This window comes from Eumetopias jubatus, unplaced genomic scaffold (genome assembly GCF_037043125.1).
Source record: "Eumetopias jubatus isolate StellerSeaLion01/CBP00866 unplaced genomic scaffold, mEumJub1_p1.0 scaffold_5, whole genome shotgun sequence".
NCBI lineage: Eukaryota > Metazoa > Chordata > Mammalia > Carnivora > Otariidae > Eumetopias > Eumetopias jubatus.
Window position 1 is genome coordinate 151,412,319 of NW_028274811.1, and position 144,179 is coordinate 151,556,497.

A 144,179-nucleotide genomic window follows, 5' to 3' on the forward strand; every position below is an offset into this window, starting at 1 on the left:
AATATCTAGTAGAAATAAATTTAACCTGCTTTATTTTCCAAATTTTATAAGAAGTACATTTTGAAAATACTTTAACCTTTTTTTCCCCTCTTTTCTTTTTTTTTTTAAGATTTTATTTATTTTTCAACAGAGAGAGAGACAGCGAGAGAGGGAACACAAGCAGGGGGAGTGGGAGAGGGAGAAGCAGGCTTCCCGCTGAGCAGGGAGCCCGATGCGGGACTCGATCCCAGGACCCTGGGATCATGACCTGAGCCGAAGGCAGATGCTTAATGACTGAGCCACCCAGGCGCCCCTCCTCTTTTCTTTATAAATAACAAACTTTTTTAAAGGAGGGCCTGTATTTATATCTTTCCCAAAGCTTTATTTCTAATCCACGTGACAGAGAGACCATGTAATAATTACTTATTAAATGTAGGTTCGGATGAATGAATTTGTTAAAAATATTGAAAAGAAGCATGGACAAAGTGGGCTGATAATTACTGCTTAATATTTTTCATAGAGATTGACTCTTGATATCTGAGACTCAAGATCTTATAATATATACATTTTTAAATAGATATTTTCTGCCCAATGATAATATAAGAATATTTTATAATGACATTCCCAAATCTCAAATATTTTTTAACAAAACAGTGTGTTAGAAAACTATTGAGCTACTTTCACAAGACAATTAGTCATCCAGTAAAATTACGTGTAGTCTATTTGAAAAATGTGCTGTGATTATAGAAAAAGATGTGCATTCTTAGATGCGCCTGTGTAAAAGGGCATCCTTGAATCTCGGGCTGAGACACTTTCTCTTGGTCCTTCTATACTGACTGCTTTCCCACTGTGCAATTTGTAGTTATATCTTATTTTTGCCTAGTTCTTGTTTGAAAAAAATGGTGAGACAATTATTGAGAAAAGAGTGAGCTAACTCAGAAAATTGATTATAATAAGGAAAAAGATGTATCACTGCAAGCAAGTAACTGTTAACCATATTAATTGGACCCCAGGAAATAGTGTTTTAAGCATTTTATATCCCAATATGATAGTTTATTTGTGTTTCTGTTGTGTTTTATAATATTAGTTGTAGGTTTGGGACTGACGTGTTATATGCTATAATTTTTCTCATGTGCACTATTTGGAAAGAGAATCCTTGTTAGCATTTAGAATAATATCTGTTGTTAGAAATGAATTATAATATTAAGTGAGGGAGGCAGGAGGGCCTCATATATCATTTCCTTAAATTATATGCTGGAAAGTTAGAGTGTATTCAGGGTCATGACTAGCCCATAAGGCTGCTCTCTGGATTTGGAAGGATGAAGCCTTGACCAGTAGAATGAATTGCATCCCTCCCTCCCTCAGACAATGGCTCCCACAACCTGCACAAAGCGTGCACCGGTCCTGGGTAAGAGCAGAGACCATAGATGCTTTTCAGATGGGATTGCATAGTTTTGATGCCATGAACCAATGAGGTAGGCACCATTACCAAAATGTTATAGACCTGGAGAATAAAGTTGAGCAGGTCTGGCAACCTGCTCAAATATTCATGTCTAGTTAGTGGCAGAACAGGGACCAAAACCCAGGTATGTCTGACCTGGAACAACTCTCCTGAGAGAGAATGAGGGAAGGAGAGAAAATGAGAAAAAGAGAGAGAGAGAGACTGCAAACTCCAGAGATTAAAGTCAATATTCTATGTGCTTCCTGTGAACAGGACATACAAAATAAAGGATTCAGTGATTCTCAAGGAAAAATAACTAAGGGATGACAGGAAGAGTCTGCCTATAGAAAAGTTAACCCTTATGGTAGTCCATTAATATAAAGCAAATTGGTAAGGAGAGCGAGTATCTTCTGGTTGAGGGAAAAGAGAAGAAAGAAATGATCTAACTATGTGAATCTCCTAGAGATAAGATGCTTGTAGAAGTACAGAGACCACATTGATTTTCTCTCCTCAGCTTGCCAGTGGCCAGAGAGCAATCTCTAGTCATAAAACACTATTCCATTTCTCCATATAAATGCTTCTGTGGGAAAGAGAAGAAGGCTAAGGTGCGTGGCAAGTGGCATGGTCTTCAGGAGAGAATGGATCCAAGGAAACATGCAGGCAACAATAGCACTTTGGGAAAAAAACAGAAGGAAGGTAATCTCATCACTATCTCCCAAGAGCAGAGTCATATCCTTGGAGCAAATTCAGTTTAACCAACCTCACTCAAGAGAAAAATGTGTAACACCCAAGTAGATTCCTGAAGTCTTTGCCAGGATTGTCATTGTTAATGGGATCCAATCAGCTCTGCTCTAGACAACCCATTCTATCTCCGTGGGAAATGATATGAGCAGGCAAATTATAATCAAAATGCAAGAAAGCAATCAGGGAAGGGGAACAGATGTATGACATGAAGATTCTATGCACCAGATGTACATGGATGGTGTTGTCCTTCTTCCTCATAGGATGCCTTCCTTCCCTGGGACATCTCTTCTAAGATGCTCTCCCCCAGAAGTACTGGGATGGACTCTGCACCTACTAAACTTTATGGCTTGAGTTTTTTGTTTTGTTTTGTTTTTGACATTTTACAGGACAGCCAGTCCCCCTACTCCCTGGAATAACACCCCAGTCTAGTCCGGCACCACCTGGGAAAAACGCCTTATAAATCCACCCCTAACTGGCTCAGGTGGCTTGGGCATGGAGCTGAGTGGTTCACATGCCTGTGGAAGTGGGTCCCACGTTCTCCCTGACTCATCCTACACCTCAGTAGTACTCAGGACCCCCCCCAACTCAGAGGTAGCGCTCATCTTGAGGGAGGTATTGTTATATGGGCAAAGAGCGCCTGACTCTCCCCTCCTTCTGGGAGAGCTTCCCAGGCTGGCATGAAGAGCTGAGCTCAACACAAAGTGGCACACAACAGAAGGAAGAAGGGAAGCTCTTACAGAGACTCACAGATTGAGGATGGGGGGCTTGAGCGTCACAGAAATGACCTGCTGATTTTGGTTACCCTCAGATAACTTGGGTCAACAACCCAAGGTGACTTTGAAAATAGTAAGTCTCCAGTCTTACTACAAGAAGAACAATTTCTTGATCTAGCAACATCACAGGGCATGAAGATTCTAGTTGCTCAGGTCCCATTAACAGGGGACCCAACGTCCTGGCTGGTGCACGGCAGGCAGGGGTCTGTGGGACGTAAGGGTGCTGTGAGACATCTGGCCTCTGCGATTTCCTGCAGGACCTTGGTTGGGCCAGCTGTGCACTGGGCAGTGTTTGCTCTTTTCTGGATGGAAGAGAACATGGATTTTACTTTGAATCAACCCAGAAGCCAAAGGAGGGAAAGGGTAGGTTTCGGGCATCCTTCAAACCAGCAAGCGAAAACCCTGAAAACAGAGAGTCATGGTCTGGTGCTCTCCATCTGTAGGCAGACGCTGGCAGAGACCTCTCTCTAGTTGGCACTTAGCTCTCAGAGCTGTAAGTGGTTCAGACCAGGTCGCCTGCGCTGCCCGCATGGGTCAAAGGCCGTGAGTCCTGGGTGCCCCAGCTGCATGGATGCTGCTGACCCTGAGGAATCCGTGTCCTGGAAGCACAAGAGCAGAGGGGATGAGACGGGTCAGTTGTCAGAAAGGCTGGTTTCCTGCTCTGCATGCGGGCATCCACGGCGGTGCTGGGCAGCCATCAGCAGGCTGTGCCTTCACTGAACATGGCTTTCCGGGCAGCTGAGGGGATCGTCGCCGCCCCAGGGAGAGCAAGCTATGGTGAGGGGGTCCAAGGTGGGCCAGGCTGGGGGACAGCGTCACGGGGAGAAGAGGAGCTGCAGTCGGGAGGCTGGGCAGCTGCCTGGAAGAGGGCACGGTATATTATTTGTTTTCTCTGCATGCTCCTAAGCTGGAAATAGGGTAAAAAAAATCAGGCAAGTGAAGCAAGGCACAGTCGCGGGTGGAACCCTGAACTTCCAGGCCCATGGGCTCTGGTCAGTTCTGCAGAGCTCGTGGGGCAACGTTCTGTTGTCACAGGGTCTGGCCTTTGTCCCCCTTGTGCCTCCAGTGACCCATGCCAAGAAGGCCAGAGGGAGGGAGGAAGCAGGAAGGGGCCGTGCAGGGAGGCTGCTTCTGCGGTCGCAGGTGACGGGCGGGGGAAGGAGCCCTCCCTGCTACTGTCCGGCCAGGCTGAGACTCTGTCGTCAGCAGGGAACACGGGTCGTTCACTTTATAATGAAGGTGACATTTCTGTTCCCCCCAATTCAGGGACCAGGGGACCCCTCCCCCTGAAGCTGGCATCCTCTGGGACGGGCTTGTGACTTCTGCGCACTCGCTGTGTAGAAAAGCCCCTTGACAAGGTGATCAAGTTAAGTTTATACAAGCTCTCTGTTAACTGTCCTGTTGTTGTTAAGTCGGAGGGCACTGGGGCTTCAGAGACCCTGTGAAGTTTCTAGATGATATTTAATCTCCAAAGAAAAGAACACCACAGCCACTTGCAGAGAAATCACACTCCCAACACCGTCTGTCCTTCCATGTTAATAAAATCCCAAACCCCGGCCTGGAGGGTCCCCACCCTCTGCATCTCAGAAGCGGGAACCAATTATAATAGAGCTGGGTTAATAAAGGGCCTCTCATCCTTGTGTACGGTCTGGGTGCTATGTTTTTCTGACTCAGTGGTACAAGTTGCTGCCTGCACCGTGGTCCCCTAAGGGGGTCATCTTTTTAAAATTTTCTTAACAGTTTTCTTGAGCTAAATGTGACCTGCAAAGCCCTGCACACATTTCATACTTACTTTTTGATGAATTTGGATGTACACACACTCACTCCTGATACCAACCCCACAGTCAAGGGGTTGTGCCCTTGTCGAGACATGCCCAACACCTCCCAGACTTTCCCATGTCTCTCTGTTTTGTTTTGTTTGTTTGTTTTTTCACTTTTTTTTTTTTTAATGTGTGGTAAGAATACTTGACATACATATCCTTTTAGCAAAGTTTGGCGTGAACTTCAAAAATGAAAATGACTAGCAGCTCTGGTAAGGTGAGAGACTCCCAGGGATCAGGCCAGCCTCCGTCCACACCTGAGGGAAGAGGCACAGACACCCCAGGGGAGAAAGTTCCAGAAGGCTCAGAACTCACCAAAACCGGCTAATGCAAACCTACATCCAAGACACACCCAACATGCCGAGTTCTGAAGCACACAGCCAGATCACACTCTTTTTGGCACTTGGCGCATTTTCATTTTACCTAAACATCTAGACAACATTAAACGATGTAATCCCCAGAACAAAATCACAAGTACTCAGGAACTTATCTATTTTCTGGAATATCATGATTGTATGATGATGGTTATTATTACTGGAATTAACAGAAATTCTATAATGCTTTCCAAATAAAATACCTATTTTGTTGACTCTATGGGACCTAGTTTAATTTAAAATTCAAATTACCTGAATGATGAGTGTAATTTATTAATTATAGTAAGTGTAGCAAATGAAGTATTAATAGTATTATCAATAAAAATTACACATGCCATACAATAAAATATTTATATATCCCTATTTATAATAATTAAAGACAGAGCAAGTGAAGAATCCAAATCACTCCAAGCTTAGGTTGTAAAGATTGACAAGAGATGCGCATTTCCCTTGTGGTAACTATTGGAGAGGCCTGTGGCTCTTTCCCGGAACACTGTTCCTTCCACTGGGGGAGCCCTATTTGTGTCTTAGATCATAATGCTCCAAAAACCATTTTTCTGACCTTCACATTTGACTTTGATTCCGCACCAACCATTTAAATAGGAAAATAGTGCAGTGGCGTGAGTCAGATAAAGTCTGTTCCTGGGCAGATTTATAAAATGGGAAGAAGATGCTTGCGTTTGCCACGGGCATATGGAAGAGATAAAAGTCAGATAAAAGCCTTTTTAAAGACAGAAAATAATGAATATAAGAGGAAAAGGAGATGCGTGTTGTGTTTTTTTTTTTTTTTTCCTTAAGTGCAAAGAAAAAGTTTTTTAAAGGAAAAAATGTATTTTCTCCTTCCCCGAGAAGCTGTCTGTTCTGGTCCTTTCAGATTAATCAAGCATTTAAGCGGAGGGCTCCCTGACATTTTGAAGAGAGGAGAGGGAAGTGGTTCAGCGTTGACACCAGGCCTGCAGTAGCGAGTTCTTAACATTTAATGGGATGCAGGGTCATTTCCCAGGAGCTATTTGGGGGACCTTTGTAGCTTCAAAATGCGATTCCTCCCTCAGAAGTGCCTAAAGCTGATTATTAAGCATGATTCATAAATTCTTCAGAAGGTGATCAAGTTAAGTTTATACATGCAGACGGCGACAGAAAGCAGCTGGCTCGCCGCCTGTAAGGACCCCAAACGACGCTGACGGGGGGAGGGGGGCGGATTTTTCATTTCTTTTCTCATTTGCTTCCTCTTGTTTGTACAGCATCCTTTCTAGGAAAAAAAAAAATTTAAAAATAAATAAAAGAGGGAATCCATTCACACACGCTTAAGGATGGGAGGGAGGAGGACATGGGCGAGCGGGGGGAGGCGCCGGTCAGCTTGGCCCAGGCCCAGGCCACGTCCTTCCAGGAGCCACTCCAGGGGAGGCCACACCAATGAGCAGACAATAACCGGAGGGTGGCTTCTAGCAGGGCTTCAGCCCTGAACTCGGCTCAGCTTCCTCGGTGAATTCATGAACTCCATTTCCGGCGCGTGTGGGGGCGGCCGGATGCCTCCCCCGTGTTCTGCCCCCCGTTCCTTGCCACCAACGGCGCCCACAAGCTCCCCCAGCCTCGGGCAAGGAGCTGCTGCTTCTCCGCACAGGAGCGCATCCACATTAGAATGGTTACGTTATTTGTGTTTGGCAGGAGGGAACAATTATGAAAAACGCATCTGGAGTCATGTTTATTCTTCCACAGATGTCGAGGGGGTGAACAAAATGGCGGCCCTGGCAGGTGGCGAACTGCGGTCCAGGCCGGGCGCTGGCCGGGGGCCCCTCCTCTCCTCTGGCCCTGCCGCCACACACTGTTTTATTTTATCACAAAACTCCCAGATCTTAATCGTGACCTGCCACATGTGGCCTGATTTTTGACCAAGAGTCCAGAACAGCCAAGGCCTCGCATTTAAATTTAATCAGCTGTCCTTTTGAAGCAGAGATTTTCTTCAGCTTCTATCCCTCCCCTGCACAGACAGAGAAAAGGACAGAGCGACATTTCATTTTAAGAAATCCTGAAATGAAAGTCTCGATCCCCTCAGGGTGAAGTTGTCATTTTAGCAAAGAGGGCCACCCAGGAGCCCTCACGATGCTCGTCTCGATGGGTCCACTCTCAGTGTGACCTGTAGGAGAGAGGCCTGAAGTTGTGAATTTGGGTGTCCCAGCTTTCAGGGACACATTTGCTACCAAACCCACAAGAGACTGTCAAGTACAAACTGAAAAGCCAGACACCAAGTTAACACCTGTAGAATTCATCGGTTTTGGAACTCTTTACCTTCCAGTGTTCACTTCGATCCAAGCTCCATTTGAGATGTTTCTTTAGCTGAACAACTGAAACACTGAAGGGAGTTTCAGAATTTTGTTATTCAAAAGGTAGCTTAAAATAAATAAGTAAATAAAAGATAGCTTCATTATTAAGAAGAGCTGGTGGCCGTTCTCTCCCAGCTGTAGTGGCATTCTTTGCGAAAGAAGACCAGCACAAGACATTTCTCTGCACATTCTGTTGTCATCCTCAGACTTGCACTGTTAGATAGCTTATAAGCAGGGGACACCCAGTTGAAATGGCAATGTGTTTTTTTTCCACAATACTGACAAGTCGCTTTTAATAGAAATAAAACTCTATCAGTGTTGGGATTATGCAGGAACACAATTCAGTTGTGGTCCTTCAGAGACCTGTTTTTAGGCTTCGAGGAGGATGGTCTGGGCTGAATGATGTCCCCCAAAATCTATATGCGGGAATCCTAACCCCAGTGCCCCGGAATGTGACTGTGTTTGGAGATAGGTCTTTGAAGAGGTGATTAAAGTAAAATGAAGCCTTTAAGGCGGCCTGTAAGCCAATCTGATGGGTGTCTTCGTACAGGGCACAGACCCACAGAGGACAACTATGAGAGAACCCAGGAAGAAGAGGTCTACACACCAACGGGACAAACCAACCCTGCCGCCACCTTGATCTTGGGCTTCCAGCCTCCAGAGCTCAGGGAGGGCACATGTCTGTGGTTTAAGCCCCTGGTCTGTGGGACTTTGTTAAGGCTGCTCAGCAGAATAATACAGAAGGTGAGTAATTTTAAATTTTTACAGTCTCCAGTAGATAATTTCAGCTACTTGTATTGATTGTTCAAGATATGTCCACAGAAAGCTTGCATCCACAATCCCCTGGAACAGATGCTTGTCCTTCCCAGGATCACAGGCCTGGAGGCAGATATTGGAAGATGAGCAGCAAAGCTGAGACTGTCCATTCCACCCCAGGTAGGTGGGAACCCGATGCTTCTACATCGGGCGGGCACCTGCAGCAAGGAGAGAGTGGATTGTGTCAGGCCAGGCAGCGTGTCCCATGGCCCGCTGGGCTGAGCTGTAAGAATTATTTTATGTGGCAGTCCCAGGACTGAATCTGAACATTAAATGCAGGGGGTGAAAAGCAAATATTATAAAATTAATCTACTTAAAACAGAACCATGAATCTTATTACATTTCCAGCCACTATACGTTCATGCTTAAGCAACAGATGTTAATCTTTGGCAATTAAATTGCTCCCACCAGATGTGTAACGACACCCTCCCCCAAGTCCCCACCCCTCCCCAGCTCTCCCACAGCAGAACATCAGCTTCCAGGCTGCCTTCGGGTCTCCACAAACAAGCTTTTGTGTGGTGTGGTTTTGTGTTCTCCTGGGTCAGCATTTTGAAGAGCCACACTGACCCAAACTGGGAACACCAGTAAGGAGCTGTGGACTTAATTTACTCCATACTTACACTGTGGGTCCCGTGGCATGCAGATGCACACGAAGGTGGTCATACACTGACGTATGATCTGCTAAAGCCCGTAGGTCCCCAGCCTAGGTTCTCTAAAACTTAGAGCGCCCACCTGAATGGGAATCTACCCGGGTGCCCGCTTCCTCGGCTGCATGCTCTGCCCACCAGCTCGTTGGTCTCAGACACGAGAAGCAACTGACCCCAGTCTGGGACAGGCTGCAGTGATTGGAGCTCTGTACTCTCTCTTTCCCTGTAGCAAATGTTCAACATGGTGATATTGCCTTGTTATTTTAAATTAAAAGCTCAGAGACCACCTGAGGCCCAAAGGTAAGCAATTTTATACAAAATATCCTGAAAATATCCTGAATTTGGCAAGAGTTCTTCAAAGCTTAATGAGAAATATTCAGGGCAGAGAATTATAGCAACATGCTGACATCACACTCCTTCAAGCCCTGGTCAGAGAAGCCTGTAGGAAAGAGCAAGAAGCCCGTCGGCTCTGGGGGCTGATTCACACTCCCACACAAACTTCAGAAGGTCCCGCCATCCCCACTGAGCAGACCCTCCTCAGAGGAAAGAGGTGATGAGGAGCATCGATTCACTTGATACCTAGGCACCGTCCTTGTTGCACTCTGCTCCCCAGAACTGGGCCCCCCTTGACCTTCCATGGTGTATCCTCAGTAGGTCAGAGGCCTCACGCCTACTGAAATGCAAGACTGTGTGGTAGGAGAGGCTCAGCGTGCAGCGGGGAGCAGGTAGCAAAACGGTGCGCACGGACACCAGACCGCAATGCCAGTGTCCCCTGACCAGTGCTTGATGCTGGAGGCTGTGTGGTGTTTGCCTCATGTACACGGCTGCATCCAGAAGGACGCGTGACCACTCATCACAGGGTCCGGACGCACACTCGGGCTCTGAGCCAGCATGCCCTCCCAGTGACACTCAGAGTTCCAGGTCCCTACCTGACTCCTGCTCTCCACGGGGCATTTCTGCGCCTGTACTGGGACAGTCCCTTTCTCTTTACCTCCTCTCTTCAGTGCTCCATTCCTTCTGGACCCACAATCTGTACTCTGACCCTTCTGTGGGCATCTTCCACGCACTTGGAACAGTCTCTAGGGTGCTCCACTGTTCCCTGCCCCATTCCCCCTCGGCTCCTCCCTCGCCACGACTCCTCTCTCATTTTCTGCTGGCATTGTAGCTGGGGTCATGCCGGCCACGGGGGGCCACGACCATGTCGGGGGAGCATCTAGACACGTGAGTGGGCTGCTCAGCTTCCGCAAGCCAGAATGGATAAAGCTTGAAGAGGTAGGGGGCAGGGGAGGTGCCATCAGCTTGATGGAGACCCTGGTAATCCAGCCCTGATGACCACCCAGGGTTGGGAGTGCCCTGCACCTGCCAGGCTCTGCTGCACGGGAACAAACCGGACTATTGCACAGCCTCTGCCCTGAGTCTAGCACCCCGGGGCAGAGGGCAGACCACACGTGGCTTGTGCAGAACGTGGACACTTCTCTGATCCACATGTGTCACGGATAGAGGAGGTGACCACTCTGCTGACTCCTGAGGCTCAGGTTAAGTTGGGGGTGGAGGCGGTGCCTCGTCTTGACCTCCTGTGCCGGGGTGGGGTTGCAGAGGTCTTCTACAGTTTGAACAACCTAGAAAGATGGGTGGACAGGGCCAGGGGGCTGAAGGATCGATGACATCAAGCACAGCGCTGTAAGGACCTCTCCTGGGAAGGCAAACACTCCCTGGAATAAAATTGTACCCAGTCTAAGAAAAGTGGGCTAGAACTCGCTGTAATGCCCAGGTGTCCGCTTCACTCTGGTTAAGGGTGGGATTCCGACGCCAGCATGGTCCGCCAGGGCTGGGTGCCCTGTTTCTTTTTCTTTTCAACTCCCCCCTCCCTCCCTCCCTTCCCCCCTCCCTCCCCCCTCCCCACTCCCTCCCCCCTCCCTCCCCCCACCCCCCCTTCCTTCCTCCCCCCTCCCTCCCCCCTCCCTGCCCCCTCCCACCCTCCCTCCCTGCCCCCTCCCACCCTCCCTCCCTCCCTGCCCCCTCCCACCCTCCCTCCCTCCCCCCTCCCCCTCCCTCCCTCCCCCCTCCCCCTCCCTCCCTCCCCCCTCCCCCCTCCCCCCTCCTGCCCTCCCCCCTCCCCCCTCCCTCCGTTCCCCTGTGTCCTTTCTGTCCCATTTTCTCCTCTTTTCCCCTCTGCTCCCGCTGATCGTTGGCCTGTCTTCACCTCATGTCCACAACTTTATGTTCGTGGATGCAAGCCACGTAAATATGAGCACCCAGGCTTCCCTCACGTTCTGGTCGGAGGACCCTTCAATGCTCACAGAGAGTCTGTAAGCTCGGACTGGGACTTAACTGGAAGGCAGGAGGCAGACCCGCCGACAGAGGCACAGCTGGGGCTGCAGGGATGGGGCTCCGGTCCCTCAGGCTCTCCCTCACCTCCCCTGCCTGCCTGCCGTTTCTCTTTGTGCTTCTGTTCCACTCTCTTCCCTGGAGACTGGCTGCCTCTGCTCAGTTGTTCTTTTTTTTTTTTTCTTTTTTTTTTTTCTTTTTTTTTTTTCTTTTTTTTTTTCTTTTTTTTTTTAAAGAAAATTAGACGTTTCGGGGCACCTGGGTGGCTCAGTCGGTTAAGCATCTGCCTTCGGCTCAGGTCGTGATTCCAGGGTCCTGGGATCGAGTCCTGCATCCGGCTCCCTGCTCAACCGGAAGCCTGCTTCTCCTTCTGTCTGCCGCTCCCCTGCTTGTGGTCTCTCTCTCTCTGTCAAATCAATAAATAAAATCTTTTAAATAAAGAAAATTAGACATTTCTAAAGCTTTTGTTCTTCATTTTATTTCACATTAGACATTCTTTCCTTTTAATCAAATATCAGGTGTCGTCCTTTCTTAATAAAGCTTTAAGATTCACATTATGGTTATACATTGAAATAAGAAAAATTTGGTGTATATTTAGTTGTATATTAATCAATAAAAATCACTATTGAACATATATGTCATTCATTGCGTTGTAATAATATCTAGGTATAAAGCAAAAGGACAAGTGCATTCTTACCGGAAACAAACATCTATTGTATTCAATGTTATAAAACTTTAATAACATAATTTAAGGATTAGTCACCAATAAGGTATGGCATGTTCCTTATTTCATTTGATTTTCTTCATGAAATCTGTGTTTTGGTTAGATTAATAAAATATAAATGTCATGCATTAACTAGCCCAGTGGTCCTCTTAATTTGGGAGCTTAGTAACTTTTCATATTCTTAAAAATTATTGAAAATCCCAAAGAGCTTTTGTTTCCATGGGTTTAACCTATTATGTTCATTATATTAGAAATTAAAACTTAGAAAACTATTAAATATCCCTATATTAATTTAAAAACAAAACCATGGCATGTTAACATATATCACATATCTTTATGAAAATACTTTATTTTCCAAAACAAACAATAAAATAATTGATGACAAGGGTGGTATAGTTTTTCATTTTTGCAAATCGTTTTTCTTGTCTGGCTTAATAGAAGACAACCAGATTTCCACTCTGCTCCCGTATTTAACCCCTGAGAATACCCCACACCCTGTGGCCTCCAGGAAAGCCCACTGTCCACTTGTGGGAAAAATATGAATCTAAAAAGGCAATCACTGTCTTTGTATTATTGTGAACAGTAATATGAAAATGGACAAGAGCTTGAGGTCCAAAGAGGTGAGGCTGAGACAGGTGTGTTGTTCCCATCATATGTACACAGGTGAATGTCAGAAGTGGGTGAGTCATCAGGAAAACAAACTTTGAAAGACATTGCTAGAAATCTATTAATACAATCCTCTCAGTTTTCAAATGAGGAAGCTGAGATGTGAGCAAGCTTGCACAATATTCAGGTTAACACGGTCAGCCCAAGAGGCGGGCTTGGAAGCCAGGTCTGGAAGGACCAGTCGGGACCACGCTGTGACAACACTCTGCTCGTCAGCTCCTGTCTTAGCGCACAGCCCGTGGTTCAGGAATTCGTCCACGTCGTGCATTTCAGAGCGACCCACACAGTCCATTACAGTGTGGGCTCTGGGGCATTGCACAGCCTGGCCTCGGGCTGGACCCTGTTTTCCGTTGGGTGGCATTCTGAATTCCGCACTGCCTTGCAGGTGGTGCTGCGGCCAGCGCTGTGGCGAGCCGCTCGCTGCTCTGGCGTGGGAATCCTGCAATGTGGCTTAATGGCCGTATGGTTACACCGGGCCTATGACAACTATTCCTTGATGTGCAGGGTCAAGAGCTGAGGTTCCCTAACTCAGCTCCTCAGCCGGTGACTCTGGGCATTAACAGCTGCATCCAGAAATGGAGGGAAATAAAGCCGTTCAGGGGTTCTCAACAGTTAGCATAAACTGTTGCTTACAAGACTCCATTCCTTACAAAATGGGATTTAATGGAATCTCTTCCTCAAGCCATACCACAAATTCCAGAGATGGAATGTCTGCCACCAGTGAATTGTGAATATATATACAGAGAGAGAGAGAGAGAGTAAGATTTTTTTTTTTTTTTAACGTTGTGTGTTATGCACCGGGTAATAAGCCTAACACAATTGTCTCCTCTTGATTGACGTTACAGGCGAGACTGCGATCATTTTGCAGCCTCCTGTCCACAATACAACAACACACCATTACAGAGTCATTGTCCTTCGATGACTCAGTTATTTTACTTTGTGTTTGGGGGCCGTTCTTTGTGCTGAGTGTGGCATCCGTCTCTTCAAACTCCCGCATCAGCGTGTGCTCTCCTGGGTCGCAGTCCAGTCCAGCTACACGTGGGCACACGCACAGCCTTCTCGGCCCAAGGCAGGCAGCGGGAGTCGGGCCAGCGATGGCGAGGCCTCCCACCTGGGAACGGAGATGTCACCGCGCGTGGGGGCCTCCACTCGCGGCCCAGGGACGCAGAAACTTGTTAGGGTAAGTGAGCATGTCTTCATAGAGTAGGGTTCTAAACCGATGTTTTACCCACGCCGGACAGCAACATTTCCTATGTATCCTCACCATCCACGTGATCATCAGTCTGGAGCCGGGCCCCCTTCCGCGGGGCCCCAGGGCCATCTTGTTTGTGTGCAAACTTTGGCCACCAGCTCCTTGGAGAGGTTTGACCCAAATCGCTCCTGCCCACCGTGCTACCAGTATCTCACCACGGACTGGAGAACGTCATCTCTCATCCTACGACGCCTGGAGAATAAGATGAGAATCTTTTAAACATATTAAAATAAGCTCCGAGGCTTAGGATGTTCCATCCACATCTGCTGATAATCAGAAAAAAAGAGAACAGCCTCAGACAGAAATGTAGAATTGTATGTAAAGGGAAAATACTAGGTTGGCATAGTCAGATCAGAAATAGTTTCTTTTTTTGTTTAAGTATTATGATAAAATGTGTCCTTGGGTACTGTTTAAAAAAGAGAAATATTCGCTTCTGAGACCCCGAAAGGCCACTCTGTGTCACCTGGCAGGCTTGTCATTTTTTTTTTTTTTTAAGGATGAGTGGCAGGTGTTTCTACACGTGGACACCGTGTTTTCCCTCCTTTGCTGGTTTCGATTGTCTTGCTGGCGCCCTCTACTTAAGGCTTTAAGTCTGTAATTTAATAAGTGCAGATGGCGTGAGGCATCTCTGTGTTCATCCTGATATTAATAAACTCTGATCCAAAGCTAAAATTCTAAAAGGACGGCATGTTAGCTCCCCCTTCTCCCCTTTTTAATACTGAATGTAAATCGACCGGCTGTACATTGCGAGATCAAGCTCAGAGCTCAATTTAGATTTGCGCACATTCAAAGTTCTTAAAGACCCAAGTTCTATTCAAATGTGAGGTTTTCAGTGCACACACAGCCTTAATCAAAAGTAGAGCTGTATAGAATGGTTTAAATTTAATCCAAATCTCAGCAAATTTCATGAATCTGCCTACTCAAGCTTCACACGAGTGGGCTCATAAATGCCATTTCTGCGTTTATGCATGATGGAATACGGCTGCCACCACACCCCGGCTCCCAACAAATGCCGCAAACAGAGTTTTCTCCTGCCTTCATGCGATTTTTATAGCATGAGTAAAATAAAACTCATCTTATTGATTGATAATGGGAAATAAAGTATGACTTTTCTTGAACAGGCTTCACTTGTAACTAGCTTGGGCCATAGATGGTAAAATTAAGAATCTGATGAGCCAAAAAAAAGATCATATATGTGCAGTAATGAAGAATTCAGTGGGTGTGTGAATGAATCTAGTTGGTTGAGGGGTGTGGGGTCAGAGAGGGCTTCAAGAGGGAGGACATAAAATCTCCATTCAATTAAAAGCTTAGGGCACTCCACACACCATGCAGAACGGTTTATCTCATACAAGCAGAAAGTATTAAAATTTATCTAGGTTTTCGAATTTTAAAAATATAATAGGCAATATGTAACAGTTTTGAAATTTCACTAATAAATTAAACATACCTCTACCAACTCTTCCAGTACCGTTTTTAAAAACAGTCCAGCTAAGGTGAAGGGCTACTTGTCAGAGTCATCAAGGAGCTTTGCACTGAAAATCACTTAACCCCTGCATGAGGATAGTCCTCAGCACTCCAAGTGAAAGCAGAGGAAACTGATTTTCAAGAATAAATCAGTGCTTTCAGGAAGGCACCCACAAAGCCTGCCTAAGGGACTGGAGGGGTAAGGAATCGCGTTTGACTTGAACAAAATGAAAGGTTTCCATGTTGCACACACCTGTAGGCTGGCCCTGCACGGTGCTCTGATGGGGAAAATTACATTATTTGCCAAGTCCAGTAGCCGATCCAGTGCACACAGAGCCGACCAGAGCCCCCAGCAAGGTGTCTGGTTTTAGCGGTCAAAGGGTCTGGCCGTTCAGTCCTTAGAGACACCGACTTCTGTCCCTCTTCCCAGTGCAGAGTGGGGCCCCCGTAACCCCATGAGGATACCAATACTCTGTACCCTCTTGCCAACTGGAGCACCTTACTGGGTCCTGACCTTCCTTTAAAACCACCTAGGCTGTTTTCAGATCAAGAACGCCTGGCTCAGGCCTTCATGCCTTGTCCCCTCAGCTCTGTTATTCTGTCTTATGGGAGAGATATGGTAAAATCAAACCTAATTACAAAAAAAAATCTTTTAATTCTCTACTTCTCATAGGATTTATTGAAATATCATTTACACACAGTAAAAATCACCCCTTGAAGCATAGAGCCCCTAAGTGTTGACGAAATTTATAGTTGTGTAATCCTTACAACCACACCACAGAACAGCCCCCCACCGAACCCTAAATATCCCCTCATGCCCTGGGCAGGCATTTCTCCTCCCACCCCTAACTCATGGCAACCATTGATCTGATTTCCGTCTCTACAGGTTTGCCTTTTCCAGAATGTCATATAAATGGAATTATACTCCTGGTCTCCTCGTGTGTCTGTTTCTCTCACTTAGCGTCTAGCTTTCGAGATTTACCGCATGGTGTGTGTCTCTGTGCATCATTAACAGAGCTGTTCGTTCCTTTTCATAGCTGAGTAATATCGCATTGTCTGAATGTGCCATGCTTTGTTGAGCTGTTCACCTGTTGATGGATGATCGGGTTGTTTCCACTTCTGGACTACCATGCATAATGCTGCCGTGGATATTTGTGTCCGGGTGTGTGTGTGTGTGTGTGTGGATGTGTGTTTTCACTTCTCTTGGTCGATACCTAGGAGAGGAGTGGCTGCATCTTATGGTAAGTGCGTGTCTAATTCCTGAGGAAGTGCCCAACTGGTTTCCAAACTGATTATACCACGTCAAGTTCCCTCCAGGAGCGCACTGACGGTTACAGTTGACTCCATATTTGCTAGCACTTGGCACTGTCCATTTTTCTCCTGCTTTTTTCAGACTTTTTATTAGGTGTATAGTGGTGTTTCATTGTGGTTTCATTTATGTCTCATAATGACTAATACTGTTCATCATCTTTTCATGTGCTCATTGACCACTCTTGTATATTTTTGGTGAAATGTCTGCTCCCACCTTCTGCTGATTTTTTAGAGGTGTTGCAGGCTCATAACAAAATTGAGTGGGAAGTGCAGATTTCTCCCACACACAGCCTCCCCCACTATCAGCCTCCCACCAGAGCTGTGTATCTGTTCTAATCGATGAACCTGTATGACACCATGTCCCTCATTGCCCAGAGTCCATAGGTTACATGAGGTTCCCTCTGGTGTGGTTCATGGCTTGGGACAAAAGGCCACGTGTCCACCATTATAACCTCACACAGAGTAGTTTCACTGCCCTAAACATCCCTTCTGCTCTGTCTCTTCAACCCTTTCCCCCAACAACCGCAACGACTGCCGATCTTTCTACTGTCTTCATGGTTTTGCCTTTTCCAGGATGTGACAGACTTGGAATCGTACCGTACGTAACTTTTTCAGATTGGCTCCTTTCACTTAATAATATCCATTTAAGATTCTTCCATGTATTTTCGTGGCTTGATGGGCCATTCCTTTTTACCGCGGAATAATATTCCATTGTCTGGATGGACCACTGTTTGTTTATTTATCCATTCACCTAATGAAGGACATCTTGGTTGTTTCCCAGTTTCGGCAATTATGAATAAAATTGCTATAAGCATCCCTGGCAGGTTTTTGTTTGGACATGAAATTTTAACTCATTTGCGTAAATCCCAAGAAGTGTAATTGCTGGATCATATGGTAAAAACTATGTTTCGTTTGTAAGAAACCAGCAGAGTGTCCTCCAAAGTGGCTGCACCATGTTGCATTCGCACCAGCAGTGAGTGAGCAGGCCTTTTGCTTCACACCTTCACCAGCATTTGGTGTTGTCAGTGTTCCAGATTTGGGCCATGCTAATAGGTGTGTCAGTATGGATTTTCAATGTGAACAGATTCTGTGCTCTCTAAAGTATTTGGGTTGGACAGACTCCAGAAGTCACCACACTACAAGATCTGAGCACCTGAGGCGTCCTGAACAGAGCTTCCAGGGGGCCGTAATTAGACCGGATGTGTTGTCTCAACCCATATCCTAGGCTGTGCTTCTTGCTGAAGGTGCTCCTTCTTTCCCAAGGGCTCCCAGTTTACTTCATTTTACCCATCACGGAGAATACTTACAACTGTCTTTATGCCCCCAAAGAGGAGACAAAATAATCTGGAAAATGTCAATATTTTTTAGATTTTTTTAAAACTTATTTTATTTGAGAGAAAGAGAGAGTGAGTGAGAGAGAGAAAGCACAAGCAGGGGGAGCGGCAGGCAGAGGGAGAGGGAGAAGCAGGCCTCCCCGCTGAGCAGGGAGCCTGATGTGGGGCTCGATCCCAGGACCCCGGGATCATGACCTGAGCTGAAGGCAGATGCTTAACCGACTGAGCCACCCAGGCGCCCCAGGAAAATGTCAAATTTTGAACTGAGCGCTAGACTAACCATAATTTGCTCCCATGTATAAAGTTTTCTATTTCTATTTTCTATTTCACATCAATTCAGCTCAAAGTTAAACTGATCTGAAAATTTCAGACTGAATGTATACCATAAGCTTAAATGGATTATTGTAATCTTGAAACTAAACTTTTCCTGAGAATATCAATTATATGGTGACCAACAAGCTAACTTCATTGGGTCTTAAACTGTTTTTCATGTGCGGACACAGGTAAAATAAGAAGAAAGGGTGGGTCCCTCTCTTCCCCGGCTCCTGAGTCTGGGCCCCTTCCTGCTGGAACAGTTAACAAGATAATTAACAGTGCTTACCTCTTCCTGAAAAGGAATCACCCTGAGTGAAAGACAGAGGCATCCTTTCTGCTCACCCTCCCAGATGCTCTCCCTTGGAGGGTGACTGGATTTAGAGTTTGGACCAGGCCCCCATCCACGGGCTTCCTTCCCCACCCTTTGCTTTGCTTTGCACTTTCCCCCTGTACCCTCTCCTCTGGTGCCTGGCCGCCATGGGGTCTTGAGCACTTGGCACTGGCTGTTTCGCCCTGCCAGTCCCCTCATCCTCAACCCCTAGGGTCCCCGAGCCATTTGTCTTTCTGTTGAGGCGAAGGTCGCGACTCTTTCTTTGGTTCTTCTTTTGCTTTCCATTGACACCGCACCAAAGAAGAGCTTGAGAAGAGAACTGCAATTGAACTTTTATGGATGTGTTTGTTTTCATTAAAATTTTCCTGAGGGAAATCATTGCACTTGCATGGCTTGTGTGTCTGTCCAGTCTGCACACGATGCACTCCAGCAATGCTTTGTCTGTGCATGTCAGCTCTGATTCCATCCCGATTCAAGGCAGTGGAGGAAAGCGGGTTGGGGTCAAACCGTGGTGCCTGGTTGGCCATCCTGCTCCAAGTGTCACGTGGCCACTTTGTTCTGTGTGGTTCAGGAGAGCCTGTAGTTATGGAGGTCACATTGTTAGACGGGCATCGAAGGGGCGGTCCTTGTCAACCATGTTCACAGTGTCAGGGTCCTGTAATTCTAGACTAAAGGGGAGAAGGAGAGGATGTTCAGTCCTGGATTCCGTGCGGGCACTCTCACCAGCCAGCTGACTGTGTGAGGGAAGGAGTTAACCAAATGCTGGAAAGTGAAAGGACAGATAAATAGTGTCCTCAGGATCTTGAGTAGCTCAGTGCCTCCAGCAGAAAGAGAAGACAGGCAAGGAGGCCCCTGGGAGAGCCGGCCCATTACTCGGTTATAGTCCGGAGATGGTGCTGGCGCCCTCCCTGGGGATGAATTAGCAGTCACTGCTGCCAAAATCTCTATACATCGCATCACTGGTATTTACTCACACCATTTAAGCTGCCATTTCAAAAGACAACTAAATAATTCACAGTTTTATTTTCCTACACTGGATTTCAGGACATCTGTAAACCTGAAAGATGTTTCTCATCACTTCATATTACATTATGCTCTTTCTAATATAGATTTTTTTCTCTAAACTTTGGCAGCAATAGTTTTTACATCCATAATAATTTTAATTGTACTAAAGTATACACATAATGTACAATTTACCATTTTAACCCTTTTGAAGTGTACGGTTCCATGCCGTTAAGTACATTTACACTGTTGTGCAGCCACCATATACCCACTACATACTAACCTCCCATTCCCCGTCCCCAGCGTCTGGCACCCACATTTTACTTTCTATTTCTACGAATTTGAAATTTCTAGAGACCTCATTTAAGTGGCATCACATAGTGTTTGCCCTTTTGTGACTGGCTTATTCCATTCAGCATACATCCCTCAGGTCCATGGGTGCAGTAGCATGTACCAGGATCGCCTTCCTTTCTAAGGCTGAATAATATTCCACCATATGCTACACTGTGTTTATCCATTCATCTGTTGATGGACACCAGGGTTGCCTTTACCTGTTGGCTATTGTGAAAAATGCTGCTATGAACATGGGGGTACAAACGTCTGTTCATGTCCTTAATTTGGGGGGTTATATATCCAGAAATGAAATTACTGCATCGTGCAGTAATTCTATGTTTAATTTTTTGAGGAGCTGCCATAACTTTTACCAAAGTAGCTACAATACTTTGCATTTCCATGAGCGATGCACAAGGGTTCCAATTTCTCCACATTCTCACCAACTTGTTCTTCTCTCCTTTTCATAACAACCACCCTAATAAGTACCAAGTGGCACCTCATTGTGGTTTCAATTTGCATTTCCCTAATGATTAGTGACACTGAGCCTCTTTTCATGGACTTTTTGGCCATTGGTATATCTTCTTTGGAGAAATGTCAACTCAAATCCTTTGCTTAATTTTTAACTGCGTTCTTTGTTGTTGAGTTGTCAGGAATAACATTTTCCCTCCAGGTTTTCAAATTTACAAGTTTCCCTGTACAGTTCATGAAGGAGATGCTCTGGGTAGAGGACAACATCCTCAGTAGGAGTTAAAATCTCTTTGGAACATGGATTCCCAGCCCCTACCAGTGGTGTCACTCCAGGGACGCTTTGGTGCAAAACTGGGGCTGATGATAATTTCCTCATTAATTATGCAATGTATGGAGAAGTTCCTGATGCCGTGTCTGGTCATGGTAAGTACTTGATTAATTTTAGTGGAATCTGAATATGAATTACCTTTGTTGGATATTCTATGAATGTACTATATTTCTGAGAGGAAGAAAAAAAAAGAAACAAAATGCAATTATCTGGCATAAGATATGTTAGTAGTGCTTTTTACTCTGTTATGCAATAATAAAGTGAAAGGGCAAGATAAGTGAATTTAATAAAATACTGTACAACATTGAGTGTTTGTATATATTAATGGTGTACTTAATGCGTAAAATATTGTATATGTAGCAAATAGGGATAATTAATTTTATTTCTTGCGAGCACCCGCTTTGTTTCTCTTGGCCATGGACAGTTTGCTAAGGTAACTGCAAACCACCCTCATTGTGGGATAAGAAAATGCATTGTTTGTTTTGCCAAATAAATGGGGCCAATCTACCAGCAAGCACCTGATTTTTTTTTTTTCCAGAATGTTGGAAGAGAAAACTCTTCTTGTTTTTTTTTCATTATAATTCACCATTATATTTTTTAAGTTTTTATTTTAATTCCAGTATAGTTAACATACAGTGTTATACTAGTTTCAGGTGTACGATATAGTGATTCAACAATTCTGTACATTACCCAGTGCTTATCATGACAGGTGCCTTCCTAATCTCCATCACCTGTTTCCCCCATCCCCCACCCACTTCCCATATGGTGACCATCAGTATGCTCTCTGTAGTTAAGAGTCTGCTTCTTGGTTTGCTTCTCTCTCTCTTTTTTTTCCTTTTGCTCATTTGTTTTGTTTCTTAAATTCCACATATGAGTAAAATCATATGGTATTTGTCTTTCTCTGAGGGACTTATTTTGTTTAGCATTATACTCTCTTGTTCCAACAGCATCATTTCAAATGGCAAGATTTCAGTCTCTTTTATGACTAAGTCAGAACCCATTAGGGGTGTGTGTGTGTGTGTGTGTGTGTGTGTGTGTGTACACATATATGCCACATCTTCTTCATCCATTCATTTATAAATGGACACTTGGGCTGCTTCTATATTTTGGCTATTATAAAAAATGCTGCTATAAATATTGGGTGCATGCACATCTTTGTATTAGAAGAGAAAACTTTTCAACAAAATGATATAATGCCCTCCGAAGAGTATCACATGTTCTGAGAAAATAATGGTGAAAAACAGGTGTGGCTACGTATATTTTGTGGACCTCTGAGATATTTCCCCAACTAACACTCTCTGAGAGCCATGGTAAAGATGAATATGTTGGCTGAGAAAAAGTAGGAAGTTTGTTCTGCTTCTTCTCAGATCCTCACCAAGATGGACAAAAAACTGGGGGTAGTTATATTTGTATCAAAACCATTTAGAAATGTTCTCTTTTCCCTCGTGGATGGTTAATGTAACACATTTTATACTTTGTTCTACAAAACACCACCCTGCCCTCCATCTTTTGTGGCCCCTTTCCTCCCCCAGGACTCCCACACTCCAAACACTTGACACTGGACACATGGGTGTTCCCGCACTGAGCACTCCCGCCGCCCCAGTCGGGGGTCCTACCATTTAAGTCATTTCCGACACCATCTACCTGGAGCTGGGGTCAGATCCCACAGATTTGGGGCTCAGTCCCAGGAGACGCCCCCACTTCTGATGCCAATCACGAGTAGCGGGTCCCCTGGTTACCTGAGACTTGGTCACGAATCGGAGGTTCCCAGGACCCCGTCTCAGGTTCGATTAATCTGCTGGAGTGGCTCACAGAGCACAGAGGGGCAGTCACCTACACTTACCAGTTTAGTCAAGGATGTGATAAAGGACACAGGAGAGCAGCCAGATGAAGAGACACACAGGACGAGCTCCGGGAGGGTCCCGAGCACAGGAGCTTCTGTCTCGTGGAGTTGAGGTGCGTGACTGTCTCAGTGTGGATGCGTTCACCCCCAGAAGCTGCCTGAACCCTGGGCTATTGGGACTTTATGGAGACTTCCTCACGGAGGCATGATCATGACCACTCCATTTCCATTCCCGTCTTCTCTCTGGAGGATGGGGGTGGTGCCGAACAGTCCAAGCTGCGAATCATGGATTGGTCTTTCTGGGCAGCAGCCCCTGTCCAGGGGCCATGCAGGAGCCCACCCTGAGTCCCCTCATTAGAACACAAGGTGCTCCGAGTGCTCTCATCACTTGGGGAATTTCAGCGGTTTCAGGAACCCCGTACCAGAAACTGAACACAGAGACCAAAATATTTATTTTCTATTATCTCACAATTATATAAAGGAGCACACAGGTGTCCAGTTGATGTAGGAAGTGATTAGCTTTGGAGGAAAGCATCCCAGTTTGCTCCCAGATCCCCCAAAACTTTCACTGCCTTTGTACCATGCAGCATCCCCGGGTGACTCACTGGCCACAGCTCTCTTTCTGAGGCCTCTCCTCACTTCCCAGGTCACCACATTCTGCTTCCCCCCATGCCAGTGAAGGCAGCCTGGTTGCATGGCTCAGGAATATAAAGTGCCTATTATCTGAAGTCTTCAGCGTACTGTGAGTGGCAGGAAGGCAAGTCACCAATGATGGAGCTCCTCTTGAAGGCTGGGAAGGGCAGAACACTTAAATTAAATCCTTCCGTTTGAAATGTATCTGTCTCACCTTCCCCCACCTCCAGTGTGTGCCTACACGCATGCACACACGTGCCTCTAAGTACAATAAAACAGGCATGGCAGAGCTTCCAAGATACAGGAGAGGGGAAATCTAGATTTAGAAAAAGTCTAAATACGAGAAAAAATAATTAAGTTGACTTTAACCAATTAACAATTGACAAATGGTAAATTCTGCTTATCTCTGGCTGTTCTGGCCACTTGGATCATTAAATGCTTTTTCAAATCTATAGCCAAACTCGGTTGTCTCCAAGTTAAAATAATTTATAGGTGAATTCTTCTTTCCTTACTCCATATTCAGATAGGTTATTGGATTTGCACTATTGCAGTGTCTGCCTGTATACCTGCTGACTGGGAAGGAGGAGACTCGAGCTTGTGGTGGTCCCAGCACATAGTAGGTGCTCAGGAAGTATCTGTCGAATGACCTGATGGTTGTGGGGATTAGCCAGAAGCAAGGGGAGGCTGCCCCATTGCTGGAATGCTTCTCACCAGAGAATTCTTTCTAGAAGCCCTCCCACGGGTCCTGCCTCTGAAGCCCAGGCTTTCTGTGAGTTTCAGTCACTTGTTTTAGAACAGGTTGATCTTGGTGAACCTGATTATGGTTTTCCACTTTCCAGTCTTTGTCACACTGGGAAGATGGCATTGCATGTATTCCACCAACTTCCTGCTGAAAGGCATTGATGGATGAGCCATGCCCCGCATCCCCACTTGGACGGTCCAAGACCACTGTGCTCAGGATGCCTCCCCGATGGAGCAGGCTGCCACGGGTGAGGGAAATGTGCAACGAAGGGGGAATCTGGGTGGCTTCCCATCTTAGGGGGTTGTGGTCCTGAGGGAGGAGATGCTGCTCCCATGCTTGGTCCAGGACTAGATGGTGAACCCTATTCTCAGCTGTTTGCTTTTTGTGACAGGGGATGCCAGGAGAGATCGAGGTGGGTCTCAGACAGACCCTGCGAATCAGGACAGGGCTGCCGTTGGCTCTCAGGAAGCTGCCCCTCCCCAGCCCATCCAGCAAACCAGAGAGCCCACAGTGCTGAGAGTAAGAAGCCGTTCTGCCGTCAGTCCTGTTACTTTATTTTACTCACAGAGATGAGAGATTTGGCGTGTCAGGGATCAGAATATGATCTGGCTTGACTCTGATCCTTTACACATTTAAAACACGATGACATTAATTACTTAACCCAGAATATTGCTATAGCATGGGTGTCTCTTTCTCAAGGGGGGGAAATAAATACTCTTCCATACAGGGCAAACCCTAGTGTGTTGATTAACGACATACATTGCTTCATTCTAACCACTGAGGTTATGGGATCACAAATCAATGTTTGAAAAGTATTTTCCATGGGCTGCATCTCCTTCATAACGTGGAAAGCGTGTTTCATGCATAGAACACCATTAGTGACGATGAATATTTTTTTAAAGATTTTATTTATTTATTTTTAGAGAGAGAGAGAAAGAGAGAATGAGAGAGAGCACATGAGGGGGTGAGGGTCAGAGCGAGAAGCAGACTCCCTGCCGAGCAGGAAGCCCGACACGGGACTCGATCCTTGAGTATCAGGTACCTCTTAGAAGGACTTGGGAGTGCTTGGAGATCTGTTCTTCCTATTGCAACAACGAGTTTAAAAACCGTGCCTTGGGCGCCTGGGTGGCTCAGTCGGTTAAGTGTCTGCCTTCGGCTCAGGTCATGATCCCAGGGTCCTGGGATCGAGCCCCGCATCGGGCTCCCTGCTCAGCAAAGAGCCTGCTTCTCCCTCTCCCTCTGCCTGCCTCTCTGCCTACCTGTGCTCTCTATCTCTCTGTCAAATAAATAAATAAAATCTTTAAAAAAAAAAAACCGTGCCTTAAGCACGATGGCCCTGTTTCAAATCAAGAGGGCTCTTCAAATGATCTAGTCTACCATCACAGCTTCTTCTTGCTTTCCTCCTGGCTTTTTTTTTTTTTAACCTACCTGTTTTCATTCTGAAATATTTTTTTTAAATATTTTATTTATTCATTTGAGAGAGAGAGAATGAGAGAGAGCACATGAGCAGGGGGAGGGTCTGAGGGAGAAGCAGACTCCCGCGGGACTCGATCCTGGGACTCCAGGATCATGACCTGAGCCGAAGGCAGTCGCTCGACCAACTGAGCCACCCAGGCGCCCCCAGTGACAATGAATATTTTAAAGAGAAAAAAACATTCTTTATGTTTATCCTTCAAAGATTGTCATTTTGTCTGTATATTGAAACCACAAGGAGCTAGAAATGTATTTCAAATGCTGCCTGGGAATACAATGCTGTATTTTATTCCAGAAGTCAGTTTATTCCTTAATTAGAATCCAAAAGCCCATCCTGCAGCTTGACCGTTTCCTTGTGAAGTGGGTCCGTCCAAGTCACTTGCTCTCCCTGTCACTTGGTCATCCCACTGGTAAAATGGCAATAGGGACCCTCCCTCATGGTGGTGTTGGGACTAACCTGGAAAACACACGTGAAAGCCTTTGTAAACAGTAAAGTGATTTTAAAGTATGACATGGTATCTTGATTAGTAAATTCTTAAATCTAAGAAATTCCATGACCGATGCCATCCCAAGATGTGTGGGTTCAATGTGGCGGTGACACGTTTAGTTGAAAGAGTGGCGTACGATATAAAGAAAACAGTCAAATAAGCAGTGTAAGTAAAATCTGTTTCAGTGACCAGTAACAGCTAACAGATCGTTCAAGGAAAACCAAAACCTCAGTGAGCGAAGGTTGTCAGGTCAGGGAGGCTTGGGTGGCAGTCACAGTAGATTCCAAAACAGTGTGATCTTCAGTGTGTTTGCTCAGTTGGCTGGTGGTCTGAGGGCGGTGATAAATCTCTTATAATGCACGACCTGCAAGTTGAGAGTTCTTGAATTATAATGACCCACATGGAAGCTCCCAGAAATCCCATGGCCTTCTCCCGTTAAGCTCAAAACCTTTGGATCCCGTTCTGTAATGATGTATAGAGTATGCTCTCCCTACGGTTTTTCCAGAAGCAACACCTTATGTGGACACAGTCCAGCCTTCAGGCTCGAACTAACACACCCTCTGACAATTATATGTGTGCCGTGTAGACTCACAGGTATCCCCCACGAAAGTCCTGGGTTTAAGCCCTAAGCCCAGTGTGACTGCTTTTGCATGAAGTACGTAATTAAGTTTCAATGAGCTCATGGAGGTGGGATCTGGGTGTGATGAAGTTCGTGTCCTTACAAGAACAGGCAGCAGAGAGCTCTTGCTGTCTCCTCTCCCTGCCGTGTGAGGACGCGGGGAGAAGGCAGTGTCTCCAAGGCAGGAAGAGGGCTCTCACCGGAAATCGGCCGGGTTCTTGGATTTTCAGTCTCCAAAGCTGTGGGGAAAACAAATTTCTGTTGATTGAGCGCCGCCCCCCCCCCCCCCCCCGGTCTACAGTATTTTGTCATGGCAGACCCAGCAGACTAAGACAGATTTCACTAAATTCTTAGAAAGTCTCTCCGCTCACAGAATGTAATTCAAGAGGAAGGACCGGTTGATTTGCTATGACACTCTAATTATGTTATTGAAAATTCTCTCTGGTATCCGCAGGCTGCTCCCTTTTGCATCTACAATGTGTTGATATGTATCCAAAGATAATAAAACTCTCAAAACGTTAAAGGAAGAAATCATTATACATAAAATATTTGAAGGTAGAGCCAATTTTGTATCAGAGGTTTGCGTCCCAGACACACTTACATTGAGGGGTGATTTTTCTTTCTTTAAAAATAAACCTGCATTTTAATTTGAGGCAAAGTTTGGTTGACATTGTTTTCTTTTCTTTATTTATCCTGACTGAACGTGCTCCATTCTGCTGCAGAACAGTTTTTGTATTATTGCATTTTATTCAGTAGACTTTCTTTTTTTTCCAGAGAGCAAGGCTTGATTTAATATTTCCCATTTCTGCAGCAGACACCGGAATAAGCAGAACATTCGGCCTGTGATTGCTTTGGGGACAAAACGTCTCTAGTAGGTAATTAGACAAAAGCCCTTAAACACACACACACACACACACACGTGCATGCACACACGCACACACGCACACTCACACCAACCTTCCACCAAGATTTGTTTTCATTAACGTAAATATGTAAAAACCCAGTGGCCTCAGAGCAATGCTATCGTGTTAAATCCTTCCTGGGTGAATGGAAACAGCACAGCCAGTTGGAGAAAGATTTCCCAAAACAGGACTGTGCAGGGTCCTCAGGATCACCTTGTGTCCTCGTCTTCGGGGAGGCCCCAAACAGCAGGCGATCACGCACCAGTGCCCGTTCTGGAATCCCTGCCCCATCACTCCTCACTGTGTGACCTTGGGTAACTCACTTAACAACTCTGAGCCTCCCCTTCGTTCCCTCCATTTTTATTATCTGGAAAATGCAAAAGCAACTCATCCCTCCCTCATAAGTTTACCATGATCAAATGAGTTAAAGTGTGTCAGGTGCTTCTAGCAACATCTGTGGAGTGGTGACTACTTGTAGGGTGTTCAGGCTTTGATGCATGAGGCAAGAAGGCTGCTCAAACCCATGGGTTATCTGAAGGAAGGAGAGCAGCTCTGACTATTACAGGGTGAATTGTGTCCCCCCCCAAATCCGTCTGTTGCAGTCCTAAGTTCCAGGGCCTCAGAGTGATATTGGGTTGACGTAGGGGTAATTTGCTAAGAGGAGGTCAGGCTAGAGTAGAGTGGGTCCCTAATCCATCATGACTGGTGTCCTTAGGAGAAGAGATAAGTCATGAGCGTGGACAATGCCTTTTGAACTGGAGGCAGAGAGGGGATGATGCGGGCAGGAGCCAGGGACGTCCAGGCTGGTCAATAGCCACCAGAATCTAAGGGAGAGAGCCTAGAACAGAGGAACAGGGAACCAGCCCTGCCCGCATCCTGGTTTCAGGCTTCGCACCTCCAGAACTGGGAGAGAATACAGTTCTGTTTCATCGGCCTGCTTCGTGGTACTTTGTTATGGAAGTACCACTGGGGATCTGGGTCTAAAGACACAGGTCCCACCCTCCCCCACAGGGAAACTCAGGGTCTGGCTGAGGACTACTTGTGCTGTAATGAACCTTTCTGTGGCCCCAGGGCACAAAGAGGTCTCTCCAGATTCAGGTGTGGACCAGGTAGCAGAGGTGAGGCAAGACCCCCAGCCTCTCACTACGTGCATGCAGCATCCCGGGTTCTCCAACAGATTCTTGGGTCTGCCTACTCCCCATCCCTCTATGATGGTTTCCAAGGTTGGGACACGTTGGTTCTCCAAGCTCAGCACAACCCACCCACTGCTGTCCAGAGACAGCCCAAGCCTGTTCTCTGCTTTCCCAAGCCCTGTCCCTCCCCAGCACCAGGCGGGCCCCTCGGTCTGGGAAGTCTGCCACGCTTCTGGGTCTGGGGCTCCCTCAGAGCTGCATTTCCTGCAGCTCCCCTCCATTGGGAAATGCGGTCTTGGGGCCCCTGGGCTGTGGGTGCTGTGATGCCTCCATGTCCTAGTCGGGGAAGGCGCCAGATCACTGGCGCCACGCGCAGTGCTGGTGCAGGCGACGTGCTCTGCCGAAGTCCAGAAAGAGCGCTGCATAGCCTTGACGTGTGGCTTCACGGCTCCTGCATGGCCAAAACTCAGAGAGAAAACAGGCCTGGTGCTCAGGAGATGATAACAGAAACGCTGTTGTTCAACCCAAAGTGGGATGGCCTGGAACAGAGATTTGCAGCCCTTGGGGGAGTCAGCAAGGGGGCAGAGGCGAGGGGGCTGTGCAGGAACTGTCAGCCGCTTCCCCAACGTTCCAGCCTGAGCAGCCAGGCTTTGAGCAGCTCCTGCATCAGTTTTCTTGGTGACGCTGCCTTTGAGGAAACGGGAACCCAGTCACAATCTCTGAGCATGGCTGACGTAGGATAAATTGTAAACAGGAGCGCTCTGCTTTCCTATATAAAAGGTATGTAAATAAACATATGAATGGAATTCAGTTTCCTACACCTGCATATCCAACAGACAATGAATCTAAAATGCCAATTACCGTCTTGTGAGGATCATTTATAACACTGACATAGGTGGGAGCACAAAACTGAAAGCGGACCTGAGTCCGTCTTCCTCCCTGGCGCACCTTGCCGGGGTCCTGGCAAAAGCTTATTGGGCTGGTTGGCACAAAGACGCGGGGACCCCCGGCCTCTTTAACTGTCTACATCTGCCTTGGCATCTGCTTCAGGGACCCGAGTCACACTCCGATGGTTCTTACTTAAGGAACAAAGGGCCACGGGATGCGTCTTTGCACCGTGTGCCCTCCCTTCCCTGCAATGACAGGTGCACACACACATACACACTGAAGGAAGCAGGAAGCAGAGAGGAACGGCTCACCTGCCTGCTGGGTCCCACCCTGCTCATCACCTCCTTAGGCTCTTGCTACCACTTCTTCCACAGAAAAGCAAGGAAACAAGCAAAATCCCTTCCCTGTGCCTGCTACCTACCTGCTACCTGCAGGGCTTTGGGTCTTTGCTTTCCTTGACAGCAGGACCCTCAGGACGCACTGCCTCTCCAGGGCCATGCAGCCTGCTCCAGGTTGGCCTCCGGCCACCCACCTGCCCTCCAAAGTGTCTTGACACCCCCATGCTACCAGGCCCATCAGTCAATTCTGCACTTTCCTCTTCCCTGGCCAGTGAGAGCCTCTGCCACAGGGCACTCTCCCCTTCGCACACTCATGGTCCACTCCCCAGCACGAGTCCCTCCAGTTCCACGTCCTTCCAGTCCGGGCTTGTCTGCCCCCTGGGGCTCCCAGGGTTGAACCGCCTCTTCTCCATCTCCCCAAGTTCCTTAGTGAGTTATCACTCACTTGACTTGGGGAAACTTAATCAAGGCCTTGGAATCTGGAACTCTGAGAACCACCGGGGATGTTGCTTTTCCCCCAGCAAGAAACTGCCTGAATTAGTGCGCTTTGGGGAGACTCAGCCCCTGACTTCCAGAAGGGTCTTCTCTTCAGGGTCTCAGCTCTTTCCCTTGGTGTCATGGTGGCTCATATGGGGAAGAAAGTGGACTCACTATCCCTGCTCATCAATGACTTATTCTGGAGACTGGCCGGCCCGACACGGGGCTCCCAGTCCTTTGGCATCCTGCTGCTTCCCAGCGGGGCCAAGGTGAAGGCGGGAGCCCCTCCGCCCTCCACCGTCCTGACTGTGTCCCGCCCACACTGGCCACACTAAACGGGGTGGACACCTGATGCCTTGAATCTCTGCAGCAACCTCATAGTTAGCTTTACTGGAAACAGCAGATATTTTAACCTTCCTGGTTCTTGCACTTCTCAACTAGCATAGAATCATCCACAAGAAGGAAGTGCTGGTGCTTTTCCCCCAGGTTTCTCAACATCATACATGGAAATCAGTTAGTGAGCCTTTGATGCCAACTCTTCAACTACCTTGTTTTATCTCCTCTAAAACCCCAATCCAAGGGTGATTGTGATTGTCCCTCAATAAATGTTGCTGAGCAAAAAAAAAAAAAAAAAAAATAGATACTGGACATGATTTTATTTATAACAGAAACATTCTCTGCTGTACCCACTAGGAACACCTTATATAACTTTATTTTTGCATTAATTGGCTGAGTCAAACATCTATAATGCAGCGCATTTTCAAGGCACCCAAGCAAAAGATGTTGGAAAAATTATGCATTTGTCAGCTGGGGGTTTTCTAGTGTACCGTTTCTCTCCTGGGGACAGGGTAGTACCAGAGCCTTACAATGAATGGGCTAAGTCTCACTACATTAGTGATTTTCAACGGTCAAGATGTTTTGTTATGCAATGTAAAGAGGTTATGTCACCTAAGGTAATATAAAGTAAAAAAAAAAAAAAAAATCTGCACTTCATCAAAACCCACCCCGGGATTAATTCCAATATGTTCACCTCAACAGAAATGACACATCTTGGGTGGAATCACCAGTGATTGTCCCGGACGTCACATCAGCGTGCTGAGGCCTCTGTATTTTCCAGCTCAAGGTCACTGTTCATAGTGGTCAACATCAACAACACAGGTGTCGTCCTGACGAGGGGATCCTGGGCAGGGGTGGGATTCTCCCACGTGTCCGGGGCTCTCGAGTGGAGAGACGCCCTATGCACGGGGAGACGGGTTCGGAAGGGGATGCCCAACTGCACACCTGCCACAACGCGTTGGCCGGTGATTTGCGTGCTCTGCACAGTGGCACCCACACTGCTGTCCCTTTAGCGGCAGTTGTCCCTGCCCTTTAGAAAGGCAGGAGCTCAGCACCCACCAGGGGAAGAAGAACACTCAGAGTGGGGGGTGCACGGCCAGGCCCCGTGGCCCGGGATCCAGCCCCCCAGCCCCCACCTCACCTCCAGCAGGCTCTGCGGCACTGAACCCCCCATGGGCTGTGCGCCCATGACCGGGGGGCGGCAGGGTTAAACACTCTGTGATGAAAATCGGAAGCCAGCCACTTGAGCCGCAGAGGGTGACCCCCGCTCTGCTGGGATGGCATTTCAGCTAGAAATGAGCGGCCAGCTTCAAAAGGGCGGCCTGATTTCTTCCTCTCCTGGCCTCAAGTGAAACAAAGGAGAAGCCACCCTGTATATGGTTTTCTGGCAGCGGGCCTGCCACTGTTTATCAAGCCCGGGCAAATCCAATTAGCTTGCGGCCTACCTCCCAACCTTATTAACCTGCTCAGCTGTGAGAAACTGCACAGCCCCTGCCAAGATCTCATTTCTCCAGCGGCTGATAAGATCAGCCCCAGATATTCAATGGGTTCTTTCACCTCGGCTGCGGCTCCTCATCGCAGCCACACCGGCCCTGTCTCATTTTCCCGCACGAAATGGGATGGCGACCGCAGGGCCTGGAGAGCCGGCTGAACAAACGCGGCCGGGCCCGGGCGCGGCGTGCAGGGGCAGCCGGATCCCCCTTATCGCGGCAGGCCCACAAAGGCCGGCCGGCCCGGGTGATTAGCATTCCCCGGTGAGCCCCGTCAGCCCTATTTCTGTCACACAGACAGATTGAGGCTTTCACTCGGGCTCGCGAGTGAGTGACACATGGCCCGACCGGGAGGACAACATTGTTATTTGAGTTAAGAAATCAATTTGTATCAAATGTACACTGTAATTTATTTGTTGGCTTTGAAGGGAACCGAGCCGAGATAAATGGGAACGGCGGCTTTCTCCCCCCTCTGCCGAGCTGATAAAGTTCTTCTGAACCCAGATAGCTACAGTCAGCGCCGGAGTGACAAACATGTTTAAAGTTGCACAGTGATCTTTAAATCTCAAAAAGAACACCTTGTCGGACATGATAGAACATTTTTTACCTTTTCCCTCTATCCGTCAGAAAGCTGCTGTGACGGGCTGCTTTAGCATTTTTGCTGACATTTTCTTTATCAAGCACATCTGTTTGTGGTCGAAAGATGCTTATTCCTATTTTCCTCAATCTACAGCAGGCTGAGAAACTGGCAAAAGGAAGGGAGAAAACGAGACGCTGGGTCCCAGCCTCCCACTTAAATTCCCGAGGGTGGCTGCATTCTGTCCGTCTGTTTCAGCGTTGACCCTGTCTTGACGTGGTCTGGGGCTCGACTTCTCCTTCCTCCTCACCCTCCTGCTTCTCTTCCTTCTCCCTTGTTTTCAAAAAGCTGACACACACGGAACACGCCATGCTGGCTGATTGCATAAAACATTGATCATTTTTGCACCTGCTGTTCACATAGTTTGGGAATCTGCTTCCTCCCACGGCCAGAAGGAAAACTGCATGATCTTGAGCTTTTCTGTCTCTGACCTTCTATTTGTCTGGCCTCGTCTGCCCTCACTGAATGTTAGGCCGAAGCTCTCCGGGAATTCCTTCTATTTTAAGCTGAGGCCAGAGTCGTCCTGCGATACAAGGTTACATAACTGATTGCAGCGCCTCCGCGTGCACGGACCGCTGACCGCCAGTGAGCAGGACGTTCACCTTTCCCTGTGATTGGGTTCCTGAGCTGGGGGATTGCTTTCCTTTGTTGTGGAATTAAATCCCTCCTTCAGCGGGGCACACTGGGACCAGCGGCATGTAACCAGGTGTTTGTGCGTTATTAAAACTCCAGTTTGAACATTTTCTGAGCCTGCAGATGACTTTAGACTCCTCATCCAGTCTCCAAACGCGCCTGCCTGCCTTGTGCGCCTTTCACCTGTGGACGTCAGAAGGGCGGGGGAGGGAGCGGGCCGGCGGAGGGCAGTCTGCCCCCCCCCCCGGGGCGGGCGCAACCCCAGGCTGCGACAGCGGGGATCACGATGCGCTGTTGGGGGCGCAGGACCCCAACAAGGGGCAGAGCCGGTGGGGGCGTCCCCGCTCCCCCAGCTGTCCCCTCCCCTCTCTCCCCTTGCTGGGGCTTCCCTCCACTCCGCACTCCTGGGCCCCCACCGGCCTCAGCTCCGGCGCCCACAAAGCTTCCCGTCTTGCCTCACCCGATAATCACCCTGAACGTGTAACTTTAACACACCTTCTGGTGTTGATACGAAGATTTTCCATTTGCCGGGCTAAAATAGGTGTCCCCAAACGCTGGAGGCTGTTTTGCGTAAAAATAATCCACCTTCAAAAAGTGGGAGAACTTACTCTCCAGAAGATATACAGGAGCCAAAGATAGTTGGAAGCTAAGTGGGGAAGCCCGCAGGCCCCTCGGGGCAGCAACACTCCCGGGCTCTGGCCCGTGCTCTGGGCTAACCGCTTTATTGAGATATAATTCACATTCCACACAATTTACTCCTTTAAGGTAGACAAGGCAGGGGCTCTTGGTGTGCTTGTAAGAGTTAGGCAAATATCACCACAACCCACTTTGGAACATTTCTGTCACCTCAGAAAGCAGCCCTGCGGCCACCATGCCTCGGCCCCAGGCAAGGCCGACCTGCTTCTGTCTCCGTGGGGTAGCCCACGCTCGGCATTTCCTGTAAGTGCCGTCATGGCAGATGTGGTCTTTGTGTCTGGTCTCTTTCGCTGAACATGGTGTTTTCAAGGCTCATCCATGGCGTGGCAGGTGTCAGAACAGCATCCCTGTTTACAAGTGAGTTCTATTCCTGTGTCAGGGCTGACCACGTCATTCCGTTTGTCCAGCCAGCCGCGGATGGACGTTTGGGTTGTTCCCACATTTTGGCTGTTGTGAGCAATGCTGCTATGACCATCCATGGACACGATTCTCTGTGGATGCACGTTGTCATTTCTCTTGGGTACGGACCTGGGTGACATTGCTGGGTCAGATGGTAGCTCTGTGGTTAACTCGGGACGAACCGCCAGGCTGTTTTCCCAAGCAGCTGCACCACGTACTGTTTTTGTACACAATCCAGACAAACTCAAGTAACTCTTTTCCAGTGAACAGAAGATCAGAGCCAGCAAAGGAAAAGGAATACCAGAAATACTGTTTTAGGAAGGAACGACGAAGCCGCAGAAATCACTTCGCTGGGAGTTACGAGTGACCAAGAGGACAGGGAAAATAAGATGGTAGTGTAGGAATAAAAAAAAAATATAGAATCAGTGTGAGTTGAGCAGCTTCTCTCTGTATATGGAATCCAGACAGGGTCACTTGTAATTGATTTCTGAATAGTTTTCTGGCATCACAAGGAAATAGAAAACCGTACTCAGTATATTTAGCTTAAGAAGTCATAGAAGTGCATGACATTCTGTGAAATAGCGTACAAAGGTACAAAGAAAGTGATGTAAGATATAAGCGCTACATACATGAGAAATTCGTTTGGATAGAGTATTTTCTTACCAGGTGTCAATAAAGGGTCCCTGTGACCCCTAAAGTCCATTTTGTATCCGCGGCTGTCCGCAAGGGGCTTTGCAAGCACCATCTGGCCATTCTGGGGCGTGGTGGGGACCCCGCGATGGGTGTCGATGACAGACAAAGAGTAGCTTCCTCACCGAAAAAAGAGGCCTCTGCAAAGGGGAAGAGACTCCCTGAACACAGGATAGCTTTTTCAAAATGGTGCTTTGATTATCTGAGTGCTAAAGAACACGTGGACAGATGTTTTAATTTTAGAATACACATTACTGGCTATTCAATTAGCTGTTTTTTTTTTTTTTTTAATTTATGTCATGTGAGGTTGTAAATTGAATTTTCTGTGTTTTTCTAAATTATTTGTAAGCATTCAAGAGATCCTGTTTATTTTCCCTTGTATGGTTGAAGGCCGTTGTTTTAAGTACCCGTGTGTCTGTAAACAGTATTAATAGCCGAAAGAGGCAATCCCAGCTCTTTAGATGTTAACATGATAGGGTTTACCAAATTATGTTTAGACTGAGCATCAAATTTAGGCATAAATGGTCTATGACCAAATCAGCATTAACATCATGGACTTGACACAAAGGTGTCGTGATCCACACACCATCCCCTTCACGCTTGGGGCTGGAGTGTTTTCCATTTGATGTGATGAAGTAAGATCGTATGATAATTCCATGGTATGATCCAAGTGAAATACACACGTACACATAGCTGGCCCAGTTCATCATAAAATGTGAAAAACAAGAGGGCTGCTTCCCCCAACCCCATCAGGACTCAGTTCAAAGGGCAGCTTCGTACACGTGACAGTGACCATTCTTTCGAGAAGCGGAAAATCAAGGCTGCCCCTGTGCCTGGCCCTGGCTGATCGCTGCCACAGCCCAGCCTGACCTCACCCCAGGTTCCCGTGGCTGGACCTGTGCCCGTCCGCCTCCCCCTAAAATCCCCACTCCTCCTCCGGGAAGCACAGAAGCCAGGACTTTAAGGCTCTAAGGCTGCTAAGCCTGCCTGTCCTCCCACGGAGGCCACCATCACTGGCACCTGCTGGGACCCACCCCAAGTTCTCTCGTCTCCCCTGCGGAACCCACCTCGTGTGCCAACCATATTCTGCTCAGAGTGAATGGACAAATGAGCAATGGAAACAAAGTTCTTCGTGCTCCCTGGGGGAAGCATGGCTGTGCCTCTTCAAACGTAAGTGGGTCTGTGAGGTACTGTCATTATTTTTCATTAAAGAAAAGGGATGTTGTTATTTTTAACCTAGAAAATCTATGCAGTTGTTTACTGGACTGGTGTTTGGGTCCTTTGAAACCAGCCCGGGAGAGCTCACATACATCTCCAAGCACAGGTACGGCACTTCCTAATCGTGAAGGATGGTGTGATAATCCTGAACTATGAAATGTGTATTTAAATGCAGTTTTATTACTTTCACGTACATTACGCACTGCTAAGCAAGATACGAATCTGTACTACTCGTAGGAGGTGAGTTAATGAAAAAAGATACAGCATCACATGTAATATATTATAATTATAAGAACCGAGTAGTGAGTGAGAGAGTTAACTGCTAGACCCAGAGCTGATATCATGCAAAGGCATTCTAAGTTTACTGATTCCTTGTTTTGAAACTGAATTGCTTTAACTTGAATTTGCTGCATTCCTGACTAGTACTCTGACCATTCGCAGACATTTTTTCTTGAAATATATAAATTTAAGTCAAAATCACATATAGTAGGGATAGGACAAGAAAATCTCAATGAGTAGAATCCAAGTTATTGTTCAAGTTCAAACAATACTTTAAAAATAGAATATGCCACCAAGTCAGTTATGCTAACTGTATTGATCATATAATTGTATTGATAATTGATTGATAATATAAAATATAGTCAGCAGAGGTGGAATTAAGAGAGGAAGGAACACAGAAACTGTGCCTTTATTAAGACCCAGAACAATTTATAGTATGTGTTACTTAAAAAAAAAAAAGTTAATTAAAGGGTTTATACTTTATCATGCACGGTAAAGACCTGACAGGCATTATTATGATGTGAAATGCTTCATTCTCCAGCAGAGTTTAATTTAGAGCTGCAACAAAAAGGAGCAGGGAAAATGAAGCATCTGAGATGCTGCAGCCATGCGGTTCAGGCTCAAGGTCCTACTGGAGGAGTGATGGGGGGGGACATACAAGGTCAGCGGCTGCCCAGAGTCCCCTTTCCCAAAATGGTCTCGGACAGCAGTGCTTACGGATGGCCATCCCTCTGTAGGTTCTCTGCGTGCTCTGTCCCCCTGTGGGGGTGCCAGCCCATCCAGGATGGCCAGTGTTACCAGAGCACAGCATGGACCCAGGGTGTCCCCCTCCACCACCCGCTGACCGGGTGGATGCTGCCGCAGCTCTGACAGTCTGCAGCCAAAGCCAGACACGTGCGTCCTGCATGTTTGTGGTCTTTATTTCGTTTTGTCCATCTGCCTGCACGTTCAGGAGAATCTCAGAAAAGCAATGGCTTTTCTCAGAACAAAGTTAACAGGGTCACAACAAACCAGTTTTCAACCACTCCTTACCCTCCACCCTGCTCTGCCACAGATTAATAGGATTCTACTGTGTTATTGAGTTGTATGCATTGACAGTCTGTCAATTCATCTTATGTCTACTGTAGTTCACATGACATTATCTTTCTCTTCAATCAGAGCATGCTCCTTGAAGGCAGGAGAACAGGCTTTCCTCATAATCTTATACTCACCATGTGTTATATTTTCCTTGCAAGAGTAAGTATCAACACACGGGAAGAAAGAAGGGAGGGAGGGAGGAAGGGAGGGAGGGAGGAAGGGAGGAGAGAAGGCAGGAAGAAGGGAAGGGCAGAAGGAAGGAGAGAGGGAAAGAAGGAAGAAAGGAAGGAAGACAGGGAGGAAGGAAAGAGGAAAGGAAGGAGTGAATTTACATTTGGGAAGGACCTCTGGGGGGAGCAGGGCCCTGGCAGGACCCACCACTGGGGAGGAGTTGAGGGAGGTTGTTCACCATCAAGAGAGGGCCAGTGCTGGGGGCTTTGGGGTCCAGGGGTCAGCATCATTGATGTGACTTTCATCAAAGCCAATAGCGGTGGGCACTCTGGGCTACCCAGGAGCCTGCAGTTTGCCTGATAACCTGGAATAAAGGCTGTTTTCTGGTCCAGGTCACTGGAGTGGGCTTTCAGTTTATAACTGACTATAGTTTGCAAGGTGAAACCAGAACCAGCTGAGAGGTAGGACTCAACACATCTCAGTCTCCAGGCGTGCCCATATATCCTCACTGCAATGTTCAGAGTCTCCTTGCTTCTTGTCAAAACCCCAACTTTCACATAAGATCACTGGAGAAGCTATGAATTCAACTATCTTCCTCACCGGTTCCAACTTTGGACTTGGTTGTGGAGCCCTCAGCCCCGAAGCAGCCTGACAATGAGGGGTCTATGAGCACGGACAAAGGCCCTGGTTCTCAGAGCCCTTCCAGCCTCTGACTTGCCATTCTGAGCTCATGACTGTCCTTCGAGCTCCCAGTACATCTGTCAGCAGCCAACCCACCCCCAAGCCACCTTGCCCGCCATGTTGCTCTGTGACGTGGCCTCTTGTCCTCAGTATCACCTCACTGCAGGACCCCAGCCAGCATGTACGTGAACTTCTCGTTACTAGAGCCCACAGGCTGCTGGGTCCCATCCTTAATAGTATCGGGTCATAAATGCCTTCAAGAACCCTGGATGACCAACCCAGCACCACATTCCCTTCTTCAGAACCAGGGACCGGCAAAACCAGCCAAGTGTGCCCGTGTTCAAGCCCCGTAGCCCATTAGAGCAGAAAAGGAATTCCCTAGACACGGTTAGGGTGCCCAGGGGAACAACTCTGACACAGAATAGCCTCATGCTGAATGTGCCAGCCTCGGATTAAGGGCCTGGAGATCCCGTTCACACAGAAATACTTAATCCAAGGGCTGGCCCGGGAGCCCCAGGCTAGTCTTCTATGCTGAATTAGCCAGCCCATTCAGGAGGACAGGAGAGGAGGTCACACTCCAAGTGCCTCTCCCTGCAGGCAGGTCCTAGGCCAGGGCGCTTCTCTCTACGGAGGTGGTCCTGGGAAGCCCTGAGACCAGCAATCTTGAAAGTCCAGAAGAGAAAGGGCTTTCAGTTCCTGAGTGGAAAGGGGGCACCAGAAGGCCAGGGGAATTGCTAAACTGAGAAAGAAGGAGCTTCCCCCACCTGATTTGACCCAGGTGGCCCTAACTCTTTCAAGCCACGATGCCAAATTAAAATCTCCCCAATGTCCCCAAAGATAAACGTTGCCAGTTTGAGAGGAAAAACTTAGAAGGTTGGAGTTAGGCCTGCAGTCTGTAATCATGCTGCATGTGACGGATCCTGAGCTTCCCGCCGGTTCTCCTTCCTGGAGGATAAAGCAAAGCTACTGTTTTCCATCAAAATCCCCTGTCAGTTCCTGTCCATTGAGGGATCCTGTGTTTCTCTCCTCCGCAAGTCTGTTTCACTCTTCTGAGCTGTCTTTTAAAAAGAAACATACTGTCCTCATTAGAATCTCCACAAATAGAGTTTGGCTTTCTTTTTAATTTATTTATTTTTCATACTTCGGGTCTCGTGGGATGGACCTTGCATGCATGCCTGCCCTTTCTAGCGTGGCTTTGAGGCTTTTGCTGGCCAAGAGTCAACACGAAAAAGAGCGTCTTAAAAATTTGTTCACATCCATTTATGAAAGGAAAGGATGAAAGCATTGAGTGAAGTGTTGCCCGTCATTGGAAGGCATGCGATTTCACCTGTTTTAAATCTGCAGTATTTGTCACGACTCGAAGGCTGAGAGATCTAATGGTTCTTCCAGTGTTTTGTTCATAAACACACACAGACGCATCTCAGGGCTCCAGGTTTCTTCTTTCACATAGACTTTCCTCTTCACACTTAAAACAGAAATGCATTTTCTCTGAGAAAGCGCTGACAGCAAGCCTTGCTTTCTCAAGGCAGGAAAGTTGCTTGCCCCCAGGCTGTGAGCAGCACAGCACACAGGGACACATGGCTGAGCCTGTAGGCTGGCTTTCATGGCTTCCCAGGTTCCCTGCATTTGAAACAGGCCTGCCAGCCCCTGGGAAGGGGAGTGGGCAGCGCGCTCCATGGGCTGAAACTTCAAAACCGTGCTATTAACCCAGAACCAAAGTTCTGGGCACTCCGCGGGAGACCTCACAGGTGTTTGTTAATGAAATAAATCTTCATGACCATTAGACTGCTGGCATCCATATTTTCCTACCTGGGGTGGGGGTAGGGGGGAAACATGCAAAGAAAATCAAAAGAATATTATGCTGTTTTGTCATATTTAATTATCTTATGAATAGGCATCACTGAAGATAAAATTGCATTCTTTCATAATACATTGCATTAAAGCATGACTAACACCTTTGTGAGGTGACCCCTTCACGCGCGTCGAAGAAACAACCTGCTTAAACTTTGTTTTCTTCATTGTGAGGCCTTGGTTATAAGCCAGCGATGACACTGCTCTTCATTTTGATGCATCTTGTTTAATGCCAGGGCTCCAGCTCAACCTGGAACAGAGACTGTTTTTCTCCTCTGATCGAGACACGATGCAAGATTTAAACAAAAGGGAGTTTAATTGTTGTCGTTTAAGCCAAAGTGTGTGAGGTACAGATTTGCCCGTGAAGAAATATTTATGGACCTGCTGCCCTTCTGACTGGTTTGTCTTCCTCCATCCACTGTGCATGGGGATGGAGTAAACTCATGCACAGGCATTCGTAGGTGGGTGACTATAAAGAGCTTGGAAAAGACATTGCTCAGAAACCAGCCACTTGGATGTTCTAGAGCATGAATTAGCCAAAAAGTGATGCTAAGGATGACATTGTGTGTTTGCAAGAGGAAAGAAGAGCCATGCATAGAACACTCCTGGCGGGCATGGCCCCCTCCACCCCCACCACCCTGCACGGGGCTAGGAGAGGTAAGGGCAGCCTCTGGGGTTTGGGGCTCTTTGTCACAGCAGCAAACATACTCCGATAGAGACTTGCCTTTCTGGGCAGAGAACCTCAGCAAGCTGACTGTGGGGTGGGAATGGGGGTCACAGTCCCCCAGCTGTGGGTCCTCGGAAAGCTAGGTCCATTCTGCACCAGCCAAAGGAGAACCAGACTTCTCCCTAGGGCATCCCAACAGCAGCCTTCTTCAGAAGGACGCATGATGACCTGAGCTGTCCCAGGTAGTGTTGGGCTGTGAGGCCAGATCCCAGCACTGCAGCAGGAAGGTACAGGAGAGGAATAGAAATGATGCAGATACTTATATTTCATTCTCTTTTACTGAAGCCTGATATCTTAATTATATATTTTTCATAAATGCAATAGCTAATATATATAAGAAAACTTACAGAAAATAAGAGGCGATATGTAGCCAATAATTGGGGCTGACGATTCCAGGTTTTGCACAGCGTATCCAATGGATCTCCCAGTTTCTGTTGCCTACCTCCCCACCTGTTCCTGCCCTCAAACATCTCCACCTTGAGGAGAGGTGCCAACATTCACTCCAACCTGAACTTTCAGGTCATCCTGATGTTCTTTTCCTCTGTGCCCCACCTCTACCCCATTGGAGAGTCTTCTGTTGCCTGCCTCCTAGCCTGGCCCAATCTTTAGGGTGAAAAATTACAACACCGTGTCAGGATACAGATCCTGGACTGCTTACTGGGTGACCAGAGGCCCCTAAAGTTGGACTTAGGAGGTCTTATGAGATGTGTGGTCAATGTAGAGAACAAGGTGCAGATGATCACATTGTGTCCTAAGAGGCTTCTTGCAAAAATTAGGTAAATAAAAGTTAAAATCTCTTGGAGTAGGTTTTTTTTATTGTTATGTTAATCACCATATATTACATCATTAGTTTTTGGTGCAGTGTTCCATGATTCATTGTTTGTTCATAACACCCAGTGCTCCATGCAGAACGTGCCCTCCTCAATACCCATCACCAGGCTAACCCATCCCCCTACCCCCTCCCCTCTAGAACCCTCAGTTTGTTTTTCAGAGTCCATCATCTCTCATGATTCATCTCCCCCTCTGACATACTCCCCTTTTCTTCCTCTCCTGTTATCTTCTTCTTTTTCTTTTTTCTTAAAATATGTTGCGTTATTTGTTTCAGAAGTACAGATCTGTGATTCAACAGTCTTACACAATTCACAGCGCTCACCGTAGCACATACCCTCCCCAATGTCTATCACCCAGCCACCCCATCCCTCCCACCCCCAACCACTCCAGTAACACTCAGTTTGTTTCCTGAGATTAAGAATTCCTCATATCAGTGAGGTCATGTGATACATGTCTTTCTCTGATTGACTTATTTCACTCAGCATAACACCCTCCAGTTCCATCCACGTCGTTGCAAATGGCAAGATCTCATTCCTTTTGATGGCGGCATAATATTCCATTGTGTATATATACCACTTCTTCTTTATCCATTCATCTGTCGATGGACATCGTGGCTCTTTCCACAGTTTGGCTATTGTGGACATTGCTGCTATAAACATTGGGGTGCACGTACCCCTTCGGGTCCCTACATTTGTATCTTTGTGGTAAATACCCAGTAGTGCAATTGCTGGATCGAACGGTAGCTCTAATTTCAACTGTTTGAGGAATCTCCATACTGTTTTCCAGAGTGGTTGCACCAGCTTGCATTCCCACCAACAGTGTAGGAGGGTTCCCCTTTCTCTCTTGGAGTAGTTTTGACAAATATTTTGAAATTCATAATGTGGATCCAAACAAAACTTTTTCCAAATCACCCGACATTCTATGGCAGATATTGATTGTCTTCTGTATTTCCTAAGTAGGACTCTTGCTCTGATGTGCCAAGGGATTTACAGAGGCATCTCCCACATGTCCCTCTACTGGGGGCCAACAAAGTCGATGAAAATCCATGTGTGGTGGAATTCTGTGACCTGAGGACTCTGTTAAGTCCATGTGTACCAAACATCTCCAAAAACATGAATAAAGTCAAGTCACCACATTTCTCAAGTCCTGTATGTAGTGAGGTATCTTCTCGGCTTTAGTTTGCTTTGAGATTGTATAACCTGAGACTCTACCATGCTTCATGGATATTTTCCATGTATTATACCAGACTCTATAATAAATCAGTAAAGCAGTCACCAAAACAAAAGAAATTGTGTTTATTTCTTTGATCAAGCATGGCATTAAATCTGGCCTCAGGTAGAGTATGTTCTGTTGTTTTGTTGTTTATTTTTATAACTTCCCCTGGATTCGCTCATACTTTCCAAAACATCTTATCTGGCTCAGGCTCTAAAAAGATGCAGCAGAGCCATTTTGGTTCCCAAACTGTCAAGACTTGGCACCAAAGGTTTGTCAAGGAAAAGCATAAGCATGTCTGGGGTGGGGCTGCTGTGTTAAAAGGAACAGGAGTGGCGATGGAGACAGAACATTCCTGTGGCGCTTGGGCAGCCTGTGGAGTGTGAGGGGGCCTGTGGCCTGTTCCTACACGCACTGCGAGCTTTGTGGAGAGAACCCCCACCCTACTGCCCCCCAAGCTGGCCTCGCTTAGGCAACTGGTAGCAGGCCTGCCCCACTGGTACAGAGCTGGGCCCAGACTTGCTTCCAGTCAGGATGGGCCACCACGACCGGCAAGCTCACAGTGGTGCTCAGCGGTGCGCCTACTTCCATATCCAAGAGCCTCTGCTAGTTGACCTGAGAATAGAGCCAGTTCCGAGCATCACACATTCAGAAATAAGGTGGTTCAACATCCCCTATCAGTGTGGTAAAATTGAGAAATACTGCTTTTTAATTGGAAATAGTGATTACAAAGACTCAACACGATCTACAGATAGTCTAGAAACATTCAACTAGAACATAAAACGATATGGAGTGAAGTGAGTGTGTAAGGGGAAAGACCCACTCACCTTGCTGTCAGGGACGAGGGAAGGAGGGAAGCCAAAGATAACCTCCAGGTATAGTTAGCAAATCACCCAGGAGGAAAGTGATGGACAGACCAGGACACGCTTCGCAAAGTTCCTACTGAATGTCATCTTTCAGTCTCCACAACGAGCGTGGCCCTGAGCCCCCGCTCCCCGCGAACACAGACCGCCAGCCCCCGCCCCACCTTGGCTGCTTGTATCAGAAACACACATCCATGAAAGTTTACTACATTTCAGGTATGCTGCCTGCCCCATCCCTGCCCACCAGTTTCGCTCAACCCGAGATTTGTGGGAGGAAAAGTTGTTTTGCCACATGAGTGAGTTTTGCCATGGCCGCTGAGAGGGGTTTCCTCTCCTCTTACTAAGCATAAGCAAAAGTTCTGTTAAGTTGGTGGTGCCTGTTTAATAATTCATCCCACTTAAAATTCAGAGTGCTTTGCTGAGACATTCGTGGGGCCATGGAACTCTTCCAGGGTCCTCATGAATATGGAAGCTCTGCTGGTTCCGTGATGGGTCTACTCGCTCATACGGGCAGCCCGCCGGTCTGGTCTCCCGGCCAGTTCCTGGCGTCCTCACACGAGCCAGAATACCATCGCAGACCATGAAGATGCCTTTTTGAAGAATGCACCCCAAATGAGTGACAAATATCCCAAGGCATAAGGGTGCACAGTGGCCAGTGGTGGGGAAGAGAAATTGCCACATGTACTTACACTGTTTCCAGAAGCTTGGGCTGCCGCCTACTACTTTATAATAGAATCATTTCAATCAAGTTTACTATGTTAAAGATCTAGCACGAGGTGGTCTTTCTGAAAGAACAACAACATTCTACCTGTGTTTATACGAGCATTTTTTTTCCCCCCACAGGTAATTTGTGTTCAAATAGAATTTCATGCAGCTTTTAGTTTTTTATTCTTTATTAGTCCTCCACAGCTTGGTCCCTTCAGCTATTCCATATTACTTATGTTTCTAGTTCAGTAGTTTCTCTGAGATCCCAGATATGCCCTACAGAAGGAATAATAAAACTAAGTAAAATTTTATTACCAGGGAAAATGCCCATGGCTGTAAATGTCTTTTTATAGTGGTAATGTTTGGTTTTAATATTTAATAAGCATAAACCACCATAAAGAAACATAACATTATGTTCAATCCCTTGAAGGATGGTGAGATTTGAAATTGTACAGGTGAAGTCTTATCTGATGTAACTAAAAAGGCTTTGGATGTACTTCAAACTTAGATCCAGAATCCAGATGTCGCCGAGCTCCAGGGAAACCCAGCGCTTAATAACAAGTTCATCAACCACACGTTCCACAGAAATGAAAAGTCAAGGATTTGCACGTATGTGGCAGTGACTCAATTTTAAAACATCTGAGGATGAAGTCAGAAAGTGATTTGTTGATAAAATAAAGCTAAACCACAGGTAAATGGATTACATGCCTCTAAATTGAATCAGAATATATGATTATATTTTTTAAAAATTGAGTAACTGCTCCTGAAGTTCTTTGAAGAATACTTAGTAAGTGATGATCGGTGTGATGCTGTTGTTCATAAGCAATAAATGTCATTCCCACGATTAGGCTGTGGGGCCTAATTTCATTCTCTAGGTTTCCGAAAATGGTGAAAAATTCAGTCTTCAACTAGTCCGAAAAGAGAGGTCAAAGGTTACTTATTTCTACTTTGAAAGCATTTCCTTTTCTTGACTTTTACAGCTGTCAAATGACATAGATTTATAGCAATCAATTTCAGCACCCCCAGGGTTCAAGTGTTTGTTGATTTTTTTTTTTTTCTTTTGGTCATGATTTGTGTGGGTCTCCAGCTCCAGGAGAAAACAATAACTAGACTTACAAATACCAGGGCGGAGGGGTGGCAAGTGGAAACAGTTGGAAATTAAGAAAAAACAAATCCATGTGTCAACTGAAATGAAGTTAATTTGGGGATAGTTGAAAAGAATAGGAAAGGTAGCTTTGTCGCTAGAACACCAAACAAGAAGAAAACTTTGTTCACCAGTTAAAATTGGATCACTCAGTGAAGAATGGGTGGGATCCTTAATGCTTGTTTGGAATTATGTGAGCAAATACAAGTAAATGTATTATTTTATTAAATTTCAATCCATCGCATAAAAGAAAACAATTGCATAACCATTGGAATCCGGGTATATTTTTCACTATCATTCTTCAGACTGACACATACATACGTGCTGATCAATACATTGGAATCCTTCAGGAGAGTTACGGGGAGGTGTGTCCAAGGTGTGTCCAAGCTGGGAGAAGTGTGTACAATGCCTTTTCCAGGACCTAACGCTACTGAGGTTTTAGGGTCAGAAGTGGTTCGACTGATGCAATGGCCAATGTCCTCATAAACTGATTACCAGGAGCTACTATATACAGATCTAATAAGACAACCATAGAAGTTAGTCATTTCTAAATAGTAATCTTGAGGGACGCCTGAGCAGCTCATTCAGTGAAGCGTCTGCCTTCGGCTCAGGTCATGATCCCAGGGTTCTGGGATCAAACCCCACGTTGGGCTCCCTGCTCAACAGGGAATCTGCTTCTCCCTCCCCCTCTACCCCTCCCCCAGCTCATGCACGCTCCCTCTCACTCTCTCTCTCTCAGATAAAGAAATTAAATCTTAAAAAAAATAGTAACCTTGAACAAATAACCTGTTTGGTATTAGTCCCAGAACTAATAACTATTTCCTTAGAAAATAGACAAAATGTTCTAACCATCCTCAATTCAGGTGACCCCATGTGAGGTCAGCTGAATAGGACCAGATGAGACTCTCAGAAAGAAGGAAAGCCAGGACAAGCTGGTGGAGCCAGCCATGGTTGGAGAGGTGAACTCTGTGTGCCGGTGTGCTAACTGAAATGCGGGTTAGTCCAGCAAAACAGGAGTGTGGTGAAGCCCCCTGCAACCTGCATTATGTCCTCATCACACCTATAATGCTGATAACACACCAAATTCTGTCCTTTGGATCCTGGCCTTAAGGGTGCTTAATGTTTTGGAAGTTTTATGAAATTATTTTATTCCAGACATATTTGATTGCCATAATTTCAACTCACCTCTACGGATGTTGAATTGACTTGAAAATTTGTGTACTATTTGATGTTTAGTAGCATAAGCAACATTAAGCTAATTTAATTGTTTTAACTGGGTAATGAAATAGTCCATAAAAAGGATTATGGTTCCATATAAAGGCATTTCTTGGCATTTCAAGCTGTATTTTACTTGCAATTTCCTAAGGTTTATTTAAGGCAGTGACCATCAAACGTTAGGGAGATAAGAAGGACACAAGATATCAGTTAAAACGTCAGTTCCTTTTCCTGAGCATCTGATTCAAAAAATGAGGCCCTAAACTTTGGAATTGTAACATGATTCTCAAACAATTTTGATGCAGGTCCTCCACAGATAACACTTAGAGAAATACTGTTGTAATCTATACATTTCATCATTTAAAATTTTTCATGAGGAAAAAGCACTCACATCCATTTGTGTTGACACAAGCAAAGATTATTTCAAAATCATTTGAGAATTACCATTGGCATTATTTGGCCTTTCTGCAGTAACAGGGAAGAGGGAATAATGGTCCGGACACAGTACGCAGAGCCATCCACTTGTGACTGGGTCCTAGTAACAGCTTGTACGAGCTAAACAGCCTCCAACCATTTTTGATACAACAATTTAAGGTGTCTGCCCATGCACAATGGACGTAACAAGAGAAGACATGCCATCAGATAATGAACATTGAACAAGCTGTCTGTGCATATAAGATATTTAGCATCTAGCACAGAGAACAAGGTTAAGAAACATTAGTTACTATTACTATTATTCACTGCTAATTACTACATCTAGCACATTTCAGTAGCTGGTAAAGTGTCTTATTTGATGAGGCAAATTATCCAGAAAAAGGCATTATAGCCACAATCTAATCTGATGCAATTTCATGAAATTAAGAACTAATGACCTTATGTTTGGTCTCAAATTTGCTCACATGGCTTAGTGAAAAGAGCACCGTGTTCTACCTTGAAATTCACATTTATGGTTACTTTTGCAAGTCTTTTCCATAGTGCCACCCTTAGCAAAATATTTTCATCAATAAAGCAAGGAAAAGAACATAATTGCCCCCAGAATTATTGGGAGCTTCACTAATGCAATGTTTCTGAATGCAACTGGAAAAGTCAAGGACATGCTAATATTACAGGATGTCGTATCTCAACATGAATCTCACCACATTGAAGATGCCATGGCTGAGCTTTCTTTTTATTCCCAATGATTTAACTCGGCTGCTGTTGTCACAGGAATTTGATTCGTTTACTGGACAGAAGAAAACCACAATTTGCCAGTTTTAGGTAGGAGTATAAATATACTTACTCTTTGAGCTTTTGTATGCTCCATGGAACATCAAACAGTAATCTGAATCTAAAAATTACAAGACAAACTGGGCAAGAATCATCATTGAAAGATTGACCCTTTGGGAGCTAGCTGGTCAAAAGGGTTAGGATTAAGGTTCAAATTGTGCTTAACCTCTTGTGTGATAGGTCAGCAAGCCAATTTAGTCATAAACACGCTTGTGTGATTCTCAGTTAATGTTCCAGATGGATGACAGCAAAGAACATATGTGCATCTATATATTTGTCTATATCTAGATAGCTAGATGGATGGATGGGTGGATGGGTGGATGGATGGAAGGAAGGAAAGATGAAGTAGATAGATGAATAGATAGATAGATAGATAGATAGATAGATAGATAGATAGATAGATAGATAGATGATAGATAGATAGTCTGAAGTGTTGGTTGAACAGTGACCTTCTGGGAAGTCTCACTTTTTTTTTTTGTGAACTTAATAAATGTTGATGTTGGGTGCCTGGGTGGCTCAGATGGTTAAGCGTCTGCCTTCGGCTCAGGTCATGATCCCAGGGTCCTGGGATCGAGTCCCACATCGGGCTCCCTGCTCCTTGGGGGTCGGCTTCTCCCTCTGCTTATCGCTCTCTCTCTGTCCCTCTGTCTCTCATGAATAAATAAATAAAATCTTAAAAAAAATAAATGCTGATGTTAACTATTGTCAAGCCAATCTATATTTATCTTGAAACTGTTATTCCTATTCTGCATGTAAAGAAGCTAATTATTATGATGTCATAACATGGAATCATAATGCCAGATTTGGAGGTATTTATTCATTGTATTTAGAATTGGGCCATTTATACACATACACACACACACACGCACACACACACACACACACACACACACACACAATTCCCTGTCCACTACTCCCATTGCCTATGATATTTCCAGGAAGGGCCAGGGCCTTTGGGAGGGAGGTGCCATCATATTGCACTGACAAGTCTGCCATGAAGTAGCCTCCTCATACACGTGCTGTGTGTTTCATGACACGAGTCCATGATGTTTCCTTATTGAGGTCTGCAAGGGCTCAGTGCTGCCTACAACCCCGGCACCTTCATGCCCACGCTGCCTTCTCTGCTTTCCTCACCCCGCCATCTCGACTGTGCCGACTTAAATCTCAGTCAAGGCATGCGGCATTTTTATAGGATTTTGAGTTAACACGCTGGCATATGGCAAATTTTGTAAACATGCTCAAAGATGGAGTGTACATGCTGTACACACATATACATCAACTATGGGAAGCTCCTTAATAATTGTGTTCAGATCTTTCATATCTTCCCAATCTTTACGTCCCTTCCATACCTCCATTTCCTATGTCTTCTGAAACTTTCCTATTTTTTACCTTTTCATAAGAAAAGCATGTCAACCTCCCCCCCAACCATGATTATGGAGTTCTCTACTTTTATTTAATTTACTCCTGTCAATTTTCACTCTATGTAATTACAGCTACATTATTCACTGCTACACTAGCTCCGTGCTGAGCCTTTTATCACCATTATGTTCTCCTCTTCACTTTTGTCAAAGCCTTTTGCTTTATAACTTCAAGATCATGAGAAAACAGTGAAGGGAATACCCATCATCTAGACCTGTAAGTTACATTTTGACATGACAATTGGAAAGACACTTAGTCAAGGAGCAAAGAGCCCCAAGGATAATCCATGCAGGCAAGGAAGAAATGTCTGACCTGGGTGGGACTACCACCATTCAAAAAAAAAAAGATTCTCCACAGAAAGGAGAAATGAACATAGCTTGTAAAATATATTGTAATTATTTTGTAAAATATAGACTAGAAAAAAATGAATATTTATTCAAATCATTTGTATTTTCCAAAAAATAAATAAAATTTGGATTCTATAAAAAACAAATAAGGTAATTCAACCTTGAGTCACAGATCTGTACCTCTGAAACAAATAATGCAATATATGTAAAGAAAAAAAAAAGAAGAAGATAGCAGGAGGGGAAGAATGAAGGGGGGGAAATCAGAGGGGGAGACAAACCATGAGAGACGATGGACTCTGAAAAACAAACTGAGGGTTCTAGAGGGGAGGGGCGGTGGGAGGATGGGTTAGCCTGGTGATGGGTATTCAAGAGGGCACGTTCTGCGTGGAGCACTGGGTGTTATGCACAAACAATGAATCTTGGAACACTACATCAAGAACTAATGATGTAATGTATGATGATTAACATAACAATAAATAAATAAATAAATAAATAAATAAATAAATAAGGTAATAGGCTGAAATTTTTATAAAAGAAGCTAAATGAACTAAGAAAAAAATGAAGTAAAATGGAAATTGAAAAGTATAAAATAATGTTAGTATTATTATAGTCCTGAATCAACACTATGGGAAAGAGAATCAGTGCTGTGGATGGCAAGCTTAGAAAATAGAATAAAATTGTAAAGTGATTAAAATTCTCAAGGAGGAATTAGACATGTAAAGAGCAGAAAGACAGATAAAATATTCATAAAATGTATTCCAAAAAAGGCTAGAAGAATAAAGCATAAAAAAGTTTTTAAAAATGAAAATCTAGAAGAAAACTTTTCTGAGCTGAAAGAAGACAAGAATTTGCATTTTATTTCCCAAGGAGAACAACCAAATACATAGTCAAGTGAAGGTATGGACTTTCACAGAGGCAAATTCAGACAAGATTGTTTTCTTATTTCAAAGACAATGTGAGAAAAAGAATCACAATGATTATGATAACCAATTTGCTTTTTGAGTTTATTTAGACACAATTCAAATCACACCTGAAACGTACAAGTAAAGAAGTAAAGAGGGCATGTGATATGAGCACTGGGTGTTATATTCAAGTAATGAATCATTGAACTAATGATATACTATACCTTTGCTATTTGAATTTAAATTAAAATATAATATAATAAAATATAATAAAAATTAAAAAGAAGTAATTACAATAACAGACTAAAGTTCCCTTGCATATCATAATTAGAAATAATTAGAAATAACATGAGAATTATTAAAAGTAAACCAACTGATTATACAAAGGACAAAATGCAGCAACTTCATATAGCAAGTTTCATATAACTTCGATACCATAATTTATACTTAAAGTTTGTCTATATTTCCTCTGTCTGGTTTATTTCATTCTGCATAATGTCCTCCAAGTTAATCTATGTTGCTGCAAATGCCAGGATGTTTCCATTTTAAAAAACTGAATTTTATATAATTATGATGTTATATTAATATAAAATTCATATATAAAATATAAAATTATATAAAATGTATGAGTTTATTAACTGTGTCAAATTATATATTATATGAATTATATAAAAAATATATATGTATATAAAATACTTCATTTATCTGTCATTGTACATTTAGGTTGTTTTCACATCTTGGTTACTATAAATAATATTTGCAATGAATACAGGGTGAAAATACCTCTTCAAGATACTGACTATGTTTCCTTCAGATATGTCCCCAAAGGTAGGATCACTGGATAATATGGTGGTTTTATTTTTGTCATATTGTCATATTGTGAGGACCCTCCATACTGTTTTCCACAGTGGCTATACCAATTCACACACCTACCAACGGTGCACAAGTGTTCCCTTTTTCCCACATTCTCATCAACAGTTGCCATCTTTTGTTTTTGTTTTGTTTTGCTTTGTTTTGTTTCTGTTTTATAATAACCATTCTATCTAATAATTTGCATTTCCCAGATGTTGAGCTAACATATTTTCATATGTTAGTTGGCAATTTGTAGGTCTTATTGGAAGAAATATCAAATACTTTAAGAGTCCACTTATATGTGGGATCTAAAATAGTCAACTTTATAGAGGCAAAGAGTGGAATAGTGGTTGCCAGAGCCTGGGGAGAAGGGGAAATGGGGGGTAATAAGAAAGGGGTACAAAGTTTTATTTATGCAACATGAATTCACCCTAGAGATCCAACGTACAACATAGTGTCCATAGTAAACAGTGCTGCACTGTACCCTTAAATTCTTGCTAAGAGGGCAGGTCATATGTCTAAAGCTCTTAGCACACACAAAAAATTTCAAATAAATAAGAGGACAGGAAGAAACCTTTGCAGGCAATGGATAGGTTTATGGTCTAGATTGTAGCCATGGTTTCATGAGGGTATACTTACCTCTAAACCCATTATGTTGCATACATTAAATATGTACACCATTTTGTATGTCAATCATATCTCCATAAAGTGGTTTAGAAAACAATTTTAAATAGCATTCACAAAAAGAAATTTAACATTTTTCGATATGTAAACATAAATACTGTAAATATATACACTTGTATATAGATGACCTTGTGCTGATATGCTTTTATTTGTATATTTCTTTTACCTTGCAAAAGTTGTAGACTCCTCCATGATCCAGTGGAATTGCATATCCTCTGATGAAAAAATATAATAAAACAAAATTAAAAATTAAAATAATTCATTTATATCTTAATATCATTTGATATCAAATTGAACAAGATGTCGCTTTAAACCAAATTATTGACAGATAATGCATAAATATTTAATTTAAAACAAATTAAGGAACATGTGTACTTGTGAAATGGGAAACATGAAAATGTATTTTAAATTTTAACCATTATTGCAGACAATATGAGAAGGAAAATTACAATATTTTACAGTTTTAAACGATATTTTGAACGAAATTTTTTAAATAAAATCATTTTTTATTGTGTAACAGATGAAATAGTTTCATAAAAGAGAAAATTCCCAAGGGGATTCATTAGCTATATTATTGCAAAAGGAGTCCATGGATACGGAATGTTTGAGAAGCCCTAGGCTAGGAATGTTTCAGAAATTCAAGCTTTTCTCATAGTCACTTAGTGGGCAAATCTCCATTCCTCTCACTGCGATTCCATTTAGGCAACAGGGCTCTTGCTAGAAAAGATATGAGTGGTCACTAATATGGAGCCAATACCAGGTCGAGGGGGTTTGGGCAAGATCCCTGAGGAGGGTCGGTGATCCCCCGCATCCTCGTACGACTTGGTCCCCTGGTGTGCCTTCCCTGCTGTCTCCAGGGGATGTACCGCTGCTGAACAGATCCATCTCCCATGTAAAGACATCACTTCTACATTGGAAATTTAAGATTTCATGAAAAAATCCTCTCTTTCCAAAATGAATCCAGCCCTTGACCTTTTGCTGTTGTCTGAAATTTCCCAGCTTTACTTCTGAGAATACAATCAGAGTAAAAATCCTGACACAGTAAATATAGACACATGATCATGATCATTAGGCAAGGCAGACACCTCCGTCAGATGCTGCGTTAGCATCCCCTAGGTCGGGACCACATCACCAGAGCTGGTGTGCACAAGTCTGGTCATGGGACTGAGCATTATTCTCAGGAGACCAGCAGGCGAGGTGGCAGGAGGCTTGGAAATGGAGGTCAGGCAACAGAAGGGCAGGTGAACCTCACAACATGGGCTAAGGCCACCCTGTCTAAAATGTGTCATAAAATGACTGCTTCCAGTATCATAATACTTTCTATAGCATAAGTCAAACAAAAGTTAGTATGAACCTTAACTGGATTCTCCAGGGATGAAAGTTTAGAGCTACACTTCAGATGATGTTTTGTGATTTGAATATTGATAATAACATCACACTCTTCAATGCTCTTAGGCATTTTAACTCAATTTCAGTTGTACAGTTGGGATGGTTTGGGGAGGCTCTTTTCTCCAGTTTGGTGTTAGCCAAAGACTAATGCTCTGTGAGGGTGTGATTTTCATGAAATGATTTTTTTTCTCTAGGATGCAGTCTTTCTTATGAGAGCTTCACCACTTTGGGACCCATTGACTTCCATTTTTAGAATTGGGCCATGTCCTGGACAAGGAGACTTCTTCTGGGTAAGTAAGGTCCCTTGGTCCATGAGTGTGCTGTGGCCACATGAGCAGACTTGAAATGCTCTTGGCAAGCTTGCCTCACTCCTATGTGGCTGCGTACTAAAGCCAACTTCCAAATTGCTTCACATTTAAAACCTCATGAATAGAAAAGCTTAACATTCGTTCATGACTGATAATTGTAAAATTTGTACAGACTTCTCTTAAAATGGCCCCACGCTGCTCATCCTCTGATGACCAATACAAATTGGTCTCCCATAGGTGTGCCTATTAATCTACTTTGGAAGCAAAAGTCACTCAGACTTTGACATGTAGGTGCAGGGTTTGAGCTCATCTTAATGTTGCAGGTCCCAATCCAAGATCCCCACCATGCTTGGGGGGATATGCTCTCACTTTTCCCAGAAAACGGAGCAGGGATAGGGGTGGATCATTTACCAGCTCATCAGTCTCAGGCCCATGTCCACACTTGATTGCCTGTTGGGTGACAACAGAGTGGGATCCTATAAATTTCTCATTTTCCATTGAGCACAATGGTAAGCTTTATCAGTAAAGGGTGCTGGAAAGACATTGAAGGAGGAAGGGGCTCTTGTCCCCCTTCTGGGGTGTTCTTTCTGGGCATTCCCCTGCAACAGACATGATGTCGGCCGACCAGACTTGCTGGAGCTCTGAGGCTCAGCACCTCTCTGCCAATGACGCTCCGTGACACCAGAATATAACTCCCACTGAGGCCCCCTAAGCATCCCACACAGCAAACACCCCCTCCATCCTTCCAGCCACAGACACACCCTCTGCCACAAGGTCTGGCTCCTGCTCTAGGATGGGGCTCTTGAAGACTTGTCCCTTTGTCAGTGCTCCATGATCAACCCTCCACTCCTATATTCTTTAAGGTTCTCTCTAACCCTTTCTAGTGAGTCCCCCATGACACCTGTATTCTAGCATAGCCAATAAACCTTTATCCTAAACTTTTCCTGTTCACATAACTGTGTGGTTTCTACCTCCCCACTGGGCCCTGACTGATGTGGGCTTCCAGAGCCATGTGGAACATCAGAGCCCCGATATCTATACATAGTTCCCCCCAGCATTGGATTAAATCTCAATGGCCACCAAAAGCATCATCTGGCTGTAAGATATAAACTGAATTCAGATATCAGTGGGCTTCTTGGGGCTTACATTTAATGGACTAACCTCTAAAATGGGTGACAGAAATAGGAACATATTGTTGCTTTCTCCCTGTTTTGATCAAACAGGAAAAATCTTAACTATTGAATAAAAAACCAGTAAAAGTTATGGCTGTGCCTTATTTTCTCAAAAGGAATATGAGTTGCCTTATGTGTCCCAAACAAGTTTAGATAAAGGTCCAGATTGAACATAAAACACCATTACACCTCTCCACTAGAATGTCAGAAAACAAAACAAAACAAAAACCCTAATGCTGTGAGAAAAAAAAAAATGTTCAACATGTAAGATTTCCCTTTGGGACAAAATTTCATAACTTCATCCAAAAAAATCAGCACTGTTGAAGTTTTAAAAGGTCACAGAAGCAGAGAGAGGCCATGCTAAACAGATAGTAAAGAAAACATGCTGTTACTTTTAAGCTTTTACTTAATACTGTATTGGAAAAGAAAAAAAAATAAATAAGAACAAACACCTTTCAGAACAACAACAACAAAAAATCCCTTAGGGAATGAATGTCTTAAAAAGAAAAGAGAATTTCTGATGTTATTGGAAAGAGATCTTTCAGTGTGAAAAATCAGCCAATATGGGAAAATCGCAAAGATGGAGTTGGTGACTTCATCCTAGCAGGATACTTGTTGGCCAAGGATTCTGGCCAAATTGCATCTCCTCTGCCTTTCGTGCCCACAACAAGCTGTGAGCTGGTCTGCTCCCTGGGGTCTGTCCTCTGGGTGGCTCGGCCCCCATGGAGCTCAGTGTGTCCCTTTCTGGTTCCCCTGGCTCCTTACCTGGAAGTGCCAGGTTCCCTGGCTTTTCGTTTTTACTCCAGATTTGATGGCATTTGGTCCTGGGACCCAGGCGGGGGGAGGAGGACCAGCTTCCATTGAACTTGAATGGAATCCAACTAAACTTTTTTTTTTTTTTAAGATTTTTATTTATTTATTTGAGAGAGAGAGAATGAGAGAGAAAGAGAGAGAGAGAGAGCATGAGAGGGGGGAGGGTCAGAGGGAGAAGCAGACTCCCCGCTGAGCAGGGAGCCCGATGCGGGACTCGATCCCGGGACTCCAGGATCATGACCTGAGCCGAAGGCAGTCGCTTAACCAACTGAGCCACCCAGGCGCCCCTGGAATCCAACTAACCTTTACCCTAGTTAAAAACTCAGCTAGAATATGAACTTCAGAAAAGATTTTAAACAATTAATCCATTTAATGAGTCTTGCTTAGGAACATTCTTAGTTCAGAGCCGTTCGTTACAATTCTGCCCTTGTGTTACGTGACAGCATAGGCTTTATCCCAACTCTGACATCAAATGCTGTTGTGTTCATATCACGTGTGGGTCAATGCGCTCAGTGTTTTGTCCCAATGGCGATGGGAAGAAAAAGAGAGCAGCCCTCCTCGAGTCCTGTTTTGAAGTTTTACTCTCATCTGTGTATCAGGAGAAGAGCCCCACAGAAAAACACACTGGCTAAATGTTCCCGATTCTGTTTGGAATTCCCTAAACAAATCGTCTAGCCTACAAAGGGGCGGTGATGTGTTCTTGTCCGTGCAACTGTTTTCTGTGGGGCCAGACTCTCACAGAGCTCATGGTCAGGACTCCAGCAGAGTGATCTATGCACATTCTGTGCTTCCCTCAAACTCACTGGGATCTCCAGCCACCAGCCATTTATTATCCTGAAGCCGTCTTTTTGGAGGCGTTATGTTGTGAGCTAACTAGGAAGAGCCCCTCCATTTCTGTGAGGGAGCCCCAGACCAGTTCCCATTGTCAGAAGCCACAGGGGACGAAAATACTTGGCATGGCCTCACACTTTGCTTGGGAAAGTGCTCGCCATCCCAGTGCAGGAAACAATGTTGGAGCAGCGAGTCATCTTCTCGGCCACGATGTGTGCTCAGGTTCATAAAGGGCCGAGGTCTCACAACACAGAGAACGGAGTAGCCCGGGAAACGGATTCCCGGGGAGCATTCATTTAGGGGAATTTCAATAGGGCCCAAGGTGGCTTGTTCCAAAATGTGTTACTTTCTGTGTCTGCCTAACTCCAGTTCCCAGTCTAATGACATTGTTTCCATACACATGGCGAGGCCCAAAGAAGTGATGTGCAAGCAGTTTTGTATAAGGATCAAGTGAAATGTTTGAGAAAATGACGTCCTTGGCAGGAGTGCACTATGAGACCCGTTAATCCATCCCGATGGTCGGGACGCGGTGCAAGCCTGTGAGCGCTGTGTGCTCGGGACTTGCGGATGGTTATGTGGTCGAAGACTGTATAAGTTCAGAGAAACACTGAAGCACAGACAGGTTTCAAAGAATCAAATTCAGTTACCTGGGGTGTTTATCAATTAGTATCATAAAAGTAAATTATCTCAGCATCTCTTGTTGCTTTATAATTAACCATTTCAATGCACCTGCTATTATTCTTCTAGTGTGCACCTGCACTACAACCCATCACAAATTGAGTGCTTTTGATGGAGACCATGGAGAGGAAGCCACGAGGAAACCACACCGCGCAGGCTGGACCTCACGGTGGACGGTGGTCTTGAGCCCCTGCCACCACCCAAAATGCCATGTGAATTTGCACAAACCCAACTGTTCCAACCCGTGTCTGCTCTCATAACTGTTGTACAGTTACTGCCCCTGAAATAAGTCATTGGAAGGAGAGTATCTGAGCCCTCCATATGCAGCCCACTTTGTCAAATAATTATCAGATCACACGGTCCAGTTTGCAGCCTCATCTCAGACTCAGGTTGAGGGGCTTGGAGAAGGAATGAGATGCCAGGCCCCTCACCCTACTGAAGCCAGGCCCTGCCCCCTGCCCCCGGTCCCTGCCTAAGCAGCTAGCAGGCCCCGCCTGAGACGCCCACTGAGGAACCTGCAGCTGCCTTCTAGCTGTTGGCCCCTGTCCCATGTGCAGGGCCCTCCTACAGACTGTGTGTGCACCCGGGGCAGGGGCAGCAGGGACCCTCGGGGGCACACTAAGGACAAGCTGCGTGTATTCATGCATTTTAAAGAATGCACCCTTTCTAGTTTTTCCTGTCTCCGTAATTGTTACATATTCCTGCCTGTGCGAAAATTGAAGACAAAACAAAACAAAACTAATTCTGAGCTGACTATCATATTTCTTTGGGTGCAGATTTACTAGGATTTAAATTTTATTCTAACACAGAAAAAAATGACAGAATCATCTTTAATGTTGAGTTCATGTTTTATATTGTCAAGGTAATTACTGTTAATATTTCATGACTTACCTAATGTAACTGTTCCTATTAATCAGCTTAAAGTGTGGCAATTTTACAATCACTTTGGTTTGAAAATATAAGTTATAGCATTCAATGGAAATTTTTAAGAAATGATGAGTTAACATATAGGGAAGACCTTTCATTGGTTTTCTTACAGTATAAAGTAAAAAGTCAAAGTTTATATCAAATAAATCCTATATGGAGTAATTTTAGAAAAGAATGCACTGCTGTGGGAAAACTCGGAATGTTAAATATTATTTAAAATAATAAACAAGAATCATGAGCAATGAGCTAATGCGTCCATGCTAGGAAATGGACAGAGCCCACTCTCTGTCCAGCGCTTGTCTGTAAAATGATAATTAACCTTTCACCATAGTGTGATGTTTGCTGCTCACAGCTCTTACGAAATTGGGCACGGCGCCTCCTAATCCTTACTGTATTCACCTCGAAACTGGAGAACAGGGGTGAGATCCTGTCCAATGCTCCTTGCACTTCTGGAATACATCATGCTTCTATGACTGCAGGGTGCACCCTCTGTGCATTTGCTGGGGGATCCAAATGGAAGCATGCCTCCCCTCCTCTCTGATCCGGGTCCGGACTGCTCATCCAGCATGCAGTCCCAAACTCTCCAGGGGATTGTGGCTCAGATTCAGTTCCAAGTAGAACTACGCACAGAATGTTTTATTGGAATCAAATTTCCAAACAAATAATTCCGATATTGCCAGGATTCCAGTCTGACCTCTATTGATTTCAAGTACCAGTCGGAGAATGGATGGGGGTCATCCTACCGTTTGTTCTTGGACTTCATTAGACAGCCCACCTTTGTTTTGTGCAGATTCTGTATTTGCAAATCCGTGTACTCACTAAAAGTTATCTGTAACTCTCAAATCAATACCCAGGAGGCCTTCTGGTCATTTGCAGACGTGAGCCCAGGACGAGCAGGGAGACTGCCCGACTTGTACCTTCCCAGCTGAGGATGAGCACGTGACCCTGCTTCTGGTTTTGGTTGCCACACTATGTAAGCATCTTTGTAGTCTTTTTACCGAAAGTCTTCCAGATTTATTTGTGAAGGAATTGACAGTATGTGTTCAATAAGGTGCCCTCAAACAGAAACACACTTAAAACAAGGTTCTGTACAGGTTAGTTGACAAAAATGCTGTGACCAGAGGCTGGCGGGAACCTCACCCTATTTCCCTAGGAGCAGTGGCTCAGCATTTGCTAAGTCAGCATCCACGGGGACATGATGCTGCGTAACCCCCGCGGAACACGGAAATCAACCACAGTTGTTCAGCCTCTCTCATTCCTGTCCCCTCCACTTTCTCTCGCTCTTCCTGGTGATTTGTTCAGTCTCCAGGGGTGCAAACGGTGTCTGACATATAGTAGGTGCTCAGTTAATCATGGGCTTGATAGTACCCTCACCAAGCTAAAACCAAAAATTTCTCCTCTATTCTACATTCTAAAAACGTGCAAAGGGATGACAGGTGAACTTTTGAAATTCACTTCTTCCTCTTGTTCAGAAGGCTGTTTTATGTTTTATGCTGCTTCGGTCCACTGGGGTTTGCATGATCAGGTGCACATACCAACTGATGACCAGCAATTTTTGGAAGAAGAAACCATGCATCAGGGCTTATGAATGGGGGATGTGAAATCTACAGAAACACACTATCATGGTTTTATGAATTCTTTCAAACTTGATTCTTTGTCACGTTAGGATTTTTAAATCATTTTTAATACATAACCAAGAAGCCATTCAGAAAAGGAAGAGCCAGGAAGAAAAACAGACGACGCTTCACTCTCAATCTGAAGCTGGCCCCTTAAATAATTTGAGTGGAAAGGTTTATAGCAAGAAATCACTTTGTTATCTCTGAAATCGTTTTAAAATAACCACACTTTGCCTTTCCTGTGGCATAGGCTTGAAAGTTCCTGGGGTACCTCTGGGTTTGGCTCCTGATGTGGTGTTAGAAGGGTGGCCTGAAAAAGATGACCCACACCTGTGATGTGCAATTCACCCCGAGAAAGCAACTTTGCCGGCAGGTTGTAAATAGTCAAATATAGAATATTTAAAAAATAAATAAATAAATAAAACACATGTGAGACAAAGGCTGATCCGTCCTTCTTTGACATAACACAAGCACACGGAGATCCGTTAACACATTTGCCGATCTCCCTGTGCGCACTCTGCGGCAAATAGTATCATTGGATTAGGTTAACAATATGTTTTATGCAAGGGCATCATTTTGTTTCTTAACGCAAGTCTTTTGCAGCCCAAAATATAACTATCCTAATCCATTTGGGCTGCTATAACTGAATACACAGACTGGGTAGCCTATAAACAAAAGGAAGGTATTTCTTACAGTTCTAGAGATTGGGAAGTCCAAGATGGAGGCTCTGGCGGATTTGACAGTGAAAGCCCTAGTGTGAGCCCTCTTCCTGGTTCATAGACGTGGTCTTCTGGCAAGGTCCTCAGGCCAGGGGAGGAGGAGGGAGCTCTCTGTGTCTCTTCTCTAAGGACAATAATCCCATTCATGAGGGCTCCACCCTCATGGCCCAATCACGCCCCAAGGCCCCACCTCCAAATACCATCACATTAGAAATTAGATTTCAACATATGAATTTTGAGGGGTACAAACATTCAGACTATAGTAGTAATGTTTGGGGAGCATAGCTTGAAGGGGTTTAAAAAAGAATGTCTCAAACCAGTTTGATGAGTAGTTTTCTTTAGGGAATGCCTTGGCTATAAAGACTGGACTTTTTAGCAACTTCTACCAGCAAATAAAGTATTCTCAGAAAAACAAAAACAACAACAACAACAACAAAAAAGACCTGGCTCCTGCCTCCAAAAGGGGGCAATTCTGAAAGATTGTCCAAGACCCAGAGTATCCACCAGGTTGACCAAGACCTTCATGGGGCTGCATAGACGCTCAGCTTCTCTGCCCACCCAGTCCGGCTTCTTTCCCCTGCACTCCACAGACATGGACCCCAAGAGTAACCCAAATTATCTGGACACACAACTTCTATCTAGTTACATGGATCTGCGCTGAAACCCACCCAGTCCAGGGACCTGGACAGACCCATGTTCTTTCTAAAATACAGACCTGATTTTTGCTTCTCCTCTAATCAGATAAAACCTTTTTCAAAACACTGACCCTTTCTCAGATTTTAGGTCTGTTGGTTGTCATAAGTCCTCAGTTCTATGACAGGGACACCAAAATTTTGTTTTGGGAGATTATGTAGCTTTTTCTTATTTCTGAGTGGGCACAACGCCCTTCTAGTTGTCTGTCTCCTAAGCAGAAGCCAGAAGGTCCTGATACAATTTTAAAATGTTGAAACAAAAGGGAAGGAGTGACTTGTTCCACCAGCTACGCAGATTACAACAGTGACGCTTCCCACAGACAGAGACCTACAAAGGGAAGTGGCAGAGGACCCAGGAGGACAGACACAGCCAGAGGTGGGTGAGAGGGCTTCCCTGTTTCAAAGCCCTGGCGAAAAGGAAGGACCAGTTACTAAATGTCACTAAAAGATGGACAACTAGCCACCTGTCATTTGAAAAGTTATATGACTGTCTTAAGCCATTAGTCAATCTAAATCACAACTAACTCTTGTGTGTGGAAAGCCAATCTGAAATAAATGTAAACAAAATGTTATCATAGGGTTGAGAAGCTTTCTTAAACAAGTCACCAGAGGAAAATATAAGAAATTAGATTAAAATTAAAAATTCCTCTGTGACAAGATATCTTTAATAAGGTTAAAGTCATTGGAGGAAATTAGAGAAGCATCAAAAGTCACAGAGGAGTAAGATCCGCAGTGCATGTCGACTAATCGTGTACTCCCGGTAAGGAAGCATGCACCCCCAAGAAATAGACAAAGGATGTTTGTAAGGAATTTGCAGAAAAACAAGATGCAAATGACCAGTGCAGGTATGGCAGGCAACCCAGCCTCACTAGCAAGCTGAGAAACCTAAGTTGAAGTGGCTGTGTGTTTAGTCTTCCCTTGTCATATTGGAAAAAGAAGTGCCGTTGACAACATGGAGTGTGGTAGGAAGCAGCTGTGTCTGACCCCACGGTGGGGGGGAAATCTGGCACATCAGGGAGCACCTCAGAGAGCACACAGGGTCTTCATCCTCTCGCCTGACTAGAACTGCTACTCTGAGCCATTGCCAGGAGACAGAGTGTCCTGCCGCCAACTGATGTTGGACCTGGCCATGTGTGTCCTCTGGCCAGCGGCATGCAGTCTGGTGTGACAGTGCGGTTGAACAGCCCCTCTTGACCCTCTGTCTCCCAGATGAGGATCCCAGAGAGGAGCGAGCCCAGGCAGCAGTGAGCCTTGAACCCTGGACCCAGGAATGAAGACCCTGAGGTGAACCTGAACCCGCCTGAGCCCAGCCTGGACCCGTCCAAGTGCTGCCAGGCGGGAGAGGCGTGAGTGCAGGGGAGGTGTGGGTGTGAGGCATGGGAGTTCTGTGGTTGTCTGGTGTCCGGAAATGTTGCAGGACTGACTACTCCCCCCGTTCTGGAAATATTCTGGCAGATTCTATTAAAATTAAAATTGCACATGCCCTATAATCCAGTAATTCCTCTCTGGCTATCTTACAGGAAGAGTAGTATCTGTACTAACTGGGAAAAAAAAAATTTAAATAAGATGATTGAATAGTCATGGGGGAAGGGTAAATGCAGGCAAATATATTCATAAGATGAAAGGATACATGAGGTGCATGTTAGGAATATGAAAGATCTTTGAAAACATATCACCGCATGCAAAAAACAAACTGCAGAGCCATAAATATGGTGTAATACTGTTTGTGTTTAAAAAATGCAAATCAATACTCTAAATTTTTAATGAATGTGTGTTTAAAAGCATTAAAAATCATGTGGAAAGATACAAATCCCCAGTAGTATTTATACATGGAAAAAGGTAGAATGCGCCATATTTTGGGGACAAGTCAGAGAGAATGGAAAATTTTACCAATGTTCTGATTTCTCCAAAAATAATAATATTCATATATTAATTATATAAGTATATATACTCTATGAGTGTGTGTAGAAAAACCGGAAATAATTATGTCCAAATACTATCACTATTTAACTTTCTGAGTTAGAAACTCAGATGGTAGATAGATGATGATAGATCGATAGATAGATAGATGATAAATAGCTAGATGATCGGTAGGTAGATAGATAGATAGATACTAGATAATAGATAGACAGACAGATGATGGGCTGAGGATGGATGGGTTGTAATCTCTGGCCTGCAACATTTCTTCCACAACAGCATGTCTTGAAGTGGAGAAGTCAAGAGAGCAGGTGCCAACAATTCCTTTTAGGAGTGAATAAATATGATCCTGATATGGCTTGGAAACGGCATGCTTGCTTATAGGCCAATCCAGATAGAGTAAGAGAAAGGAGATGTGCAGAGAACTGCTGGGGAGACGTTCCTGATGAGAAGGGGCCAGGGGTCTGGGGTGCAGAAGGGGCAGGAAGTAGAGGAGATACTCTCTAGGACAGTTCTCTTCCCAGTGAGCTCCAGGCAGCAGCGGAGACTGACCACCCACATGCAGGCAGGAGGGACACGGGGGTCCCCAGGAAAGACCTCAGGAGCCCCACACTGCCCTGAGCCTGTCTGGGGGGCATGATCTCCCTGGCATTTCTGGGTCTCCTGCTGTCCCAGGAGCCCCTGCAGCCGCTATGCTGGGAGCAGAAGGTGCTACTTGGAGCAAAGGGTGAGACATATGCTCTTATTTGCTGGTGTTCAACACCAATAACGACTACTATCACCACTATTTCTCTTATTAGCAGATGCTATTATTATTATACGTATTAGACATTAATACATACTTTAATTGATTTATTATAATTACACAATATTAATAACTATTAAATCATACTGGTTAAACCATTCTAGTTTTCTACTATTTACTCTAGAAAAACTTGTTAATGGCCTTTTCAAATCTAAAAGGTGGACCCTTCTTCTTCCCCAATTATTATGTTCTAGGTTAAAGACAAGTGGCATTCACTTCAGTCCCAGATTATGGAAATTTGGCCCTTTTTGTTTTGTTTTGTTTTCATAACATAACTTTTGCATACTTAGTTGTTTCCTCTAATTTATTACGATAAAAGTTTTTGGGAAGAGAATATATTCCCCACTGTAAAAGTCACAAATCGGGAATTTTTGAACATTTAATAAACATTTGTTCATGCTTATTATGCTTATATGTTCAAAAGTAAGGGAAAAGCTCAATGAAATTAGTTAAATATTATGTTACATGGTTTAATCCTAACTCACTTAGTAATTTCTGGCATGTCATTTCATTCAAGTCCTTCCAGGAACCAAGCTGCTTACCCGTGTTTGGAAAGAGACAGATTAGAAAATATTATGTGCTGTGGTATTTATGCTGTAGGGGTAACACATATTATATACTATTTGTGCCATTTTAGTCAAAGGTAGACTTGTTCAGTTCAAATTCAGATTCAGGTCACTTGAGATATGCAAGGCTCTGTGCTAAGTGTTTTCACATGAGGGAAGCACTTTACAAAGATCCAATCAGGATACTGTGACCTCAAATTCACGTCCGTTGAAGACAACCCAAAAAAGTATGCCCAGAAAGACTTCAGAGGATCTGTTCTCATGATGGTAAGCTCTCAGTTTGGGGGAAAAGTACTCTCTCCATCACAGCACCATTGGAATGGGGTCCATCGAGCTTTCTACTCTGGGCTTTCTGAGGCATCCATCTGGCCTCTGCAGGACGGGAAAAGCTAAGGCAGTGATCCTGGCATGGAGTTTCCTTCAACACAACCATGTTGGAAGGATCAGACTAAATTCTTAAATCTAATTTGGATTACAGTCACAGTCAACCTTCCACACAAACATGTCAGAGGCTTATTTTAAGTGAAATTAATTATTCAAAGATGACTATTTTCCTACATAGTTATTTAATTCTGCAATCTAGGCTGGGATGAAAATATGGAAAATGTTTTGTCCCAAAGGAAGAATAGCATTTCATCCAAATAAAACATACGGTCTAATGACAGCCTGAATCTTAAAACATTTCCATTTTAATTTTTAGAAGTGTCAAAAAAAGTCAGTGTACTTTAATGAAATAAAAGGCAGTGAAGATCTTTTTCCCAAGGTCTTACAGTAAAACACAGGGATGAAACCATACGTGGAGCCTCTTTTCCATCTCGACTCCAGGGCTAGAAAAGATCTGCCCTTGATCGTGAGGTTTTAGACATGAAAGACTTTGAATCTCTCCAAGCACAAGATGAGCACAGAATACTAATGTGGATCCACGTGACACACTAAAGAAGTAAATCCTTTATTTTAAACTGTTAGTGGCCCATTTTTCTCCAGCTCCATAACACAAGTCCACCAGAGAAAGAACTACATCTGCACCAGGCAGGTATTATTTAAAATAAGCCTCAGTGTGTGTGTAACTCCTGGCTCACCAAGGGAACCTGTTCTCCCTCTATTACAACACATTTAATCAAATGCTGACTTCAAAATATTTGTTATGGTGTCATTAGACAAAGGTATCTGGCTTTTTTGCTTGAATGTGATGAGCCTGGGTGTGCTGTGACCCTCCTAACTTTCTTTAACTCAGTGCTACTCAGGTAAAGAATAGGGAAAGCAAATGAGGAAATTATTTGGGGCTGGAATCCACATCACTGGACAATGCACACCACCATGGGCGTGCCCTGAAATTCCCCAGGGTCCCTCATAGTTTGGACTGCCAAGTTAGACCTTTGGGCTGTGGGTCATTCTGCCGAGCGCAATCGTGGGAGGGTGTGGATTTGGTCTGCCACTCAGGGAATGCGTTTGGAAAATTTTTCTCCTGACAGCCCAACTTGATGGAACCCAGAACCAAACTCACTATCTTCTTGGCCCGCAGGCTCCTTGACTTCCATGTTGGATGAACGCATATAATTAGCAGTCACTCAAGATGAGAGTCTGAGCCCCTCAATCCCTCAACCCCTCCGCTCCCCCTTGGAGCAGAGGCTCCGGCCCAGGGCCATTCCTCCCTCCCCAGGGCTCAGCTGAAGCTTTGCCGGTCTCACTCAGCCCCACCCGCAGGTGTCTCCCAGATGGGTCTTCCTCAGGTCCCTGTGCCCCCAGCATGTTCCGTTGTCACATGTGTTAGATTCTCTTTGGAGCCCCTAGAATGAAGCCTCCTAAAACCTGGCATTTCTGGGCTCTCTTCCATTATAGCCTGGCATGTATGCTGTGCTCCAGTCAAAGGATTTCCTAACAATAAGTCACCTTAGAACATACTCAAGGCAGGCACTTTTCCCAACACTTTACATGCGCCATTCCCTTGGTCCCTGAGAGGACCCTGGGGCGGGGAGGGGTCAGAGAATTAAAACACTCACATAAGCACACACACTTTGTACATGCCGACTCCGAATGATCACACTCAGTCCACACCTCCACCTCTCTTCCTGACAAAACTTTCCCATTTCCTGAATTTACTGAATTGTACCAGGCAAGTGCAACAGTGGCCATGAGCGGGGAAGGCTGACTAAGAGCAGGTGGCAGGGTCCCCACCACCACCGGTTCTGCCTCCCTTCCAATCAGTTAGGTGAGTTAGTATCATTTTATACTTCAGAAGCATGAATCTCAAACCATTTAGGCCATTTTACTCTCCTATAAAAGATATTGAAATCTCCCTTCATCTCACAATATTCCTAGAAACAAAAAATTGAGTTTGTAAGCATGCCATAGTAGCAAACATGATGCTTCAGAAAACTCTCAGATATAATTTTATTAGCAATGGGGAAATGGAAATCAGGCTCATGTCCTGAATCTGTGCTTAGAACATTATTTTTTTTTCTGATTGTAAATACTCATTGTTGAAAATCAGAAATACAAAAAAATAAACAAGACAAATATTAATTTTACTATTAGTTTCTCTACCCAGAGAGTTTTAACATTTTGAGGGCTATATTCCTCTCTCTCTTTCCACATATATTTTCAAAATAGATTGTAAATCATACTATATGTAAGTGTTTTTTATCTATTATTACATTGTAATCCTATTAGAGTGATATCAAAACTGTTTAATGTTCCCTCCTTTTAATAGTTATAACATTCCATATTGTGGATGTAAGAATGGTTTATATAACCATTACTAATGTCTTGGTCATATGTTTATGATTAAAATATTAAATATCTTTGTTTTTAATTATGCTTTTCCTTTTTTTATTATTATATTCAGTTAGCCAACATACAGTCCAGCATTAGTTTTTGTTTCAGTGTTCAATGATTCAGTAGTTGCATATAACACCCAGTGCTCATCACATCGCGTGCCCTCCTTAATGCCCATCACCCAACTACCCCATCCCCCTGCCCTCCTCCCTTCTGTATCCCTCAGATTTTTTTCCTGGAGTCCAGAGTCTCTCATGCTTTGGCTCCCTCTCTGATTTCTTCCCATTCAGTTTTCTCTCCCTTCCCCTGTGGTCTTCTGTACTATTCCTTATATTCCACATATGAGTGAAACCATATGATAATTGTCTTTTCCTGACTGACTTATTTTCTCAGCATAATACCCTTCAGTTCTATCCAAGTTGATGTAAGTGGTAGGTATTCATCCTGTCTGATGGCTGAGTAACATTCCATTGCAAATATATACCACCTCTTTCTTATCCATTCATCTGTTGAAGGACATCTTGGCTCTTTCCACAGTTTGGCTATTGTGGATATTACTGCTATGAACATTGAGGAGCATATGGCCCTTCTTTTCACTACATCTGTATCTTTGGGGTAAATACCCAGTAGTGCAATTTCTGGGTCATAGGGTAGCTCTATTTGTAATGTCTTGAGGAATCTCCATATTGTTTTCCAAAGTGGCTGTACCAACTTGCATTCCCACCAATAGTGTAAGAGAATTTCAGGATATGTATTCACTTATATTCTGTATCATCAATACTTCCCTAGAAAAGAAACTAAAACCCTCTACATAAAATATACACACAATGTATTAACATAAAGATAAAAAATAGATCAGAATTCACATAATTGCGCACAAACCTGCATGTGATGGATGGCGTATGTTGAACCCATAGTCACTGATTACATAAATTTTAGATGACAAACCAGAATAACAAAAATGAACAGTATTTTCAACTTAATCTTTCAGAAGACATAGAATATTGTGATTAAGAACAAAAACTCTTCACTGGTTGTCATGTCTGTTAACATTTCAAGGTCACTATCCAACAACAAACCAGCAGGGTGGTGCTAAACTTGTTTCTAGGTCTTCAAATATCAAAGAACACTGTGAGCCCAGGAATGGAAGTGAACTGAGTAGTGCCTGAGTGTTAATTTTATTTAATAAAAAAAAAAAACAAAACTCATAAGCTGTGTAAGGTGCCAACAAAACCACATGTTCAATCGAGGATACAATAGAGTCTATAAGTTTGTGGTGAGCTGTTCCTGGATCTGTCAAAGATATGCTCAAGAATCCAGCTTTTGCCGATGTATACACCCACTACCAAAGTGAGTATGGGTTAATGGGTAGAATGGCCAGAAATGATTGTCTGGGAACCAGGCCACATGCAAAGCCATGGATGGCAGGAGCAAGGCTGCAGCCGCTCTCCCAAGACACAATCCAACTATTCTGTTAGCCTCAGGATGGCACTTAACCTCCGGTGCCTCACCTCCATCAGTAAGTGGAGGTGGTGGTGATAAGAGCCAGGCTCTTGTTGCACAAAGGCATGATTTGGATTTCAGAGTTAGCACGTGAGAACCTTTGATAAAAGGCAATGTGTGAACACATTGTTGAACGCTGTCTGAGAAATGGCATTACCGTAATCCTGAGCGCTTGTAATTGCAGAATCCAGGGTAACTAAATGCACCTTTCTGTGCTTTTTTTTTTTTTTTTTCTACCAAGGACTTATCTCCATTTACTTGGTTTAAAGATTTGATCCTGATGACGTGTTCTGCTGCTACTTTGATTTTAAAGCACATTCCTCTGGTGTCGTTAAAAACAGAAAATATCATTAAAATCTCATTTAGGAATAATAGGATTCCCCTACCATACAGTTGGGACACTTGGTCTGAGTATCTACAAAGTAATTTTTAAATGAGTTCAGTCATTGTGCAATTATATTCTTGTTATATGCCATTTTCCACATTTTACCATAACTTGTAGATGATAGTTTTAGAGCTGATGAAAAGACACCGTACAACTCTGTCAGTTGCAAAAATCAAGTTGCTGGGATGCCTGGGTGGCTCAGTCAGTTAAGAGGCTGCCTTCAACTCAGGTCATGATCTCAGGGTCCTGGGATTGAGTCCCGCTTCGGGCTCCCTGCTCAGTGGGGAACTTCTTCTCCCTCTCCCTCAGCTTGTGTTCTCTCTGTCAAATAAATAAAATCTTTAAAAAAAAAATCAAGTTGCTATCTTATTTCCCTAAATAGAGAGATTATGAAATAGGTTAATAAAAATAATCACATCCCAATAGAAAAAATATATATATATATATAAAATCACTCCAAGCGTCAGTGAGCCTTGTTGGAAATGTTGGTTGATATTCTTGTTAAACCCAAGAAAGTTCATACAAAGAATATAATTTTCTTAAGTCTGTTGTTCAGTTGACTTGAGAAATCTGTGAAAATATCCTTTGTGGAAAAGGTATGGAGCTCTCCTCAGTATATTGGTGTGCACATTGTACGGGTAGCTGGAGAGTACGGGTGGCTGTCTCTTGAGGATGACTCCGGTGGGCCAAATGACTTTTGAAAACTAGGGATAAATCTCCTTTTTCTTTTCTTTTGACACTAGACAGAGGTAGAGACACACACGCATGTGCGCACACACACACACACACACCTAATCCCTCATTGTACACATCTACAATGACATTTTCCTATTACAAGCTGGATTTGTACAGCCATTTCATCCAGACGCAGAGATAAATTCTGTATTAATGGAAGTTTGACACTGAATTTACTATAAATGTGGTTTGTTTTGTATTAGGTATGTTTTCCTGTGCCCTTATTATTCTATAAAACTCACTGGAGATTTTGTAGTATCTGTGGTGCCTCTCTAGGTAAGTAAGAGAATTTTTGGTGAAGAAGAACATCCCACCACAACCATGAAGGATAAAGAAGTATTCGCTGTGTTTGAAAGCATAACTGAAACTTGGGACCTTAGAAGCCTACCATCTAAGAGACTGAGTCTGTTGGAGGTCAGACTTAATTATGTATTAAGGAAATCCAGAATCCCTTATTGTTGCTACATTAACTTTGGGTTATGACTTTGAACATTAGCAGTTACACTGTGTTTTCATCTCCAATTTGAAAATCCGGTTGACCTGATTCCTAGGAGCGCTGTGAAGCATTCACTCAGTAACTTTGATACACTTCAAGAACATGAAAGTACTTGGCTTTAAGTGTGAAATAGGAGATATGTTGTCAAAATAATTAGTTACACAATTTTAGAAATTTTGCAAGTCTCCTTGACCAGATAAAATATCCACTAAATATTTGACTTGGTTCCGTGTGATGAAATATCTCCCTCCAAATCAGCTGTGTCCGTCTAATCTTAGTTTTAACTTTCATTTCAATACTAAATTTAAATTTTGTCAAAAATTTTTTTCAGTACTGATATCAGTGGGAACTATTCTCTTCTAGGGAATTCCATCTAATTGGATCAAACTCCTAATTCTCTAATGGGAAATGCATTTTCTGCCCAAGATTTGTATGGATCTTTTGCAGCTTCTGACCCTGATGAGTCTTCTCACTCTTGCCTGGACTCAACTCAAGCCACACTGCCCAGCACCTCCGAGCCAGATTTCCTCAGGAATACTAATCCTGCCAGGAGTTTGTGCTTGGAGGCTTTGCCTGGGTCAGGAGATTGTGGGGCTACTGGAGCATTAGCCACCCCAGCAGGGTTGAAGGCTCTCCATAAGGCCCCATCTTCAGGGTTGATGCCAAACTCCCATCTGCCCACTTCCCTTCTTCAAATCTCCACTTATTCCCTCCATGTGGAGGCTTGTTATCTCTTCATTTTCCCTTTTCCTACCAAGATAGCCAGCAAAACATGTTGCTAAAAGGTGGCCATGGACTTGGAAGGGAAATCACAGCAGTCCCTTAGGAGCAAGAAGAGCCACAGTCAGTGGTTAATTCAGGATAGCATTTAAAAAAAGACTAATATTTTAAAGTGCTTCAATGATTTATACTTTAAACTGTGAATATAAAAAAATGAATTTTGGAAATCAAAATCTAGACTTCTTTCTTATGCTTTGTCCTCAAGGTCGTAATTCCATTGTCAATATTCTGAGTCCACCCCTCCTCTTCGTGTTGAGATAACTGCTTCTCTCACTCAGACACTGTGCTTTCTCTTGGAACTTATTTTGGAGGCTGGCCTATATAGGATGTTCTCCCTTTTCCTCTTGAGTCTACCAGGTACCAATAGAGGGGTGGTGCCGTCGAAACCTTGTCCCCGAACAGGCCCCTTCTCTCCAGGATATATGGGACTGTTTCAACTGTGGGATGACCTTTGTGCCAGAGTGGACAGTGGATTCTGTAGAGTGGATTCTGCAAAGGTGGCCTCACGCTGCCCACTGCAGACAGTGTGTCCAGTTTACCCTGTCCCTCCAGGCTTCTCCTGACCCCCCGAGGTGTGAGACTATCACACATCACTCAGTTATCACACAATCAGAAGAAAATCTCACCGAAATTAATACATCAAAAAGAAAATTAAAGAAGAAACCAAAATTATGGAGCCTCAAGAGTAGACAGTGTTGATAAGAAACACATAGGGGTAACGGACTGATGTAAAACTTCACTTCACCATCGGAAGAAAGGTAGGGATCCTCCCTGCAGATCAGTGGCCCTTCCATTCTATAAATTTTAATGTATTTACTTGTTAGGAATTATTTCATGATTGATTAGTGTGATATCTTTTTCCTCTTTTTGTAGTTATTTCAGACACCAGCTACGACCAAGGCCCAAATAAAAGTATTAGCTTATGTACAGTGCCATCTTTCTCCTTTACATGTATTCATTTTGTATATGTTTTAAAGCACTCCCTGAGGAAATTACTCTTGAGATTTAGTTGGGGCAGAAATGTTTCAGGTGTCAAGGTTATACTAGTGTATTTCCATAAACACTGCAACTGTAGGTAAAATAATGTTTCTGACAATTCCGATATAGGTTAGCTGGTCTATAACACAGGTCACAGCTTCAAACAATCCCAAAGGGATGTGAATATCTCTTTCAGTTTCTTTGAGGATTATTCTAGGTGTTTCATCCAAGGGCACAAAGGGATCATTTAACTGATTGTTTAAGAAAGGCCTAGAGACCATGGAGTTCTCCATATGAAACTAGGCTCTGGCTTGTTTTAACTGTTCCCCCATGAGGAAAGTGCTTTAAGAAACTTAATCAACACTTTCAGGATTGTCATGTATATTTATTCAATTATGGCTTCAGGGCACTAAAAATATACTAATAGGTTGAAATATTGTGGCTTTCCAAACATAATTTTTTTTTCTTACATGGGCCAAAATTGCCTTTAATACTTAACAAATTAATAATAGTGCCTATGTCCACACTCTTAAGAAAAATAATTCTGGCACTAAAGATTGCTAACCATGAAATTCAGAACAAGAAAACCACTTATTGATAAAACTCAATTTAGTGGGAAAATAAAATAAAAACAGCACTGATTCCTAGCTATGTCTCCATCTAACAGAAGATCCAGACCTGGGGTGACCCAGTGATAGAGCCCTGTGTTTCTATTGGCCCATCTTTAGAGTAATACAAGATCCATTCCTAATCCAAAGCACTTCTGCGTTAATGATAAAATCTAACATAGAAATGTTTAGTATGAAACAGATTGCCAGGTGCTTAGTAATAATGTGTTATTTTTAAAGGTATTCTTGGTTCTAAGGGTGGTTACAGGCTAAAGTTAACAAAAAGGAGTCTTTTTTAAACTACATTTGTGGGTAGCAGAACAATGAAAAAACAAGTAGGGCCACCACTTGGGGAACAGAAAGGTATCCTTCACCACCTGCTTCCACTAGAGACGCCACTCCTTCTAGGAAACGTAGTGCTCAATTTAGAAATGGCAGAACAGAGAAAACATTTTTAAGAGAAATTAAACTTTTAGCCAGTCCAATATGATTTCCAGGAAAATGAATTGTAGGTAGTTTTTTTTTTTTCCATTTTCTTATTTGTTTCAATGATACAGTTCTGATCATAGACTTTATAAAATATTTGAGAATGCATGCAAAAAAAGTAAAAGGACCAGATCAACAGAGTCACCAAATACTGGACCAGTTTCAAAAGAAGAAAATTGTACCAAGATTACACACTAGTGAGTTTAATAGAAATGTGGCAAAATTATGGATCGTAAAATATTGGTTACTCTCCATTTCTTAAATTACATGTTGTTCATATATACAACTAATAAATGGGTTAATCAATACCAGATAAGTTAAAACAAACCTAATTCGAAGTTGTATTTCTAATGTGACAGATCACAGAAAAGCTATGGCAACATTGATTTCAAAAAGTTCCTGGAAAGTAAGCTTGGGATATAATTGGCCTCAGATGGTAATCACTATAAGAAAGTAGATTCTTAGGTGAGGGTGGTTCATAGGTTCCTGACTGCCTCAAAGGGGACCGTTTGGCATTGATTACTTAGGGCTTCTTGTTTGCAAGCAACAGAAATTGATTGTCCAAAATAAACAACGGGACTTTACAGTAAAAATATTGGGAAGATGACTCAGAGATTTCACAACTGTTCCACAAGAGTGAAGTGCAGAAACCACAGCCAACACCTCATTGCAGAAAATGCCTGGGCTCCCCGTACCCATGTGATGGATAACCCCCAACTCATTCCTCAGTCCTTGCATCTCTGGCTCATGGTGCAAATTCCCAGGAGGTAATCCCATTGGCTGAGCTCAGACCATGTGCCTATCACCTTGCCCTTAGAGACTATCACCAAGAAAGGGGCAAAACATATCTGTCCCCTGTGCATTCATCATCTCCCCACAAAGACTGCTCATAGTGGAAGGCAGATAATTATCCCCCACAATGTACTGTTTGGATTCTGAGAAGTGGGACGGATGTTTGCAGCAAAGCTAACAAGCTTTCACCACAAATGGCCTATCAAAGAACTGTTTAAAGAAGACTTAAAAGATGAACAATTGATGTGGAATTTAACTGGAGTGTTTTCCTGACTGCAACACAGTACTTGTCACATTGCAATCATATAATAACGGGAGTTGAGCAAAGTGATAAATTGCATATGACCCAATTGTTGTGTTCTAAGGAAATGGGCTGTGAAGCCGCTGATTCAGAAGCTGGATTTTCTCACAGGAAGAAAGGGCTCAGATATCATGTATGATGATGCAAGACTGAAGGGAAGAAAGCACCGAGTGAGCCAACAGAAGAAAAATAGGAGTTAAGAGGGAAGCAGAAAACGGAGAATGTGAAAATATAACCTGGTCTCTATCACAGAGAAACATCCTCACTAATTTAAATTATGCCTGATATTAAATGGGGCTGCAATTTGGGAAAAAATTCTGTGGCTAATTTATAATGAGTGATGTCTGTGAGGAGCACCTTCCTGCAGATATAAGATAAAGACCTGTGAGCATGGGCAAGGGAGGTGCCAAGAGGGCCATACACCCACACTTGTACTATGGAAGAATGTCTTTATAAGAGGAAAGGAAGCAATTATTCTGCACTACATTGACACTGGAATATTCCAAGTGCCACAATTTTGGAGATATTTCAAAAGAGATCATCTCAGACATAGTCAACTAATAGAAACTATGACAAAATAGAAACCAATAGACATTGGAGAAAAATGGAATTATTGTGACTGAAAAGAAAAGAGGGCATTAAATGAGATTTTTTTTTTCCCAAAGGCCTGAGGTAAAAGAGGATCTTTTCTCTATTTATCTACAGTCCCATCTTTGTGGAAAATCAACTGTCACCACATGTGTGTATCTTCATCTAAGGCCCCTGCTCTGTTTCATTGCTTTCCTTTGTCCTGATATTGGTATTTATCATCCAAACTATTATACCCTCAGAATAACCCCTGATATCCAGCAGAACAAGTTCTGTCTTATTTTCAAGAGTATCCTGATTATTCTTGGTTCTCTACATTTTCATGTTTTAGAATCAGCCTGTTAAATCCTCCCCACCACACACACACACACACACACGCACGCGCGCGCGCGCGCGCACACACACACACACCTCAAATCTGTTTATATGTGTGGAAGACCACTTTCTCATCTTCCTTTATCACTCATATGCTGTGCTTTTTGGGTTTTTTATTCTCACTGTTGTAATTGGTGTATTTAATATGTGTAAGTTTGAGTTCATAAATTCTGTTTTCCTCTGGGTCCAGTTGGCCACTAAGCCTATCCACTGAGTTATATTAAATTTTAAATATTGTATTTGACAGTTCTAAAATGCCCATCTGAATCACTTAATATATTTTAATTCCTTTTGATATTCCTCATCTTTCTACCCATTTTTTCCCATTTTCTTCTATCATCTTTACCTTGTTAATTGCAGTCCTTTATGCACATACTCCAACATCTGGATTACACTGGATCTGCTTTTCTTGGTTATTTTGTCTCTTTGTGGTCAAATACTTCTTCTTTTCCCTTTGTCTAATGATTTTTGATTGTGTGCAAGAATTGTGGATGAAACATTGTAGGGCTCAAGTTTTTGTTTTTTTTTTATTTTTTTTATTGTTATGTTAATCACCATACATTACATCATTAGTTTTTGATGTAGTGTTCCATGATTCATTGTTTGTGTATAACACTCAGGGCTCCATGCAGAACGTGCCCTCTTTAATACCCATCACCAGGCTAACCCACCCCCCCACCCCCCTCCCCTCTGAAACCCTCAGTTTGTTTTTCAGAGTCCATCGATTGGTTTTCGTTTTGCCTTTACCCCGAAGGAATAGGTAGTACTTAGGATTGCTTATATGTGGTGCATAAACTCCTTTCTTGAGTGTCAGCTCAGTGATACCTCCACTCTGTCTGGGCACGTTCTAACAACTCTCCCACATTGAGATCTCTGCTCAGCCTCCCATCAGCTGTCTTCTGCTGGGGTTTCTGGATCTGACTTACATATGTGTTGGATGGCCAAAGATCCAAGAATTCTTAAGCAGAATTTTTGAGATCCCTCTCTGTGGTGCTGTTTTTTTGTTTTGTTTTGTTTTGTTTTGTTTTGCTTTTTGGTTTTTCTGGTAGCCTGACCCCCACGAATCACGGTTACCTTAGCATTCCCATCTGCATACCTAGTCACACTGTCTTGTAAGACTGCCACACTCTGCTTGGGCTCTGTCTGCTTCACCAAAAATTTGGAAGATGCCGTCAGGGAGAAACCTCTCAAGTACTATAGCCCTGCATTGGTTATCATCTGGTGACTGTTGACAGTTGTCTTACAGTTTCTCGGTTTTTATACCTATTGATTGCCACAGAGTAAGTCTAATACCAAATTCTCTGTTTGGCTGTAGCTGAAGATCTACACACTTATATCAATGTCATGTACATCAGAGATATGCAGAAGACCAGGAAAGATTGAATAATCTAATATTGAAGTTTTTTGTTTTGATTTTGGTTTTTGGTCAATACCCAGTACCAATATCAAAAATATCAAAGAATACCAATACCCTCCCAAAATGGCAAATTACATAAACAGACAGCTAATACATGACATCCAAAAGCAAATTATCTTATGAAAGGAAAACTATTGACTTTTTTTTTAAGATTTTATTTATTTATTTGAGAAAGAGTGAGTGAAAGAGAAAGAGGGAGAGCAGGGGGAGGGAGAGGGAGAAACAGACTCCCCACTGTACAATGTGCTCGACATGGGACTTGATCCCAGGACCCTGGGATCATGACCCAAGCTGAAGGCAGACGCTTAACCGACTGAGCCACCCAGGCGTCCCAGAAAAGTACTGACATTTTAAAGGACACTTCATTTTCATTTTTCTCTCATCAAACTATCAGAGCTTATAGAGGTTATAATTCCCGTTGGTGATGAAGTTGAAAGAAAACTAGGAAATTCTCATTTGCTGTGATTCAGTGTATGAATTAGGGCAACCTCTCTGGGGAGCAATCTGGTGACATATATCTGATTTCTTCTAAAAATGTGAATACTGTTGTCCAAATGATTCCATTTCCAGGAATTTTCCTAAGGAGATAGTTAAGCATGTATACTAACCTGTAGCCACAAAGATGTCCATCTCATTATCATATATTTGAAAAAGAAGAAACTGGAAACTACTTATTAGAGTGTGTAAATGTTAGGTCATTAAGAAGTCATTTAAAGCATAGGAAAATTTCCATTTGTTAAGTGAAAAATTATAAAATATATTACTCTATGATCTTGTTTTGAGGGAATAAATACATATGGAAGAATTGTAAGTGATTTTACATTATTTTTATAAGTACTCACATTATTTCCATGATAAGAATCTCTTGCTTTTGAGGTGGAAAAATATTATTTTCTCTTACAAAAAAAGAAAACACTTTCAAATGCTAAATTACAAAATAAATATAAAATTCTCTGGGTTTTGACAGAGAACATAAAAAGTGTCTTTTATTGTTTTTGTTAATAAGAAACCTCTTTAAAGTTGTTTTCCATATATTATCCTACTGGTTAATTCTTCTTCTTTTTTTAAAGATTTATTTATTTATCCAACAGAGAGAGAGAGAGACACAGCGAGAGAGGGAACACAAGCAGGGGGAGTGGGAGAGGGAGAAGCAGTCTTCCCACGTAGCAGGGAGCCCGATGGATGTGGGGCTCGATCCCAGGACCCTGGGATCATGACTTGAGTCACAGGCAGATGCTTAATGACTGACCACCCAGGCGCCCCTGGTTAATTCTTCTTAATTTCTCTTCCTTTCTTTTCTTTTCTTTTTTTTTTTTTTCTGGATAAAGTAAATAGATGAGAATTAAAGAATAATGCAAATGTTCCAAGACATCAATTCATTTGGATAAATTTTTGATAAACTATTTTTATATTAGTGTTTTAGTTTTGTAACACCACCCATTATTCAGATAAGCTTTTATTAAATTTCTCAAGTATATGATTTTTAAAAGTTTGAAGGCAGTGATAGAACTCTAAAGGTTTTGCTTTACTGAAGACAAGTAGCTTAAATCTTGCCTGCTTCCAATTCTGATGGTATTTTTCTAATCCTTGCCTTTACTGCTTAGGTATAAATTTAAACAGTAGCTTAAATTCAAGCCACCAAGGGTTGGGATAAATACATCTTCAGCTGCATGAGATATATGAAAACAGCATGTGAGAATAGACTACAGAAAGTAGTGTCTCTATAAAAAAAAAAAATTGACAGAAATTGAGTTTGAGAAGCACACATGGAGATTTTTCTTCTAAGGCCATTTTGATTAATCTAATCCACCACGACAAATTCACAATTCAATATGAGAGGTAAGAGTGCCTGAAGATGCCCTTTACTATCATCCAAGGGAAAAAAAAATATGTCTAAGTAAGAGATGAAAACATGGCAAGCCTAAGTGTGCGATAAGGATCTGAACTGTGGCTGGCGTGATAATGTGCAAGTGACAGCTCGCAGGAGAAGATGAGGGCACCCCGTGTTCTCCCTGCTCACAGGGACCAGGACAGACTGAAACCAGCTTTCTACATTAAAAAGGCTCCTTCCAGTATCAGTGAGGGAACGCAAGCTCCCGCACGCTTCTGTTGCATGTCCAAATCAGCACCTGCAGAGATGTATTTATAAAAGAAAAATTGTGTTTTCTAAATAATTATGCCCTTGGGTTTACTGACACCATTCCTGGTAGAATATTGTTGAGCTTCCAATAAGCAATTGTTACAATTTGCACACACACACAAAAAAATGAAATAAAAGAAGAGATAATTAAAGCAGAACATAGAATAAATCTAGATGGACCGAATGGAGGTGTATTATCTTTCTCTTGTTTTCCAGTTGATTAAGCTTGATTTCCTTCAGATGGTTTAAAGTATTATTTTTCTCTGAATTTTCTCAAGTCCCTTCAGGTTTCATCTATCTACACACGTACCCTCCATCCTACCAGACATCGATCCACCATTAAATGCCCTCTGTTATTAGGCACTCGGTGACATAGAGTGGTAAACTCCAGCACCTTTAGGCCCTGGAAGACACAGACAGCACACACGTAAGTCCGTACATTGTTAGAGCATCACGAAGTGATAAGCATTAGGTAGGAAACAATGGGACATGATAAAAACAGCATACAAAGGACATGCGATACTTGGCGAGTTTCGGTGATGGATCCAAACCAGCTCTGGGAAGGAGGGAGAGTAACATTTGCACTCAGACCTGGAGTGGTGGGAGGCAGAGTACCCCAGAGAGAAGTAGCAGAGGGAAGGCCATGAAGCAGAGAGGAGCTTAACATTTTTCAAGAACTGAATGAAGACAGCTCTGGTGAAACTCAAGGCACAGAGAGGAGAGCAGCCTCGCCAGAACCCTCGGGGTCCGGCCAGCCGTGGAGCGCTCTTCACTTCATTAAAACTCAGGTGGAAACGACTGAAGGGTGCAGTGTACTGGAGCAGTGTCTTCTAATTTTAATATTTATAAGATCTAAAAGCTCATTCCTGTTTGCACACATACACACAAAACACATCCTGCTCAAGGTCAAAGCTGGCAGGCGAGCCAGCCTGGCCGACAACGAGGAGGGAAGGAAGACCAGTCAATACTGTGTGTGCTGCCCAGTCTGACTGGCCCGGTGAAACACGGAAAGCCACGGCCGCAACAGAGGGCTGTTCAGAGGAGGGGCCCTGATGCCGACCCCTGCAGCTGGATGCAGACACACGCAAGGGCAAGGCTGAACATGGGGACCAAGGGTGTGAGAGCCCTCTAAAATGCAGTTCTGGGCATGAGATGTTTGAAATGCTTGCAAAAAATCCAAGTCCAAGAGATTATGCAAAATAGATGACAATTGAATATATCATTTCAAAGCTGAGATAAAAGGTCCTAGCTGGAGGACACATGGAATGTGAGTTACATCATTTATTAAATACGTTCCAGTCTCTTAGTTCCTAATGACCAACGATGCCATTGGTTTACCTCATTGGCCAAAGGTAAGGAAAACCGAAATCAGACAAGGAATTTTATTGTTTCATGGAGAAGTCAATTAGAGTAAATCCCCTTTAATCTTAAACAGATCATTCACCAAAATATGAGAAGAGCGTGGTAAGCCATGTGGCCCCCTCCCTGGACACCAGCAGACTTCCCTGGATTCCAAATATGCATGGTCTTTGTCTTGGTCTGCTCAGGCCACTGTAACAAATTATCATAGATTTTATTTGCCATTTATTTCTCGGAGTCCTGGATTCTGAAAGTCCAAGGTCAGAGGGCAGGCACGGTTGGTGTCTGGTGAGGATCACCTGCTGGTTCCCAGATGGCCCCCACCCCACTGCGTGCTTACACAGCAGAGAGCAGACAGGAAGCAAGCGTCCTATCTCTTCCTCTAAGAGCATGGACCCCACCATGGGGACTCCACTGTGTGGATTCTTTATGGGATCAGTCATTCTTACACGGGGAGCTGTCATGGGGATAGGATGGGGCAGAGAGCAAGGAGGCAGAGGTTCTGTCCCAGGGGACTTTCATCTCAGTGAAACACTTTTCGGGTACCTGACAACCACATGTGATGAGAAGGGGGAGCTTTGTCAGACCTCCTATGAACAAAAACAAAGCAGGATGGGGTTAGAATTTTGTATGGTGATCAGGGAAACCCTTTTGGAGGAAGACCCATGTGGACAGAGGCTTATTGAGGACAGTAAGCCAGCACCCAGGAACTCGTTTTCCAGTGGAGCAAAGGGTGGGGTGGGCTTGGAGATTTGTTTGGAGCATGGCTACCTGAAGGGTATTCTAGAAAGGTGGAGGTGATTACAGATGAGCACAGCCTTCATCAGGCCTGCCTAGGTGAGTGGCGGAATCAGATTACTGGAAGCAGGGAGATAAAAGGAAGGAAAGCAGTGGATCACCAGGTGGCCACGGAAGGCCACAAGAACAGGGTCATTGTTGATGACAGCACAGCTCAAGGAGAAAGTGCAGGGTCATAGCCTTGTCGAGGTGAATGCACGTGTGTGCTATGAAAAGAATATGAATCACTAAATTCTACCTCTGAAGCTAAAAAAAAAAAAAAAAAGAATATGAGAAGGAGCAATAGCAGATCCTGACAGAACAGTTTCCCTTAATTTGGGCATATCTGTTTCATCTAGCTGAGTCAACGTCTCGCATTGAGATGCCAGTGGTGGCTTGAAAAACGGCCCCCGGGGGTCCCCAGAGCCGGAAGACACCACCTCGCTCTGGAAGCAGAACTCCCAGGCAATGTACTATTTCTTCCTCACCTTCTTAATAATATCAATAGTCTATATTTGTCATGCATTGAGTGTCGGTCCTGATCTTAACCTTTTCATCTTAAAATAGTAAACCTAAATTTCCTCACTAAACAGTGTCATTAGAAATCTTACCCCTCCAAAGGAGGGAAACATGAAACAAGACGAAACCAGAGAGGGAGACAAACCATAAGAGACTCTTAATCTCAGGAAACCAACTGAGGGCTGCTGGAGGGGAGGGGGTGGGAGGGATGGGGGGCTGGTGACGGACACGGGGGGGGGGTAGGCGCTATGGCGAGCGCTGTGACCTGTGCAAGACCGATGACTCACAGACCTGTGCTCCTGAGGCAAATAAGACATTATATGTTAATTAACAAAAAAAAGAAAGAAAGAAATCCTGCCCCTCCCTGTCCCCTGCCTTGGATGCCATATTAAGAAAAACAATAAGAAATTTATAACACAATTAGCAAAATCTGTTTATGAGTAATTATTCTTTCTTACGTATGGTAAAAAGGTTTACATAGCTCTATATACTTAGAGTTATATACTTTATATAATTTATTACATATATATTTCCCAGTAGAAAACTGGGAAATTTTGCCCTAATGGCAGTTTGTCTCCAAGTTCTAATTAGAGATATTCTCTTTCAACCATACTATATATTTTAAGTATTAACTTAAAATCAACCAAATGCTTCCTTGGCTACCTCAAGGCAATCAGATGTTTTCATGCCCACACAAGTTAAAATACATAATTAGAAGTAACATCTTTCCCTTTTACAGAACTTTCCTGCAATCACTTCTTAATCACTTACACCCACCCATCATAGTCAGGGCTGTTTAGAAGCGAAATGAAATAATCACTGATTTACCTGTTTCTCAAACAATGTGTAATTTAAAATACTGATCACATTGATTTCCCACCTTAAATACAAAGAGAAACTTTGCTCTTCGTTTAAATATAATTATGTAAGTGCAGTGGACTCTGAGCCCTGTTGTGAGGTGAGGCTGGGCTATTTACTGCTGCTGAATAGAGGGAAATGTCTTCCTTTTGGCCATTTATTGAAGATGCTCAGGTTGTTTATTGGAACGTTTTGCAAAATCTCAAGAAGCATGAGGGGAATTTGCTCAGGTGAAGAACTGAAAAGTGCTTCTCAAGCACCGTCGTGGGTGTGGGACACGGTCATTACCACCAGACACCACGGGTGGTGTCTATTTGCTCGTTTGCAAATATGTAAGTCAATGTGCAGAAAGTTACACCACATGAAAAATTTGCATTTGAAGGAATCCATCCACACAGTAACACTGACCGTTAAGACAACAAACCCGGGCATGATCTTAAAGATCATAATTATTAACCAAAATAATGTTAAGTCATGAATATACATTATTCTATTTTATGATCAGCCCCTGTTCTTCATATTAGAACATAATAATGTAGTTATTAAAATATGACACGTGAGGTCTTCGTCGAGCTGTCGAAGGACTGTGAACACCGAGTCTCAGTGTGTTCGTGACAAGAGACACATCAGCTTCTCCTCAGTCCTGATGTTATCATCAGGACTCATCATGATATCTCGGCCTCCCACCAAAATGTAAATAAATAAATCAGTAAATAAGACTTATTTTTGCCTCCAACAAGGTGATAGTGTTATTGTTTTGCCAATTTGTAACCTGAAGTAGCAAAATTAAAAATATGTCTAATCTCTTGTTTAATGTATCCCTAATGTTAACCCTCAGATTTTGGGTGGTAAGCACTCCCTTACCTAACTGTATCAGCCCCCTGTGTGCCCTGCTGACTCTTTTTCAGCTAACTGAACGTTGCGTTCAGAGGGCAGAGTGGGTCCCAGCCCCACCTGCGAGGCCCCCGTACTCCACCTCCCGTCCTGCCACTCGGAGAACTTCAGTGATGCCGGGTCCTGATGCTTTCAGTCAGGAGCCATCCCTGCTCTCTAGTCTCCTCTGGAATCGGATGGCCCCTCGCCACTCTGCACAGCGGTTGCTAAGTCTGATTTTATCTCTGCGCAGCGTGCTGAATCTGGTGTCTGTTCCATGGAGCGCTGCGGAGGGGAGGGCGCCGCACCATCCCGCAGCCGGTGTGTGTCACGGGCTGAGTAAGTGTTGTGCAGCAGGCCAGTATTTCTACGTGCATTCTCTCCATCATTCCTTCCTGTGACCCTGTAGGGTTCTGTTCTTCCTGCTCTTCCATGAGAGAGGAAACCGGAGGCTCAGAGAGGGTGAGTGTCTTGTCTAAGAACACACAGGCGGTAAATTCAGACCCAGACTTTGGACCTGACTCAGGCTCTGCCGCCCCTGTACTTATTTCCCTCCCAAAGCGCTAGATCTCCTAACACTGCCTACAGGGCACGCAGGTGGGATGCAACCCCGCTTCTGATGCTTTCACAGAAAAGTGCTTCTATGGGCCCTTGCTCCTGCCCTCCCCCATTCTGGGCACCCGGGCACCCGAGAGCCCCTCCTGCGCCTCCTGTCCCATCAGAACGTCAGGTTGTACACCTGAGGCCAGACACTCTGGGTTGCTGTCCCCTCTGTCCGACTCAGACCCCAGACTGCATTCACAAATTCCTCGACCTTCCCCCAGAACGCCTTCCTTATACGTGCTCGTGCCTCTCCTGGAACGCACCCCCGCACCCCCCGCTCCACCAGCCAGCTCCTCAACCAGCAAGTCTCCATTGTTCCTTGGCAATGTTGGCAGACATTCCTCAGTTCTTCAAACAGAAAGATTCTCACCATCACACAAGGACTAAGCTTCAGCACTGGTCTGAGCCAGGAGGACTCAGTGGGGAACTCAGCACAAAGTAATGGACCCAGTGATAAGAACTTGTCATCCTTACTCTCACCGGTGACCTCATCAAAGTCATTGCTTTCCTGTTATTACTTCGCATTGCCTCCTTTGCTTTGTTTGTTTGTGACAGAAGAGAAATCACTTCTCTCTATTACCATAACTCAGTAATAATAAAAAAAGAAAGTCTAGTCCCGTATCCACTTTGTGGTTACGAAAGAACGAACACTGTATGAGTAAATTTAATAAAACCTATTCGTGACCTAATCATCTTGGAGCTGTGTTAATTTCAATTTCATATATTTCACGCCATTTAGGGAGAAGGAGTAAAATCAAGCATTATTAACTCCAGTTGGGAATGAAGAGAGTTGAATAGATAAAATTTCATTGCTTATGATTCAATTTTATTTTTATGCTAAAGTCAGCTAGATGGAGAAGAGTATATGCCCGTAGCCTCAGGAATAACGTCCCTACAATCAAATCAGCCTTGGAAGAGCTAATGGTGATCGGGCTTTTTAAAGTAACATTAAAAACCCAAGTGACCAAAGTTGAATTTAGCATCACTGGAAAAGCTTATAAAAGAAAGCAAGGTCACTAATTGTCAATATTCTCACCTATTCCCATATTCTGTGCATCTGTACACAAACTCATTAAGGAATTTTACGTCTTGGATCAAAATTGCATGTTTCTTAAAACCGCGTACGTGAGAGAACACAGATCAGAAAGGAGCAGGTGACCCCAGCCTTGCCTGGCTTCTCCTTCAATTGACCTCTGAGTCGGTAACCCAGGGGGACCCAGAGCCCATGCAGAGGATGATCTCTAGTTGCTGGTAAGTTAGATCAGCCGGATTCGCTGTCAGCAGCAGCGAGCGAGTTCTCATCCGATTCCCCTTCTGGATGCTGTCACTGACATAAAGTCATCTTGCTGGGTTTGGACTCTAAATAAATACAATTAGAAATGGTGACCCTATTTTAAAAGAATAAATACCCGGAGTAGCGTTTCATAGCAGGTGAAAGGAAGCAAATAGTCTCCGGAGGGAGGAAGGGAAGTAGGGGGGATGTGCCGGGCTCCCTGGTTCGATTGCAGTGTATAATCAATATTAACCACATCATACACAGGGAGGCGCCGTCTGCAGAAAAAGGAGTGTGAGCTCTACTTCCTTTATCCCGTGAAGGTCATAATAAGATGGGTGAGGTGAGGAGAAAAATGGATGGAAGGTGGTTGGTTCAGCAATAGAGCAAAATACCTCTGTTCTGAGGAGGAATTCTCACCAGCAATCTGGCAGAAGGACTGACCTCTGCTGTAATTTGCTTAAGAACTACAATGGAAAGTTTAAATGAGATTTTTAGTGACTTCTGGCATCACAGAGAGCTGGAAAATGACAATTATTCAATTTAGGAGACTTTCTGCCTAGAATAGGTGGAAGGAACCCCTGTTTAGATGGCCTGACAGACTAGTGAGGCCTTCTGCTCTTCCTCGCCCTAGAAAACACCAGGTCAAACACTGCTAACAACGTGCACACAGGCGTCCTCTGTGCCAAGTAGTGAAGGGCTTGCTGAACTGATCCCGACTTCCAGGGAGCCAAGCAAGCAACGGAGCTCGCCCTCCCTGCCAGAGGCGGGTTCTGTAAGACAGAGGTAAGTAATTCCGCCAAGTAAAATTCACACGGAAACTGAAAGTGTCCAGCGTTCCTCTGAGTTCTCTTTTCCTTTGGTGGTGGTTTGCAGATTTCCTTCGAATGCATTTCTTTTTTTTTCTTTTAAAGATTTTATTTATTTATCTGGAGAGAGAGTGCGAGAGAGCATGAGCCGGGGGAGAGGAAGGGAAAGGGAAGAGAGAACCTCCAGAAGACTCCCCCTTGAGCACATAGCCAAATGCGTGGCCTGATCTCACGACCCTGAGATCATGACCAGAGCCAAAATCAAGAGTCGGATCCTCAACTGACTAAGCCACCCAGGCGGCCCTCTTTGAATGCATTTTGAACCTCCGTGGTGTATCTGACCTGCTGAGTCCTGGCCTCGGTACACAGCTGAGAGGCAGGGCATGGGGCAGCACAGAGCACTGGCCTCCTGTAGGTGGACAGCACCCAGGGAGACAGGACTGGTCAGAGACCCAAAGGCGAGATACCAGCACACTCTGAGATCCTACCCAAAATACATACCTCGATGCAATGAGTTCTTCAATAGAACAGTCACCTGGGAAGAGCAGGAATATTAGTTTTTGGTCTCAGAAATGCCATGCCTCTAGAGCATTCTATTTTTATTTAAATCAATATTAAGGAGGAAAACAAAATGCCAGTTGTTAAAGAGAAATTAGCATCCCTTTCCTAAGCCATGACGTCGATGAGCACGAACTTTGTAAAGCCGCTGCATTTGTAGATCTAGACGCAGGTGTAGGTGTGGAGGTGGATGTGGGTGTAGGTGCCCGTAGGGCTCAGGAGCAGGGAAAGGAGAGAGAGAGAGACACACACAGGTGCTGATATGGATATGAACACGGACAGATACTGGTACGATGTGAATATTGACACAGATTGATACAGATATGATGCGGATAGACACAGGTAGATATGATGCGGATAGACACAGGTAGATATGGATGCGGATAGACACAGGTAGATATAGATGCGGATAGGCACAGGTAGATATAGATGCGGATAGACACAGGTAGATATAGATGCAGATAGACACAGGTAGATATGATGCGGATAGACACAGGTAGATATAGATGCGGATAGACACAGGTAGATATGATGCGGATAGACACAGGTAGATATAGATGCAGATAGACACAGGTAGATATAGATGCAGATAGACACAGGTAGATATAGATGCAGATAGACACAGGTAGATATGATGCGGATAGACACAGGTAGATATAGATGCAGATAGACACAGGTAGATATAGATGCAGATAGACACAGGTAGATATAGATGCGGATAGACACAGGTAGATATAGATGCGGATAGACACAGGTAGATATAGATGCGGATAGACACAGGTAGATATGATGCGGATAGACACAGGTAGATATAGATGCGGATAGACACAGGTAGATATAGATGCGGATAGACACAGGTAGATATGATGCGGATAGACACAGGTAGATATAGATGCGGATAGACACAGGTAGATATAGATGCGGATAGACACAGGTAGATATAGATGCGGATAGACACAGGTAGATATAGATGCGGATAGACACAGGTAGATATAGATGCGGATAGACACAGGTAGATATAGATGCGGATAGACACAGGTAGATATAGATGCGGATAGACACAGGTAGATATAGATGCGGATAGACACAGGTAGATATAGATGCGGATAGACACAGGTAGATATAGATGCAGATAGACACAGGTAGATATGATGTGGATAGACACAGGTAGATATAGATGCAGATAGACACAGGTAGATATAGATGCGGATAGACACAGGTAGATATAGATGCGGATAGACACAGGTAGATATGATGCGGATAGACACAGGTAGATATGATATGGATAGACACAGGTAGATATAGATGCAGATAGACACAGGTAGATATAGATGCGGATAGACACAGGTAGATATAGATGCGGATAGACACAGGTAGATATGATGCGGATAGACACAGGTAGATATGATGTGGATAGACACAGGTAGATATAGATGCAGATAGACACAGGTAGATATAGATGCGGATAGACACAGGTAGATATAGATGCGGATAGACACAGGTAGATATAGATGCAGATAGACACAGGTAGATATAGATGCGGATAGACACAGGTAGATATAGATGCGGATAGACACAGGTAGATATAGATGCGGATAGACACAGATAGATATGATGCGGATAGACACAGGTAGATATGATGCGGATAGACACAGGTAGATATAGATGCGGATAGACACAGGTAGATATGATGCGGATAGACACAGGTAGATATGATGCGGATAGACACAGGTAGATATAGATGCGGATAGACACAGGTAGATATGATGCGGATAGACACAGGTAGATATGATGCGGATAGACACAGGTAGATATAGATGCGGATAGACACAGGTAGATATGATGCGGATAGACACAGGTAGATATGATGCGGATAGACACAGGTAGATATAGATGCGGATAGACACAGGTAGATATGATGCGGATAGACACAGGTAGATATGATGCGGATAGACACAGGTAGATATGATGCGGATAGACACAGGTAGATATGATGCAGATAGACACAGGTAGATATAGATGCGGATAGACACAGGTAGATATGATGCGGATAGACACAGGTAGATATGATGCGGATAGACACAGGTAGATATAGATGCGGATAGACACAGGTAGATATAGATGCGGATAGACACAGGTAGATATGATGCGGATAGACACAGGTAGATATAGATGCAGATAGACACAGGTAGATATAGATGCGGATAGACACAGGTAGATATAGATGCGGATAGACACAGGTAGATATGATGCGGATAGACACAGGTAGATATAGATGCGGATAGACACAGGTAGATATGATGTGGATAGACACAGGTAGATATGATGCGGATAGACACAGGTAGATATGATGCGGATAGACACAGGTAGATATAGATGCGGATAGACACAGGTAGATATGATGCGGATAGACACAGGTAGATATAGATGCGGATAGACACAGGTAGATATGATGCGGATAGACACAGGTAGATATGTTGTGGATAGACACAGGTAGATATGATGCGGATAGACACAGGTAGATATGATGTGGATAGACACAGGTAGATATAGATGCAGATAGACACAGGTAGATATAGATGCGGATAGACACAGGTAGATATGATGCGGATAGACACAGGTAGATATGATGTGGATAGACACAGGTAGATATAGATGCGGATAGACACAGGTAGATATGATGCGGATAGACACAGGTAGATATAGATGCGGATAGACACAGGTAGATATAGATGCGGATAGACACAGATAGATATGATGCGGATAGACACAGGTAGATATGATGCGGATAGACACAGGTAGATATAGATGCGGATAGACACAGGTAGATATGATGCGGATAGACACAGGTAGATATGATGTGGATAGACACAGGTAGATATAGATGCAGATAGACACAGGTAGATATAGATGCGGATAGACACAGGTAGATATAGATGCGGATAGACACAGGTAGATATAGATGCGGATAGACACAGGTAGATATGATGCGGATAGACACAGGTAGATATGATGTGGATAGACACAGGTAGATATAGATGCAGATAGACACAGGTAGATATAGATGCGGATAGACACAGGTAGATATAGATGCGGATAGACACAGGTAGATATAGATGCGGATAGACACAGGTAGATATAGATGCGGATAGACACAGGTAGATATAGATGCGGATAGACACAGGTAGATATAGATGCGGATAGACACAGATAGATATGATGCGGATAGACACAGGTAGATATGATGTGGATAGACACAGGTAGATATGATGCAGATAGACACAGGTAGATATGATGCGGATAGACACAGGTAGATATGATGCGGATAGACACAGGTAGATATGATGCAGATAGACACAGGTAGATATAGATGCGGATAGACACAGGTAGATATGATGCGGATAGACACAGGTAGATATGATGCGGATAGACACAGGTAGATATAGATGCGGATAGACACAGGTAGATATAGATGCCAATAGACACAGGTAGATATGATGCGGATAGACACAGGTAGATATAGATGCAGATAGACACAGGTAGATATAGATGCGGATAGACACAGGTAGATATAGATGCGGATAGACACAGGTAGATATGATGCGGATAGACACAGGTAGATATAGATGCGGATAGACACAGGTAGATATGATGTGGATAGACACAGGTAGATATGATGCGGATAGACACAGGTAGATATGATGTGGATAGACACAGGTAGATATAGATGCGGATAGACACAGGTAGATATGATGCGGATAGACACAGGTAGATATAGATGCGGATAGACACAGGTAGATATGATGCGGATAGACACAGGTAGATATGATGTGGATAGACACAGGTAGATATGATGCGGATAGACACAGGTAGATATGATGTGGATAGACACAGGTAGATATAGATGCAGATAGACACAGGTAGATATAGATGCGGATAGACACAGGTAGATATGATGCGGATAGACACAGGTAGATATGATGTGGATAGACACAGGTAGATATAGATGCGGATAGACACAGGTAGATATGATGCGGATAGACACAGGTAGATATAGATGCGGATAGACACAGGTAGATATAGATGCGGATAGACACAGATAGATATGATGCGGATAGACACAGGTAGATATGATGCGGATAGACACAGGTAGATATAGATGCGGATAGACACAGGTAGATATGATGCGGATAGACACAGGTAGATATGATGTGGATAGACACAGGTAGATATAGATGCAGATAGACACAGGTAGATATAGATGCGGATAGACACAGGTAGATATAGATGCGGATAGACACAGGTAGATATAGATGCGGATAGACACAGGTAGATATGATGCGGATAGACACAGGTAGATATGATGTGGATAGACACAGGTAGATATAGATGCAGATAGACACAGGTAGATATAGATGCGGATAGACACAGGTAGATATAGATGCGGATAGACACAGGTAGATATAGATGCGGATAGACACAGGTAGATATAGATGCGGATAGACACAGGTAGATATAGATGCGGATAGACACAGGTAGATATAGATGCGGATAGACACAGATAGATATGATGCGGATAGACACAGGTAGATATGATGTGGATAGACACAGGTAGATATAGATGCGGATAGACACAGGTAGATATGATGCGGATAGACACAGGTAGATATGATGTGGATAGACACAGGTAGATATAGATGCGGATAGACACAGGTAGATATAGATGCGGATAGACACAGGTAGATATAGATGCGGATAGACACAGGTAGATATAGATGCGGATAGACACAGGTAGATATGATGTGGATAGACACAGGTAGATATAGATGCGGATAGACACAGGTAGATATAGATGCAGATAGACACAGGTAGATATAGATGCAGATAGACACAGGTAGATATAGATGCGGATAGACACAGGTAGATATGATGCGGATAGACACAGGTAGATATGATGCGGATAGACACAGGTAGATATAGATGCGGATAGACACAGGTAGATATAGATGCGGATAGACACAGGTAGATATAGATGCGGATAGACACAGGTAGATATAGATGCGGATAGACACAGGTAGATATGATGCGGATAGACACAGGTAGATATAGATGCGGATAGACACAGGTAGATATAGATGCGGATAGACACAGGTAGATATAGATGCAGATAGACACAGGTAGATATAGATGCAGATAGACACAGGTAGATATAGATGCAGATAGACACAGGTAGATATGATGCAGATAGACACAGGTAGATATAGATGCGGATAGACACAGGTAGATATAGATGCGGATAGACACAGGTAGATATAGATGCAGATAGACACAGATAGATATGATGCAGATAGACACAGGTAGATATGATGCAGATAGACACAGGTAGATATAGATGCGGATAGACACAGGTAGATATAGATGCGGATAGACACAGGTAGATATAGACGCAGATAGACACAGGTAGATATAGATGCAGATAGACACAGGTAGATATAGATGCGGATAGACACAGGTAGATATAGATGCAGATAGACACAGATAGATATGATGCAGATAGACACAGGTAGATATGATGCAGATAGACACAGGTAGATATAGATGCGGATAGACACAGGTAGATATAGATGCGGATAGACACAGGTAGATATAGATGCGGATAGACACAGGTAGATATAGATGCGGATAGACACAGGTAGATATAGATGCAGATAGACACAGGTAGATATAGATGCGGATAGACACAGGTAGATATAGATGCGGATAGACACAGGTAGATATAGATGCGGATAGACACAGGTAGATATGATGCGGATAGACACAGGTAGATATAGATGCAGATAGACACAGGTAGATATAGATGCAGATAGACACAGGTAGATATAGATGCGGATAGACACAGGTAGATATAGATGCGGATAGACACAGGTAGATATAGATGCGGATAGACACAGGTAGATATGATGCGGATAGACACAGGTAGATATAGATGCGGATAGACACAGGTAGATATAGATGCGGATAGACACAGGTAGATATGATGCGGATAGACACAGGTAGATATAGATGTGGATAGACACAGGTAGATATAGATGCGGATAGACACAGGTAGATATAGATGCGGATAGACACAGGTAGATATAGATGCGGATAGACACAGGTAGATATAGATGCGGATAGACACAGGTAGATATAGATGCGGATAGACACAGGTAGATATAGATGCGGATAGACACAGGTAGATATGATGCGGATAGACACAGGTAGATATAGATGCGGATAGACACAGGTAGATATAGATGCGGATAGACACAGGTAGATATAGATGCGGATAGACACAGGTAGATATAGATGCGGATAGACACAGGTAGATATAGATGCAGATAGACACAGGTAGATATAGATGCAGATAGACACAGGTAGATATAGATGCAGATAGACACAGGTAGATATGATGTGGATAGACACAGGTAGATATAGATGCAGATAGACACAGGTAGATATAGATGCAGATAGACACAGATAGATATGATGCAGATAGACACAGGTAGATATGATGCAGATAGACACAGGTAGATATAGATGCGGATAGACACAGGTAGATATAGATGCGGATAGACACAGGTAGATATAGATGCAGATAGACACAGGTAGATATAGATGCAGATAGACACAGGTAGATATAGATGCGGATAGACACAGGTAGATATAGATGCAGATAGACACAGATAGATATGATGCAGATAGACACAGGTAGATATGATGCAGATAGACACAGGTAGATATAGATGTGGATAGACACAGGTAGATATAGATGCGGATAGACACAGGTAGATATAGATGCGGATAGACACAGGTAGATATAGATGCGGATAGACACAGGTAGATATAGATGCAGATAGACACAGGTAGATATAGATGCGGATAGACACAGGTAGATATAGATGCGGATAGACACAGGTAGATATAGATGCGGATAGACACAGGTAGATATGATGCGGATAGACACAGGTAGATATAGATGCAGATAGACACAGGTAGATATAGATGCAGATAGACACAGGTAGATATAGATGCGGATAGACACAGGTAGATATAGATGCGGATAGACACAGGTAGATATAGATGCGGATAGACACAGGTAGATATGATGCGGATAGACACAGGTAGATATGATGCGGATAGACACAGGTAGATATAGATGCAGATAGACACAGGTAGATATAGATGCGGATAGACACAGGTAGATATAGATGCGGATAGACACAGGTAGATATAGATGCAGATAGACACAGGTAGATATAGATGCGGATAGACACAGGTAGATATAGATGCGGATAGACACAGGTAGATATAGATGCGGATAGACACAGATAGATATGATGCGGATAGACACAGGTAGATATGATGCGGATAGACACAGGTAGATATAGATGCGGATAGACACAGGTAGATATGATGCGGATAGACACAGGTAGATATGATGCGGATAGACACAGGTAGATATAGATGCGGATAGACACAGGTAGATATGATGCGGATAGACACAGGTAGATATGATGCGGATAGACACAGGTAGATATGATGCGGATAGACACAGGTAGATATGATGCGGATAGACACAGGTAGATATAGATGCGGATAGACACAGTAGATATGATGCGGATAGACACAGGTAGATATGATGCGGATAGACACAGGTAGATATAGATGCGGATAGACACAGGTAGATATAGATGCGGATAGACACAGGTAGATATGATGCGGATAGACACAGGTAGATATAGATGCGGATAGACACAGGTAGATATAGATGCGGATAGACACAGGTAGATATAGATGCGGATAGACACAGGTAGATATGATGCGGATAGACACAGGTAGATATAGATGCGGATAGACACAGGTAGATATGATGTGGATAGACACAGGTAGATATGATGCGGATAGACACAGGTAGATATGATGTGGATAGACACAGGTAGATATAGATGCGGATAGACACAGGTAGATATGATGCGGATAGACACAGGTAGATATAGATGCGGATAGACACAGGTAGATATGATGCGGATAGACACAGGTAGATATGATGTGGATAGACACAGGTAGATATGATGCGGATAGACACAGGTAGATATGATGTGGATAGACACAGGTAGATATAGATGCAGATAGACACAGGTAGATATAGATGCGGATAGACACAGGTAGATATGATGCGGATAGACACAGGTAGATATGATGTGGATAGACACAGGTAGATATAGATGCAGATAGACACAGGTAGATATGATGCGGATAGACACAGGTAGATATAGATGCGGATAGACACAGGTAGATATAGATGCGGATAGACACAGATAGATATGATGCGGATAGACACAGGTAGATATGATGCGGATAGACACAGGTAGATATAGATGCGGATAGACACAGGTAGATATGATGCGGATAGACACAGGTAGATATGATGTGGATAGACACAGGTAGATATAGATGCAGATAGACACAGGTAGATATAGATGCGGATAGACACAGGTAGATATAGATGCGGATAGACACAGGTAGATATAGATGCGGATAGACACAGGTAGATATGATGCGGATAGACACAGGTAGATATGATGTGGATAGACACAGGTAGATATAGATGCAGATAGACACAGGTAGATATAGATGCGGATAGACACAGGTAGATATAGATGCGGATAGACACAGGTAGATATAGATGCGGATAGACACAGGTAGATATAGATGCGGATAGACACAGGTAGATATAGATGCGGATAGACACAGGTAGATATAGATGCGGATAGACACAGATAGATATGATGCGGATAGACACAGGTAGATATGATGTGGATAGACACAGGTAGATATAGATGCGGATAGACACAGGTAGATATGATGCGGATAGACACAGGTAGATATGATGTGGATAGACACAGGTAGATATAGATGCGGATAGACACAGGTAGATATAGATGCGGATAGACACAGGTAGATATAGATGCGGATAGACACAGGTAGATATGATGTGGATAGACACAGGTAGATATAGATGCGGATAGACACAGGTAGATATAGATGCAGATAGACACAGGTAGATATAGATGCAGATAGACACAGGTAGATATAGATGCGGATAGACACAGGTAGATATGATGCGGATAGACACAGGTAGATATGATGCGGATAGACACAGGTAGATATAGATGCGGATAGACACAGGTAGATATAGATGCGGATAGACACAGGTAGATATAGATGCGGATAGACACAGGTAGATATAGATGCGGATAGACACAGGTAGATATAGATGCGGATAGACACAGGTAGATATGATGCGGATAGACACAGTTAGATATAGATGCGGATAGACACAGGTAGATATAGATGCAGATAGACACAGGTAGATATAGATGCAGATAGACACAGGTAGATATAGATGCAGATAGACACAGGTAGATATAGATGCAGATAGACACAGGTAGATATGATGCAGATAGACACAGGTAGATATAGATGCGGATAGACACAGGTAGATATAGATGCAGATAGACACAGGTAGATATAGATGCAGATAGACACAGATAGATATGATGCAGATAGACACAGGTAGATATGATGCAGATAGACACAGGTAGATATAGATGCGGATAGACACAGGTAGATATAGATGCGGATAGACACAGGTAGATATAGATGCAGATAGACACAGGTAGATATAGATGCAGATAGACACAGGTAGATATAGATGCGGATAGACACAGGTAGATATAGATGCAGATAGACACAGATAGATATGATGCAGATAGACACAGGTAGATATGATGCAGATAGACACAGGTAGATATAGATGCGGATAGACACAGGTAGATATAGATGCGGATAGACACAGGTAGATATAGATGCGGATAGACACAGGTAGATATAGATGCGGATAGACACAGGTAGATATAGATGCAGATAGACACAGGTAGATATAGATGCGGATAGACACAGGTAGATATGATGCGGATAGACACAGGTAGATATAGATGCAGATAGACACAGATAGATATGATGCAGATAGACACAGGTAGATATGATGCAGATAGACACAGGTAGATATAGATGCGGATAGACACAGGTAGATATAGATGCAGATAGACACAGGTAGATATAGATGCAGATAGACACAGATAGATATGATGCAGATAGACACAGGTAGATATGATGCAGATAGACACAGGTAGATATAGATGCGGATAGACACAGGTAGATATAGATGCGGATAGACACAGGTAGATATAGATGCGGATAGACACAGGTAGATATAGATGCGGATAGACACAGGTAGATATAGATGCGGATAGACACAGGTAGATATAGATGCGGATAGACACAGGTAGATATAGATGCAGATAGACACAGGTAGATATAGATGCGGATAGACACAGGTAGATATGATGCGGATAGACACAGGTAGATATAGATGCAGATAGACACAGATAGATATGATGCAGATAGACACAGGTAGATATGATGCAGATAGACACAGGTAGATATAGATGCGGATAGACACAGGTAGATATAGATGCAGATAGACACAGGTAGATATAGATGCGGATAGACACAGGTAGATATAGATGCGGATAGACACAGGTAGATATGATGTGGATAGACACAGGTAGATATAGATGCAGATAGACACAGGTAGATATAGATGCGGATAGACACAGGTAGATATAGATGCGGATAGACACAGGTAGATATAGATGCGGATAGACACAGGTAGATATAGATGTGGATAGACACAGGTAGATATGATGCGGATAGACACAGGTAGATATAGATGCGGATAGACACAGGTAGATATGATGCGGATAGACACAGGTAGATATAGATGCAGATAGACACAGGTAGATATAGATGCGGATAGACACAGGTAGATATAGATGCAGATAGACACAGGTAGATATAGATGCAGATAGACACAGGTAGATATTGATGCAGATAGACACAGGTAGATATAGATGCAGATAGACACAGGTAGATATGATGCAGATAGACACAGGTAGATATAGATGCGGATAGACACAGGTAGATATAGATGCGGATAGACACAGGTAGATATAGATGCGGATAGACACAGGTAGATATAGATGCGGATAGACACAGGTAGATATAGATGCAGATAGACACAGGTAGATATGATGCAGATAGACACAGATAGATATGATGCAGATAGACACAGGTAGATATGATGCAGATAGACACAGGTAGATATAGATGCGGATAGACACAGGTAGATATAGATGCGGATAGACACAGGTAGATATAGATGCGGATAGACACAGGTAGATATAGATGCGGATAGACACAGGTAGATATAGATGCGGATAGACACAGGTAGATATAGATGCGGATAGACACAGGTAGATATGATGCGGATAGACACAGGTAGATATAGATGCGGATAGACACAGGTAGATATAGATGCGGATAGACACAGGTAGATATGATGCGGATAGACACAGGTAGATATAGATGCAGATAGACACAGATAGATATGATGCAGATAGACACAGGTAGATATGATGCAGATAGACACAGGTAGATATAGATGCGGATAGACACAGGTAGATATAGATGCAGATAGACACAGGTAGATATAGATGCGGATAGACACAGGTAGATATAGATGCGGATAGACACAGGTAGATATGATGGGGATAGACACAGGTAGATATAGATGCAGATAGACACAGGTAGATATAGATGCGGATAGACACAGGTAGATATAGATGCGGATAGACACAGGTAGATATAGATGCGGATAGACACAGGTAGATATAGATGTGGATAGACACAGGTAGATATGATGCGGATAGACACAGGTAGATATAGATGCGGATAGACACAGGTAGATATGATGCGGATAGACACAGGTAGATATAGATGCAGATAGACACAGGTAGATATAGATGCAGATAGACACAGGTAGATATAGATGCGGATAGACACAGGTAGATATAGATGCGGATAGACACAGGTAGATATGATGTGGATAGACACAGGTAGATATAGATGCAGATAGACACAGGTAGATATAGATGCGGATAGACACAGATAGATATGATGCGGATAGACACAGGTAGATATAGATGCGGATAGACACAGGTAGATATAGATGCGGATAGACACAGGTAGATATGATGCGGATAGACACAGGTAGATATAGATGCGGATAGACACAGGTAGATATGATGCGGATAGACACAGGTAGATATAGATGCGGATAGACACAGGTAGATATAGATGCGGATAGACACAGGTAGATATAGATGCGGATAGACACAGGTAGATATGATGCGGATAGACACAGGTAGATATAGATGCGGATAGACACAGGTAGATATAGATGCGGATAGACACAGGTAGATATAGATGCGGATAGACACAGGTAGATATAGATGCGGATAGACACAGGTAGATATAGATGCAGATAGACACAGGTAGATATAGATGCGGATAGACACAGGTAGATATAGATGCTTATACACAGAGGCAGGCACAGTGCATGGATGCACACCTGTCCTGGTATTGCCGTGGAGATGGACAGGGGTACAGAAACAGATGAAGCCAAGGACTCAAGTTGATGAACTTTCACTCTACGCAGCGTCCAGCACTGCGCCCGCGAGCAGCTGAAGAATGCGGTCCAGGCCTTACTCTCATGTTGCTTACAATCCAGTGAAGGGAGTTTGGGAGAAAAATAACCAGCGTAATCATAAAATCATCACCTGATGACTGGAATATTTGATACCTTGATGACAAAATCTGTGTCCTAGAAAAACTGAACAATTCTCCAAAAGGCACTACAGTTTGTCCTGGCACGGGGTCTGCAGGGGACGGTTTCCTCAACTCCACTGGGACACTAGCTCCTTCTTTTCAGGACAGACACTGGTCTTGCAATCCCTCTAGACCGACCGGCAAGGACATCTGAGCCCAGCAGCTTGTCAGGGGAGCAAAGGGGGCAGGTCGGACTGACCAACACGGCTGCCAGAAGCCACTTGATCTCTTTCCTGGGCTCAGCCCTCACCCCGCTGGGGAGTGATGCTCAGTGGAGTGCTACCCCCAGCCCTGAGATATCTCAACAGGACAGCCATCAGTTCGATTTTCCAATAGAAAATTATATTTGCAAATTTTCAAAATAGTGCTCCATTTAAGAAAACGGGACCGATGCAGGGGGCTGGCCTATTGGTGTTGCTGACCCACATACCATGGTTATAGTCTCAGGCAAGACTGAAAATGACATTCTCATTGACGGTCATGTCAGAAAAACCCACCCACGCTAGTGCCAAATAAAGCATTCCTTTTCCACCATCTATAGAAGTGCTAAAAAGCGTGACACGCCCAATTGCACATTGATTACAAATATTTGGGTCTCTTTAATCCAATTATGGGAACTCTTGCCACAGAAGAAATTGCTTATCTGTGAGGAAAAGTTATATAAATTAGGAAATGAGACCTGTGGTAGAGGAAAATCTTCTGGAATGTTATCTATTTCCCTTATCAGTAACACTTGGTAACTTTATGTGTATTTGTGTGCACACACCCAGGAACACACACACAGCACTCGAGCACCATCCGCAGACTCTGTGACCCACATAACAACCCCATGAAGTAAAAAATATTATGAAATGATGGGGATGGGACCCTGAAGCTTAGAAACACCCCAGTAACACGCCAGGGTCATGAAACGTGAGTGTTAGAATCAGGATTTTAAATCCAGGGTTGACAGATTCTAACCCCCAGATTCTTAGCCACTGCTGTGGGCTGCACAGTTCAGTGAGAAGAGTCTCATGAAAAGGAATTATTCTCTGTTATCCCCAGCCCCGAGGCCCACCCAATACCCCTGTCAGCTGACTGAGACTTCCAGAAAGCCCCCCACCCTCGGGGCTGAATCTGGCAGACTCAGACACAGCCTTCGGAGCAAAGTTTCCCTCCCTGGGATCAGGGGAGAGCGTGGTCATCTCAGAAATAATGTCTGGACTGAAGGTGGACAAACACGCTACCAAGAAAAAAGCTTTACCAATAAGCCAGTGTGTGGTCTAGTTCTCGAAAGATGACAGCTAAAATTCACACCTAAGTATTTCTTGCACTTTTGTGCAGTGCCCTCCATACATTTCATGCATTTTAGAAACCAAAGAAGTTGCTTTTGAAAGTGCACTTAAAGCGACCTTTGGCTCTCTTTATCTATCACAAGAAACGGAGTCGAGTTTCAGGAGAAGGCAAGTCCCATCTGCACTGCGACGGGGCGGCCCTCTGAGCCTGCAGTTGGCACGGAGCATGGCAAACATTCTCTGCAGCGCCCTTCACACAGCGGCGATGTGCTCACAATCCCACTGATGGAGTGCCACCGAGCATCTGTTTGTATTCCCAGGCAGCATGAGGACCGAATTTCTAAAGAAGGGCTCCCTGGCATCTGGTTGAAATGAACTGTATAATTTTAGTAGTTTTTATATTTTTATCTTGCCAAAAGAAACATCCACTTCATGTAATGTTACCTTATTTTTTTAACCCCGAGACTTAGCTAAAATGGCAACCCCAAGGAGCAAATATGTGTTCAGGCCTCATGTATATTTTAGGAACTAGCCATAGAAAGCCCAGAGCTAAGCAAGCTTCCAGAACCTCCTTGCTTTCATTGAACACCTACAGCAAAGGACCTCAACTTCCAGACAGACAGCCGTTTGAAGGAACATTGTCACAACCACATCACTGTTTTCTTCCCAAAGTCTCTCTTGTTTTATGATGTATTTTTTCCTCATAGATATGTAAAATAATGCAAATGCTTTAGTGTGCATGTTCTCAGCCCACCTAAAAGATGGGTTTCTATAGCAGAACAGTGTCCCGACTCTGGCGGAAAACCACAGCCGAACTCAGACGAGGATCCTGAATTGAGAGTTGTGCCTTTCCACAGCAGGTACAATGCCATGTGCTTTGACTGTCCATCCTCTCTCACGGTGGGCTTGGTTTCCTTGCACCTGAAAAGCATGGCATGTGTTGGAGGGAAATTGATGCCACCCCCACGTCATGCTGGGGTTGACCTATCAGTGCCTTGCACCCTGTTCTAGGGGCGCTGTCTCACAGACAGCTGCATGTGTGGCTAATTATTCCCTTGAGGCTTCGGGTAAAATCCTGCAATGAACGATGGGAACTGGCCCATGCTTCCTTTCTATAGCAGTTCTGTAGGAACACCTGCTAGCCTGATTTTCCAGAAAGGCTTCTCCAACAGGACGGCATGCCCAGTGAACCATGAGCTAGCACTGAAGTCAAGCTGAGGGTCTTGGACATCCTGCAAATGAAATCGTGAGCGTCTGTGCATTCACCTGCCCTCCCCCTAGGGGCATTTTCACACTAGAGGAAACATCCCTTGGGTGGTGGCTTCCATCTGGGAGCCCAGAAAGCTGCCCTTTAGCAATTCCCAGTTTTTCATGGAACCAGCTCCAGATTACTCACCGGTAGCAAGGCCCAGCCCCTGTGTCGCCATACCGGATGGTCCCCAGCTCTTGCCATGAGTGTCATGGAATCCTCAGTCCTATGTGGTCTGGTGTAGCAGGGGGATGAAAAGTGCAAAAGAAAGCAGACACGCATTTTTGGAATTTCCCAAAGTGTGAGGACCCTGAGATTCAATATTCACCAACCTCCCTGTACACTTACATGGGTGACAATTTCTCCAAAGAAAATAAAAATGTGTCTTTGTTTTAAATATATTTTTAATCATAGGCAACCTATTTGTGATAAATGTGTCTTCACTGCCCTTGGAACTCAGGAAAATCGTAGTGGTGTTCAACAGGCCTAGAAGTAGTATGCGGGTTATAACAGAATCCTATTTGCTAGATGTTTTATCCAAAAGTGCATAAGGCTGTCTGTCATTTTATCCTACAATAATATTCCAAACTAAGTAACAGTGCCCCGCATTATAGGGACGAGAAAAGTAAAACACTGTTCTCAGCTAACCGGGGGGCAGAGTAAAGATTCGAACTCAGACCTACCCAATTCTGATAGCATATTATTATTTTTATACATAAAAATATATTACCTTTCTTTTGGTTGGGATGGATTGGTTTGACGCATCCCATATGGGCACCAAAGTAGAGATACCACATTTTGGTTCCTTATTGTGTTTGTAGAGATTTTTAAAGACCCAGCATAGCAGTTTCTCCAAAGACCATCTAAGTTTGTATTAGTGAACACACACAGAGCACAGATTCAAGATTTCTAGCTTGTTTTCTGAAAAATATTCACTTATTTTATAAGCTGTCCTAACTAGTGTAAGGTTTTCTTCTCTGCACACTTGTCTTAAGGACACTGCTACCCTCATGTCAAACTTCTGAGTCGGTGCACTCAGCAGAGGCAGGGGGCGCGGGAGCCCTGGGGGGCATGGGAGCCGGCTCTCAGGGGTGAGCACCAGGGAATCGGGCTGCGCTGCAGGACGGGGGGGAAGGCCAAGGCCGCGGCTCTCAGCCCCCACTGCCCATCAGACCTCCTCCAGGAAGGGGCTCAGACCAGCTGCGAGAGCCCACTGCTCTCATAAACCACAGGGTGTTCCTCTAGAAGCAGACGAGAGCTATGGGGCGAGGGATCAATTTAAAACAGGCTTGTTGACTGACCGGGTGGGGAGCTACACGCAGTGCGCTCAGTAGCGGGTTCCAGCAAGCTAACGTTTGCAATCTGTTCTTTGCAAACCCCAGTGTGAGGTCTGAAAATGCTGCTCAGAGGGCCGCGAGCGAATGCATTTCCTTGGGGAGAGTCCCACAGCCCTGGTTCGCACACCTGCTCTCCGCGGTTCGTGTGCTGGTCCCAGACCGGCGCACTCTGCTCTGCACCAACCCGGGTAGCCCCTGCCAGACACAGCAGCCACTCCGCGCCCCCCGCCCCCCATTTGCCAAGCCGCCTATGGAAGCTTCTGCACAGGGTCCAGGAGCGCCCGTGCCGCTGTAAGGCCCCGGCCGACCCCTCCTCGCTCCGCAGCCCCATCTTCCTGGGGTCTGTCACCAGGCTGCCAACAGCAGGGAAAGCGCAGGATGGTTGCACTTCTGTTTAAATGTGCTCCCCGGGCGGAGGAACAGCTCCCCAAAGCCTTCCTGGTTTGTGTGTCAGTTCCCTCCAAAGGAAGGGACCTTTCTCAGTGAGGAGACTTTGCCACGGAATCTTCAGAGGGAGCAGAGTGGCCGGCGGCTTGGGGCGGCACACTGTCTCCACGGGGCCGGCACCTAACGCACGATTAGCTGGAGAATGGTCTAGTCCCCAGGCAGAGCGCTGCCGAACACTTGCAGGCCGGCGGGCACTCGGGGGGCAGACACGGCCCCATGAAGATGTCCCCAAGCAGCCCCACGGCTTCCGCGGACTCCAGTTCCAACCACCTTCTCCCATTTAAAGAGCAGAAGAAAAATGTTCTCATATGCCACAGCGAAGGTAGAGGATTAACTTTTGCCTTTTACTCATACTTTTTGTCTCAGATGAGAGCGAGCTGATGTCACACTCTTCCCCAGGAAAGACAGCTTTGCTATCAGTCACCCACCCAGCAAATTCTTCACTGGAAAGTTCCCTTATCAAGATCACATGCAATAGACAGAGCTATTTTGAAAGTCAATGTCTCCCTCTTTTTGAAAGCTTCACTCGCTGTGTGTTTTTTAGAGGCAAGCTTCGAACTGTCAGAGTTTTGTTGTCCTTGATAAAGCCGGCCTGGGATTGATGCCCAGAGGGGGGTCTGACTGAAAATTATGAGACAAAACTGGAATTAAATTAATTTTCCCCATAGCTCAGGGAAAGAAGGCAAAGAAGACACAGACTCAGAGCTGCACGAGTGGATAATCCATTAACTGTTACTGGTCAATGGGTGACTTGCTTTCCTGCTTCAATGACATTTCTTTTGCACTTAGTATTTGCTAAGATAATATTTTCAGTGACATCGGAATCCAGTAGACCCCGCGAGCTTCCGCGAGACATCACGAGCAGCATACTGAATGCTTCTAGATGCCTGCCAGCCATTCGTGTGAATATAGATCTCAGAAAAGAAAACAATCGTCTTTAACAATGTTAAATATTTATGACATAAACGTCTGTTAGCTTTTGATCTATTTTAAAAGACAATTTACAGTACAAATTTTCTTATTCCAGTTTAGCTACTTTAGGGCTTACATAAAATTATCGAAACTCCTCAGTAAATATGCGGCCACACAAATGATTTCAGGTACTCGAAGCAGTTCAACTCCAAGACTAAATGGGTACAATTTCTTTCGGGGTGATGAGCATGCTCTGGAATTAAATCATTATGATAACTGTACAAGTTTATGAATCTACCAAAATCCACTGGATCGTACACTTCAAAATGGTGCATTTTATGGCATGTGAAGTATATCTCAATAAAAATAAAATAAACCACAGAGACCAGCATTGCCATCAACTAAATCGGCTAATTACTTCATGTTGGTGGTTCAGCCAGACTCCTCCTGAAGGGCTCTGTTTCCTAAATAATCCTTTGGTTTAATTTCTTATTTCTGTCCCTTTGAGCAATAACCCTGGGTTTTCTCAAGTTGTGAGCTGTCAATGATTAATAGGGCCATGAAATACATTTCCTGGATATTAGAATCCTAGTGGGTTTCAGCTCCATGCTACTGACTTGTTTGCTAGGTCACAGTGTAAAATGGGTCATTTGCTGTAGTCCACATTTCAAAATTCAGGAAGCCTCTCCAATAAGTCTCCCACAGAACTCTTTGTATCCAAGAATCAGGTATTTCTGTCTTTACTTCCTGCCATTTTGAGAGGTAGAAGGGTCAGGCTATTACGCTGATAATGTCTTAAGTGCTTAGATAGCACTACACGAAGGAGCTCTCAAAACATAAAATAAATCAAACCTTTCCATCTGCTGGCTAATCCAATAGACCCACTCATTCTTTCTGCTTCTGGGAACAGCCGAACGTAGTTAGTGCTCCTTGCATCGTGTGAATTACAGTCTCTGTGGGCAGGTCCAAGATGGGCCCCATGAAAAAGCTCACCAGTCCTTAGGGATGAGCATCTCCACTAAGGGACATTTGTGCTCATAGAAATCATTATCTTTGTCAAAAACATTTATTATATTAGAGCCAGAAGGTGTGTGCCATTTTAAGTGAATGAGAATTTTCTACAAAGACTGAAACTGTTAGGTGGAGGGTAGGCTGGCATTTTTAAATGAGATGTAAGCCAGGCCCCAGCTGGCATGTGGAAGGAAGGGAGGTCAAGGGCCAAAGCCACCAAGTTCCAAGGTCACTTCATTAGCCACTCAAAGGCCCACCCTAAGGCTAGCAAAGTGAAAGCAATGGCTTTTTAGGATTTTTATCCAATATCACACGAGGAATGCAAGCCTTCCAACATGACCCCTGTGTTTCCTCTTAGCATTACAGATCCATTCCAGTATACCCTAAAACCAAGTGTCTCATACGAACAAAATGCATCCTACGTGTTTGCAGGTGTGACAGTATAGACAGAGTCCCCAGAATACATAGAAAGCCCATCACTATGCAACTCTAAGATGTGACCGCGTTCAACAAATTCAGTCCCGTTTCCGACCACTTGCCTCTATTTCTGGCTGCCCCAGAGATTCGTCTTAGATAGCACTATACAGAGGACATCATATCTGTCCTGCTTTCTTCTCCCAGATCCACATCGAGGTAAAACCACCACAGCCTCACAACCGCTGACCGATGAGAATGTGTCCAGTACTCTGATCATTCAGGTTCTACTCCCAATTCACCTCAGAGAGCACCTGGCCCTCTGGGACTCGAGGGAAATCTGCTCTCTGCCTGGACCCAGAAGCGCGGCCCACCGGGTGGACCCCTGGAAAGATCCTGGGAGTAAGTAGCGGGGGGGGGGGGGTCGGGCTGCCATGACAAGGGCAGGATTTGCCCTCAAGGAGGGAGCTTTTGAGAAAGAGCAGTGGTGTCCTCAGATCAGGCAGACTGCCAGGGTGGGGTCTCTGAAAGCGGCAGAGGCTTTCAGATGGTTCATTCCACAAGGGCTGTAGTGTCACCATGTTGGGACTGATTTATATGCAATAAGCCTGGAAACACAGAGGTTGGAAAAGCCAAAGACATCAATTCACTCAGTCAAAACCCAAGAGTGTGCACGTCTGGAATTTTTGCACCTCAAATTTTTATGCCTTTCTAAAAAGTTTTAATTTTTTTAAGCTTTTAAACATCATTTCTATTTTCAAGTGACACTAAGGAAATATTTGAATCAGTTCTTTCTGATTTATTATGTGAAACTGTCAGAACATTGTTTCATAAACACTGGAGGACGGACAGCGCTTAGCGTAGGTAAATTTTGATAGTTGATAAAAGCAGTTCCCAAGGTCTCAGACTAAACCAACCATATATTTGACTGATTTTAAGCCACTTCAAAGAAAAAGAAAGTGCATTTCTCAAGGTGAATAAAAGAAGGTTTTGCTCAGGGTGAGGAGATCTGGAGTCCAGGATTCCGTCTCAGCAGAGGCCATGCACTGATCCTGGCAGGGTCTCGGGGGTCTCTGCTCCCGACCGACTTGGGGGGTGGGGGGCATCATCTCCCCATGCGAGTTCAGGGAGTGTGATCTTGGGGGATGCCCTTCAAGAAAAGCTTCCCGGAGAATGTCAGGGGCTCCTGGAGATCTTAGGTTTCTTCAGCCCAATCACCCGGCCAGGGGCAGCCTACACCACCTCCAAGGAATTAGCTTTGTTCAACATGTTCCTCAGGTAGAGGCTGAGCTGCAAAATCTCCTTGGCTCCTTCTGGTTCATAGAAAATGTCTTGCACATTTTCTGATGAAGCATGTAAATGATGTTTATTTAAAAAGCGAAAAAGAGGGCACCCAGGTTGGCTCAGTCTGTTAAGCGTCTGCCCTCAGCTCAGGTCATGAGCTCAGGGTCCTGGGATGGAGCCCCGCATCGAGCTCCCTGCTCCTCCTCCTCCCTGCTCCTGTTCTCTCTTGCTATCTCTGTCAATATCTCTGCCTCTCTCTTAAATAAATAAATAAAATATTTTTAAAAATAAAAAAATAAGCGAAAAGGAGGGTGTTACAGTACTTTGAATAGGTGCTGACTGAAAATCACATTTATTGTGCCAAGAAAGGTCTTTCTGGAGAAGAGTGTGCATAAAAAGAAAAAAATAAAAAAATAAATCCAAGAATCTGTTTCTACTTTAGAAGTCATGACCATCAAGGATGAGAACAAACCTTAATTTTGCTAATTTCTCTCTTTGCTATACTTTAAATTTGTGATGATAGAAACTGGGCTAAAAGAATCCGAATTCTACTGATTTTATTTTTACTGTTTAATAATAGCCTGATCTGGGAGCAAAATTAGATTTTGAGCTATCGGTAGTGATAGAAAGCCATTTTGCAGAGGGACATTTCTCCAGAACAAGGAGAGGTTTTTGTTCATATTCAGAAGCTAGGAAAACTTAGAGTTAGTGAGCATGAATGGAAATCAGGAAAGAACCAGAATGGAAACACCTGAGCTACCCTGAAACAAGGGATGAATTTTTTTTTTATTTAAATTCAATTATCCAACATATAGTACATCATTAGTTTCAGATGTAGGGTTCAATAATTCATCTTTTGCATATAACACCAGGTGCTCGTCCCATCACATGCTCTCCTTAACGCCCATCACCCAGTTACCCCATCCTACCACCCCTACCTCCCCTCCAGCAACCCTCAGTTTGTTCCCTAGAGTTAAGAGTCTCTCATGGTTTGTCTCCCTCTCTGATGACTTCCCATTCAGGTTTCCCTCTCTTCCCCTATGATCTTCTGTACTATTTCCTATATTCCATATATGAATGAGATCATATGATACTTGTTTTTCTCTGATTGACTTATTTTGCACAGCCTAATACACTCTAGTTCCATCCACGTAATTATAATGGTAGGTATTCATCCTTTCTGATGGCTGAGTAATATCCCATTGTATATATGGACCACATCTCCTTTATCCATTCATCTGTCAATGGACATCTTGCCTCTTTCCACAGTTTGGCTATTGTGGACATTGCTGCTATGAACATTGAGGTGCAGGTGCCCCTTTGGGTCATTACATTTGTATCTTTGGAGTAAATACCAATAGTGTAATTGAAAGGTCATAGGGTAGCTCTATTTTTAACTTCCTGAGGAACCTCCATACTGTTTCCCAGAGTGGCTGCACAAGCTTGCATTCCCACCAACAGTGTAGGAGGGTTCCCCTTTCTCCGCATCCCCGCCAACATCTGTCGTTTGCTGACTTGTTAATTCTAGCCATTCTGACTGGGGTGAGGTGGTATTTCATTGAGGTTTTGATTTGGATTTCCCTGATGCCGAGTGATATGGAGCGTTTTCCCATGTGTCTGTTGTCCATTTGGATGTCTTCTTTGGAAAAATGTCTGTTCATGTCTTCTGCCCATTTCTTGACTGGATTCTTTGTTTTCCGGGTGTTGAGTTTGATAAGTTCTTTATAGATCTTGGATACTAGCCCTTAATGTGATAGGTCATTTGCAAATATCTTCTCCCATTCTGTCCATTGTCTTTTGGTTTTGTTGACTGTTTCCTTTGCTGTGCAAAAGCTTTTTATCTTGATGAAGTCCCAGTAGTTCATTTTTGCCCTTGCTTCCCTTGCCTTTGGCGATGTTTCTAGGAAGAAGTTGCTGCAGCTGAGGTCGAAGAGGTTGCTGCCTGTGTTCTCCTCAAGGATTTTGATGGATTCCTGTCTCACATTGAGGTCTTTCATCCATTTGGAGTGTCTTTTTGTGTGTGGTGTCAGGAAATGGTTGCCAGTTTCATTCTTCTGCATGTGGCTGTCCAATTTTCCCAACACCATTTATTGAAGAGAATGTTTTGTTTTGTTTTTTTTCCATTGGACATTCTTTCCTGCTTTGTCAAAGATTAGTTGACCATAGAGTTGTGGGTACATTTCTGGGTTCTCTATTCTGTTCCATTGATCTATGTGTCTCTTTTTGTGCCAGTACCATACTGTCTTGATGACTAAAGCTTTGTAATAGAACTTCGAGTCTGGAATTGTGATGCCACCAGCTTTGGTTTTCTTTTTCAAAATTCCTCTGGCAATTCAGGGTCTTTTCTGGTTTCTTTTCTTTTTTTTTTCTTTTTTTAATTAAGTTCAATTAGCCAACATATAGTACATCCTTAGTTTTTAAGGTAGTGTTCAATGATTCATTATCTTTTCTGGTTTCATACAAATTTTAGCACTATTTGTTCCAGTACTGTGAAAAAAAATGACGGTATTATGATAGGGATTGCACTGAATGTGTAAATTGCTCTGGGTAGCATAGACATTTTAACAATATTTATTCTTCCAATCCATGAGCATGGAACATTTTTCCATGTCTTTGTGGTTTTCCTCAATTTCTTTCATAACTGTTCTGTAGTTTTTAGAGTCAGATCCTTTACATCTTTGGTTTGGTTTATTCCTAGGTGTCTTATGGTTTTTGGTGCAATTGTAAATGAGATCGACTCCTTAATTTCTCTTTCTTCCTTCTCATCTGTAGTGTATAGAAATGCAACTGATTTCTATGCTTTGATTTTATATCCTGCCATGTTGCTGAATTCCTGTATGAGGTCTAGTAATTATGACTTTTTAAAAATATAATGGGAAGCGATACTAGCAGAGACTCAAAGGTCAGAATGCAGTCTCTGCGGGATGCTTATATTTTAATTTTGTTTTTTGACCATACCCCTAAATGTTCTAATCTCTCTCTCCATATGGCAACATAATTGATTCATTAATGATAACTTTTTAGAAATATAATTCTCAATGGTAACAGTACTGCATCGTATCATTATAGAGGACATTTTGAAGACGTCTGATGTGTTTTGTTTTGCAATCCCCATCCCCCCGGACACAATCCTCAGCTGTCAGCCCAATGACCACTTCTTCAGATAGACCCTTCCTGACCCATCAAGGTCACAGGATGAACTCCCCCCCCCATTACATGTGTCCCTTTGTATTTGTTTGTGGGAGTTTGATGATTATCTGTCTCTATTCTGGGCGGTGCCACTCTGACACCATTTTTCCCATGTCCATGATGAAGCAGCCTCATCCTGGATCCCCTGCTAACTGGATGGTGTGTCATGGTGGGCAGACCATCCCTCATCTATAAGGGGGGAGATCCACACCATCTATCTCCCAGAGCCGTGAAAGAAACACTACCAGAATCTACTGACACACAATAAGCTTCACTTATTTTTTCCTACTCCTAGTAGCAGTCATGTTAATAACACATACTTGACATCAATTAACCTTTCTGTTTCCAGATAAAGTGGTTTCCATTGAGCCCATGGCATGGAAAAACAAGAGCTGCAGGAAGAACTAAAGTCTCCCTATCAAGATGAGAAGGAAGGACATGAACATGCTTGTTTGTGAAAGAACAGAGCCGCAAAGCCCAAGCCATTTCAGAGAAGGACCTTTCAAGATGAGGGAAGCCGGGCACGCCATCAAATTGGGTGGTCGCTGACTCTCATCTCCTGCTGTCATGTAGCTGCACTAGATCTTGTCACCAAAGTCCCTCGAGCATATGTTCCTCTAATCCCATGGTTTTTAAAATGGCTTAATGGACACACACATCACTAACTTTTAAAATCAGAGAGAAAGAATCCAGTGCAACATGGCCTCTAGAAGGCCACAGTCCACAGCCCTGATGGGCTCCATCATGAGCTCGTTGGCCCCCTGTGCGGGTGCACCCCCGGCTGATACCAGCACAGCCCCACTCACATGGCCCCGCGTACACTGCGGTGTGTCCACAACAGGTGTCCAGAAAATGGGGAAAAGCTCTGCCACCAGTTCCTCACACAGGAATGACTTAATTTTTGTTTACTCAACAACAGCAATATTGGCCTCTGCACACAGAGATTGGCAGCGGCAGTGTGTTTAGTCCTGGCCCTCGAAACTCCTCGGTGACTCCCTGCCGTTGGGGATGCAACGCGCTCTAGCTGTGCGGGAATACTTGGCAAATGCCATTCACTGAGTGACGTGACTTGGCTGTGACCGAGTCCCTATGTGGAGGTGGGGACCGCAGAAGGAGGGTTTCTGTGTGCCTCCCGGCTGGCGTCACAAATATCATAGCCGGATTGGGGTGCTCACGGTCTGGCGGTAGCACTCATGCTAATGGTGGGGTGGCTCACCTTCCATAGGCCTGATGGGGAGAGCACATTAATTGCCCCCTGGTGAAAGAACAGCTCAATTTTTAATTATTTCTCCAAAGTTAAAAGCTTGTTTGCATGTGTGTTTTGTAGTATGGTAGTCATGACTCGTTCCTTACTTTCTACAGGTTTTAGAAGTATCCATTCAAGGTGGCTCAGGGACCATGTGGAGACGCACAGGAAGGCTGAACTGGTCAGCGGGGGGCACAACGCTGGCCCTCCAAGCCAGCACATGGCTCCCAGGATGCGGCAGACATGTGAAGCCGTGGTGACACCCCAATGCTCCATGGGTCCCTCTCTGGTCTGGTGGTCTGTACACCTCCACATAAAACTGTGCCTTTGTGTTTTTCAGCACGCCTCTTTCTTTGATCCTGGGAGAGAGGTGGACACAGCTCCTGAGTTACAGACAAAGCGCCGCTCTGCTTCCGCCACCTGCATGGTCAAGGCTCTGGGCATGGTCACCTCCTCCGGCATTCATTCCACACTCCCATCTGTAGGTATGCCCATGGAAAAATACATATTTTCTTTGCTAATTATACCTCGTTTTGCCCCTTTCCGAGGCATTTGTGAGGGTTAGGGTATTTTCAGAATTAAGGTGTCTGTTTATTATAAGAGAGAAACTCTGTGCACATCTCAAGAACAGCGTGGCCTCGTGTCACCTGTTTCTACAGATGCACGGATATAGCACCCGGGTGTGCTTATTGGTGGTGATGAAATCACACCACAGCTATTTGCAGCTGATCCAATCTGCCATTGTGGCAAGCTCCTGGGAATGGATTCCCTTCTGAGTCTCTCCAGCACATTATAATTTAGGGGATCGGCCACTTGCTGCCATGTTTCAAAGGAACCTGCAGACCCTATATGTCAGCATCACTCTGGCCTCCTCACGAAGGGAGGAACACAGGAAAGAAATCATCCACTTGGTGCCTGGTCCCTGCCTCTAGCAGCAGGAGTGATGTGGACAGTATGACGTTCCTGGAGCAGAGAGTGCACGTGGTCAGGACCACAGCATCCCGCCCCTGACCCCAGGCCAGACACCTGCTGTCCTCCACCTCAGCTCCTCACCTGCTGGGAGGGGATATCTGTGACTATAAAGACACTGCCGCTGGTTCTACAGAGTCTGTGAACATGCATGTGCTAGTACGTGTCAAGTCACTGTTAAGCATTAGCTGCTGGCTGTGGAGGGTCCCAGAGAATCACTGAAAAGTCAGAAATAAAGGGAACAATCTGTAACAATATATAATAAATCCCGGTTAATCAATCTTGGAAAGAAAAATCAATTGAAAGACGAGAAGAAAGGTCCAGAGTGACAAGAACAAGGAGGTAGTGTGTTTCCAACTGTGGGGTCCACCCGGTCTCAGATCTGCATGGGAACCAGCGATGTTTCAGAGAATGTTCCGCCAGTCCTGCCCTGACAGCTCACGGACTTCACTCGAATATCCCCGGTCACTTCAAAATCGATTTTGGTGAAACAAAAATGCTACGCAAGGCCTCCGTAAATACACACATAGAAGCACCAACAAAACAGGATTATTATGAATGGCCATGAACTCATGATGAGCGGTGTGAACAGTGTTAATGGCTAGATTTTTATAATCAAAGCATTCAGTAGAGGCTATGAAGTGGAAGAAGGATATAAACCTGTTATATTCTCGCATATAAAATACAAAAAGGGGTCAGCTGTTCAATGAACACACTATGAACCTCCAAAGCGGGACGTTTCTGAGTCATCACAAATGGAGAAAAGCTGTATTATTTGTCCAAGGAACGCACGGCTGGTCCCACAGTCTGTGATCAAAGCTGACACCGGAGTCTCTAACCAGGACGCATCTCTAAGACTTCTTCAGTTGTATCCTATTTTTAATAACGCAGAAGGGAGTCCTCCAGAAACAAAAATGAAAACCACGTAGGAAACATGGTGAGCAGGGGAATGGGCCCCCCCGGGGACTTGTGCCCAGGAAGCTGGAAGGACGGCCTTCAGCAAGGGGTTTGTCAGTTCTCTTCTCCAACAACAACAACAACAAAAACACATCCTTTAGAGCGAGCTCCGTTTCTCGTTTCAAAGCACTGTTAGCTAACATGCTGTCTGCATGCATTTCTCCACCAGCTTAAAATATTAAATGCTCTCTAAAGTTGAAGCATGAGTATCAACAATTTTCTCGGGAGAATGACGTATTTTACTAACAGATCTCTGTAGTTGTTTGTGTGCGTCCAGACCCAAAGAAACCATGGTGGTTTTCTCCCACACTGAATATTTAGAGTATTTCCACTCCTGACACAGACCAGGCCTGGAGGCCCATCTATGTGACCACAGGCTCAGTGTGGGTCTGAAAAGGACCACGGGCACCCGTTTCTTTTGGCAAGGCATACCGCACGGCGCTCCTGACCCACATTCCACTGAAGTTATTAGTCAAAGTAATAGTTTATTTTCTTCACCAGAAAAATAAACCTTGATGCACTCAGCACAGCATTTCCCTGAGCTGCACGCGGGCTTTGTTTGACTTATGGAGAGCTCTTATTGAGAAAAATTATTCAGTAATGGATGAGGAGTCTGTGACAACTTGTCCTGCACGACATTAATTTGCCAGAACTCTATGGCACTGCCACTGAAAGGGACCACCAAGGGTTATCTCAGGACGACAGGGCCAGAGGGGACGCGCCCGCCCGGAGGAGCGCCGGGGCCCAGGGCGGCCTGCTTCGGCCCGCAGCCAGCCACCAGCCGCAGTGAGAGCCGCCTTCCGTGGGAAAGGTGGGTTGCCCGCTGGAAACAAACAGACGACTTGATCGATTTGCTCAGGTCATGTGTAAACAGGACTAACGAGTACACAGGCGTATCCGTACGGGCCAAAACTGAAGGCTAAGTCCGGGCTGTGACACGGGCCCGTCGATGGTTAGGATTCACAGATTTCCATTGTACTGTTCATTCTTAAACAAAATGTTCCTAAATCTAAGTTTAATTCAGGACTCGCATCACTATTGTTCTCAATGTAGGCAGTATTTTAGATGTTGAGGATTAGGCTTCAACTATCTGTAATATTATCTGTCTTTCAACATAATCTTGAAAAATCTAACAAGGCAGTTTCTCTAGGAAATAAATTTCACCCAACTTTCTTGCACGTGCGGTCATGTCATATACCTTTCCCTCTCCCCCAGCCCTGCTCCTCCTTTGTCACCGGCTCCAGGTGACACCTCCCTCTCCCTTCCCTTCTCGAGCCTGAGATCTCCGGGGATAAGAGCCCCATCCAGATCCGCTCCCAAGTTCAGACAATCACTGCCTCGTCCCACGAGGTGGCCCAGACCCCAGCCCTTAGCCCAGGCCCAGCTCTGTTTTCCACAAGGACAAGTTGGCAGTCCTGTCACCCAGAGATCTTGAGGGTGCCACAGGCCTCAGCTTGGTCTCACCAGAAAAAGAAGGCATTGCCCTCGGACACCGGTGGGCTTCGCTTTGGCAGGACTGAATTCTGGCCCTTCTTCTTCATCCAGGACACAGCTGCCCACCCGGGCAAACGGATTTCTTTCCTGCTTGTCCCTCCGACAGGCCCAGACTGTGAAGAGGAACCCAAGAGAAGGCACAGCATCGCAGGTCTTCATGTCACTCCCAATGGCCCAGGGGCTGGTCCTTCAACATCAGCACCCACGCCACGCTGTCCTGGGCCGGACACAAACTCCAGAACCAGGTTGCAGTGAGAGATCCACGTGGGCCAGAGCCCCTGAGAGTGACTGGACATGCAGGCCACCACTAAGATGGGCCTGGATCTCCAGGGTCACCCACCAGCCCTGTAGACCTATTCTTTGTAAGATCTAAACAAACAGAAACGGAATGTGCCTACAGTGTTTAATCCCTGTGGCCTCTCTACATGACAGATGCCATGGTGTTTCTGGAAATTTAGCCGTTTATACTAAAAAATGTCCTCAAGATTATCCATCTTCAAAGTTAAAATACGCGTGTATGTGAATTAAATCCATTCCATTAGATTCCGTTCATTATAAATTAAAATTATGAGTGTGTGTTGGGATGGGTAATGGATTTCAAGCTTTCAGGGGGAGTTAGGGCAAAGTTGTCGTTCTGCCCAAACCACAGAACCAGAAGAGCTCTTTTTTTTTTTTTTTAAGATTTTATTTATTTATTCGAGAGAGAGAAAGAGAGAGAGAGAACACATGAGAGGAGGGAGGGTCAGAGGCAGAAGCAGACCCCCCGCTGAGCAGGGAGCCCGATGTGGGACTCGATCCCGGGACTCCGGGATCATGACCTGAGCCGAAGGCAGTCGCTTAGCCAACTGAGCCACCCAGGTGCCCCAGAAGAGCTCTTGAACTTCTCTTGGTTTTGAGAACTAATGCCTTCCCCTGCCAGAGCTTGCTGACCGCACACCTCATGCCACTGACCAGGCTTCATTCCACAACTCAAGCCAGGGACCAAGGACGCAGCTGATAATGGGCCCAGGCAGGACTGATCCAGGGTCTTGTAGTGGAAGGGCTGCCCCCTCCCCAGAGCCTCTGCCTGGGCTCCTGCGAGTGGGGCTCTGGGCAGCAGGGGGCCTGGAGAGCTCACTACCCTGTGCACCTCCACTTGGCGACCTCTGAGCCCGGGACATGGGAGCCTTCACCTCCAGCCCATGAGAAGCTCAGCGCTGGCCGGGGCCCTCACCTGAGGCTGGCCCACATCTAACTGTGAGCCTGTACCGAGCCGCCTTCGGGGCTGCAGCCCCAAACCCAGCAGAGACCCGGGCCAGGGCCTCCTGACACGGGGTGGCCTCCCGCTCCTATCTCCCCCTCTCTGTCACAGAGCTGAAGGCTTAAGTGCTTTTGTGTTTAGTCATTCATAAATAGTCTGGGCTATAGCATTTCTAAACACGATGGCAAGTGTTTAGCTTTTCCCAGAGTGACGTGGGGCCCTGGGACCGCCGGGCGCAGGGCGGCCACCGTGGAGGCCGAGGTGCCATGCAGAGCCTCTGTTGGCCAATCAGGACCCCACGCTCATCTGCTCCAGGCCCCGGTTTCAGAGCCGGCCAGGGGCTCTGCGTCCCAGCCAGGGGACCTGCTCGCAGGGCCGGCAGCACGGGGCACTTTGCTGTCCCCTTGCTGTGCCCTCGAGACACAGCCTTGTTGTCCCTGCCCTTGCCCAGCGGCCTCTCCAGCCGCCAGTCACCCCCCTAGAGTGTCGCCAAATCCAGACAAGATTTCATTTTTTTTTTAAGATTTTATTTATTTATTTGACAAAGAGAGGGGGTGGGGAGAGAGCATGAGCCAAGAGGAGAGGCAGAGGGAGGGGGAGATGCAGACTCCTTGCTGAGCAGGGACCCTGACGTGGGGCTTGATCCAGGAACCCTGGGATCATGACCTGAGCCGAAAAGCAGGCGCTTAACAACTGAGCCACCCAGGTGCCCCTCCAGACTAGATTTCAACCAAACATGGCAGAATCACAAGAAAGACCAACGAACGACGTTGCTCTCTGTAGGCCTATCTGAAATACACTTCCCTCCCGATTTATGAAAAATGATTCAAGATGTATCCAAGAAGTTGTTCTATTTGGGTAAATAAGGGAGGCCTTGCTGCATCGAGAAAACAGTGTGTGTGGGGGAAACTTGTTGAGTGTGCAGAGCACTTCTTTAGATTAAAACTAAGCATCTTTTTTATGTTGTGATAATTGCTGCATTTACTTCATTTAAATAAAGAAAAATATCACACTGTGATGGAACTTAAACTGTGGGGAGACTTCCATCTTTGAACAATTACATGATATTTTAACGTATTAAGATGCAATTAGCAGGGTGGAATATTTCCAGAGCGTTGGCTTCTAATATTTTCTGAATAATTTCTTTAAAATGTTTTTTTTTTCCTTGTTTCTCTTTCCTGTTGCTTCTATAATTATTTTAATTATCACTTCCAGTGGGTGTTTCATAGCCCAGGCTGGACATAGGCTTCCACCAGGACAGGTCGCTGGCTGAGGAAAGTGCTCCGCCCTCTTGCCCGTGTCCCCCACTGAGAGGGACGCTTTGTGACGTGCGGCTTCAACAGCCCCATCTCTGGTCATTATCCAAGAGTGCCTAGTTGTATTCAAAGGATAACACACAAGGGGGAAAAAAAAGGTTTTAATTTCAAAACAAATTTTACAATGCATATTTATCTCATGAAGCGGGGGGTGGTTGGAAAACCCTGAGTACATCCTAAAGGGTCGATTAAGAAGAAACTTCAGTCTTCAGAACTTTCAGCCTCGAGGGAAACTCTCCTCTTCTTGCCAGTGTTTGGGTGTTTGTTGTCAGGAGTGAGTTCTACAGTTGAAACGGCAACTACTGAAGTACAGGCCCCACGTATGGCCACTGTTCTGAGGAGACTCCTGCAGCGGAGCGTGGGGAGGCCGTGGTGTGGGGCCGGGGACACCGCAGGAAGCCTCTCTTCCTCCAAAGCTTTGTGCCCCAGTTTAGATGTGTGTTGTTGTTCTTGCCCTGATTTGGCTGAGACACTGAAATCTACTGAATTCATACTTTGTACCAAAAATAAATAAATATGCCAGTGAGTGTCTAATTAGCCCAGATATGCTCTCCAAATCCTGGGGGAGGAGAGGCCCTTCCTGTGGGGTGTGGGCGTCTTTGCACACACATGTGGGGTACAGGTGCAGCCATCCTCCATGCTGATGGTTCTTTCCCGTGAGAAAATAAAACTCAAACATTACGTCCAGTCTTTGCCATAAAGATGTGGAACCAGCCCGCGCCCTTCTGAGCTGTAGTTCTGAGACATGTTTTCAGGATCTAGGAAGCCAAGAACAAAGAAAGTGCTGGAGATTTTTAGACCCTCTGATGTATGAGGGGCTGACACCGGGCTCAAGACGGATATTCATCCTTCCCTGTTCCTCTCCCGGGGCTCTCACATCCCAACATGGAGTGAGTCGAATAGTCCATAAACTTGGATCTTTGAGAAAATAGAATATTCAATAATTCTGAATAAAACCACTGAATTTTCAACAAATTACTATCTTCATACTCAAACAAGATCAGCGTCTTCCCCTGCCTCTTTTAATTTACACCAAATATCTCTTTCCCTTAGGTCTGAACATCTCCTGTCTGGACAATGGGCACAGTACATGGCTCTCAGGTTGTGCAAGAGCATTTTGAATTGGACTGTTGGGTTTTTCTACAAATTCTTCTGGTAAACATTGCCGATGTCAGGCAGTCTACCTGAAGTGTCACTGAGGTGTTCTGAGAGTCTTTGTCTCAGAAGAGTCAAGACAGCCTATAGAGCTAAGGTTTCTAACACGTGCTATGTCCGGGCGTGGGCTAACATTCCTCTACACCATCCGTTTTGTCTTTATAGCAACACCGTATGGCAGAGACCACCTGGCCCCACTTTAGAGGAGAGAAGCATCAGGCTCTCACAGCTTCACAGACCTGCCTAAAATGACAAAGCTAAATGTCGACTCTGGATTTTGTGCGTCCCTTGCACCGTAGTCTTCCCCATGAGTTATCCACAAGGCCCCTGGCTGGTGAAGAGTCGTGACTTCCTGTGTGAGGATGCACAGGGCAGGCTGAGTCTGAAGCAGAAAACAATAGGATAGACCGGCTAAGCTGGGTATCTCATGCCGCGGGGATAGGAATGGGCCATGGGGTTAAGTCTTAAAACATCCGGTGGGCCAACCAGTGTAAGTGCAGATCACAGTCTGATTTTCCTTCTCAAAATTCAATAGAAGGCAGAAAAAAGAAATAAGAAATAAATAAACATGGATAAATAAATCCAAAAACAAAAGAAGTTAGTCTGAGGGAAAAGTAATGAAAAGATCCCAACACCGCTGGGCACTTTTCCAATAATTTCCAAATCCTGATACAGGTTTTCCATCCACACCCTGCTTACCAATTTGACCATGCTCATAAGTGAAAGTGCATGATAACCTAACTTTTATTTTTGTCTCAGAAGAATATAGCATTATCCAGCTCTATTCAAGAAGTTCACTAGTTGGCAACCATTTAATAAGATCTATGTGGTGATAACACAAGGACAAATTCATACTCCACGTTCCATGATAAGCAATATCAAAAATATAGTTAGATATGTGACTATTTTTTCAACATCTTACCTATCCACATATTTGGAAGTATTCAAATATTTGGCTAAATTGACAAATTCTATGCATGCTGAGATAAAACTGAAAATGTTATTGAATAATCTGAGAGATTGAGCAACTCTTAGAGTTGACAGGTTAAGAAAAATGACTTTGCTTTATTTTGATTCTATTCTTCATCCACTCCCTCTCCCCGTCATGGCACTCCCTCTCACAAGCCCTCCATCCCTCTTGCCCCCAACCCCACTGATACAATGGAAACCCCATTAAGAAGCTCACATGCCCTTTCTTGCCCTGACTTGGAATCATATGAAGGGTCCATTTTTCAGTTCTGCCAGATTGTGGTGCGTGATGTCGCTTTCGTCTGCTAACCACGTTGAGCCTCCGTTTTCTCACAAATCCAGTAGGATAATATTTACTTTGGCTAGGTTTCAGCATGTTGAGAGAATGCAGCACGACACGGTGGACTCCGTTCGACAGTCGTTGGGAGCCCGCCTCGTGCTGTTCCAGGCAGGAAGGCTCCAGCAGGAGCAAAGGTGACCAAGTCCGGCGTTGGTGGGGCTCAGGTGTTGGGGCACAAGACCGACCACAAAGTGCATGGATGTCCAGGGGCCACCGGAGGCCGGGGGGGGGGGGCGGTGGATCTCAAATAGGTGGCGAGGATACTCGGTCTCCGACAGGTGATGTTTGAGCCGAGAATGGGTGACGTGAGGGCACAAGCCCTGCACGGATTTGGGGGAAGGACATCGCTGGCAGAGAGAACACCAGTGCCAGTCTCCTAATAAGGCCTATTGTATCATTAAACACAAGAATGTTATGAATTATTTCAGTGTTTTTAATACAACTGTATTGTCCCAGAGGTTGGTATATAACTGGTGGCTTATTGAGGAAAATTTACTAGAAGTAGAACTTAGAAGCAAAGTGCAAAAATGACTTTGAGGCTTTTCATTAACATCACCAACACCATTAATTAATTTGTCCTTAATTTGCCTTACCGAGTGTCCGTGTATAAAAATTTACGTTTCCCAATATCTTAACTATAAAAACTGTAAATGATTCCTGATGTGATAGGTGACGTGTGGTAATCCTTATTACTTATATTTGCATTATTTTTGTTTACTGGTATGATTAAATCATTCACGTGTATGTATTGCTCTTCCTATGTCCTCTTTCGTAAATACAGTACAATACAGACTGTCAGTTTTTTTTATTCTTATGCTTTTTTATTGTTTTATGAGTTTTTATACATAAAGACTTTCAAACTCTATTTGTAGTATTTTTTCTTTGTCACGTGTCTCTTAATTTTTATGGTATGCTAGACAAAAATTTTACAGTTCTGTGATGTTAAACCTCAGTAACTCCCTTTGTGGTGTATTATTTCGATTTAGTGTTTAGAGCGGCTTTCCTGCCCTCGTCCCCCTGCTCAAGGTTTCAGCTGACATTGAACTTTAATCCACCTGTAACTTCTATCCCCGAACTTCAAGAAGAAGATGCCTAATTGTTACGGCTGTTTTTGCTATTTTATGGCCCATCAGTCTACCCGCACCTTCTATCAGCTCGTTTTCTCCTTCCTCAGTCCCACACCTTCAAGTGGCATGGACATGAATGCATCTGTCAAAGCTGCTTGTTTATAGGCGAAGATGCTGAGATTTAGAGAACGTGTCCCGTTCCTGACCCCCAGTCTGGAGCTTATGTCCCTGGGGCTGTGCCATAGCTCTAGTCCTCATGGGAGCTCCCGCCTGAGGTCTGGTCACTACGGAGATGCGTCCCTAGGTCAGGGAGACGGCGGGGCCTCCCCCGAGTGCGCCTGCAAGGTGCAGCCTCGCCCCACAGGCCACTTTTGTGGCGAGTGGGCAGGATAGCCACAGAACTCTTGAGTCTGGAGGTGCTGCCAATAAGTGAGCAGCAGGACACGTTCCCCATCGCTGGTTCTGAGGCTTGGAGGTGCCCGCAGCACCTCTGAAACCAACGGCCTCCCACACGAGGAGGCTTGGCGACCTAAGAGCATTTCTTCCGGTGTTCAGTGGCTTGACGAGAGGGGAAGACACATTTTATTTAAAACTGGCTGGAAAATAAGATCCTGGGGCATGCCCTTATTTTGTGGTTTTATTTTGACATTTTCATAGCCTAATAAAAGTGTCTTCTGAATATGTATTTAAATATACCAAGGAAGATGGCATTTGTTTAGCAACTTTTGTGGGATCTTCCAAATTACAGGATTCAAAGGAATGTTGGTTCTTCTCCTTGTTCCTCTTCTTGTTCTTGTTCTTCTTATTCTTCTTCTTTTTACTTAAAAGTAAGCTTCTTTTCAGATTTGTTGGAAAGTTCATGTTAACGCAATATAACTAAGCAAATGCTTCAAAGTTTCTTATAATAAAGTATTACCAGAGCAAACTTACTTAGAATAAATATTAATTTATATATATTGCGTGTACTTTCATGTAACATGATATATCTGTGATATTCAAAATCATATGCAAAGTTAATACAATTCTTATGTAAGAAGATAACTTTTAAAATAAACATTTTTATACATAAATACTAGATAGATGTTAACAGAGAAAAAGGAATCTATTCTTTTTAAAAAACTATTTTACTTAATTACTCGTCAGAGAGAGAGAGAGAGAGAGAGCAGGGAGCGGGAGCGGAGGCAGAGGGAGAAGCAGACTCCCCCTCTGAGCAGGGAGCCCCATGCAGGACTCGATCCCAGGACCCCGGGATCACGACCTGAGCTGGAGGCAGACGCTTAACTGACTGAGCCACCCAGGTGCCTCAGGAATCCATTCTCCTAAAGTACATATCTTGGCAATCACCATAAAATCATTTAAAACTACAACCAAATTTGATGTTTTTGTCTGTCATGAAACAGTTTGCAAATGATCATAACTTTTCTGAAATTAAAGTGACCGATGCTCTTATTTGAGAAACATCATCTTTGATGCAGCCACTCAATGGAATATCTACATTATGAAGTCTATGTGTTTTTTTTTTTTTTTACAATTATCTTTTTCTTCCTTGAAAGAGAAATCTGAAAATAATTTAAGCCGTATGATTGAAAGTCACCACACCCACCATGTCAGCAGCTCCATGGGCTGCGTGAGGATCATCTACTGGACCCAGTCCCCTCCTCCGCCCTCACCTTGGGGGCTGGCTTGCTGACCTCTTCCAAAGAGCCGTCCTGCTGTTTCTTCTCTTGCCTTGCCTCACGTTCCTGGAGGCATTAAGGGCTGGCTGGAAGGAAAGGGTCCTAACTTTCAGCTGTCAGCTCCCTGAGGTCAACCCTGAAGCGCACACTCCCCTGTGGCCCCTGGAGGCCCAGCTACTGTCCCAGGTTCCTTTCCTCGGAAGTGGGAACTTCAGGGACATTTCTGGGGCCATGCCCAGCTCCCAGTCTCACCATCTCTGCAGGGGATGGTCCCTAGTCCTCAGCCCCCTCTGTGATAGTGCCCAGCAGGGAGGAGCCTCCATGAATGTGGGGGCAGCGGTAGGTGGATGAGTGAGACCTGCCCTCTCTCAGGCTCCTCCAAGACACTGGGTCTCATTCTCCCTGTTTTTCTTTTCCTTCGGGGGCCCCTGAATATTGTCCAGGATGCGCGTGGGCTTCTGGAAACAAACTGCCCATCCTCAGGTTTCCCTGGAGGTGAAAAAGCATGGGTCTACTCTCCACTCTTATGGGTAAAGGTAAATAGAAGACACAGTAATAAAAAATATGATAATATTTCAAAATAGTATTCACCCATTACACTGTGCACCTTCTCTCATTAGGGAAATACACAAAGGCAAATGGAGCCCAATCTAATTGCAGAACACCAGCTTCCATGAAGCCTTCTCTCTGGAGAAGGTCATTGAGGAAGTATACACATCTGAAATGTCAGAGATGTAACACGTGATGGATTTAGTAGCAATTCTGTGTTGGTATTTTCCAATTTTTTTTCTGAGTCCTCACCTGATTGAAACAATGACTAAAAGGGCTTTGCCCATGGACAAAGGAAATGACACTAAAAGGAAGTTGTATACCTCACGTGTATGTTGTTAGTACACCCACCTTGGACGACTCCTGATCTGAGAAATAAAGCTCCCCCTACAAGCAGTGGAGTGTGGAACCTCTGGGACATGAACGGCAGAACCTACACAGTTAAGAAATATGATATCAGAATGTCCATTCATGTCCGAGGAGACCAGTGTTCTTTTGCATAGTTGACAGTAAAGGACAACAGATAGTAAAGTCAAGCCATTCTAATGGTGTTTTCATCCCTGAGTCAGTGGTGGAAGTCTGTGTGGGGAACATGACATTGGCCCCAGGTTGCTGAGACTTCAAGGGCATTATTGTTTAGAGATGTGACCAGGATAGATGCTGCCTTGTGTCACCAGAAGCATCATGGAGAGATAACCAGGGGCAGTGCATTTGCTGTAAATCACCAGAAGTCGCCCCGTATCCTGAATCACGGGGCAGAAACGTCTCGTGTCTGGTCTCTTTTCTTACAACTGATAAATTAGGCTCAGATGTCCAGTAGGGTTTGCATTGCAAATGCTCTCGAGTTATTTCTTCTTCGTCTTCAAACTCCCCTGCTCCGGAGGGGTTTTTCTCTTCCGTATTTGCTTATCCTGATGTTTCCCTTTGCATAAACAGCAATCCCATAATCCTGCGGATCAAAGAGCACTGGGTTTATTGACTGACTTCCTGGTGTCAGAGGTTAGGACGCACTGTCAGGCACAGGGGATATTAGGAAATAAAAAGGGTTACTAATATGAAAGCGGAGGATAAAATGCAGGCACCAAAAGGGATCTTTAATGCTCTAATAATCAGCCACAGTAGATTTCATATGCAGCTCCGGCAGCCACTCCAGTAACCTGGATAAGAAAACAAATCGTCCCCAGCTCTGTGGATCAGATCAAGGAGATGTTGCCTTGTGCACCTGCAGCCCTAGAGGTAGCAGAAGGGGGGGGGGGGCGGGAGCAGGGGCCCTCCATGGGCCACTTCACAAATGAAGATCGGAAGATGGACAGGCGAGGTGACTCGCCCAGCTCATGCCGCATATAGATTGACTTAATGCACTTTCTGTGTGCCTGAGAAAAAAATGACAGCTTATCTAATGCTAAGCCTGCACAGTAGCAGAGCAGTGGAGAATTTGTTTTACAACTCTGGCAGAGGAAACCGAAATGCCCATCTTTGCCTATTATGCTGATATTTTTAATTAACCTAATTAGACCAAATTGGTTGCTGCTTGGAGATTGTTGACTACAACGAAATGCTCAGCTCAGGGGGTAGCAGGTGGCACCCACCATGGACCCATTTCCAAACCCTTGAACGTACCTGACACAGGCAAAAGATTAGTTTGCAATTTTGTGTGTCTGACCATCAAAGCACTTTGCCCAGGTTCCACTGCCTGTATACAGAAGACTAAGCAACATCTGTGCAGGGTGCAGGGTGTGTATCCAAGACTGTGTGTGTAAATGCGTACACGTGTGTGTGTGCCTGTGAGTGTGTTTGTGTGTGTGTGTGTGTGATGAGGGAGTGGTGCTGGGAGGCACCCAGTAGTATTTAGTACTCAGTACCTCATTCATGCACTCAGTAGGAGCACCTGCTAATGGTCAATCAAGAGAAAGGTATTCCCTTGGAGTAAGGAGGTCTCCTGGGTCTTCACTGCTCCATACTCCCTGACATAAGTATCACACACACTCTCTGGAGGTCTACTGTGTGTGGGCCACGTGGAGGGCTCCTCTCTTGCAGATGGCCACCAAGCAGTGTTTTCCTGGAGATCTAGCCGTGAGTGAGCTCCTACGTGATGGTGTGCATTTCCGCAGGTGATGGTGCTTCTCTGTCCGAGACCTCACCATCATTGTAATTTGTGTCCTATAGGATCTTCTCCACTAAGCCACTTTGTCCCCAGTGCAGAGCCCATCTTCCCTTGGCTCACCCCTAGGGCCCCGGGGCCTACTCTTGCAAATACTCAACACAGGCCAGTCCATACATTTCCTGGAACTTCCTTCTTTAGTCTGTGAATCACAGGTCAGGACACCAGTGTTCGCCATTGTCCCACCAAGTCTCGAGGTTGGCCCTGGCATATCACAGATGCTCAGTGCTGCCATGGAAAAGCCCCTTCCCTCCCTCACCCCCTCCTTCCTCCTTCTCAACTCTGAAGAATTTGCAAAGTAACCTCTTACCTCAGAGTTAATTTCCAACTTGTTGACAGGTTTGATTTGACCCACAGAGTGGTTTCTTGCAAGCACGTTTAGATTAGTTGCCAAGACTGTTTAAGTGAGATATTCTATATATGAAAATCTAAATGCCTACCATCTTTTAACAAACCATGCAGTCTGGCCATGTTGGGGCTGCTATCTGCATGGGTGGAGCCGGCCTCTTTTAAATGTGGTCAGTGTACTCCATGTGGCCGTAGCACACTGGCCCTCATTGGTCCTCTGATGGTCCCTGGCCACTAAGGCACCTGCGTTTGTTGCCTTAAGTGGATGACTGGCAGCGACTATTGTTAATGGCGTCCTGTATCCACAGGACCTCATCCAGGGCCTGATACAGAGAAGACAGCCATTTAACAGTTTTTAGAACGATAAACAAGATAATGAACGAGCGCACAGCCTCCGGGCCTTGTAAACTGCTACCGAATGTGTCAACACAAAAAACAGGCTAAAATTAAAAGTGTTTTATTCTGCTGAAAATAGTGATTTTGATCAACAACTGCAAAACTTATGGTATAGCCTGCTGAACTACTTAGAAGGCATTCCATATAAAGTTAGTTTAAAAACATTTGAAGTAAAGAGATGCAAAATCACCACTTGTTCCTCTGTTTCTCTTTCCTGTAACATCCCCTGTGGTTGATGTGAACATCTGAGGTCCAGCGTCCATTATGCAATCCCGGGTGATGCAAATGCTCATGAGTTAATGTGTCGTTCATGATGGAACCACACAGACTTGGGTGAATAGTGGGTGCCTGGTGGGAAGGTAACTAATGAAAGACTCTGCTTCCTAAAGGCATGTTGCCTACAACTGCTTAAATCCAGAACATCCTGTAAACCCTCTTACTATCCTGCTTGCCCATGTCTGTGGCTGCTGAGATGGTGTAAAAATGGGCCATCTCCTGCATTCTGAACGTTTCCTTGCATCCCAGATCTGTAGCTTTCCCAGATTCTCAGCACACCGTCTCTAGATACTGTAGAAGTGGCACCTAGAATGGACATCTTGGTTACTGGGGAACTGAGGCACTACCTTCAGTGGACATTTGGTGGGTTCCTGCTGCCAAGTGTGAGCACAGCACTGGGCCTGGGCTCCAAGGGTACAGAGATCGTGGCCCTCAATCTCAGAAGGAAGGGTGTTGGGTTTGCTTATCCTCATAGACCCAGGTCCTAACCCATGTTGTATTCCTACTTAATGCTAACTAAGCACAGATTAGATAAACTTGTAAATGAAGGGGGGGGTTCGTTGTTTTTACAAACACAAGCAACTTTTGGCCTCTGGCTATATTATGAGTGACAAATAAATCTAGATCCTGTGTAAGAAAGCACAGATTTGTCTTCCAAAGTTGACCAATTTTGATTCCAAGGTTGACCCCATGGTCTTGTCCCTTCACTAGGTAACCCACAGTCAAGGGATGGGTGTGCTGTTTTTCTGCTGCTTGAAAACAATGAACCATGTTCCTAAATCAAGGTGACCCCATGGCTACTAGAAGTCGAGATGCAGATTTTCAAGGAAATCTGCCAACTTCCTACAAGCTCCAAGCTTGAGTGAGATGGCTCATTCATCTCAGCAGAAACCCTTGGGGAAGGGAGTCAGCCTCCCTGCCCTGCTATGACAATAGGGCTCTTTCTAACACAGTGGTGCTGGCAAAACAGGCCCCAGAGAGCTTCTACTTAGAAGCAAGAACTTGAGGGACAAGAAAACCATGTCACTCCAGGAGGAGACTCAGAGGAGAGCTATGGAACCACCCAAGGTCTGATGCTGGAGAGGACCCCAAGGAAATGAAGAATCAAATGAATCCAGCAAGGGGAGGATGTCCATCCTGACTGGGGGACAGGGCAGAGAGAGTCCATCCCACACTCCCACATGCTAAGGTCCTCAAGGCCGTGTCTCTCATCCAGGTGTGTGTGAGTGAACACAACCACAGCTATTGCAGTTTTACTGAAACAAGACACCATTCCTTGATGAGGAGGCCTTCCCACAACCTGGATTTGGGAACTCACACACAGAAGGTGCTAACTGAGGGCATGTTTGAGTCAAGAAGAGCATGGGTGACCAAGGTCCCTGGCACCCCGAGATGTCTAACCAAGGAGTTAAAGTTCCATCCAAAGCCTGGCCTGCTTTGTTGCAGACCCACTGGTTTCTCCCATCCAGTGTGCATTGTCTGCCTGTAAAGAAAGCACTGGCACCCCACCTCCCCCACTGAGTGGTTATGCACGTTGATCTTCCTTCACTGAACACGATCACAGTATGACACACCACAGAGTAAAAGTGTCCCCGATGGAAAAGGAACTGCCATGAGCAGATAGCTGAGCAGTTGTTCACTTTTATCACTCATTCTTATTACACAATACAGAGAAAAATAACTTTCCTTCGAAACAATGTTTTTTCTTACCATTTTAACACTGGTGGGCTCTATCAGCTCTCAGATATAATACAAGTAAATACGACTATAATTAACCCTGAAATTTTATGTTTAATTAAATGCAAAAAGAGGCTTGGTCCCTGCATGTCTTTCTTCTGTGATAGTTTCTGGTGCTAATATGTGTAGACTCCCCAAGAGCAGTGAAACCTGCTATGTTTGCTCTTGATGTTATTTCTGAGGGGCAAGAAAGGAATTTTAGATTTTTTAAGATCCACCATTTATGACAATTAGTTGGTGTTACAGACTGAATGTTTGAGTCTCCCCCAAAACTTGCTGGTTGAAATCCTAACCCCCAGTGCGAAGGTATTTGGAGATGGGGGCCCTCATGATGTGATCAGATCATGAGGGTAGGGCCCTCATGAATGGGATCAGGGCGCTGATAAGAGAGCCCAGAAAGCCCCCTCCGCCCGTCTGCCCATGTGCATGCACAGCAAGAAGACAGTCATCTACGAACCAGGAGGGAGCCCTCAGCAGACACAGTCTCTGCCAGAGCCATGATCTTGGATTTCCAGCCTCCAGAAGTGTGAAAATTAAGCATCTCTTGTTTAAGCCCAGAGTCTGTGGTATTTCTATTCCAGCACCCAGGCAGGCTACAATAGAAGCTTGCGTTGGAGAGTGCTAATGCCATGTGAGGGGCTGTTCTGAGTGTTTGCCAGGTATCTAACCTCACAGAAACGCCAGAAGAGCAGTGCTATTGTTTTGACCTGGGTTCTGTTGACTTCTCTAGATCCCAAAAGCAATAAAAACTTACAGTGAGGGGTGCCTGGGTGGCTCAGTTGTTAAGCATCTGCCTTTGGTTCAGGTCATGATCCCAGGGTCCTGGGTTCAAGCCCTGCATTGGGCTCCCTGCTCAGCAGAGAGTCTGTTTCCCCTTACCCTCTGCCTGCCCCTCTGCCTACTTGTGCTCTCTCTGTGTGTCAAATAAATAAATAAAATCTTTAAAAAAAAGAAACTTATAGTGAAAAATCAAACCATGGGCTTTCTGTACATTGATTTGTATTTCTAGAAAATGAAAAGAAATACACACACACACACACACACACACATATACATATACGCATGTATGTCTATAGATACATATATACACATATACATAGAAAGTTTTAGACTATAAGTCGTAATATTAAAACTTCTTCAATAATGTGAATGAAAAAGAACTTTGATATTTGCTTTCCTTTGACTTAGGAAAGAAACAGGGCAAGGGAGCAAGTTATTTTGGAAGAAATTGACAACAGTGTTTTCATGTGGTCCCCAGGAAGCCAGTTCTGCCTGTTCTCTTTTGGTTTCTGCCATGGAACCTCCCCTGGTGCTAAAGGACAAGCCAGAGTGGAGGGCGGGCTGGCAGCTCGGGTGGACATCTGTGGCCCTTCATGCATCAGGTGGCTGCCCTGAGGTCCATGGTCCTCATCTGCTGTGGCTTTAGATGTTAGTGGCTGTGCTTCCTGATGAAGATGAACCATCAGGGAGCATTGCAAGGGAGACCCAAGTTCTTGAAATAAAAGTATTGCATCAGCTGTGAATAGTTGCTTTGAAGAAAAATAAGTGAGAAAATGGACATCAGAGTTTTCCTTTATATTTTTATCTAAGGGCTATAATTCTTTTTTTTTCTAATAATAGTCTTGAATTATCTATGTTCTTTGTTGTTTGTCTACGTTCACTTTTTTTTTTTTTTTTAACTTACCTTGCAGGGGTTTTTATGTATCATCATTGCCCCAAATAAGAATCTACTCAGTATTAGTTTTCCCACACTGGAAGACAAGAGACATCCACTATATGTCTTCTAAGAGCAGTGGATGTGTTATGCACATTATAGACACGAGGCCCCATCCAGAGATAAGAGCTGGGGATAAATCAACATTTTTCCTAATGACATTGCCAAATAGATTTGGACCATCAAAGTGCGTGAGGATGGAGAAGCAAGGGATTTAGCACATTTCGCTGAAGTTCTAGAGAAAGGAAAAATAACCCCTCGTCTGTGCCCTTGGGAGTGGGCTGCAATGAGAGACTTGTTTCCAAAGAGTACAGTATGGAAATGGGATCCGAAGTAACTTTACAGGACAGAAATCCCACAGACACTGCTCTGCCAGCTAATCAGGATGAAATCATCCATAAGAGGTCACATCAATGGCATGTACCCCAGATATGATATGAGAAGAATGTCACTTTACCTCTATGCTCTTCCCCTCAAAATCCATGAAGCCTGTCTAACCATAAGAAGAACATTACCAAACTCAAGCTGAGGGACAAATTACCTGACCAATACTCCCCACACTTCTCCATGTCACCGAGAACAAGGGAAGTCTGACACCGTCACAGACCAGAGGAGGGTAAGGAGACATGGGACCACCTGAATGGGAAGAAGCTTCTTGGGGTCCAGGACAGAAAAGGGACATTAGGGGAAAACTAGTGATGCTTGAATAAAGTGTGGGGTTCAGTTCAGAGTATCGTAGGAATGTTGGTTCACAAATGCATAAAATGGATAGCAGTGGAGGGTATGGACGAGGGGAAAAGGGTGGGGCGTGCTGGGGCTCCCCGTGCTATGGTGGCAGCTTTTCTATAAGTCCAGATGCATTCTAGAAAGTTCCTTACATGTTTAAAGAAACAAAGTCTTTACTGCAGTTCTCAGATGTGCTGTCAGAATCATCCTGCCCTGAAACAACCCCATCCAAGGTGCATGGCTGTCCTTCAAAGCAAGGCTGCATCCCAACGATTAGGGCAGCCTCCTCAGACACAAAGAACAGCATTGTGACATCAGATCCCTGGGTGTTGGTACAGGGAAGACAAAAGGCACCCAGGCCATTCTTGCCATCGATGAAACCAAGCCCTCAAGGACATTTTTCTAACCTGCCATGCAACAAGAAATTTCATTTTGTGCAATCCCAGGATGCTCAGCAAAGAGCTGTTCACAAAAGGGGGAAGAAAAGGAGAGCATTTGCACAGAATTGGAGGTCAGGGAGAACCACTTCCACCGGTAGGTGGCAGAAAACTTACCACGAGGTATGAAATATTTGCTTTCAATTGGAGTCATTATTGTTCATTAAAATATAGGGGCGAGTGTTACAGACTGAAGCTAAATTTTACAGTTTGTATTATTTGTATAAAGCTCTCCTCAGACATGTAACCTGGACCTGGGCATTTGCCAGAGTAAAGTCAAGGGAGCTTTTTATGAATAGAATAGAGTTTTACACCAAAGAACATTCTTTCCAGGTGAGCTGTATGAAAAAACCTCTTCTCTAAACACATAAGGATTACTGGATAATTAAATGTCCCTGAGCTCCAGTCTTGTCTGCTCTCGCTGTCCCAAAAGTGAGTCTATCCCCCCAAAGCCCATGCCCATATCAGTGCTGGACTATGGTCGTGCTGCCCCGGGAAGGCAACGATGTGCAGATGGGGGGCACCATGGGCACATTCAGGACGAGGAGCAATGGGTGACCTCACCTCTGCTTTCCGAGAGCCAGGCTCTGATGAGGAGGCCCCCTAGACCTGTGGGGGGCAGCAGGAAGACAGAACCACGGCAACTGTCCTAACGGAGAATGTGCTAGGAAGAAATGGTCAACGGGCAAGTGGGAAGGCCCAAGAGAGCACTCTCCATCCCGGAGCAACCTCAAGAGGCAGCCACCAGCCCTACAGCTGGGGGAACAGACAGACGAAACCAGATGATTAGCATTCAGGAACGTGGGGGAAGGCCCCACAAGGTGGCCACGGAGACCTCTGAGGATGGGGGGGTCCTGCCCGGCCAGTGCCGCTGGGTTTTGAGGGCACCTTGAGACTGATCGAGAAGCTGGGATCTACTGTGACTACTGGAACAACATAAGCCCACCCAGGGGACCAAAAGAGGCCATGGTGGCACTGATGGGAATGGGCGGCCAACAGGAATCACAGGAAGGAAGGGCCACCCTGCTTTCCCCTGGTGCCCTCCCTCCCAGGGCAGCCGGTCCAGGACAGACAGACCCAGAGGACCAGCCCCAGCACCGCAGGGCAGAGCAAACGGTCACCATCCCACCCGACATCCAGTGAGCCTCAGTGGACACTTCCGAGAGCTGAAGGGGGTCTGCAGGCCTCGCATCTGCTCAGCGAGCCAGTCCCTTCGACAAAACGGTTCCTAGACAGGGCCAGGATGATAAACTGTGTGAAGTGAATTTTCCTCATGGCTTGTGTTTCTGAGTGTGATGGCCTGTCACTCTCGGCCTCAGCAGCCTTCTCTGTAACCTGGACAGTGAGGACACCTGCCGTGCTTGTAACATCCCTACCAGGGTGTTTCAGAACAACATCCTCCAGCCTCGTGGGACAGCACCGCGCCTGTCCCAGGGCTGGCCACCCAACTCGCTCCAGACCCTGTGAAATTCTTAATTCCATTAGGTCAGAATTGTTTTTTTCACAGGTGTGATGTACTTGTAAGAAAACCTGCTGTGAGGGGCGCCTGGGTGGCTCAGTCATTAAGCATCTGCCTTTGGCTCAGGTCATGGTCCCGGGGTCCTGGGATCCAGCCCCGCATTCGGCTCCCTGCTCAGCGGGAAGCCTGCTTCTCCCTCTCCCACTCCCCCTGCTTGTGTTCCCTCTCTCACTGTGTCTCTCTCTGTCAAATAAATAAATAAAATCTTTAAAAAAAATGTAGAAAACCTGCTGTGGGAGACACCTGTCTGCTACTTAAAGGAAGACCACGGTGACTTCCGGCAGATTTCCCACAGCAGTCCTTGAGGGAGGGCTTGCTTCAATCACGGAACCAGGGTTCTATTCACTTGCTCTGCTTATGTGGCTCTGTGCAATGAAGCGAGATGGGTCTGAGCACACAGGAATCACAAATGATGTCCCCATCACGATGATATTTGTCACAGTGTCTTCAGAGACACCTTTGGATAACTGAGGGCAAAGGAGAATGTCCCATTGTCTTGCCTCTGAAAACCTAAGCCACGGCCCAGCCGGGCACCGGCAGCTTGGCTGAGCTGGCCTGGCCCAGGCGCCACACTGTCATCTGAATCGAGACACACAGGCTGGTGGTTTTGACACTCCGAGGGTGCATGAGTGTCTCGGCCCTTCATTTCCCAGATGAGAGAAATGGCCATGGACCCCCTATGGCAAAAGCAGTCAATCCTCCCATAGCCTTTCCTGACTGACGTGGTCTGTGACCCTAATGAACTTTTGGGAAAGCACCTTAGGTGGATGACTGCCGAGAGGCATTTTGTGTTGGGGAAACCTCTTTGTGATGTGAAGTCCACCCCATCACCCAAGAAGCCTGGGAAGCAGACCCCCGTCTGGGATCTGGAAACAGTGAATCCAGTAGCTCCCGAGCCTCAGAACAGCTAGCAAACTACCAGACCTAGTTAGTGGGACCGTGGTTTGCCTTTGGCTTTTCTTACTTCTGGAACCTCTCCTCAGTCAGGAAGCATTTCCCTGCCCATGAATTTGCTCCCTCCAATGAGCATGGGGGTGGGGAAAGCAATAATTGTTTTTGTAGATGGGGAAGCTTACTTACCCAAGGTCCTACAGATGCGAGTTCAAGGGACACTTCCCCACCCCGAGGAGGAGGGCTCACGGATGCTGCTCCTCTGAGCTTACTTGGCTGAGATTTGCATAAAGGGAATAAAGTTACACTTTCTTGGTAAAAAGTTTCATCAAATATAAATCTATTGATATACGTGTATATGGTACACATGCACATATATCACATGAATGCATATACACATGCATGCACTGTCATTAACCTGAAATCCTAGGACCGTTTCAGTCCCGAGCCCCTGAGCCCTCTGCGTCCCCAAACATCCCGCAGCATTGGCTGGCCTTCTGGCCCAAACTCAGGGCATTAGTCAGGGCCCTGCAGAGAAATAGCACATGTAGGATGTATACATATAAAGAGACTGATTATGAGGAGTTGGCTCACATGATCATGGAGGCCGGCATCCTGAGACCTCCAGGGCCAGATGGCAGATTGGAGACAGAGAACTGGTGGTGTCGTTCCCGTCTGAAGTCAGCAGCTGGAGACCCAGAAAGAGCTGATGTTCAGCTCAAGTCTGAGGGCAGCCAGAAAGAGGAGCCCCTTTTCACCACCTTTTTGTTCTAGTCAGGCCTTCCACTGATTGGTTGAGGCCCACCCACATCGGGGAGAGCAATCTGCTTGACTCTGTCTCCTGACAAAAATGCTAATCTCATCCAGAAACTCCCTCACAGACCCACTGGGAATAATGTTTAACCAAATATCTGGGCACCCCATGGACCAAGCAAGTCGCCATATGACTTTGACCACTATTTGCAGGAAGTAGAGTTAGCTACGGTCTGGTAACTGTTTGCCTTTTAACAACTCCTGAGGCTACTTTACCCACAGATACTGAAGAACAGCACTGGGGGCTTAAACACATGGGCAGGGTCTTGACCATACCTTGTCAAAGCCTCCTTAAGCCCACCCTTGACCCCTCTTCTGGCAGCTGTGGGCCCATGTTCGTGTCAGGGTCATGGCACCAGCTGGAAAAGTGTGTGAGGAAGAAGGAGCAGGCACGCCCAACCAAGGAGCCCTAGGTAACAAGACCCACCATTATACCTAAGGTGATATTCATGAAGACCAGTGAGTTACCCCAGGACCAGCCTCCACTGTCCCACCACTGTAAGACACGGGTGGGAAGGGAAGCGCCAATGGACGAGTGCAGAGACCTAAGAATCCCTTCATCCTGGGCGCTCTTTGTGTCCCAGGCTGGGCTCCCTAGAAACAGACACAGAGATCAGGATTCAGACACAGCTCATTTACCCGAAGGTGAACTCGAGAGGAAGTAGTGGAACTCCGACTGGGTGGGCAGCTGGGTCTCAGTTCCCCTTGGGTCCTCTGGGAACACATAGGACACCCCAAAACCCAATTTTTTTTTATCTTCCTATTGCCATTTGCATCTGTCTTTAGCTGATGGTCTCTGGTTCTGGCTCCCCGGCATTTCCAGAGTCATTCCCGGAGGCTTCACAGACCAGCGCCAGCTTGCCCCGCAAGCCATGAGGGGCACAGAAGTGAGGCCAGCAGGACTGCGGGCGGGTCCCCCGTCTGATCATTGTGCACGGCAGCCACAAGCCTGAACTACCCACTGTCGAGCAGGTGAGGACTGTCGAGCAGGTGTAGTCTTTCTCCCAAGTTCAAAAGTTTAAAAGAGTAGCCACTGTACTTTCATTTATAATTTAAGAGATGTTTTAGCAGAATTTGTGGTTTTTCAAAAGACAAGTCTGGCTCCAGCTGCAGTCCTTACTATTTCTCAGGGGTGATATTTGGTGCCTCACGTTTGGTGTTTCCCACTTACCATCTCCTGAGGTGTGACACCCCTAGTTATGGGGCTGGGGCCCTGACCCCACCATTGTTCAGGGGAGGATGGCCAGCTGTCAGACCACCACGACCTTCTCCAGCCACCGCCTCAGTGGCTGTCTGTCCAGCACGTGAGCAGTCCCCAGTGTCCTGACACGTCCTTCCGCCTCCTTCATTGCCCATCGATGGACACTGTGGTCACTGAAAAACTGCGTTCAGGAACGTTCTTCAGGGAATCCTGTAATAGGCCCCAGATCGAGTTGGTGGGACTCCTCCAGTGGGCTCCCCCCGTCAGCACTCTGTTGTCAAGGCTCCGTCACACACAGCGAAGGCAGCTCTGCTTTTAGTAACATGTAATTAGCGTAACCAGAAAACCCTTAAAATTGATGTTCGGAGCTTCAAAGGGGATGCAGAGTTATTGGTAGAAGAACCTAAGGGTTTTAACAGATGACTCTAAGCCAAGAGTCTATTCTTAGGGCAGTTATTTCTGCAGCCCCAGAGACATCTCCCAGCACGTGTCATGGTGTTGACAGATCATCTGGCACCACATCCTCCGCCATTCGACACACAACCCCAAATGCGAGGACAGTGACACTCACACATCTGAACCCAGTGGCGGGCAATGTCACATCCCACCCCTCCCGAGCACCACCTCCAACAGGCCCCATCACCCCCACACGATACAAGACCAGGAATGGACCCGTGTCATTACACATCCACTTGCACTGGTCATTATAAAATAAGGTTGACTGAACAACACTAGCTTCACCAGGAGCACCTTTCAGCCCCTAAATGCACCATGGCCCAACTTCAGCCGAGAGGACGCAGTAGTTCCGGTGGCTCCAGGTGGTAGCCCCGGTTGAGGGCAGTGTGAGGAGTAGAGCTGGAATCTGGGCTGCATCTGCACCACCTGCTCAGGGTGGGCAACTTCAGAGTAGAGAGCCTTCAGAGGAAAGACTGCAATGTGAGAAAAAGACACACATACACATGTTGGTTTCCTGAGATATGTGTGTGTGTGTGTGTGTGTGTGTGTGTGTGTGTAAAGTAAAACTGAAAATGAAGTCAAATTGCAGGAAGATAACAACTTCAAAAATAGGGCTCATAGAGACAGATCCCTGCATGCTTGAAATGGTAATGGGATGCTATAGAAAGGAATGTATTTGGAGGAGAGAAAAAAAAAAGGCTCTTGTAAATTAAAAATATAAAAGTAGCAATTACAATTAAATGGGTTTGAAAGGGACACCTGGGTGGCTCAGTGGGTTAAGCGGCTGCCTTTGGCTCAGGTCCTGATCCCAGGGCCGTGGGATCAAGTCCTGCATCTGGCTTCTTGCTCAGCAGGGAGCCTACTTCTCCCTCTGCCCAATGTTCCCCCTGTGGTGTGCTCTCTCTCTCTCTCTGACAAATAAATAAATAAAATCTTTTAAAAAATTAAATAAATAAATGTGTTTGAAAGATCAAGTTGAGTGAAATATAGAGGAGAAGAAGAAGAAGAAGAAGAAAGTAACATTGTGGAAGTCCAATATCTAACTAATAGGAAGAACAGAAAAAGAAGAAACTGGAAATAATGAAATAATCACCAACATAATTTTAGAAAACTCCCTAAAACTGAAGGCCAGGAAGTCGATGTCTGTAAGGAACATCATGGATAGACGTGAGCACACCTCGCATTGTGGACTTCAGAACACTGTGGTTACAGAGGATCTCTAAGAACACCGTCCAGAGGGCAATCTATAAACACAGGTTCCATATGATTTTTGATCTAGAATTATATTGCAAGAATAACTATCCACAAAGTATGACAGGAGCAAAAAGACAACTTTAAGCTTTCTGGCTCTCAAATATCATACCTTCCTCATCAGAGAGATACTTGAAAATGTGCACCAAGAAAATAAGGAAGTAAACCAAGAACGGAGTCCGCACAGAAGCAAGAAAATGGGGTGCAACGCAGGAGAAAAGCAGAAGCTCCCTCAGAGTTGCGAGAGGCAGACCCTGCAGGAAGCACTGGGGCCCTGTTGTCCCTGGTCCCCGTGGGAGCGGGTGGGAAGTCGCCGGGAGGTGTTTTTTAAAGTGGAAACGGTTGTCTGAAAGCTCTCATGTTTGGATATATTGAGAGAAGACTTAGACGGCTAGTGCAGAGCTTGGGGATGAATTAGTGAACAATACCTAGCAAATTAAACAAACTGAAAAACAAAATGCTTCTAACTGAGGGAAAAAAATTGTATAGGAAAGAAAAAGGAACCACATACTGCATGACTCCACTTTAAATATTGTTACATTGTTGTAATAATGATTTGGCCGTGAGTATGATTCACATTTACTGGCTGGATGGGGAGGTAGAAAGAAAGTGTGGTGGTAAGTGGGGTAGGGAGAGGGGCTCAGAGAAGGAGAAAGGACCTCAATTCTAACTTTCCAGAAGGAAAGCCACAGACAATATCCCAAACTGGAAATACAGAAGACAACCACACTCAAGAAATTGGTATTTATGTGGTACCAAGATGGAGATACAATATCATACATTATATCTCAAAAGTCTTCAGTCAAATATCAAGCTCTCCTCTCTTTGGGGGACTGCTACCCTACCAAGGCTTCCGACTGTGTGGTTTTAGTGGGCTCACCTACCTTTGCAGCAATAGCACGCGAATGATTATTAGCAGTTCACAACGAGCTTTGACATCTAGAGGGCAGGTCTCCACCACACCCTTCTTATCCAGTGTATTCTTCCTTCTGGGCATTTGTCCTTTGCTAAAAAGTTTAAAATGTTAAAAAAAAAAAATTAAAACCTGTTCCTCTTATTTTATGAGAATTGTCCTGAACAGAGAATGCACAAATGAAATACTCTTGAACATGGGTCATCTCTAAGGTCTTGACACCGTCTTTTCTCTTCTCTACTATCACTGAACTCCTTGACGATTTCTCCCTGCCCCCTGGCTTTAAATATTCTCTCTTCTCTGGCAGATCCTACTTGTGCCTCCCAGCTTGACTCGTCCTCAGCTCTCCAGGCATCCGTCCACCTCATCCTCCACATCTAGACTCAGACGTCCAACGGACATGTTCAAAATTGAATTTTGGAAAGTCATACCACAACCCACTAGACCCACCGTCTTCCTGACTCAGTTGGCATAACTCCATCCTCCCAGTAGCTCAGGCCGAAATATTTTAAATCAGCCTTGACTTTTCTCTGTCTCTCACACCTCATGGCTCATTGATTGGGAACACTCCCTGGCTAGACCATGGTCCCTCCGTGGCCCCACGGCCTGGGTGGCCATCATCCCCACCTGACCACTCAGCAACCATCTCCTGGGTCTCTGCTTCTCTCCTAGCCTTTGCAGTCTACATCCCCCCCAGCAGCCAGCCCGATCCATTTCAGAACCGGGGTTGGGTCTATCTCCACTCCCATCCCTGCCATGCCCCTTCCACTCAGAGTAATACCGAGTCCTCACAGGGGCTCTGAGCCCCAGGGGATGTGTGGTGTCCTCTCTTTCTAGCCTGTCCCTCTGCTCCAGCCACATGGTCACCTTGCTGTCCCGGGCACGCCAGGTGCCCTCCCTCCTCAGTCTTTGCTTTGCTTGTCCCTTGGCTTGCATGCAATGACTCACAGTTCCCTCCCCACAGATGTCTCCGGGACTCTCTTATCATTTCACTCGTCTTTGTGCAAAGGTCACCTTCTCAGTGATACCCATCTCACCACTCCTTGCATCATGCCCTCCACCCCGCCCGTCATGCCCTCCACCCTGTCTGTACCTTGCCTTCGAGCTTCCACAGCACCTTCAAACAGACTACACAGTTCACTGTTCATCACATTTATTGGTCAAGGATTTCTATCTTTATTCACTGGCGTATTCCCAGTGTCCACAACATTCCCGGTCACACAATAAGTACTCAAAAATACTTGCCAAATAAATAGCCACTTGTTTCAGAAGCACGGCATCTATAAGTGTCTTAAAATCGAGCATGTAGTTTATTGAATATATCTGTGGGTCACATCTTTTAAACACATAAATATTCTAAAATTTAAATCAAACTCAAATGTTCGTTTGCTATACCTCTAAATTGTGCATGGCCTGAAAACAAAGTTGAGATGCAAATGGCCCACGGGCTCCACACGGGCATACGGCCTCGGTATACCTGTATCATAGGTGATTCTGCAGCCAGAAATACTGGCTATCTGGGTCTTTATTCTAATATGCTGTTAACTTGCCCTTTTAAAATGTTCTTCTATGGAAAGAGTTACCCCTAGGCATGCTGAGAGAGAGAAAATAATAAAAGAAAACATGTTTTACTTAACGCTCCTAAAGGCAATAAGAAATAAAAATATAGACCTCAAAGTTCTCCTCTCCTTCTGTTGTTCACATCTGAAATTAATGAGTTCCAGCTTGGTACCCGCTTGTTGCAACTGCACCCTACAGGGACCACAGGCCACTGAGACATCTGGAACACCAACAATAGGGCCGGACGCATCATGGGGAAAGACGTGGCCTTGGGCATGGCTCAGACCCCATAAATTACCTGTGGTCACCAACAGAAGCCTGGGGGAGTAACCCAGTGCCAGACACGGGGAGATACCTCCTCCCTAGGGTTTAGCACACAAAACAGGTATTGTGTTTTTTTTCATCTGTGGTGTGAAGACTTATTGATTAGGGAGACAAAATTGTGACCTTAAAGACAGATTTTTTTCCCCATAATCTTTGACTTCAAGATGTAGGAAAAATCTTATTTAGGAATTTAGTGCTAGCAGAAACAAGAAGAGACTGATAGTCAGCAGAGGCATCAAAGATTGGCTGAGACATTTTTCTGCCAAATATTCTTCCACATCACTCCAGGGACCCCTTTTTCTAGGGGGAAACGAGATTCTGCTTTCCACAACTGCCAGGAGTTTGGCCACTTTATGAAGAAAAAAGATATTTCAATATCTACTGCTGCTCGCGTGGGTTTCTTACAACACCCCAAAAAAATCACTCCCAAAAGAGGACAAAAAAAAAAAAAAAAGAGAGAGAGAGAGAGAGAGAGAGAGAAAGAAAGAATCTGATACAGGCTACATTTCAGGCAAAGAAAAACTAAGAATTACCACCTTTCGTGACTTTGTGCAGACTATAGTTTGTGCTGGGAATTTCCTTTGGAGCAGCTGAGAGCTCAGATTTGCATCCAGTCTGGATCAATCTGTAGCCAACTCTGCACAGTGCAATTCCAATTAGAAATATTTCAGAACTACAACTGTCAGGAGTCAGAGCACATTTCACATCACACACCCGCGTGCACGGATGCACGCACGCACGCGCACACACACACACACACACCCATTTCTGTCCTTGAATCTGGCGGCTCAAATCCACCACTTTGCATGTGTGGAATCTGAGTCCCAGGGACCTGGTGATGGGTCAACAACCACGCTCTCTATTTAGAGGCAGAACAAACACCGAATCTTAGATCTTCCAAGTCATTGTTATTTTCTTGGTGTGATTCCAGAGTGTTTTGATTCCTTGCAGTACTTCTTTTTCATCATTATTAATATGTTCAGTTAGCCAGCATATAGTACATCGAAGTTTTTGGTATAGTGTTCAGTGATTCATTAGTTGTGTATAACACCTCGTTCTCATGCCAACACGTGCCCTCCTTAATACCCATCACCTGGCCACCCCATCCCCACCTAGGACCCAGCAACTGCACTGCTAGGTACTTACCCCTCCCAGTACTTCTGTGTGCCACAGGCTATCTCCTCAGCAGCAGGATCCTACCCATCTTGGGGCCATCTCCAGGGGGTGGTGGTAACACACCCGATTTCAGATGATGCTCACAAGGGGGAGCCACCTGTCCGGATCCCTTAGCTTGTGACTGGTTGACTCAGGATGGGGACTCACCCTGGCCACACTGCAGAGCATCCCAGATTCTCCTCCTTAAAATTGGCTTTACTAGTATGCACAGATTTGTCTGGGGGATACTGTGTTACTTTTCCTTGTGTAAGTGGAATTTAATTAGCTTCCTAAATGTTTATTTAACTTTAAGCTTTATTACTTGGAGCTAATTAAAACATTTAGGATGAATTGACAAGGGCAGTCACCGTTCGATGCAAAAGTACCACACCCCAAGGGAGCATAATGTTTTCTACCAAAAGATTCAAACATCTTTTACTGAACTCCTGTTTTTTTTAGATGATGGGAAGGTGTATGCTCACATTTGAAATGGAACAGCATTTAACTTTGAGGATCATACTGCCAAATTCTGAGGAATACAGCAATTTTAAAGTTTCTTTTATGAAACAAAAGCCGGTTTATCTGGCATCCAGACCGCACTACCAGGAGAAGCCAGAGCTCCTTGGGGAAACAGCTGATTCCAGATCTGGGCTAAGACATGGACAAAAGGAGTCTGTGACATCTCACCACGAAAGAAAGGATGCCGTGTCCCAAGGACATCAGAGCCAGCTTGAAGGAGCTCTCCCTGGCCAAAAATGGACAATCTTGGCATCCAGTGATACCAGCCCTTGGCCTTGCCAACGCCTATTAGTACCACCTCGGCTCCTTCTCCGAGAAATCACACCTGTTGTTTGTGTCCCGCTGGGCTGCCCAGGGCCTGCTTCCCCAAACCGTGATGAGTGTCTGTGGCCTTTCTTGCCACAGAACTCCAGCAGGCTGAGGATAGGAGCTGGTTCTGATTGGTCACTGATTCCTTAGTTCCTAGGAGAGCATGTTGCTTATGTTCATTGCTGGAGGAATATTTAAGAATCAGTCTGCTCTTTGAACTTGCATCTTCACGACACAGAAGCAGAACATTCAGGAGGTCATCGATGCAGGAGACAGGGGGACTCTCAGCCCTCTCTTATGAAGGACTGTTTTTCATGCATTCGGTGATTACAACAGCTTGCCTGGTAGGCACCAACTGCAAACACACTGTTAACTTTTACGTATCACTTACTGTCAAATACAACAGGAAAAAAAAAAGATGTACTAGTTAACGTGCAGAAAAATGATGTTTCTGGGGACGTGTGTGGGCCTTTGGGGGACTGGACGGGGTTTCTGGGGGGTGGGCCCGGGTCGCCCGGCCCACAGACGCGTGGGCAGCACACACACGCTGTATCCGCGGTCGCGTTTTCGGTGATGATGTCACTGCTGGCAAATGTACGTCACGATAAAGGGGTCCACACAGCATTTGCCCAACACCACTGTCAGTGAGCCACAGACAAGAGCTAAAACTAAAAGGCGAGCGATGGGTGTTTTCCCTGAAAGGAGAAATTGACAGAGAAACAAGTTTGAGTTGCCTTTCTAGTACACAACCCTCCCCCTGGCAAGGACTCGGACTTGACCGAGTGGCCGGGAAGGTGCCAGGCTTGGGCGAGGTGGAGACGGTGGTCTGGTTTAAGCCTAAACCAAACATTTAGCGGTTTAAAACATCACTAAACAGGCAATTTCATTTTTGATCCCCCCCAAACCTCAAACCATCTGAAGTCTGTTATACAGACCCAGCCACAATTATTAAGTCCATCCTCAGATATATATTTTTTTCAAGGCAAAATGCATTTAAGCTTCTCTCAAGGGGATTTATGTTCAAACCTTGTATCACTTTGGGCTCTCTCCTGGAACTTCCCTAAGCTCTCCACGTTGTGCTCATTTTTTCCTCATTCCATTATATCTGTCAGACTCAACTCCCTCGTAAGTAGTTGTGACAGTCAAAAAAGGAAAGAAAAACCCTTCAAGATTCTGAGCATCAAAGCCTGCGTCTCTCAGGTTATATCTTCAAGAGCCTGGAAGCGGGGCAATCTTTGTGTTAAACAACGAAAAATGTGACATTTAAGTAGGGACAGATGCCTAACTTTATGATATAATAAATGCTTGGCAATGCTGTTCTAAATCTGCAGTGCACACAAGTAGCATTCGAGGTCAATTTTCCAAATGATCTCTAATTCTTTCATGACAATCTATCACTTTACCGATGACCCTATAACAAAAGCAGTTAGCTGCCCTCATATCACACAAACCCCAGAGGCGAACAGAATGATTTCATGCATAATATAAACA